The 132,092-nt window shown below is 42.2% G+C and overlaps 6 protein-coding genes, 1 long non-coding RNA gene and 1 pseudogene across 14 annotated transcripts in view; 2 read left to right on the top strand and 6 right to left on the bottom strand.

Moving 5' to 3' along the window:
* Positions 1-21,704: 21,704 nt before the first annotated feature.
* LOC310778387 (reticulon-1-A-like) lies at positions 21,705-31,387 on the bottom strand (the record flags this gene model as incomplete). Its single annotated transcript, XM_083638796.1, has 6 exons — positions 21,705-21,722; positions 22,419-22,465; positions 22,588-22,657; positions 22,838-22,976; positions 25,872-26,079; positions 31,375-31,387. 6 exons carry the CDS (start codon positions 31,385-31,387, stop codon positions 21,705-21,707), a joined length of 495 nt encoding a protein of 164 aa, XP_083494922.1.
* Positions 31,388-35,914: 4,527 nt separating this feature from the next.
* On the top strand, positions 35,915-44,301 carry LOC310778298 (protein phosphatase 1B-like; the record flags this gene model as incomplete). The annotated part of the gene is made up of 6 exons (XM_083638683.1): positions 35,915-36,320; positions 36,998-37,569; positions 39,897-40,014; positions 40,802-40,916; positions 44,012-44,075; positions 44,251-44,301. The coding sequence occupies 6 exons, from the start codon at positions 35,915-35,917 to the stop codon at positions 44,299-44,301; spliced, it is 1,326 nt and encodes a 441-aa protein (XP_083494809.1).
* Positions 44,302-48,501: 4,200 nt separating this feature from the next.
* On the bottom strand, positions 48,502-50,842 carry LOC310778207 (potassium channel subfamily K member 13 pseudogene; annotated as a pseudogene). The gene is made up of 2 exons: positions 50,503-50,842; positions 48,502-49,481 (listed from the first exon to the last, which is right to left on the bottom strand). The product of its transcript is annotated as a potassium channel subfamily K member 13 pseudogene (transcript).
* Positions 50,843-52,890: 2,048 nt separating this feature from the next.
* Positions 52,891-62,694, bottom strand: LOC310782730 (inositol-trisphosphate 3-kinase C-like). The gene is made up of 7 exons (XM_083643459.1): positions 62,630-62,694; positions 58,659-58,758; positions 56,561-56,774; positions 55,881-56,079; positions 55,604-55,705; positions 55,451-55,522; positions 52,891-53,537 (listed from the first exon to the last, which is right to left on the bottom strand). Exons 1-7 carry the CDS (start codon positions 62,639-62,641, stop codon positions 53,331-53,333), a joined length of 906 nt encoding a protein of 301 aa, XP_083499585.1. The 5' UTR covers positions 62,642-62,694; the 3' UTR covers positions 52,891-53,330.
* Positions 62,117-68,226, top strand: LOC310782641 (centrosomal protein CCDC61-like). 7 transcript variants are annotated; one of them, XM_083643336.1, is made up of 13 exons: positions 62,117-62,237; positions 63,338-63,495; positions 63,573-63,655; positions 64,191-64,351; positions 64,559-64,708; positions 64,811-65,018; positions 65,505-65,587; positions 65,712-65,935; positions 66,325-66,403; positions 66,489-66,680; positions 66,789-66,834; positions 67,502-67,553; positions 67,666-68,226. In XM_083643336.1, the coding sequence occupies exons 2-13, from the start codon at positions 63,348-63,350 to the stop codon at positions 67,758-67,760; spliced, it is 1,521 nt and encodes a 506-aa protein (XP_083499462.1). In that variant the 5' UTR covers positions 62,117-62,237; positions 63,338-63,347; the 3' UTR covers positions 67,761-68,226. The 7 variants fall into 7 exon arrangements, with proteins under 7 accessions (XP_083499462.1, XP_083499461.1, XP_083499460.1 ...); XM_083643335.1 differs by having other exon boundaries at positions 65,505-65,605; positions 66,789-66,822; XM_083643334.1 differs by having other exon boundaries at positions 65,505-65,605.
* A 4,988-nt stretch (positions 68,227-73,214) lies between these two features.
* On the bottom strand, positions 73,215-113,491 carry LOC310778114 (transcriptional regulator ATRX-like; the record flags this gene model as incomplete). Its single annotated transcript, XM_083638452.1, has 32 exons — positions 73,215-75,492; positions 75,835-75,963; positions 78,457-78,552; positions 78,650-78,721; positions 79,953-80,096; positions 80,199-80,393; positions 80,952-81,129; positions 81,275-81,383; positions 81,523-81,623; positions 81,723-81,879; positions 81,973-82,061; positions 82,209-82,282; positions 83,247-83,377; positions 85,138-85,255; positions 87,335-87,510; positions 88,617-88,754; positions 88,857-89,031; positions 90,347-90,490; positions 90,921-91,030; positions 93,972-94,116; positions 95,429-95,629; positions 96,272-96,362; positions 96,572-96,677; positions 96,769-96,942; positions 97,688-97,842; positions 105,258-105,318; positions 105,452-107,145; positions 107,243-107,310; positions 110,700-110,809; positions 112,655-112,768; positions 112,866-112,990; positions 113,487-113,491. 32 exons carry the CDS (start codon positions 113,489-113,491, stop codon positions 75,379-75,381), a joined length of 5,499 nt encoding a protein of 1,832 aa, XP_083494578.1. The 3' UTR covers positions 73,215-75,378.
* A 2,842-nt stretch (positions 113,492-116,333) lies between these two features.
* LOC310782764 lies at positions 116,334-125,170 on the bottom strand. Its single transcript, XR_014553046.1, has 4 exons — positions 125,052-125,170; positions 117,879-117,988; positions 117,712-117,767; positions 116,334-116,390 (listed from the first exon to the last, which is right to left on the bottom strand). It is a non-coding gene; the product is annotated as an uncharacterized lncRNA (long non-coding RNA).
* Positions 125,171-128,192: 3,022 nt separating this feature from the next.
* The window catches only part of LOC310782633 (uncharacterized protein), an 8,625-nt gene continuing 4,725 nt past the window's right edge, over positions 128,193-132,092 (bottom strand). Inside the window, exons 3-7 of the mRNA XM_083643321.1 lie at positions 132,002-132,092; positions 130,669-130,736; positions 128,914-130,571; positions 128,459-128,779; positions 128,193-128,326 (exon numbers count right to left, since the gene is read on the bottom strand). The exon at positions 132,002-132,092 is cut by the window's right edge and continues 19 nt beyond it. Of these exons, the coding sequence (XP_083499447.1) occupies positions 128,721-128,779; positions 128,914-130,571; positions 130,669-130,685 (1,734 nt within the window). The 5' untranslated portion in view covers positions 130,686-130,736; positions 132,002-132,092 and the 3' untranslated portion in view covers positions 128,193-128,326; positions 128,459-128,720. The remainder of the gene's footprint in view (positions 128,327-128,458; positions 128,780-128,913; positions 130,572-130,668; positions 130,737-132,001) is intronic.

Genomic DNA, 132,092 nt, shown 5'->3' with positions numbered 1-132,092 from the left:
TTCTATCGTCTCTCCCGGTTCTAAATATAGCTGAACCATTTGGTTTGAACAAGTAAAACTATTTTTATAAGCATTTTACGAAATGTCTGTGGGAAAATAAAGGGCGGATGAAAATCTCTGGTACAGTGCTGAAGCAGGAAGTGACGTTCACTTTGCCTCTCTATGGTCACAGGCTGTTCCAAAATGGAGGCATTACAGAGGATTTTTTTTAAACACATCTCTCCCTGAGCTAGCATATTCTACGATCCCTCGCTCTGTTACTGATGACGCCCCAAACTTATCCATGATCATAAAACCTCTGGCAGAACTATATCACAGACCACAACATCATTGTAGCATAAATTTTCTCTTAAACGGTCATGGAAATTACAATGATGGGAGACTTAAAAAATGATGTCCTAAAAGGTGTGGGAACGTTGAGAGAGCTTTTCTGTGTTATTGGCTCTTACTGTATATTCCGTTATCCCCAAAAGGGAGTGCAGGCAGCCAGGGCAGGAGGCCCGGCTGTGAGCCCCAGGCCACTGTAACCCACAAGGCTTTAGATACTGAGGTTCCACTGTCAATCCGTGCAAGGTCAACTAGTTTGGAATATTATTACTATCTATTTTTTTCTCAAACTTAATATTTGTGTATTATTTATTATTTTGGCAAGGCACTTGGGAAGGTTAGTTGACTTATCCAGTTAGCCACACAGCTCCCTTGTGCTCTACCAGATGATAATGGATTTGTTTGTAAATTTGCACTCTGGCACTAAACCAGGGAAAACTTTTGTAAATTACAGTGCTATCAGCAGAGGCATTGTTTAAGTATGGCAGTCGCCGTACACGGGCCTCAGTCAAAGATATTTTGTTACACAAAGAAATTATTCAGTTGTGCAGACGTTAACTAACGTGGTCTGATTCAACTTCTCTGAATAATCTGCATAAACGAGACAATTAAAATCTAAGGCATTAATAGGCTTATATTTTCTCTGATCCATGTGCATGCACACACACTTAATCACACTCACCACTGATGTTGCTGAATGGTCCTTTGAAATGTAGAATTTATTGTTGCATCAAAATACATTACACAATCAAGGCAAATCAGGTTTTGTATTTTTTGTGGCCTGCTGTCCTGTGTGACATCACTGTGCCATGCTGTGTGACATCACTGTGCCATGCTGTGTGACATCACTGTGCCATGCTGTGTGACATCACTGTGCCATGCTGTGTGACATCACTGTGCCATGCTGTGTGACATCACCGTGCCATGCTGTGTGACATCACTGTGCCATGCTGTGTGACTTCACTGTGCCATGCTGTGTGACATCACCGTGCCATGCTGTGTGACATCACCGTGCCATGCTGTGTGACATCACCGTGCCATGCTGTGTGACATCACCGTGCCATGCTGTGTGACATCACTGTGCCATGCTGTGTGACATCACCGTGCCATGCTGTGTGACATCACCGTGCCATGCTGTGTGACATCACCGTGCCATGCTGTGTGACATCACCGTGCCATGCTTGGGTTTTGGGTGAAACAACAGCCTGCCAATCCAAATTCCCACTCAGCTTTTTACCAACATAAACACATGTAGTTGGCCAGTATGTTCACATATTATGGGCTCTTTGAATACAACTAGATTGCTTTTGATTGTTTCTTTCTTTTTTAAACTGAATTTACAAATGCATCTGTTGTCCTTAGTGACAGTGGCATCTTATTTTACAACTAATCAACAAGCTCAGCCCAACTTTTCAGGTCAAACTAAGTATTGTGATTGAACTAAAGCAAAAAGGTGTTTGCCATTCAATGCCAGTTGGTTCCGGAGCCCGAACACTTAAGTAGTTACTCCAAGAAAATGCTATTATGGATTTAAAGCTAGTCTACTTGCCACATTAAATTCTTATTTTCTGTGATCTGGTAACCACATGAAATATAAGTTTTTTTTTTTACACATATTCTATTTACAGTTCATACATTGCATGGAGGAGGGGGGGAAATCAACAGTACCGTAATTTCTTCACGTACAAAAGTGTTTGTGAATACGCCAACCTTTAATGGTCACATACAATATTTGCAGCAAGATACCAAATATTTGTTTAGCCTGTGTGTGTATCGATATGGTGATGACAGTGTCTCACATGGTATTATTGACTAATGAGTAACAATTGATTATGATCTTAAATTGATCAGTAATGTACCATGGTTTTATCTAGGGTCTTATTGATCAGTAATGTACCATGGTTTTATCTAGGGTCTTGTAGCCTGAAATAGAAGATAAAAAGATGCGTTAGGCCAATTAGATCTCACAGTAACAGTTGTCAAAGTGGAATTAGTTATATTCTTAGGAACCCTCACTTGTTAATATTTTGTCGAGGTATTTTGTGCAGTGAATAGGCTGCAATTCTCATAGTGAGATTTGCTAATTTGACGTAGTAAATTGCAAGCAGAGAATATGACCCAATACTTGATTTCATGTCATTTTCATCTGTTAAGCAATGTGCAGTACAGTAGAACTTATGTATCCAAACAGAAGTCGTTTAGGAGAATCAAATTTTCGGTGCTCTGAAACGCATTGAAGTTCCAAACGAACACTTGCTACTTGCATTCTGAACGCTTGTGGGTCATTTTAGCTGCAAATTTGGTTCATTTTTTCAGCCTGGAGAAGCACAGTTACAAGAAGTTGTCAAATACGGTTTCATAGGTGGACTCTCGCCACTTACACAACTTAATGGGACCAGCGAGACTGTGTGAATTTTCGTGAACCACCAAGATTTAATATGATTTTAAGGTTGCTTCTGTTGTGTCACTCTAGTCCCTTGCACATAAGTGCAAAGAATAATGGGAAACATGGCAACCATTGACCCGGTCTTATTTTTGCTTCTATGCCCATAAGAAGGAAATTTGGTAATCAATACAATATATTTTTGCTTGGCTGGTCGGTTTGGAAGTCCTGGATTTGGATTAAGTTAAGTTCATCTGTACTATGAAATTTTGTAAAAGGAATAGTCATCAATTTCCTTCTTTCACTGATTTGGGTTCAGAAATATGACTAGTGCCTTAGATACCCAACAAAAGATTTTTTTTTCATAGATCTTATTTGCTCATCAGTGTAGAAACCTGTCTGATCGGCCTCTCTTTGCCCTTTTCTTTGCTGGTGTTTTCCACATCTCGTCTGTCAGGACTCCATAGTGCCATAATTATTCACTTTTCTGTCCTCATCACTACGACGGTTGATGACGGCGTATTTGCAAACCTAAAAAAAAACAAAGGGAGAGTAAATGAATATGTAAATTGAGCAAAATCGTTTATTTGGCAGCTATCAAACTGTTTCTGTAGAAACAATAGTGCTGTTCAAAGGAGTGTAGAGTTCAAGGTCCCTGTCATTAGCAGCACCTTCTCATTGTGGTCATGTTGGGTTTTTGTATATAAAGGGAAAAAATATAAAAAATATTTATCTGTATCAATGACAACAGTGGAGCATTATTTTGTCAATCTTTCTGACATACTTTAGTTAAATAAAGCACCTCAGCACCTGTGAGTTCTTTTTCGTGAAGGTTTTTCAGCTTGTTACTCAGACTGATGAGTCTTTTCTTTGTGCGTCGCCAAATGACATCATCCCTAGCTCCCTTACCCACAATGCTGCATAAGCCCCCCTAAATCCAATCTGCATATGTGGGGCGCCGCACAAACTGTAATGCAAAATCATGCTTCCTCACTTAACCTAATCTTCAGCGCTCCCTGGAATCCCAGCAATGCTTTATATGTTAATTTATTACTTATTGCCATTTGGGTTTTTACGGTTGAATTTTCTAACTAAAGCCGTTCCTCTCCACTGGCATTTATAAAGTGCGTGGAGATCGGGCTTCCCCCTCTGCCCCCTTGTCCGGTCCTAGTTTGCTTTGTGACGGAACAGAAAGGCCCTGGCTCTCCCCTGTAGCTCGTCTCCTTTCGTGAATTCCCCCGTGTCTCTCTCCCACTGTCTAGCAGCTGGTCAAATTAAACGCTGAGTGTTTATGTCTGGCCCCAAAGTCCCCACTCTCTCTCCAGGCCATTGACTGTCCCCATGGCAACAAGCCCATCTGGAGCTGCTGATGGAAGCTGTGTTCCTGCTACCTGGCCACAGAGGGAGAGAGAGGGGACACGGGCAGCGGGGAGCGGAGAGGGAGAGAGAGGGGACACGGGCAGAGGGGACACGGGGAGCGGAGAGGGAGAGAGAGGGGACACGGGCAGCGGGGAGCGGAGAGGGAGAGAGAGGGGACACGGGGAGCGGAGAGGGAGAGAGAGGGGACACGGGGAGCGGAGAGGGAGAGAGAGGGGACACGGGGAGCGGAGAGGGAGAGAGAGGGGACACGGGCAGCGGGGAGCGGAGAGGGAGAGGGAGAGAGGGGACACGGGGAGCGGAGAGGTTCACTGCGCCGCTGAAAGGCAGAGCAGAATGAGAGAATTAGCCACTGGAATTGAAAACGGTCCATTACATCTACGCCTGCACGGGGGGGGGGGGGCAATATCACGCCAATGTGACCTTGACATGGTTCAGCCGGGTCCTCGAGACACGCGTCACCCCCCCAGAAAGTCTTCGTTTCAGTTGCCCTCTCTTTCTTCAATAGATCTTATCATGGTCACAGCAGTTTGTTACTCTGACCTTGAAATGGAGCATGCTCAGTCTGAAGCTGCACAATGGTTTCTTCTAACAAATAAAGGCAAAGCGGCTCTCTGTGGCAGGAAGGATGTTAACCACCAGCGCTTGAATTTCTTTAAAAAGCTCTGTCTACTGGAGAAGTCAATTGTTTGGCTTTACTGTTGCCTTCAACACAGCAGTTTCCAAGGATACTTTTCAAAGGAGTGAGAAAACTGACATAGTGGGATACATTGCTGATTCCTGTCCTGCGTGTGATATTCTCTCCAGCAGAAGAGGGATTGAATTGTCACCGTCACTGAGAGACCACCAGGATCGGCTTTGACATAGACAGATGCCTGAGAAAAAATTACGGACCACCTACTGCCCTTCCCCACAAAATCTGTCTGGTCATTCCCCCAACAACCCCCACCCCTCCCGCCATTACACCAGCATCTGCTCCTCTGGGGGGGGGGGGGGTCTGTTGTCTGGGCAATAGCGTGACCCTTGACCTTGCTGCTGAGGTTTCCGGATGGGGGTTTGCCTCTCTCTCCTGTTGAGGTCAGTGAGGGCTGTGTTGTGTTTACTTTAAAAGCCCTTCTCTTCTCTGGCCATCTTCATGTTCTTCTCGTGGCTTTGTGGTTTTGCCTTGTGTCTGTCAGTGCTGGTGTGGAAGTGCAGAACCAGGAGAGCCTTGTGTCTGTCTGTGCTGTTGTGGAAGTGCAGAACCAGGAGAGCCTTGTGTCTGTGCTGTTGTGGAAGTGCAGAACCAGGAGAGCCTTGTGTCTGTGCTGTTGTGGAAGTGCAGAACCAGGAGAGCCTTGTGTCTGTGCTGTTGTGGAAGTGCAGAACCAGGAGAGCCTTGTGTCTGTCTGTGCTGTTGTGGAAGTGCAGAACCAGGAGAGCCTTGTGTCTGTGCTGTTGTGGAAGTGCAGAACCAGGAGAGCCTTGTGTCTGTGCTGTTGTGGAAGTGCAGAACCAGGAGAGCCTTGTGTCTGCCGGTGCTGTTGTGGAAGTGCAGAACCAGGAGAGCCTTGTGTCTGTCTGTGCTGTTGTGGAAGTACAGAACCAGGAGAGCCTTGTGTCTGTGCTGTTGTGGAAGTGCAGAACCAGGAGAGCCTTGTGTCTGTGCTGTTGTGGAAGTGCAGAACCAGGAGAGCCTTGTGTATGTGCTGTTGTGGAAGTACAGAACCAGGAGAGCCTTGTGTCTGTGCTGTTGTGGAAGTGCAGAACCAGGAGAGCCTTGTGTCTGTGCTGTTGTGGAAGTGCAGAACCAGGAGAGCCTTGTGTCTGTGCTGTTGTGGAAGTGCAGAACCAGGAGAGCCTTGTCTGTGCTGTTGTGGAAGTGCAGAACCAGGAGAGCCTTGTGTCTGTGCTGTTGTGGAAGTGCAGAACCAGGGGAGCCTTGTGTCTGTGCTGTTGTGGAAGTGCAGAACCAGGAGAGCCTTGTGTCTGTGCTGTTGTGGAAGTACAGAACCAGGAGAGCCTTGTGGCTGTCTGTGCTGTTGTGGAAGTGCAGAACCAGGAGAGCCTTGTGTCTGCCTGTGCTGTTGTGGAAGTGCAGAACCAGGATAGCCTTGTGTCTGTGTTGTTGTGGAAGTGCAGAACCAGGAGAACCTTGTGTCTGTGTTGTTGTGGAAGTGCAGAACCAGGAGAACCTTGTGTCTGTGTTGTTGTGGAAGTGCAGAACCAGGAGAACCTTGTGTCTGTGTTGTTGTGGAAGTGCAGAACCAGGAGAACCTTGTGTGTGTTGTTGTGGAAGTGCAGAACCAGGAGAACCTTGTGTCTGTGTTGTTGTGGAAGTGCAGAACCAGGAGAGCAACACTGGTGGGAAAGCCCTGCATTTGAACCTGATTCCAGCTTGGGGACAGCGGATCCACTGCTAACCACTAATCCAAACCCCTCCAGCATGGATGTCATTTGAGCTAATGAAATGTCTGAAGGAAAGAAACAGAGTCACAAAAGCACTTTATATTCCAAATGGAAAACATGCTTGCAAATGTAGCCTATTAAAAATGGCCCCACATAGCCTGTCTGTAACTGAATGACTTCTAGTAGCATCAGATGTAAGCAAACACTGTGCAGTGTGCATGACTGTTATATTTTGGCCGTGCTGCATAGGCTACTTTAATTTTGCCCATTCAGGAGACTCTTCTGTTCGAACGTCTGAAGTTTATTAAATGAGATTCTATAGTGCATTTTTCAGATCAAGGTCTACTCCTGAATGCTTAAACCTTCGGAACCTCTGCTTGCTGCCAGCTAAAATTGCAATACGAGTGTCTCCGTGATAGCCTTTCTTATCAGTATGTGGGCAGCGAGATAAAGTGCATTTTTTAAAGTAATTTTGATTAAGTCAAGGCTGTCGTGGTCCAACAGCCAACAAAGGTTATCAAGGTTATTTGTAGCTCTTGAAGGACTGCATTGAGGGAGTGGAGTGGGGGGCAGGGGGTAGTAAGAAATGGTATTCAAGGCAAGAGTCCAAAGTCCCTGGTTGTTTAATCGGCATCATAATTGAACTGTTCTTTAGGGTTCTCATCTCAGCACATTATTGATTTTTTTCCCAGCTAAATCAACTGGAATTGACCATCGCACACTGTCCCCCCCTCCCTTTTTTCTTCCTTCCCTCTCACCTTTTGTCCTCTAATTCTTCCAGTACTCCCGCAATCACAGTTTACACACACTACCTGGCCCAAAAGGATTATACCACAGACGATGGGATTTCAAGCAAGATGGCCCAACTTCAACTCACTTCCTGTCATTTTGTCATGTGGGTTTTCTTTTGCCCATGGTTTTCCATGGACACGGCCACTTAGGAGACTTTCGGCAGGTCTGAGTCTATTGTACCACGTGACTATTTAGGAGACTTGCTGCTATCATTTGTTAGAACTAGTGCAGTGCCCGTCCCCCCCCCCCCCCCCATGCACCACCCCGTGGGCGCCCCCCCCCCCCCACACACACACACACACACACACACACACACACTGCACTCCGTCAGGTCCCCCCAAGAAACGAATGGTTCTTGACATAAATGGCTTTTTGTGTTGCCAGTACATATAGGTGGTGCTATGTCAAATTGCACAAAATTTGGCACTGCACTACATCGGGTTCCTAGCACCACACTCCCCAAGTTTGAAGTCCATTGGATGAACGGTTCTCGAGATAAACTAGGGATGGGCATCGAATTTCGAATTTTCGAATAATCGTTGTTATTATCAAGGTCGACTTTTATTATTGAAATTCGAAATTAAAAAAAAAAAAAAAAAAAAAAAAAAATTTGAGTGAAATGTTGCATTGTCTCCCCTGATTCTAAGTATAGTCAAATCGCTTGGTTTGAGCAAGTAAAACAATTTTTATAAGCATTTTAAGCAAGGTTTATGGAAAAATGAATGGCGGATGAAATCCCATGAAGAGGGAGAGGGGGTGACTTTGGCACCCCTTTGGCACTCAGACCTGAGCCTACTAAATATTTAATGAACCACTCATGATTGTCAAAACTGTTTTTTATTTTCGAAAATGTCAATGTCATGTAACATGTTCTTTACTTCAGTGGTGCAATGCTTGTTTGAGCTAAAAATCCACAGCAGAAGCTTTTTATATTAATTAATAAAGCCGTAGACTTAGAATCAGGGTAGACAATGCAACATTTCACTCACAAAAAATAAATAAAAAATTACATTTTTAATTTTTTTTACATTTTTATTTTTATTTTCGAATTTCGAATTAAATTCGAATTTGGCCAGCGAATTTCGAATAGTGTTTTTGCTAGAAATGCCCATCCCTAAGATAAACCACTTCTTTGTTGCCAGTAGGTGGCGCTATGCCAAATTGCACAAAATTAGGTACTGCACTCTGCCTGGTTCCCAGCAGCGCACTCCCCAAGTTTGAAGTCTAAAGTTTGAAGTCCATTGGACGAACGGTTCTCAAGATAAACCATTTTTTTGTTGCCAGTAGGTGGTGCTATGCCGAATTGCACTCTGGTACTGCACTCTGCGTGGTTCCCAGCAGCGCACTCCCCAAGTTTGAAGTTGAACGAACGAACAGTTCTCCAGATAAACCGCCTTTTTTGTTGGCAGTAGGTGGCGCTATGCCAAATTGTACGAAACTCAGCACCACATTCTGTCGGGTTGCCAGCAGCAGACTCCCCAAGTTTGAAGTCAATCGGACAAACGGTTCTCAAGATAAACCACTTTTTGTGTTGCCAGTAGGTGGTACTATGACTATGCGCATGTCCGAATTGCACAAAGTTCTGCACTGCACTGTGTCGGGTTCCCATCAGCGCATTCCACAAATTTTAAGTAAATCGGACAAACAGTTCTTGAGATAAACCACATTTTTTGTTGCCAGTAGGTGGCACTATGCTGAGTTGAAAAACAGGGCACTGCACTCCATCAGGTCCCCCTTAGCACACTCCCCAAGTTTGAAGTCGATCCGACCAACGGTTCTCGAGATACGCGAAGGACAGAGAGAGACAGAGAGACAAACAGACACTGCCGGCATTATAGTGTAGATTGGCGGAGCCTGCGGTGACCCATCTATAATGATTATACATGCAACACTGAGTTGTGTAATGGCTGCTGCGGATTGGCCAAAGCTCATTGTTCTGTGAGTTTAATGCATCTCAATCATGATTAACCCTAATCCCTTCTCTGGATAACATGGTGCGGGACAAGCATATGGTCTAACAAAGCCAATTCAACAGAGACATTACAGCAGCATGTTGAGCTACACCATGGGTGCAGGGAGATTGAGGGTTTACAACCCAATCCAGTGCCGGGGCCCTTGTTAATGTTTTGGTTGCACCTGTGTTACTTCCTGCCTTTGAGCACAAAATGGTTGCTGTGAAAATGGCAAATTGCACTAAGTCAGAGCTGCCAGGAAAAGCAGTCGAACTGCCACGGCTAATATACTGTACATTAGTCACAGCTCAACACTATAAAACACATTGTTTTGTTATGTCAGCTGCGTTGTGTTTTTGTGATAGTGAACACTGTCCCCTCTGCTCTGTCCCAGACCAGTCTCAGAAGGAGAGATCCAACTCCATCGCCGTGGCAGGAGCTGTGATGGGCGGGGCCCTCGCTCTCTTCCTCATCGCAGTCTTCACCATCGTCATCCTCACGGCCCGCAACAAGGCCCCCGCGCCGGCCTTTACTGACAAAGTGTGAGTCCTCCTGACTAATAATTGATGCTGGGACACGCACACTACAGTACAGGGAGGTTCTGGGATAGGGTGGAGGGGTAGCAGGTAATTGCTGTCTTGGCAGCCAGCCCTTGTCCTATTTTTCTGTGGTAGACGACCTGCAATCATGTTAATGTGAATGTTGGAGCAAAGACAAATAACTTTTCGATGAACTAAGACTAAATTATTTATAAAGGAGCTGGGTCATGCTCTGCCAAAGAGTCCTGTGATTGACATTAGTGTCCAAAGGAACTAATTATACTTCCTGTAATTGCTGACTCTACATACATTTGTAATGAAAAAGGTGTAAAATTTGAACCGGTGTAGGCCTACCACTTGCAGATTGTAACTCCCCCAAAAATTAGCGAGTGCAGACAGACAGAACCAAACGATGTTGATACACAGATGAGGATTGCATTTCCATCGATGGGGTTTGTGTCACTGCACTCTGTCCCGACTATAGTATCAGTGTCTCTCTCAGTCACCTCCAGGTCACTTCCTCTCCCTGCATCACCATTCTCCCTCCATCACTCTCACGAGAACCGTCAGTCAACTTGCGAGGAAAAATAATAGAGAGGCAAAGTGGAACGTCACTTCCTGCTTCAGCACTGTACCAGAGATTTTCATCCGCCATTTATTTTCCCATAGACATTTCGTAAAATGCTTATAAAATAGTTTCACTTCGTCGAACGAAATGGTTCAGATAACGCTATAATCGGGAGAGACCATAGAACATTTCACTCGGACCAAAACTTTAAAAAAAATATATATATTCTTTAAACCCGCACTTTTTTTTTTACGTTTTGGTCCCAGTGAAATGTTATGCGATCTCTCCAGTTTCTAAATATATCTGTACCATTTGGTTTGAACCAGTAAAACTTTTTATACGCATTTTACGAAATGTGTATGGGAAAATAAATGGCAGATGAAAATCTCTGGTACAGTGCTGAAGCAGGAAGTAGGCGGTCACTTTGCCTCTCTATATACTCACCCTCTTTGACATTTACCCATTTTGTTGCATAAATTCAACCACATAGCATCCTATTCGGGGACATTTGCATGAAATGTGCTTCAAATTGAGTTGCTCGCTTGGCTGCCAAGTTTCAAAGTGAGTGTGTGAAACCAATGATGTGATAGTGGAAGTGGTGATAACTCAAAGTAAATGCACCTCCTCAGAGTAGAAATTAACAGCATGAAAGGAGAATAGGAACATGTGTGTCTGTGGGTGTGTGTGCAGTGTATCGCTGCAGTCAAACTCGTGCACACAGGTCCAGAGGCGTGTGTTCCTAGTGGTCTGCTGGTCTGCCGTCAATGCCAAGACAAACTCGGCATCTTAAGTGTGACCGTGGCCGGACGTCCCTCTGGGAGGACAGGATGGGCGCAGGCTCCATCCCTCTCTGTCAGCACACGGGACATGAAAGCTCGCTTCCTGGTGGATGTGGGACAGCAGGTCACCAAGAATACATTGACTGTAAATAAATCCCTCGCCGCTTCTCATCCCCAGCCCAGGGAGAAGCACACCATCAAGGAATACACCATAGTAGAAAATCAATGCCTATCATGACTTCATTTTATGAATGGCCGAGGTCAGCATCTAGGTTTCGGCTTGGGGATTTCATTAAATTTGAAATGACTCTGACTTCAACGTCTTATTATGGCGAAAAGGAACTCCCACAGTGAGGGATTTTAGAGCAGCCGTCAATACTCTTCCAATTTACGATTATGTATGTAAGTGTATCACCCATACACCCACTTTTCAGACCATTAAAACCATGACATCATTCGTTCTACAGGATTAATACCAGGACTTGGCAGTTTAAAATGCTATTTATCTGCACAAAATCATTCGACCAAACTATACCACAGGACATACAGTATATTTGAGCATTTTACTTAAAAAGAGTTCCTTTGAATTTGATCCTGTAATTGATTTTTCTCACAGCAGAAACCAGTACCACAACTGTAATCATATATTCCAATAACATGGCTTAGCTCTTCCAGACGTCAGAAAACTAAAATCTCTCTTCTTGTCTCTGCAGGATTGATCTTCCTCCAACACACAAACCTCCTCCTCCCTACACTGAGAGACCCACAGCCATTCCTCTGGGTGTCCATGCCACACAGGTGGCCTGGCTGTGTCAGGTGAACAGCCCACACTCAGTCAGTCTCTCTCACACACACACACACACACACACACACACACACACACACACACACACACACACACACACACACACACACACACACACATATCAGTGAGTGATGACATCACTCACTGATGACATCACAATTCCTTCAGTGACATCACTGTTGACTGAGGCCAACAGGGAGAACAGGCTGTTATGCGGGTGGTTCGTGTCCTTGATGATCTTCCGGGACCTCCTGAGGCACCGCTGATTGTACAGTTCCTGCAGTTTTGGCAGCTCACATCCTGTCACGCGCCTCACCCTTCTCAGCGCCTTGCAGTCCATGGTGGTACAGTTCCCATAGCAGTTACATTACATTACATTACATTACGTCATTTGGCAGACGCTTTTATCCAAAGCGACTTACATTAACAGTTGGTGAAACAGCCGGTCAGCAGGCTCTCGATGGTGTCTCTGTAGAAGTCCCTGAGGATTTTGGACCTCAGGCCAAATTTCTTTAGGCATCTGAGTCCATGTAGTCACTGTTGGACCTTTTTGACGATGGTGGCGGTGTGGCTGGCCCATGTCAGGTCCTGGTGGATGTTGACTCCCAGGTACTTGAAGCTTTCCACCCTTTCCACCACTGTGCCGTTGCTGGTGACTGGGGGGTGAGTCTCCCTCACCTTCCTGTAATCCACAATGACCTCCTTGGTCTTGGAGACGTTCAGGGAGAGGTGGTTGACCTGGCAACACTGTTCCAGGGCATCCACCTCCTTCCTGTAGGCCGTCTCATCGCCATTCGAGATCAGCCCCACAACTGCTGTGTCATCTGCAAACTTCACTATGGTGTTTGTAGTCTGTGTCGCCACGCAGTCGTGGGTGTAAAGGTCCTACCAGAAGGGGCTGGAGACACAGCCCTGAGGCGCTCCTATGCTGATGCCACATGCTACATACAGTACAACAGTTAGTGCAATAACAAGAAGAAAAACAAGTGCATAGCACACAAGTGCAAACATGTGCATACATACAGTTTTAAAGTGCATTCATTCATTCAAGTACATTTAACATTGTTTATGACCTGAGTTTAGGAGACTAACTGATAAGGGGATAAACAAGTTCTTGTATCTGTTGAGTATGGTATCTTTTCTTGTTTTTAATTGGAACTCTGTAACGTCTGCCAGATGGGATGCAGTTCATATTCTGAATAGAAGACATGGGAGGGCTCAGCAAGGATTTTCCTAGCTTGTATGATTACAGTTTTCTCAAAAAGCATTAAGGAGGGTGGGATCTGGGATGCTGTTTCACCCCATCACTTTGATTGCTGTATTAATCAGTCTATTAATTTGTGATTTTAACTTAACTGATAAGTTGCCAAACCAAACATAAATTCCATAACGTAAAATGCTCTCTATCTCAGCGTGATCAAATAACATCAGTACCCTCTGTCCCACCCGAAACACCCTGAGTCTTCGCAGGAAGTAAAGTTGCTGCTCTGAATGATTATTAACTTTTTTGTCCAATTATGTCTTATACAGTATATGAACGAAAAAAGGGCTCGCAACACAAGTTTTAGATAGCTCCCGTGGCGGACATTTATTGAGACAAACAGTTTCGGCCCAATTCGGGCCTTCGTCAGTGTCAAGTGAAACACACACACAAGTTTCACTTGACACTGACGAAGGCCCGAATTGGGCCGAAACTGTTTGTCTCAATAAATGTCCGCCACGGGAGCTATCTAAAACTTGTGTTGCGAGCCCTTTTTTCGTTTATTTTCCTGTTTAGTACAGTTGAGCTCAGCACCAACCAGTGGATGTGCGTAAGTCTCTGGATGCTTATACAGTATATGACCACAAAGAGTTAAATCTCTTTACAATCCGGTCCTTCCCTGATAAAAAAAGAAGAAGAAGTAACTTCACATAATAGCAATGAGATTAAAATAATAATAATAATAATAATAATAATAATAATAATAATAATAATAATAATAATAATAATAATAATAATAATAAAGGTAAAGGTAATAATAATAATAATAATAATAATAATAATGATAAACCGTATTATTCTTAATCATCATCATCATCATCATCATCATAATATAATCATAATAAAATGCATATTTATAGCCCTTCCCTAATGACGGCAAGAGGCATTTCTGTAGTCATTTAATATGTAGTATGGTTTAAATGTTAATTGGTGTTCTCAATAAGGTCTCATACAGTAAACCAGTTCTTTTTTTAACCTTACCCAGAACTGGAGGTGAAGCAGAAACCAGGCTGACCTGTGACAAAGCCTGAATTGTTCTTTATTGCCCTTAGGATGAGTTTCTGATCAAACATAACATAAGAACATAACAACATCAAAGTAGCCATGCACAGATCTATGTTTTGTCTTTGTCTTTAATAGAGATGTAAGATTGTGTGTCATCTAAATAAGAAAGAAATTGTACACCATCATCATTGCAAATGATATCTGCTTGAAGTATAATGTACACTAAAAAGATCAATGGGCCCAGAATAGAGCCTTGCAGAACACCATATAGAGGACTTTGGAAAGTGCCGATGGTTATCACTGATGCCACAAATTGTAATCTGTCTATATTATCATTTGAACCAAACTACCGCCGCATGATGACCTCAAGTTTCTCTGTTTCCTGTCTGCCAGGTAAAATAGAGTAAGCAACCATGTCAAAGGCAGCACTTCAATACAGAGGCAAGCCTAAATCTTGTTTCAGGGGCCATTTCACCCCTAAAATCAATCTCTCCTCCATCCCAGGTCATAACAATTATTATTCACACTCCTCTCCAATTGGCTGGGTATGAATGTCCTGACATGTCATCTCTGCAGGCTCGCAGGGCAGAGTGCAGATACGACACGGCAGAGAGAGCAGCCACAAGGCCGGGTCCGCCGGGGACCCAGAGCCCCACCCAGCACCCATCCTATCAGGGGTGGGTGTGTCATCAGAGCGGGACGGAGCGCGTCTACATCAATCACCGTGAACACTATGTGTGACAGATGCATCCTGGCCGCAGTTCACCCGGGACCAATGTCAAGTTTACTAAGTCCACTCAGTTCACTGTGCAGAATGCAGACGAGGAAATAGTCTTTCTTCACCACAGTTGCAAGCAGTTATCACCTGTTTTTATTGTCTTTTACTTCTTGTTACATTCTGCTTTACAAATACCCTATCACTGCCAATTATTTATTGCTTATCTTATCACTAAAGAATGATGATGATGCACAGAAATTAGATGATCAAGAGAGGAAAAACTTGCAATATTTGCCCCCCTGTCAACTTGTGCATCATACATGGGTGTGGATAGAAAACCGCTGAGGTTCATCTGAGCTATCCACCAAAGACAACCCCCACTCTTCTTCTATTTCCTGCCAGAGACAGTACCTAGAATAAATGTGACAAGTTGTGCCCTGGGTCACATCGACCAGACCGCACCTATAACCTGAACCACCAAGGTCACCAGAGACCAAAGTGTGCTAACTGGAAGACAGGCCATGAAGGGATTAATCAAGGCTTTTCAAGATCTGTGTGTGGCTGTTTTATATTGTGACAATGTGCTTTTTGGCATTAGAATTTGTAGATTTGTAATTGTATAGTAGCCAAAATGCATGATTTCAGTATAATTATGTAGAGTCCTAACCGTCTAGACATCTGAGATGTAACATTGTCAATAGCCAGAAGTGTTTTTCATGTCAATCATTTCTGTAGATATGAAATAGGAACATGTACTTCTTAATATGACATGTACATTGACTGAACTGTTCAGAAAAGTTGTCTGGGCACCGAGTCAGAGAACAGGGTTACTTACTCTCTTCCCTACTGTAAATATACTGTCTGTCCTTTTGTTGTGAATATCTGGGGAGTTTCTCCAACTACTGTATTTCCAAGTGCCATATTGACATTTGGGGGAATTCCCTCTAAGTACATTGTCTGCTGTAATTTTCTCATTTCTCCATTGTGAGTAGATGATTATGAGGTGTTTTCTTGCTTGGTTTATGTATTAAAACTAGTCTTTAACATGCATATTGTTGCCACAATTCCCCCCAGTGACATGATGCTGTAGATCTTCTGTGTTGTAGCTGTACAGAGAGAGTGGACCAAAACTCAACTGGAAGCCAAGTCCTGCATGGGGAAAACATTTCAGAGGGAAATGTTCACCTACATTGAGATTTACCTGCAATTATTTTCTGATGTTCAATGAATCACCAAAACTATCAAATGAACCAGACATCATTTGAAATTCTGCTAATAATCCAACAAAAATGACAACTAAATTCATCATCATGGAGCTGCATGGTTAACAACAAAATTTCACATTATGTGAAATGGTAAGATGTTGAAGTTATCCAAATTAAACGGAAACAATGACAAATCTCCCATTTTAGGGTCCACTTGAGAATGTTCTGCCTGTAAGAATCTTTCGCTTAAAAAATCATTATGTAGCATGATATGACACTGGCACATTAAAAAACAAAACATAAGTTGCCTACTGAATAACTTAATGACTTTATTTGAACTTTATATGAGTTTGAAACGTATTTAATTGTGTATAAATTAAGGTAAGTTGTTGGGAGGGGAAAGCACACAATTCAATTCAATTATTTTCAGACACCAAAGGAAAGAAAGACAGAGGAAAAGCAATTTGTTAGACTGCTGTGTGAAATCAGCTGCGTTTGCACAATGTTCAGCATCTCTCCTGAAGGTAAACAATGCCTTCAAGAGACACCAGCTCTGAGTCATTAGACAGGGACACAACCCTCAAGAGGGCGAGTCCTTGAAGATGCATTGCAGGAGCAGAGCATCAGTAGTTTGAGAACACCTTCTGCTATTGATCAGAGCTATATCTGATGTTTGCAAAGACATTCATCTCAAGGTCACCGTCACATGCCATCCACGCTGCTCCTCAAAAAAGAAGGAAAAGCAATGTTTTAATAGCTGTGTTGCTGATGTAATGTTTGTGGCTGAAAAGCAGACAGCCGCACAATCACAGCACCGTGACAAGGAAAATGCCAGTCTAGATTTATTTATTTATTTACTAGCTAAAGATGCACTGGGTCCCTCTGCTTCACAGCCACAGATTTCCTCCGTCCTCTTGTGTAGGTGAGCAGTTGACGCTTTCCAAGAGCAACACCTAGTGGTCAACCCTGTCAGCACAGTCAAATCAAATACACAAGTCAAGGGGAACTTTAGTTTATTCAATGACTTTTAACATTACTTGAGACATTTGATGTTTTAATTCTCAGGTCAGTGGCCACAGTGCATGGGTGCAGATTGTCCTAATGTGTGTCACAACAATTAGACATAGTAGTAGTATTGCCATGCTCTGTCAATCTTTCACCCTACTGAAACTTAAATAGCCTATGGTACGTTTTGTATTTGGGGGAGTTTGTTTTATATTGGACACCAGATGGCAGACAGCACCAGCTGTTTTGGGAAGGGCTGCCAATCAAGACTGAACCCATACTAGGTGATTTATGTGAGTGTTGGTTTTTGGCGTCGCTCACCCTGGAGCTCCCAGTGACTTTGTCTTCAGCTGGCGTCTGTGATGTTGTTCCATCACAACTTTACTGGTTGTCATTGTCCAGCTATGGAGCAAGAAAACCTCCTCCAGGAGGGGATGGTATTACCAGCAGCTATGGCTGACTTGGGGTCACCTGCTACTGGCATGCAAAGCCTAGACACGGGAAAAACTGATCCAGCAGTGTTTCATGTCCAAATGTTATATTATGGAACAATTTCCCAATGAGAGCAGTAACATAATTGTTAGAATGATAGTGTTAGGTGATGCAGTTGGAGGCACTGGACACTGAGCAAGGTCAGTTTCTTTTCTTTTTTTAATAACTTTTTTTTTATTGGGGAGCAACAGAGTACATAACAATTAGAAAAATAATAAATACCTATAGAAAGAAAAGTCAAAATGTAAACAAAAGATAAAATGACAACCAAGACAGAAAAAAGGCTAATGGATGAAAGTAAGAAAAGTTGTTTGATGTCATGGAGGTGATTCAAATGCATGTGAGCAGTGATATTTCAATTCACATAGTCTTCTCTCAAACTTATACTTTAAAATAAGATTTGACAGTTTCAAAAGCTCTCCATCCAAATTATATTATTTACACTTTGTAATGACATTTTTAAATTTCTGTTTACATAGCAAGCCAGTGCCATTGCTAGACAGATTTGTGGCATAGAAATAAAGATAATTCTCCATTGGAATCGACTCCATATCGAGGACCAAATCGTCCTATCGAGTTATTACTCACTGCTATAGCTTTCATCATTTGTCACCTGCAATAGGCCTACCAACAAACAGCCTAGAAGAAATCTATTGCTGAATGCCTGCATGCAGCTAAATCAAAACTCTGCTACTTGTTATTTGTGAGTAAATTTATTATTTTAATATAAATTTGATTTTGACACAAGTTGTGGTCTCTGCAGAACAAATTTCAATATGCTATTTGCACCTGTATGTCAAATACGCCGAATTTAAAATGCCGAGTTTAATTGTATGTTTAATAAACCAGGCCGTTATTGAAAATAAGAATTTGTTCTTAATTAACTTGCCTGTTTAAATAAAGGTTGATGATGAATAAGGAATATGTTATTTGCACCTGTATGTCAAATACGCAGAATTTAAAATGTTTAAGCACGTCTAAAGTATGCACACGACATGTGCACCTATGTGCAGTGAATATGCCACTGTCTGACTTGTCTTATCACTATACTGCCTTATTGCTTGTTGTGTCTCTTGTTGTTTTTGCACTCATATGCCCTGTTATATTTGTACTATGTTGTAAACGGAGTCCACAGCACAAGGATTTTACACGTGATACTTGTACCATGGAGTGACAATAAAAATCTTGAATCTTGAATCTTGAATCTTGAAATTCAGTTTGGGTCACACATGCTATTTTTCAGAATTAGCCTGCTTCACATTCACACACATTCACACCTGAGAGCTGCCCAAAACAACCACAGTATTGTGTTATTCAGCACTTAACAGCTGTGCTGGAAGAACTGGGAATTACAGCCTTGCTCAAGGGCACAGTGGCAGCTGTCATATAGGCTATACTTGCACATTGTCTTCAGGTGAATTATAACTGGACTGCAGACAGAACATCCTACAAATTAAGAGCCAATGTCTTTTATGCACATCAGTGGAAGTGGATTTTGATTAATATTCAGCTGCCTGCTCTCATCGACATATAAATAGCATGAACCCATTACTCTTAAATGGTTGCACGAGAGCATAAATGATGCACAGTATTTTAGATTTCTAGTTCTCATACTCTTGACAATCTTACAGCTTCAAGTAAATGTTCATTTCACATTTCCTTTTATTTCTTTGTTATTCATGTGGCCAAATGCCTGTCCTTGAGTACATTTTAGTTCGATATGCCTGGATTTTTGCAATCTGAACACCCAGGATGCTAGATAAAACTAGGTGATAAAGTGATCACAGTCAATGTTTTCGTTAAGTACAAATCTAACTTTATGAGAAATATAGAGCCCCCGAAATAGAGAGAAATATGGCTAATATGCAGCCTGCAAATTAGGTTAGCATAACTTTGTCGCTCCATGTCTGAGCTGTTTGACAGTATGCTACCACAGGCATCAGTAAACAGAGTGTGACAGTCTTGCGTATCCTCACACTATAACCTATTTAGGCAAGGCCTCCTTTTGATAGTGAAATGTCAGAAAGTCTCCTTTGCTGCCCTATATATCTTCAGGGGTTCTAAAAATAACATGTAGGCCTAATGTAAGCCTGGGATCATAATGTGAAGTTAAATGTCGACTGATTTCTAGGCTCCTTAAGACTTGTTACTATGAGAAGAAGAGCGATGTCTTAGACAATGAGAATAAGAGAGACCTGACATGACCAAAAAACATCACACCTCCTGGCATGCTGGATAAGCAGCTAACTTGAAATGAATAATTATCTTTGGCTCAGGTTTGGCAAATAAAAGAGCCATTTAGTTAGGATCAAGTAAGGTTAACTTTAGGCGGGGAAGCAGTGGTTAGGGTTCATTTAGGAAAAACTTGTTCTTGGATACTCTTACCATGTGTTCAGACTGCAATGATCAACAAGCCAGTGGAACTGAATATGAGACTAAGTGTTATGATGGGTATTTTTTCACTAGCCCCTCGTGATGCTGCTCCTCATGATGTTGGCGGGTGTTATGGACCTGAGACATGGCTCCACAATATGGAGGCCCAGGACCCATTTCTGGATCTCATTCCATAGAGAGAAAAAAATAATTGTTTGAAGAGGACATTGTGAGTGAAAAATGATTGATTGATTGCTTATTGATTGGTTGATCATTTTTCACTCACAACATTACTTAAAAAAAAGTTATACAATCTATATAATAGGTGTTTTATTTATTGAAATGCCTTCTAAAGGCAGTGTTTGATATGATTGCTTCACACAATTGTCCAATCAAAACGGGGCAGATTAAGTTGCCCTAAGAACAGAAAAGTGAAGCTAAGTCAGCGGTAAGACTCAAACCAGAAAGGTTCCCTGAGAACACATTTAGGCGTAAATGGCAAGCTTACAGGTACATGTAGCATTTTGTGTTTCTCAAAATTAAGACCCAATTTCCCATAAACCCTGTCGCTTCCTAAGAGGATTGCCACTTGTTTTGTCCCTCCTTCCATCGCTCCATGTGTATTAGGTGTTTGTTTTGAAGATCGAGGTCACCAGCAAATATCCACTCCAACAAGGTAAGAAAATGTAAAGTTGAAACTATGTTGCCAGAATAGTGGAACAATAATAAAGTTAGGCTATTGCTTGCAAAGTAAAAATGCTTACTATAATTTAAAGTCTTGTGTATTGTGTAATGATTCATTGATTGAAATGCTAGGCTACATGTGGCACCTCCATAGCCTACTATGTGTGGCACCTAAGGAGCAAGATATGAGATGAAGCAGCTGCTGGCAGCAACATTAGCTTCTAAATAACAAGCATGGTCTGAGAGCAGAAGTTGTCACTGGCTGTGACATATTTCTAAAATCAGCAACATGAATTAAGGACAAGTAGCTAATGAGTGAGTGTGCTCATTATTAAGAAAGTTAAAGATGAGTAATTGTGTTTAATCAGGGCGTCACTTGTTGGAAAGCCACTTGTTGCTAATGTTTCACTCACAGGGTTAGCTTATTTTGCAGCATCGCAAGAACAAAACCTTAATGTCAGCTAATCAAGTGAGGTGCATGAATTTTGATCATCTCTCCAGCTTACATTAAATAATACATGCCGCAATAATGCTTAATTCTGATGTTACACAACAGGGAACACAACAACGTTAGCTAGTTATGCTAACTTAAAATAGACCTTCTTCTGCTAAAGAGCTTCTATAATAAGAAAACATGGTGTAAACAAGCTTCTGGGGGGTTTTGAACCAGTGTGAACCAGTTTATATCAAACGCTGGCCCCAGAAAACATCTCAATAAATAAAAGTCCTCTCTGGATACAGTTCCCCTCCCTCTCCTTGACTGAATGGCAACATTGTATCAGCTGTCAGGTTGGATTAAATCTTGCTCACATGAACAAAGATCATGGTGGGAAAAGCGAAAAGAGCTGCCCCTCCAGTGGCCTCAAAGAGGACGCATCATTCCAACCTTTTCCAAATCCTGTTCCTGGGGGGCGTTGACATGCGAATGAGTAGCCTACACCATCACACCCATTACTTTGACTTCACTTTGGGTTTGGGTGCAGGTGCGGGTGCGGGTGCAGGAGGAGTCGGGGTGGGTGCAGAGCCAGAGGCAGGAGATGGTCTCACCTTATTATACAAATTCATAAACCTGCAAAACAAAAAAGATGTTACATTACATCACACAATGTAAAACATCAATGTTCATTGTTTGGTTGGAATAAAATTGAATTATTTTAAGCAGAGTTTTAAAGAATAGATTACTTATAGAGCATCAAGCTAAAAAAAAAAACTCAATTTCGATCGTTTATAAATGTCACTCACATGTTTCTGATTTTCTTTATGAAAGCCTTCACCGCTCTAACCGTCCTCCTTATCCGTGCCTGTCAACAAAATGACAAATGGGTTTGTCATCTGCCAGCTGCTGCGGTGCATTCAAAACATCTGCTTATCTAACTCCTCCCCCTTTTTCAAAAACCTTTTTTTACTCTTATCAAAAAAAAAAAAAAATGTCATGTCATGAGCTTCTTTATGTTGTATGGTGTTTTGTTTATTCAAATGCAAATATTCTGAATTTCAACCAAACAGCTCGGCTGTTCTTCATAAACTCCTTGAGAACAATAATGATATGATAAGAAATCTTTTTAAATAACTATGATTCTTTCTAACACCACAACATTATTTTGTGTTATTTTTTTATTTTATTTTACCTTTTCCCACGCACCATTACTATTACTTTAGCTTTTCTCTATCCTTTCCTTACATAAACATAGGTTTTCATTCACTGACCAAATTTTGTTGGCAAGAAAAAAAAATGGCAAGAAAAAAAGAAAGAATCAAATCTCACCTGCTGCTTTTTGTACAATAGAGGAAGTGAGAAAAGAGCGATCACAGCTGCAAAAAAAGGGTAAAGGAGAAACAAAACATTATAATCAGGTGTTCATCTTCTTAGAGGAAAGGAGGAAGTATGATAGAAACGCAGAGAGAAGAGAAGATAGGAATAAGCAGCAGCTCACCAGCTATCACCAGAGTCAGCCCATTGGTTAGCAGGCCCACATAGGTCAACAGATACACGAGCACAGCAAACTGAGAAAGAGCAGGGAAAATCACATTTGACTTGACTTGAACCCTGTAAGTTAACAGTTAGCTCATTCACTGCCTTGGTTTTCAAAAACATGATTCATTTCAACATTTAGCTTCCATGTTTTCTGGTTCAGTTGCTGATGATACTTTAGCGTTGCTTGCCTCACATGAGAGAGCTCAGACCTTAGTAGAGTCGACCAGACTGTCGATGAAAAGCAGCCGTTTGATCTCTGTGACAGCAAAGGCAATCAGCAGCACCACCTCTTCCACCAGCATCACTGTCTCCTTATCTGTCAGAGAGCCATCTTCATCCAGGTACGACCTGAGGACGGACACACACACGCACACGCACACACACACACACACACACACACACACACACACACACACACACACACACACACACACACACACACACACACACACACACACACACACACACACACACATAAATAATGTCATGAAGACCATATTGGAAGACATAATTTTGCACACATTATTTCAGGAGTTCATTTGTAAAAACAGGTAAACATTCTTAAAATGACAAACACCTGTTTGATACTCCCTGGACTGCACATACAAAAACATTTTGAGGTCATTTATGTGAAAATTACCAGATGAATATGTTTTAGTTGTGATTGATAGTAAAAATGTACCAAAAATAAATAAATTACAATATAAATACATCAATATCTAATTTGAAACCATAAAAAATACTAACAGAGATACCTGTTTTTGCAAATGAAATCTTCGTACAGTATGTTTGTACGAGGAAATTGTCAGTGTGGCAGAGTACAAAGTTAGCAAGGCAAAGTGACAGGTACAAGTACAAAGTTGGAAAAAGTACAGTTTTCAGAGTTGGCAATTTTAACAAAATATATACACGACGATACAGATAAGAGTATTAACAGGTTATATTCACACCTTATATGCATGAATTGCATTGTATTGCACATGTTAACTGCAAAGGGAGGTGGGAGGTGCAACATCAGTGCAGGAGCACAGTGCATTGTAATCCGATACAATTACTAATTACATGTTAAATTAAATTTGAATTGTAATCGTAATCAGTAACGTAATCCAAGTATCACACAATATTAAAATAACCTAACTGATTGATTACTTTGTGTTACTTTTGGATTACTTTTGAACAATTTGTCTGCATTTGACTACTCTTCCAGACCTTACAGTATGTGTTGGTTACACGGTTGCAGCAGGCAAGTTTCAGACAATCTATCTAGTGTGGCCTGTTTCTCATTAATTATACTACAAAGTGGAAAACTAACACAATGTCATCTGGTGAAACTGGCTGCAGACTATTATTTCACAAATTGCCATAATAAGTTGTGTGAGGCAAAAATGTATTTTAAACTTGAATGTGTAATCCTGCTAGTAATCCCAATTTTTACTAAATGTAACTGTAATCTTGATTAATAGTTTTTTTTTGTAACTGTAAGGGATTACAGTTACTGTTTTTTGTAATCTGATTACGTAATCCTGTTACATAATCTGTTACTCCCCAAACCTGATTATTTCCCCATTTGGTGTGTAGTCCAAAAAATGCTAATGATTGAGGAAAGCAAACTACAATCGCACAAAGGAAGTCATGATGAGCAACTTTGTTTACGTCTCGTCCTGTCTGTGTACATTAAAAGTATGATTTATTTCATATAATTGCATTGGACAGGTACTATAATTGTTATTGTTTATATATAAATTAGTTGTAGTTATATTAGGGTTGGGGTTAGTTTCGTTATGCCTCCGCCAGAGATAGCTGAGCCAGAGGCATTATGGTTTTGGGTTGTCCGTCCGTCCGTCCGATGTTCATTAACGCGATATCTCAGGAATGCCTTGACAGAATTTCATCAAATTTGGCTCAAACTTGGAGTTAAGGATGAGCTGATTCGATTTTGGTGGTCAAAGCTCAAAGGTCAAGGTCACTGTGACCTCACGAACGCCATTTTCAAGCTCGTTAACGCGATATCTCTGTAACGCCTTTCACGGAATTTGTTCACATTTGGCTCAAACATGCACTTGGACTCAAGGATTAACTGATTACATTTTAATGGTCTAAAGGTCAAAGTTCAAGGTCACTGTGACCTCACAAACGCCATTTTCTACCTTGTTAACATGATATCTCAGGAACGCCTTGACTGAATTTCATCACCTTTGGTTCAAACGTCCACTTGGACTCAAGGATGAACTGATTCGATTTTGGTGGTCAAAGGTCAAAGTTAAATGTCACTGTGACCTCACAAACGCCATTTTCTAGCTCGTTAACACAATAACGAATACGGAATTTCGTCACATTTGGCTCAAATGTCCATTTAGAGTCAAGGATGAACTGATTAGATTTTGGTGAGCAAAGGTCAAAGGTCAAGCTCACTGTGACCTCACGAACGCCATTTTCAAGATCATTAATGCGATATCTCTAACACCTTGACGGAATTTCTTCACATTTGGCTCAAACGTCCACTTCAAGGTTCAAGGTTCAAGATAGTCTTTATTATCCTCAAGGGGCAATTTGTGAAGCAGCCAGTAGAAGCATAAAAAACAACAAATCATCAAACAAACAGCAAACAGATTTCAGCACAACAATTTACAGCAGTTACAGTGGAAATCACATGGGGCTAAAGGACTCAAGGAGGAACTGAATACATTTTGGTGGTCAAAGGTCAAGGTCACTGTGACCTCACGAATGCCATTTTCAAGCTCGTTAATGCAATATCTCAGTAACGCCTTGACGAAATTTCTTCACATTTGGCTCAAACGTCTGGACAGACATGGATGTTGACTGCTCAATTGTTTGCGGAGGCATATATCCGCAGTGCGGTCGTTCTAGTTGCAGTTGTTGCTAGTTAGACTAAAGACTAAAGTAGCCTGAAGGATGCAATTTCACAAAGGTGATGTTGATCTATTATCTCATGAAACAAAGCGTAGTATAGCTAGTAAGCATCTGTGTAGTGTAGCACAGACTTTATTTTTAGCATTTGTTTCTTGCAAATCCCATTCATATTTTCCACACGGATTTCAGACTACTGTATACACCAAATGGCGGAAATGCTAAATATAGTCTACCCTACAAAATCACACCAGACTTCAATCCAATCTGTAAAGCACACATTTATTTTTTAAGAGATGTACCACAATGCACTGAACCAGCAGTGTCTTGACATGTATAACCTATCTGGAGCTGACGGACAGGGACAAGACTCACTGGAAGGGATGGATGCCACTGTTCCAGTGCAGCAGCTCCAGTAGCTTGTACCAGAGGCGGAGGGGGGCAGTGACGCTCATAACACCCAGGCAGAGGTAGGACAGCACCGTAATGGCACTGAGCTGGAAGAGACTGGCCAGGCCCACCACCAGACCAGTGAACACCACACCAGTTTTGCCCACATTACGCCAGTACACCAGATCCACAACTGCAAAGAGAAAGAGAGCGAGTGAGCAATGAGAAACTGTCTGTGGGGAGTATAGTGTTGCAGTATTCGAGTCCAGGACTCTGACTCGAGGCCAAGTTCTGGACTCATTTCCAGGACTTGTGACTGGACTTGGACTTTGGCACTGATGACTCAGACTTGGACTTGGACTTGAGCATTCATGCATTCGGACTCAGAAGTTGGAGACGATTCAGACTTGTTAACTGATGAAGACTTTTTTGATCTTCTTCTTTTGTAACCTATATTAATACCATTGACATTGACCAATGACATTATTCAATTACGTGCAAGAGCAGCACGTGTGTTACACCTACGTGTGGATTCACACTCATGTTCAGTAACTCAGACTCAGGTAATGGGGACTTGAGTTGGACTTGACTCGGACTCTTCTTTGGTGACTCGGACTTGGGCTTGGTCTTGGACGCAAACACTGGGGACTTGAGACTTGACTTGGACTCAAGATATAGTGACTTGACTACAACATAATACAATGAGTATGAGAGAAAGAATGTGTCAGTGTAAACGTTGCCATCAGTCAAATAGACAGTAGGCTCGTTTGAGATGACTTCTGGCTCGCCTGGAAAGGAGGCGAGAGTAGCTGAGTGCAGTCAGGCGAGGCATCAACAAGCCAAACTGCTCTTTTTCTTCTTCTACAGTTTTGTTTAACGGCAATTGATAAACAACTTAAAAGGTCCATTAGCGCCATCCACTATCACTGCTCAAACGACCCAGACCTTCACGTTACTTATTTTAATTTGAATGTAGGCATTACAGCAGGTGGTATTTATGGAAAATGACGTGAGTGACATGTTGGAATAGATATAAAATGAAGTTTCTTCATTTCACTGTGGGTGTGTGATACATCTGTGTTGAACCAATGAGTGCTCAGCTTGAGGCATTTTCCATCATGCATGGAGTGTGCAGTCGGGTGCAGTCGATGGAGAGCAACTGCGGCGCCTCGCTCCAAATCTGCGCCCGCCTCGGTCTCACGAGACACGTCAACATGATAATCAGTGAGATTCTCCCCTTTTTCTGGCTACATCTTTGTTACTAAATGTCACAGCACGCAAGCTCCCTGATTGGTCCCGCATAGCTGTCAGGCTGAAGTGGGTGGAGCTTACAGGGTTATGTAGGTGCGGAAGTCTTGAAGAAGGGCTTCCGGGTCAGGGCGAGGTCTCTCCCTAGACCTTGGTGCGAGATGGCATACTATGTGTCGTGACCGAGTCAATGGGCTGTCGAGTTTTCCCCTCTCATAATAACGGAGAGCAAAAACAGTCAACAACCTTTCTCTTTAAATGTACGTTCAGTTCCCCAAACAGTTTCCAACCCAATGGGCAAGCCCACCCCCTTCCCTCTGATGATGCGGAAGTGAATTGAAAAGCTGTAGTTCCTCGAATGGCCACTAGGCGTCGGGGGCAGTTGGCATTCCCTCCATGTTAAAATGCCCGACTTTGTAACAGGATTAAACATCTTTCCAGTGAAGGGCAAAACACGGTTTTGGTCTCTATAGCTAATCTCACCTTTTCATAACAACTGTAGGGGAGTCAATTTTTATATAACTCGCCCATTTGGAGTAAAGTAGATGATAGAAAAGGGGGTGATTGACAGTTCGCCTGTCCAGTGATCGTGCAGCTTGGACCAATAGCAGGCGGAGCTGCGGATCTGGGAAACTCCCATCTCATGTGAGGTGTGGAAAGACTCCACCCACTCCCTCCCGCTCTGCTGACGAAAAATCAAGATAGTGACGGCCAACGTTTGAACTCCGCTAGGGAGAAGAAATGTAATGGGATAGCTACGTCCATATTATTTATGTCTATGGTCCAACCACACAAACCACACTGATCATCCTGCCTCAACTAGCAGCTCACAGCACCATGTGTATCCTGCTGTGCACTCTGACAGCACAGACATCAACACAGTTACCAATGACCTGAATGACTCCATTTGTAAAGTCATTGAATTACATTTCCACTATAGAGGCAGATACAGATTCAGTCTCGAGGAACACATACTATATTATACTACATACCAATTCAAATGAATGGTGAAACCACACACTATTCCAAATCCAAAGCAGAAAGGCAAAACAACAAAATCATGCTATTGTCTGCCGCAATTTCCCATTTTGCAAGAAGCTGTGCTTCTGCTTTTTCTTAGTAGGGAGTAAAATGTTCCAGCAGCCTCCTATAAACTATAAACAGAATTGCACTTTAAACATAATCTCCTATTATATTAAAACCAAGGAAATCTTGAACATGATCGAGCATGTTTTATTTGCTCGTGTCTTTTGTTGAAATTGGTCTGGAAAAGCTGTATGTATTGATAATTGAATAATTGATAATGCAGTTGCACCATTCCACAAATAAATAAAAAGCCATGACTTTTATATTGTGCAGTGCAGTCTTGTCTCGTGTGTACACGCACGCACACACACAAGCACGCACGCACGCACGCAACGCACGCACACACGCGCGCACACACACACACACACACACACACACACACACACACACACACACACACACACACACACACACACACACACACACACACACACACACACAGTCTGCACTGTTGAAGTTACTAGTCCTGTATGCAACAACAGACGTCGCAAATGAGAAACCTAACTAGTGCAAATCTAATGGTAATTATCTGATTACAACAAACAAGGTGAGCTTGCCTTCTCTGCTGTGGCCCCCAAACTCTGGAACAGGCTTCCCTCTGCCATCAGGAACAGGCTTCCCTCTGCCATCAGGAATTCCACCTCAGTGGAGAGTTTTAAAAGGCACCTAAAAACTTGCCTTTTTTCTGCTGCTTTTTAGGCCGGTGCTTGCACTGGCCTATGGGAGCATGTGTGTCCCAATCGCTGCATACACGACTCCTGGCACCCTTTCATCAAGATGGGCGTTTACTTTGAAATTTGTTTTATTTGACGAATGTCCGGTTTCGGACTTCCTGTCTGCCCTGATCTGATCTTGTTCAGCTTGACAGAGTCGCTCACGGCCGCAGAGGGTCCGCGCCCATGTTAATGTTACACGCGACGCAACAAATAAACAAACACACATTTCCCAGTGTCTCTGGACATCAACAGTAGCGGGAGACGTCTCCCCTTCCAGCAAATATACATGAATGTTATGCGTAAGGAACATGAACATCTTACCGCGAGGCAGAGAGCTAAGATAAGTAGCTAACAGCTGAGCTAAGTAGGCTATAACTAGCGTGTTAGCCGATCGGAAAAGCATGTAAACAGTGGTGAGATCTCCTTTATTATAGTATGCAACCATTTCCAATGAACAAATGGCATGTAGCCTTCAACTTTAAAACAAAACAATGTGCTTCTGCTTACTTCTTACATTCAACTCGGCAGTGAGTGCAGACAGTGCAACACCAGTGGCATGTAGCCACTGGTGTATTGCCACCAAGTATTTAAAACAAAAACAATAGTGCTTCTGCTGCTTACTTAGCCTACATTCAACTTTTTATGGCAGACCTGTTCAAAGAATTCAAGGTGGGTTCATTCTTTCAAACGGTGTAAAATAACACGTTTAACAACATATCAAACGTCCTTATCCTGTCACATTAGTTTTTGAGATAGCTGGCAATGCATTGTGTAACCAAAAAAACGTTTGGCTACCGTTAACGTTAACGTGTTTTGTAATGGAATCTTTATGGGACACGGCTAATACCTGGCACAGCGTTAGCTAGCATAGTGTAGCACGTGTGCAATGCAAATGGAATCATTATGGAACTATGGCTAAGTTTGGCTCTTAGCCGTGTCCCATAATGATTCCATTACAAATATTGCATTGCACACGTGACATGTTATTTTACTAAAAATAATACATTTTACCATCATTTCAAGTAGAATGATACCACCCAAGTAAGAATATTTCAAGTGTTTCAAGTGCTTTACTGAAATATTTGGACCATATAATGATAATACAATTATCTCAACCTTAAAAGGTTACATATAGGTGCCAAAAAGCCATAAATTCACATCAAAGAACAAAGAAAATCAACAATTATAATTCAAGTTTAAACAGTAAGTGTGCAGCTGCAGCATTGATTAAAAAAAAGAAGAAAATCTTTATCCTGCATCCCTAAACACAAACAGGGAAAAAAGGTGGAAAATCAGATGACGGCTTATATGTGTTCTGTTGATTGTTAAAATGTGTATGGGTATACATGGGTGACGATCCCATGCACCGGCCGTATGCCAGGTTTCGACCTGGCCTTGTTTAGACACTGTGCCTGTGGTGTGATTACACTATGTAGTATGTACTGAGTTGCACTTTAAATTGTTATTATGTTGTAAAACTGTTGTAATTCTTATACTGTACTGTATCATGTTGTATTTCTATTGTACAGCACTTTGTGACCCTGGTCTTGAAAGGTGCTATATAAATAAACCTTTACTTACTTACTTACTATCCAGGAATCTTACACACACACACACACACACACACACACACACACACACACACACAAACACACACACACACACACACACACACACACACACACACACACACACACACACACACACACACACACACACACACACACACACAAACCAGTTGTGTTTGGACAGCCCGCTGAAGCGACAGATTCACAACAGTATGGTGAAGCATGAATGACAAACACCTTTGCGCTGTTATTCCTCTAAAATTATTCTACTGATTTACCGAACAAACTGTTAAAACGCAGACAGACACACACACACACACACACACACACACACACACACACACACACACACACACACACACACACACACACACACACACACACACACACACACACACACACACACACACACACACACACACACACACTTCTTCTCTATTATAAGCCCTTCACCTGAAACACAATCCTACTGTCCATTCAGCCATTCAAGACTAAGCCATATGAAATCTCAGTGGAGTCATCGGTCCAGTCAGCCAGAATGAAATGAGCAACGATATTCTCTCAGCGGCAGCTTCTCATTTAGTTTGCTCTCATTCACTCCCGTCTGTCTGCCGGCTGAAAGACGAGTGCGAGTCAGGCTCAGCATTTGACTCGTCAGCCTATCTCTAATCAAGGCACCTGCTCTGTAGAAAATGGACACGTCCTCCTCTCCTACCTCTCACCACTGTCCCAGCCAGCTTCACTCTTCCTACTTATTCCCTCCATGTCTGTTCCCATTCACTTTACCAGCCAGCTTCACTCTTCCTACTTATTTCCTCCATATCTGTTCCCATTCACTTTACCTAGAGCTGTCACCGTGTCTTTTCTTACCTTTGGTGGCCATATCAGCGGTGATCCTGCTGCTTCCCTGTCTTCCACTGCTGGCTGCCACGCCAGGCTGTTTTTGGCCATCCCAGCTCTGTCAGCAATATAAGGCCCGGCTGGCCTAATTTTATCCTGTATTGGATACCCCCTGTTAGAATTCACACACACACACACACACACACACACACACACACACACACACACACACACACACACACACACACACACACACACACACACACACACACACACACACACACACACACACACACACACACAAATTGGGAACTTGAGATGTTAGCATGTACTTAAGTGAAGACGGTCCCCTCGGCTTGCAGAGAGAGAGACCCATGGTACCTCAGCCAGTTGGTGGCCTACATGCGCCCACAAGCCTTCTCTGCCAAGTGTGAGTGAGAAACAGGCGTTTAATGCTATTACCAAAGTAGGCATGATAACAAGCACATAACCAGCATTAGCAGGGTGAAATAAAGAGGCTACATCTTTCATTAATTAAAGTACAGAACATTCAGTATTTGTGACAAATCAATCAGTTTATAAGATTGCTTGAATGATTATTTGAAACTAGTTTTAGTGATCAAGACATTGCATGTATCACATCTCGAATGTGTGCAAAATAAATCCATGCTGAGAGCCGGGAAACATCCCTCCGCTAATTATCTCAAAGAAACAAAGGCATACAATCAAAATAAGCATAATTTTAGTACATCTTTTCATAATTTCAGCACATTTCAACCTATTGCAAGCAGCAACTTATTCTCAGGTCATACACCTGGATCACAAACACAAGCCACACATCACATCTTGAAAATGAGATCGTTATCTAATGAAAACATTTTTTAATTACTTAGAGATCTCCTCCTCAACTAGTGAGAAGTGAGCTTTAGTCATTAAACATGAATTATTATCAGCTCACCATACACCTGGAGTCCAATCACATTAGCATGATGGGAAAACAATCTCAAATGATGTAATGAATTACAGAGAACAGTGGTGCAATCATGATGTAATGAATTACAGAGAACATTCAAATCATTCTGGCCGATATCCATAACCGATATTAACATTGCTGTTATGTCCGATAACTGATATTTACTGATGTCTATATGAGCTGTATAAAATAAAATAAAACATTTCTATGATCATAAAATTTTGTACATATGGCAAAACACATGTAAACACTGAATTTGAAAAAATAATGCATTTCCTTATTTCCAAAACATTTGGAAAACCCCATAAATTATAGATTTACCGCATTGTTTCCTCTCAATGTGAAAGATTTGGCTGATACTGATCACCGATATTAACACTGCAACATCGGACCAATGCCAATATGTTAAAAAATGATTGGCGATATACAGTATCGTGCATCCCTAGTCAAGACTTAGTCTCTCCCCAGACTCAAATATGACATTGAATTGGTGCACTATAAATTAGTCTGTACTACTTCGCAGCCCCCATGCTGTTTTGAGGGGGCACCATTTGATTGACTGACAGGTCATAGCACCAATGAGAGAGTGGTTCATCCTATCCACCTTATTTTTGAATGCCCCGCTGTGAAAAAGATTCGGGAACACTTTAGAATACAGCCCGCAAATAACCATGTAACTACAGGGTAGCAACACTGTAGTTATAGTATAGTATAACTACGGGGTAACAAGACTGTAGTTATAGTATAACTACGGGGTAACAAGACTGTAGTTATAGTATAACTACGGGGTAACAAGACTGTAGTTATAGTATAACTACGAGGTAACAAGACTGTAGTTATAGTATAACTACGGGGTAACAAGACTGTAGTTATAGTACAACTACGGAGTAACAAGACTGTAGTTATAGTATAACTACGGAGTAACAAGACTGTAGTTATAGTATAACTACGGAGTAACAAGACTGTAGTTATAGTATAACTACGGGGTAACAAGACTGTAGTTATAGTACAACTACGGAGTAACAAGACTGTAGTTATAGTATAACTACGGGGTAACAAGACTGTAGTTATAGTATAACTACGGGGTAACAAGACTAGTTATAGTATAACTACGGGGTAACAAGACTGTAGTTATACTATAACTACGGGGTAACAAGACTGTAGTTATAGTATAACTACAGGGTAACAAGATCTGTACTTATAGTATAACTACGGGGTAACAAGACTGTAGTTATAGTATAACTACGGGGTAACAACACTAGTTATAGTATAACTACGGGGTAACAACACTAGTTATAGTATAACTACGGGGTAACAAGACTGTAGTTATAGTATAACTACGATGTAACAAGACTGTAGTTATAGTATAACTACGGGGTAACAAGACTGTAGTTATAGTATAACTACGGGGTAACAAGACTGTAGTTATAGTATAACTACGAGGTAACAAGACTGTAGTTATAGTATAACTACGGGGTAACAAGACTGTAGTTATAGTATAACTACAGGGTAACAAAATCTGTATTAACGGGTATCAGAATCAGAACTAGGACTATAATGAGAATGCAAAGTAAGTGTGTGTGTGTGTGTGTGTGTGTGTGTGTGTGTGTGTGTGTGTGTGTGTGTGTGTGTGTGTGTGTGTGTGTGTGTGTGTGCGTGAGCTAACAATGGCTATGCAGCCTGATGCCGCTAGTTTTCACAAGTCAACAGTCAGGTTGGGTTGGCACGCCTGATTGCTAAAGTCGTTACTGATTGGTGGCCCCAGGTTTCTGGGACAACCAATCACTGGTCAGGATTCCATCATCAGTTTGGAGCGAGCAGTGTCCCAGACCCAGAGAGAGATCTGCAGGCTGCAGTAACGTAGTGTATCAGCATAAGAACTCTCATGGGTCTGGCGTTGAGACTAGTCAAGACTAGACAGGACTAACAAACTAGCAAAGAAAAGTGGGTGGCTGAGAACCTAAATAATGGACTAGCAAATTAACTCAACAAGGGACAGCTGGTGAGGCACTGAACGATGTGGAGAGAGCAGGGCAGGCCTAACGAGACCTGATGCAGAGCATGTGTGGAGGGGAAAGCAGGCTGGGGAAGGAGTAGCCTGGGTAAACCCAGCCCCCAGTGACCTGCTCTCAGGCTCACCCTGCTTACAGTCACAAGTGACTAGTGACTGGGAACTGAGAGAGCAGGTCACGTGGGGGCTGGGTTTACCTAGGCTAGGGAAGGAGCACAGGAACCAGAAGGGAGAAAAGTCTCAGGCCATCTGGTGGACTGGTGAAGAATGGCAACATAGATGCCAGACTGTGTCAGATCATGTGGTTCTGAAAGACAAGTGGGGTCAGGGAGAAGGTGTTCCAGGGGGTCCCCAGCAAAAAAGGGTAATAATGTATTTTCACTAGAATTCCAAATATAAGTATTGTAACAACTAAAAGTGTGATGACCCTCCCACTGTCCTAGTCCTGTCTTGGAGGAGCCTGGTATTGGGGTCGCTAGGCTGATTGGGTGCACCTGGGCCCTGTGCACTCATTGGGCTTAAAAAGACATCAAATGGAGGTCTGTGGTCTAATTTGTGTCAGTTTAGGGGTCCTTGACATGAAGAAGTTTGAGAACCGCTGACAATGTACAGTATGTCAGCACATATTTAAAACTAAAATGGAAAAGGCTGACATTTAACTCGTTAATTAACAACCACATCCAGTCCCTTACTTTGCCACGTAAATTACCAATAAAAAGGATCAGATAAAAAGCAGCGCTGCAGGTTTCCAGGGCTGCCGGTGTTGGTGAGTGATGATCACTCATGAATTCCTATGGAGGAATGTGCACTAACCATTTTTAATGAACTAAAGTGAAATATAAGTTAACAGGGAGCACCCGAGTGCATGATGAGATTAACCTTTCCCACCCCCCACCCCCCTTCTTGCTGTCTGTTACTCTCCTCTTCCCTCAGCCAGCCACACGTGTAGCGCTGTGTGTTAAATGGCTGACAGGCCTGTAATCCACAGTGGAAGCCCAGTAATGCAGACCAATCAAAGCTTGAGATTAGCAAAGATGTGGGAGGAGCGGGATGAAAAACACAGTTGCAGATAAGAGCAGAGCGAGGGGGAGTGGTGGAGCGGGGCAGCTCAGACATGATGGCGGTAATGTATGCTGCGCAAAGATTGGTGTACACAAATAACCAGCCAATCAGAGAGGAGGCAGGGAACATAACAAGGCAAGGGGGGGACTGGTAAAAGAAAAGAGCTATGAAAAAAGGGAGGGAGAAGGTGAAATAGACAGCAGCACGACAGAGGGGAGGCAAAACAAGAGAGGGAAGGATGAGCAGAGGAGGGAGTGCAGAGCAGTGAGGTCTCCAGAGAGAGAGAGAGGAGAGAGGAAGGAGATGAGCAAAACGAGGGGGGTGAGCAGCAGCCAGCACAGAGGACATCCATCAGCTTAGGCAGCCATGCTTTGAGCCCTGGAGCGGCAGCAGGGCTCTACAGACACGCACAGGCCCAGCTCGGCCCTCCATCCTTGGCCACACACATCCGGCAGGCACCGCAAAGAAGCTTCCCACGCACTGCAAAGAAGCTTCCCACGCACCGGCTGCTGCGCACAAGAGCCATGAGAACAGCCAGGAAGGGGAGCGTGGAGATGCCGGCGTTCGTGCGACAGCTGGTGAAAGAGACGGAGAAGAGGGTCAGCTCCTTCTTCAAGGGGGGCCGCGGAGCAGCAGGGGAAGGCGGGCAGCCGGGAGAGGGGGAGGGGGACGAGGTCATGCCCAGCCCCTACCTGGACCGTCCCGTCCTGGACAAGCTGATGGAGGAGGGCTGCTCCCGCTGGGGCCTCACCTACGCCCTGGGCAGCATGCAGGGCTGGAGGGCCAACATGGAGGACTTCCACAACTGTGTGCCACAGCTGGGCGGCGAGCTGGCCGACTGGAGCTTCTTTGCCGTGTTCGACGGGCACGCCGGCAGCAGCGTGGCACAGTACTGCTCCCAGCAGCTTCTGAGTCAGGTCCTGGCTACAGGTGAAACACATGGAATTGAAATGAATGAATGTGTTTATACTACAGTCATTCAGGCTCGCTATATTATCAATATGCTGGAACAGACATTTTATAAGAGAACAGGAAGCAGTGATTCATTGCAGTGATGCTCAGCTGTGTTTGAGTTTTTGTGTTGTTGCAGGGGGACATAGGGGAAATAGCAAAGCTTCTTGTCATTAGTCATCAACATCATGATTGATTATTTTATTCTGTTAAGTTGTGCTGCTATATATTGCTATGATTCAGTTTCAGTTTATTCATGATTTTTTTGATTTTATTTTATTTTATTAATTCATGCTTGCGGTGAAGGCTGGGCCCCACTGAAAAACTGCAGAACTTTACAATTCACACAACAACAATTACTAATATAAAAAGATAGGCTACATACAAAACAATTACAGGGTTAAAATATTTCAGGGCAGCAAGGACAGGTAGCAGTCATGGTAGCCATGCTATGATATTTGTGCGGCCAACTAAAGAGTCTCATTATAGAGCCAAACTGCAGTATGCAGAGTTGAGTTTCTCAGCCTGTTTGTCTTGGCCTTGGGTTCAGCCAGGACTCTTGGCTGTTATATATTGCTATGATTCAGTATATTCATGGGACTCTTGGCTTTAGATAACACTAAGTGTTTCCACTCTGTATGTATTTGTGGCCCCAGGTGGCATGGGCCCAGAGGACGACCCTGAGCGGGTGAGAGGAGGCATTATAGAAGGCTTCCTGCAAACGGACAAGCACCTGCACACTGTGGCACGCCGGGAAGGCTGGGAGAGGGGCGGCACCACCGTGGTGGCCACTCTCATCTCGCCGTGTTACATCTACTTTGCCAACTGTGGCGACTCGAGGGCCATGCTGTGCCGGTCTGGGCAGGTCTGCTTCTCCACCGAGGACCACAAGCCCTACTGCCCTCTGGAGAGAGAGCGCATCGAGAGCGCAGGCGGCTCGGTGTCCATCCAGCGGATCAACGGCTCCCTGGCTGTGTCCCGTGCCCTGGGGGACTTCAGCTACAAGGGAGCGGAGCACCGGTCGGCCGGCCAGCAGATGGTCTCCCCGGAGCCAGAGGTGTACGTGGTGGAGCGCTCACCAGCGGATGAGTTCCTGGTGCTGGCCTGCGACGGGGTGTGGGACACGATCACCAACGAGGAGCTGTGTGCCTTCATCCACAGCCGCCTGCGCATCTGCACCGACCTGAGGGACGTCTGTGCTCAGGTCATTGATCTCTGTCTCTATAAGGTCAGTACAGCCAGTCATAGCATCTTGCTATCTAAATTAGAAGCTAATGGTCTTAACAATGCTGTGGTCAGTGATAAGACACACATTTTGAATATTGGGAGGATTGTCAGACAGAATGGGGTCCCACAAGGGAGTGTATTGGGTCCATTGTTTTTTCTCTTGTATATAAGTGATCTGAAGGATGCTTGTCCTTGTAATTTTTTTGTGTCTGATTAAACTTATTTAATTGTGTTTTCAGTCTTTAGTAAATACACACTAGTAGTAAGTACACACTATTGAGATTTGGCAAACATAAACAAAGCAAATCAAGACAAAGTGAACAAAAAAGAGGGGGGAAAAGCACATCCCTATCCTCTTGACAGTATGTAACACAGGCTATCATACCACAATATTCATTACATTATGATTAAACCAGGGGTTCTCAACATGAGGTCTGGGACTGCCAGGGGTCTCCCGAGGGGATTTCCTTGGCGTCCTTGTGATCTCTTTTTATATACAGATGCCTCGGCATGACAGGTTTCTCATGAAGATAAAAGTACAGTTCATGTAGTGCATATCTCCAGAATATCAGCAGATAATTGGGTAGAAAGGATGTATGCTGGATAGCCATTATGTCAGGAGTGGGTCAGGCCCAAACAGTAGCCTAATCACAAAAAGAACCAAAGAACAACACAATTTTTTCTGCCTTTTTTTGCCAGAATATCACATTTTTAAAGATAGAAAAGTGATGGTGACTGTAGCTGGAGTTTAGCATCAGCCTCAGTCTGACTTTCCTGCTGGTCATCATGGTACAATGCTCTGACAAATTAAATGCAGACCTGTCAGCAAAGGTTATTAAGGACTATTCTGGGTGTCACTTTGAAGACTCACCTTGACCGCTCTCACATTGAGAGCCTCGGATAGATGTTCGATGTTGGAGTCTCTCAGGTTGAACTAATGGTACACACAAACTATTGTTCACTGTGCTGTCTCTAAATAATTATTCCAGACCAGTGAGGTTCAAGTGGTTCAGGAAGGACACTTCAGTTTATAGCCGTGGAGACAATCAGCAGTTGGAAAAACTTTATATTTAAGCTTAGAGATAGTAGTTGGGACCCGGACCCTCTGGTAGCTCTGATGAAGACGATCCTCATATGACATTTGCAGACTGCCGCATGGTCACCTTTGCCTCACTCTTGGCCAGACGTGCAGTCTTGCTCAAATGGAAAGATGCTGCCCCGCCCTCAGTGGCCCCGCCCAGTGGATTCAAGACTATGTCCTGCCCAGATGATGGGGGGGGGGGGGGGGGGGGGGGGGGGGATTCTATAAGGGGGACCTGGGGACCCTTTTTGACACACTTTCATAACACCCAAACAACAAAGTGTGACATGCATTCTAGCCCTGCCCTTGACACGAAAATAACACCCGACTTCATAGAAATAGCAAAATACATATGGCACTTTATTGATTCCATACTCTTTAGCTAGTTTTATTTCTTTATTTCTAGATACTGTGCATTAAAAACCAAAGTAAATAGTGCACAATAAAACGATTTTGAAAAGAAGAGATAGTATTTGGGAGTTGGGAAAAGAAAGTTAAACAGAATTCAAAATGAAATCTATGATCATAAGTCAGTAATTGTCTTGTCTATTTTGATACTGGTGCTTATTATTGATGTGAATTAACACATTGTTGAGCTATTGTTGTTTGTATTGATATGAGCTTAATGTATGTTCATCTGTGTGCCATTCTAGCCATTACACATCTGCTGCCCCAGTGCTTTCACCTTTCCATCTTCTCCAAAAGGACCACAATGGAGATAAGCTGTTGAGCGTTATTGTTATCCTCAACTTTTTGTTTTAGCTCATGTATATCTTCTGTGTGAAGAACTGTGCATGTGTTATTAAGTGAAATTTGAAGAACAATTCCATCAGTCAAACAACCATCTTCATACATCTAAAGGAAATGAATGTTAGAAAATGGGTTTTTATTGCCAATTTTATATTCTCTCTCTAGAGATGACGCAAACAAGCACATGAGGATAAATATGGGCGGGGCCCCATGTGTGCCATCCATCAAGCTGCACTCGATTTGTCCGCCATGTGTGTCGTGTCAGTTACATCACAGGGCGTCAGCCAATGGCCTGAAAATGTCACTGTTTCTTCCACACTTCATTTACAGTCTCTAGGAAACGGGACACTGGCATTCACATCCTTGAGGGGAAATTGATCTTATTGTTTCTGAGACGGTTCACCCAGACTAAAATAGCGTTTCAAATGCTGAAATGTCACAAATGTGTGAGGTCAGCCAGCCATCAGCTCTCACCTCTCACTGTCTCTGGTCCACAGGGAAGCCTGGACAACATCAGCATCATCCTGCTGTGCTTCCCTGGCGCCCCCCAGCTTTCAGCAGAGGCGTTACACCAGGAGGCCGAGCTGGAGGACCTGCTGGAGTCTAAAGTAGCAGGTGCAGATTTATGTGGCGGTCACTGTGATGCCAATTACACAGTCAAGGAACTTGTTTTTGTCGATTTAATATTTAAATAATGTCTGATACCCCTTTGGTTTTCTTGTGGGGTTTTTTTTGTGGTTCAAACACATAGAACTGAAACTCCTTTGCACTTGTCCTGGTTCATTAGATCATGAAAAGCAAGAACAATTACCAGTAACAATGGGCAGTAACAATTACCTCTCATACAAATATGAATGCTTGTAGACCATCAAAACCTATTCTCCATCTTCATTCTTTACATTCTTGAAATCCTGGATCTTGAATCCTGGATTTGCTACTAAATCGCAGGAGCCTGCAATTATTTGATGAAAGTAAAATGTGTCACAATTTGCAATTCAATAAAGCATTGTGGTGCTGCAGAGATGCCCAGGCTTATGAATCATATTCTCCAGACGTAGGGTAACATGCTTGTTTATTAAGGCCTAAATATACTTCTAATATAATGTAGATGGGGAGAGTTCGAGTGTACTACGTACGACTATGTACGAGTGTCTAGCTGCCGCCGGTAAGGCTCCAAGTTGAGGCTGGCACAGAAGTATATCACAGACCACAGTTTTTTCAGTGAAAACGAAAAAAACTAAAAATACCATTCCCACTAAAATCGTTTCACATACCAACCGCAATCGCCATATCCGTCAGTATAATCGCAATATGATATTTTTTTTTTATCATATCGTGCAGCCCTACTGAATGTGCTCATGTATTTGCTTGTGTGTTTTTGTTTTGGGTGACATTTGAATAGAGATTTATGAAGAGCTGTGTGCCAGAGGGGAGGAGCCTGACCTGCTGTCTGTCCTCACAGTCCTGGCATCCACTGTCATCCCCGGATTACCTCCAGGTGGAGGCATACAGAGCAAGTAAGAGAAAGTGTGTGTGTGTGTGTGTGTGTGTGTGTGTGTGTGTGTGTGTGTGTGTGTGTGTGTGTGTGTGTGTGTGTGTGTGTGTGTGTGTGTGTGTGTGCGTGCATGTGTGTGTGCGTGTGTGCATGCATGCCTGTGCATCTGTGATACGAAAATGGTTAAAACAATATGCCCAACTAATCTTTTACAGTCATAAGAAAATAAGTGTTGTCTTGACTATGTTTAAATCATGTAAGACCGACTTCTACAGCATCATTTAGTGACGTCACAACTGCCCCTTTCTTCTGGTAGTATATAGAGCCCACGTCACTACGTCATTACTCACATTTGTGCAGTCATCATCACTCACATTTGTGCCGGCATCCTCAGCTGCTGATCATCATCACTGCAGCAGTTGTTTCGCCCCACCCCCTCCCCTGATCACCACCTCCCCTGATCACCACCAACGTCATGGCTCCTGTAGAAATCCCTATGGGCGCATTATCTATCCCATATGGCACTGACGTATGGCACATCAAGAGGAGCGTCATCATATCATGGAGTCATACACCACACTTAAACTGTTCATTGGTTCATTAACATTTATTAATCTTTCCTATGAGTTTCTCATGATTGAAATATCACCAAATCACAAAATACTGAAGAAAGACAAGAATAAAGACAAGTGTCCAAAGTGTAAGGATATCACTACGTTTCTTTGTTTTGTTTGTGTCCGCCGAGCTCCATTGGAAAAGCGGTGAGTTTTAACAAACTGCTTTATTTAGCGTTGTTACCAATTCTAATGATTGAGAGCGGGTGTTTTCAAAAAAAGATGGCAATTCCCACATTTTCTAACTGTTTCAATGTTGAAAGCCTGGAGCTTTGCACCCTCGGATTTGCTCCTGTCCCTAAATGCAGCAAAATGCCCGTATGTGTGTCTGAATCCAGGTTTGTTGTCACCCAACACAGTACAGAAAGTTAAAAAGTCGTTTTTGTGAGAAGTATGAAGGTATTTGTAAGCATGTTGGTAACTAATCTAAGCTGCACCTTAAACTAGTGATTGCCTTGTGTTGTGTAATGGCGCTTTTGCCAATGCCATTTGCTTTATTCCTTTCTTTTTGGTAAATGATCTTACTGAGAACGGCAATGTGTACAAGCTAACAGGTGCATGAAAAAGTTAGTTTCCAGTGTTATTAGCAACTAGCTCTGGTTAGCTTGAACTCAGGTGTTAGCCTCATTAAGATAGCAATTGTTCGCAGTTGTGGTCGGCAGTGCCACGGCACTTGACAACACTTACCAGGTTTTCACTGGTCACATGTGTAAGAGTTACAGGTTATTTAATTTGTGTCATGTTAGTTTGTGTTGCTATGAAATGTGTTGGTTTATCTCAGGTGCTAAACAGTCTTTCTGTTACTGTTAAGATAAAATAGTCTATAAATATAGTAAACTATTGTCAAATACATTCTTTTATAAAGCTTAATTTTATATGTCCTTTATTTACACATTTAAATACATGTGTCATTAAAATGCACTCTGGCAGTTTAAAATGAGCAAACTGAATTGCAGTGCACAATACATATTGAATATTAAATTCGTTCAATATCTAAAAATATCTAAAAAGCACAGTAAAGCCAGAAACACAGTAACACAGAATTGCTCTTATTTGTGTCCATTCAGCAATCTGACCATGGAGGGTATAGGACTCTTTTTGTAGCGCTCTGTTGTACACTTGATGTCTCTCAACCGTGCTCCTGGTCTTGTCCTTGCTCCTTCTCTCTCAGCGCACGTTGGTGGGAGCCAGCTAGAGAAACTTTGGAGTTTGAGTGCAAAGTTCAGGCACAGCTCCTCTCGTCTCTTCTGCAGAGGTTGGATGTTGAGGGTCTGGCAGGCCTCAGAGTAGGATCTGTAGTCAGAACCCAGGATGATCATGAGTGCCCTTTTTTGGACTCTTTCTAGGGCCTGGTTCTGTTTGCTGGTTATGCTGAAGTGCTACACGATCGCCGCATACTCCAGTACTGGGCGGATGTACATTGTCTTCAGATAATCTGTTGGGATGCCAAACTTTTGCAGTCTCTTTAGGATGAACATGCTTTGATTTGCTTTTTTTGTAGTTGCATTCACCTGCATGTCCCATCTTAAGTCTGCCTGCACCCACAACCCAAGGAGCTGAGTGGCATGGCACGCTCTCTAACACAGCACCACCAATACACAAGTCGGGCAGGGGGGGTGGCTTCTTTGCAAAGCAGACATTGAGTACTTTGCACTTAAGGGGGTTCAGTTTCATCCTGTTTGCCTCTGTCCAGGCTGATAGCTCATCCAGATCATTTTGTATGATACTGGGTTCCTTTATCTTTCTAACCTCTAATAGATTTAACTCATCCACAAACTTCCACCATTCCGCTCTTGCTGATAATGTGGCACCATTTATTTTAGCAAGGAAGAATAGTGGACCCAAAATTGTCCCTTGTGGTAGGCCACAGGAAAGAGTGGCCCATTCAGAAAGGCTAGTTTGATACCTCACATGCTGCCGTCTTTCTGTCAGAAAGTTGCAGACCCATGGGAGTAGCTCTGGGCGAACTCCTAACTCCCACAGGTCAGTAACTACTAGCGTGTGGTCAACTCTGTCGAACGCTTTAGAGAAATCTGTAAGAACTAAGCTGCACACTGTTCCACTTATATCTGCTGCCTCACGTAATTTGTGATAGATATTTACAAGGCAGTGGGGTTGTAGATCGTCCCTTCAAACAGCCTTAATTTTGTTTAAGACTATGGTGTATATAAAGAGAAGACATGTAGGCCTAGGTAGATGAGAAAAAGACAGACGTGCATATAATATGGAACAGAAAATGTTTTATTTTTGTTGTTATACAAAACTGAATTTATTTTGAGTTATTTTGAGAAACAACAGAAAAAACACACAAGATAAAGCAGAGATAAGAAATAAATCCTAATCCATTTGCTTTGACAGAACAGTCACATTGTATCCTGTCTCCGTCTTTTTCTACTGTATCCAGGATTATCTATAATCTGCCAACAGTACCAAGCCTGGGACCCGTTACACATCCGTGTGCATCCGTATAGGAAAATTACATTATGTTATGTCTGTGTTACAGGAGAAACTGCATAATTTCTGCTTACTATCAACAAAGAGAGATGCACAAGCCCACACTACCCAATGTAAGTAAAGATGCATACATACATACATACATACATACATACATACATACATACATACATACATAATACCATTTTATACATGTACCATCATATACATTCAAAGGCATGTTGTCTCCATATTAGGCAATACTTACACTGTTTTCCCTATTACTTCCCCTTTTACCTATACTTCCAGGATTTGGGAGCATCCAGAGAATCCCAGCTAGGATCCATGGACAGATTATAATTAATGTCAATGCTAAAAGTTTTCTTCATGTGGGGAGTTTGACAAAAAGGGAGACAATAAAGAGACTGTCATGTAGATGTTCTCGCATCATGCTAGTAAGCAACATCTTGACGTAGCAAATACAATGCAAAAATAAGTAATAAAGCCTGATATGTTTTATATTTACACAAGGACATTTTGTATAACTTGCTCAGAAATATTGACCCAGCAACAACCCTCTGCCTCAAATTCAATTAACAAGATATAGATAATTGTAATTGATATACTGTAAAATTAACCATTGATCAACCTAATGTGAAATTGTACATTTTCATAGGTATTCTGTTGTATAAAGATATGATATAAAAGGAATGTTACTATGTAAGGTTGTATTTCATGTTAATGTTTTAAGATTAGAATTTAACAATGAAAGTTAGATTTGTAATCTGTTACCGTCCTTTCCTCACCAAGGAGGGAAATTTCACTTCTTCCTTATTGGCTGAAAACAGCTGCAACATTGTATTCTGCGAGCCACAAGCTAGCTTGTTAGCTTGCACCTAGCTTTTCTTTTATTCCATAAGGGAGTGCAACTGACTCACCGATTACATCATCACGGATGACATCATCACTGATGACATCATCACTGAACTTATAACAACCAGGAAGGATGATGACATCATCACTGATGACATTACTGATGACATCACATCATCATTAGGTAATTAGGGCAATTACCTAATTAAAAAATCTATATCTATCTATCTATCTATATTAGCAATCTCGCGCTACGTGCGTTCGATTCCTAGGCTCGCCCGCGCTCGCAGCCTCGCCCGCTGCACGGGCTCGCGGCCTCTCTATGCACGTCGCATACGCAGCTCAGCCGCTGAGCGGCCTCGCCTACTCTATGACATCACTGATGATATCATCACGGATGACATCATCACTGATGACATCATCACTGATGACATCATCACTGAACTTATAGTGGCCTTAGCCAGGAAGGATGACATCACTGATGACATCATCACTGATGACATCAAATTAGGGCAATCTCCGAATTAAAAAATCTGGCTCTCAGGTCAGCCACATGGGTGCTCTTTGCACCCCCTGAAAGTTTCAGCCCAATCGTACAAAAAACGGCATAGCTGTGGCCGGCCAAGATTCTGCTCACTCACGCACACACGGACACTTCTCATTCTTATTATAGGATATACTGTATATATATAGCCTACTATTCACACATACTTTAATATGTTTAGAAATATGTTTAAAATGTACTTGTAGGTGACATTAATTGAAAATATATTTTGGAGAGTGGAGTGGACCTGAATGATATACAGTATACTGTATATACTGTATATATATATATATATATATATATATATATATATATACAGTGTGTGTGTGTGTGTGTGTGTGTGTACATATGTATGTATGTGTGTATATATATATATATATATATATATATATATATACAGAAACATAAAGTGCCTTTTTATTTGTACTAAGTTGGCTTCTGAGGGAATGTTTTGGTACTTGCAAAACAGGGCTGGGCTTATTTGGTGGTGCTAGGGTCTGAAACCTGTGTCTTGCATTTTCAACTAAATGATGCATTTCATCTTCCCTAGCTGATGTGAGTTTGTTAACAAAGCACAACTCCACGGGCAAGTACACTGAAATAAGTGTACAGTGAGTACACATAAATAAACAGGATACCATTTCCACCTTAAACTATCTTCCTTTGACTGCAACATTGAAGATTTCAGTATTTTCATGTCAACTTGGCATCTCAGGGCTTGGATTACGCCATATATATATATATATACAGATCCTTTCCAAAAAATTAGAATATCATGGAAATACCATGGATGACCGTGGGCTTCTTCAGCGGATTGAAGACGATTAAAAAATTTGGCGGAGATTCAGAGGGAGTGGACTGAGGCTGGAGTCAGTCACAACCATTGGTCACAACTGAGAGGTAACTGCTGATTTTCTTCACACTATTCTAATTTCTTGAAATACTGTTTTGGGGGTTTTCTGGAGCTGTAGGCCAAAATTATGAAAAATGAAACAAATAAAGGCTAGAAAGATTTCACTTTGTGTGTAATTAATCTATAATCTATGAAAGTTTCACTTTTTGAAAGGAATTATGGAAAAATAACTAATTTTCCATGATATTCACACTCAAATTTTTTGGAAAGGATCTGTGTATATATATATATATATATATACACACACACACACACACACACACACACACACACACACACACACACACACACACACACACACATATATATATATATATATATATATATATATATATATATATATATGTATATAATGTTACAAGTTATATCCTAAATTTGTTCTGCCCTTCGTGTTACCTACATACACGTTTGTTGCCAGTTTTCATATATTTGAAACATATCTCAACATATTCTGAAGTCTATGTGAAATGTTTTTTTTCCACAGGAGTTGGTAGGTATGTACAGTGCTGCCTTATCTTTTTCAAAGTATATTGCACAAGTTGTGTGACCAGAAGAAATAAAATGGAATGAAAGGGACATAAAGTTTATCCACATCTTAATGCATTGCTGTATGATTTAACATACTGTAGTAATAATTTCCTTACATTCTGTGTATAGACATTACATGTTAAGAGTCATGATTGTTTCCAGCCTAATTAAAGATTATTTGACTAACTGCCGCCTTTTGAATACTGTACTCGCATAACTTAGTAAAAGCATCATGTTGTATGGGCCAACTTACTGTAGAACTGATTAACTTTCCATGTCCACTGGTGGCCAATCACAAAAAGGTACCCAACTTCCAAAACGGATTCACGTAACGCCACAAAACTTTGTAGAAAGTTTGGCGGAGTTATGCACTCACAACTCACAACAGCAAAAAAAATCCATGCATGCCCACTAGAAGAAGTCTCAATTAAAACTGCTGATTCTGCATAGACTCTCCAAACATTGATGGTATGTTCGATGCACACACAGAGAGGGTCAGAATGACACTGAATTAATTAAAAAGGATTATCTTTGCATAGGCTAAGATTTGCTCCAGACAGCCGGACTGACATGAGAGCCTGCATGGTGCTCTCCAGACTGCTGAGTATGACTATCTCTGCAGCACTTATTAACATAAGGACCTCATCCATGGGCCGCATGATTAGATGGGCTCTATTCAAACTCCTTTGTCTCAATGATTTCATGATTACTATGAATTTCAACATTGATTAAACGAATAGTGCACCTTGCAAGCAATCAACAAATTAAGATGTCTTGTTCGCAGACCTCATAGTGTCTAAGAAGCGCTGTTCAATTATGAAATACGGTTCAAATAGTATACATATTCAGCGAGTTGTCTAAGAGGACTATGAGATGTTATGTGTGTATGTTCGCTAACACTGACGACCACCCCACTCACATACAGCCATATCATTGAGGGGCTTGGGGGACATCTGCCACACTCTTAAATCAGCTATTCTCTCTAAGTGGTCCTTCACTGCTTTCTCTATCTGATTGCCTACATATGTGCCAATCACTTCAGGATATCAAACCCTCTTCACAATGTTCTTGTTCAATGTTCTATAAATGATATGTGTCTCTCCACTCCGTCTCCCCACAGAACAAACTAGAAGAACACAGAGTAGATGTGTCTCTCCACTCCCTCTCCCCACAGAACAAACTAGAAGAACACAGAGTACAGACCTCCGCCAAGTGTGCTATTATTGTGCTATTATTGCATGTTTGTGAGTCGGATCCAGATCTGCTCCAAAAGTTCATGGGTTCTTCTTCCTTGACCCTTTCATGCTACCAAGTTTCATGAAAATTGGGCCTGTGGTTTTTCCGTAATCTTGCTGACGAACAAATGGCACCGAATACATAACCTCCTTGGCGGAGGTAATATGAGCAATTATTTCAATGTCCATGTTGAATCCATGTTGTCTGGTACTATATGCATGGACTTCCTCTGTAATTGCTATAGGAAAGAGGCGTTGAGCAAAAGTGCACTCGCAAGGAGGTCATTCCTTTCTCGTAATTTGATTTTGTCATAGCCTAATTAGGAGACAAATGATTGACTGACCAATGATTGATAATATCAGCAATCAGAGGACAAGTTGCTTTGGAGCTCCAATATAGAGAATCTAAAGTAGTGTACAGAACAATATCAGTGTCTCACCAGTGTGCTGTATGAGTCTCTGTGGCGCTACCTGTCCACACTGGTTTCCTGCAGGCGATTGTTCATGATGCCCAAGGCGCCCACACCCCCAGAGAATCCATTTTGGTGGCCGTAGCTCTGCTGCTGATGAGCAGTTTCACACAGTTGCTTCTGCAGGAGAGCCAGAGATACCTTATTGGACACCATGAATTCATTGACACAGATCATCTCTCCTGACAGACGTCGGCCCATGTACACCCCATCAGTCTCGCTGTCACACACCGTCTCCACCGACCGGTCCCTGTAGCGGTGTCTCCCGGCGGGGCAGTGGGATGAGAGTGGCTGCACCTTGTTGCATTTGAAGTGCTGCCGGCCGAGCTGCGTGGGCGGAAGCCTCCGGTGGGGGTGTTTGTGATGGAGGCAGGGGCAGCACAGACACCAGCAGCCTGTTGCACAGCAGGAGCAGGGCCTGTGAGGGCAGGCCAGCTTACCCAGGATCCAGTTGAGAGTTTGCTTGATGATAATGGAGATGACGTTGAACAGTGAATAGATGCAGCATACTCCCATGAGGATGAAGAGGGAATTGGCAAAACGGTAGGCGCCCTGAGCATCGTACTGCTGTTTCTGGGTGCTCACCAGATCCCCGAAGCCGATGGTGCTGAAGGCCACGAAGCAGAAGTAGAGCGAGTCCACGTAGCTCCAGCCTTCCATGGAGCAGTAGAGGGTGGAGGCGCTGCATGCGATCACCACAGACGCTACTCCCAGGATCAGCATAACGTAATAGACGGAGGGCTTCCACCCTTCCAGGCTGTCGCCCTCGTCACGGGGATCCTGCCGGACCGACGCCTCCCCCAGCCTGGCGCACCTCAGCCGGCGTGCCTGACACCAGCGCATGATGTAAGCCAGCATGGTGATGATCCTCTCCAGGAAGAGGTTGAAGAAGAGGATGGTGGCGGCGCAGCCAATGAGACCATAGAAGATTAAGAAGATTTTTCCAGCGATGGTGGCTGGGGTTGTCATGCCGAAGCCTGGTGAAGAGAAGTGCAAAATAGAAGGTCAAGTCTGGATGTTCAAAAATGAAGGGTCTGTATGAGACACACACCTGAGCTGTAATTTCTAGTATAGTCACTGATTCAAGAGTAATAATAACAATATTAATAATTGATAACATTTATATAGCAGTTTTCTAAGAACTCAAAGCACTTCACATGTGTAGCAGCCATCTGGGTGATGCACAGCAGCCAGTTTGCGCTAGAACGCTCACCACACATCAGATCATGGTTGAGAGTAGAACTGAAAATAGCCAATTAGGTAACAAGGGATGATTAGGTGGCCAGGGCACTGTGGTTACACCCTACTCTTGTGATAAGTGTCAATGGGATATTTATTTACCACAGAGTCAGGACCTCCGTTTAACATCTCATCTGAAGGACAGTACTCACTCACAGGAAAGAGTGGCCTACCTGTCTCTGCTCTGGGGTATTGGGGATGGGGATATTATTCATGAGACCACAGGGAACATCACCTCCTACTGGTCCTCCAACATCACTTCCAGCACCAGGTGGTCTCTTATCCAAGGAAAACAAGTTTGAGAACCACTGATCTAGAGCAATGGTTCCCAAATTGGAATGGAAAAATGTAAGAATAAATCATGAAAATAAATAAAACGTTAAAATAAATCTGCTCAGGAGGCACTAATTGCAACTCTTTAAGTCCATTTCTTATTTTGTAATCTTATATTCTTCAAAAGATGGGTTATCGTTCATTCATTGCTATATGTTATATGCTATAGTTTTCTCTTGCCGTTTTCTAAGCAAAATGTTGTAGCCCGACTACAACATTTAAAGGGGGTATTTGGATTCAGAAATCAGGGAAAGGGCATACTGAAGCCAAACAAGTTTGAGAACCACTGCACTAGCTACACACTTGAGGAAGTTGCTCACTCCAATATGATTCACACTTCATCACTACCCCAGCTGACATCTATTTTAAAACAATGCTCTGGAGTTTGTATCCATAAGTGACATTTGAGAACTTTTTTAGGCTTACCAATAGTGGAGACCACTGTGCCCACAAAGCAGAATGCTCCAGAGAAGTCCCAGCGGGGCCTCAGAACATCCACTCTGATCCCTGCTCCGTTTGCCTCCTCATACTGGCGTAGCAGGGTGTGCAGGGCACGCAAGTTGACCATGTACTTCTGGGTGAAGTTGTCCAGCTGCTGCTTCCAGAGGCGGCGGGCTCGGAGCTCAAATGGGTGCTCCATGGCTGAGAAGATAGCTGCTCCGCACAGCATGTAGAGCAGGATGAGCCCAGCCAGCAGGCAGAAGCGGGCGTTGTCTTCGTTCACGGGCGACCTGGAGCAGCAGCCGCCCCCCTTCCTCTTAGACATGACTGCAGCAGCACAGACACACCGCCCGGCATCATCCACCGCACAAGGTACATACAGGTACACTTCACTACATGAAAGGCATTCTGTTTTACACATAAGCAAACAGTGGTTCTACACAACTGCAGGTTTAAATACTTGACTCTCTCAAAATCATGACAGTGAAGACAGCCTGTAAACAAAATAGAGGCAACAGTCTTCATTAGATAGTAGCCTACTAGAAGGATATCTTGTTGTGACTCCTATTCAAATTATTCATATTATCATATTATGCAAAATGATTACTTTAAACACCACAAGAATATTACTTGGGATATATATATATATATATATATATATATATATATATATATATATATATATATATATATATATATATATATATATAAACATTGCAAATTTTATGATATTTTAGTCAATAGCCTTATCTGAACTATAACATAGAGATCAGATGTAAGCAAAGTAAAGAGCAATAAAAGAAAACCTGGTCCAGTTGTGTCCGCTGCTGGTCCGGTGCGCTTGTGCCATGAATCTGCTGAGCAATTTTGACCAGCGAGATGTTGTGTCTTCTTTTTCTGTACAAAGTTAGAGGCTGTATCTGATGTTTGCTCCTTCATCTTGTTGACATCATAATCTGCCTATCCAGCCCTCTCTGGCTCTCAGCACAGCACACCTTGAATCTGCCAATCCAGCCCTCCCCTGGCTCTCAGCACAGCACACCTTGATTGGTGCAGTAACCTCTTCATTTTAACAGTGTCATCCTTCCCAATCCAGCCTCTAATCAAAGCTTAAAGAAACAGTTCACTAAAAAATTTAAATTCTTACCCGTTATCATCTGCTCACCCTCATGCCAGTTGAAACACACGTGAACTTTGTCCATATAACACAGGAGGGAGGTTACCAGCACAGCTCGCTTTCTCCAAAACAATTTAAGTCAATTGGGACCTGTTCTTTAGAGTTCTCAAAAAGACATAATCCTAATTTAGTGCAAGTCTAACTACATCTGATTGATTTGCAACAAACAATGGTGTGGATAAGCATCTTTGAGTATTTAGGAAAGCGCTATATACTGTAAGTCCTATTGTCCTATTATTATTACTACCTAGTATTTTGTTGTTGTTGTTGTTGTTGTTGTTGTTGTTGTTGTTGTTGTTGTTGTTGTTGTTGTTGTTGTTGTTGTTGTTGTTGTTGTTGTTGTTGTTGTTGTTGTTGTAATATAGGTCTTTATTCACAGTGCAATTGGTTGGCTGTTTTTGTTTTGGACAGGTTCCCATTGATTTAAATTGTTTTGAAGAAGGCTGCTACACGCTGGCAACCTCGCAGGGTGTTATATTTAATGTTAACTTTTCAATGTCAACTTTTATCATCATCATACATGTATTACAGGAATCAAAAGCCCAGAGACTACATTTCATTGTGAAAACAAGATCAGCAGTCCAACAAAGCTACTAAAATATGTAGAGAAGTCAAGGGCGAGTGGCTCGTACTATATAAGGCTCAGTCCTTCCCGCAGCAACCTGGGTTTGAATCCAGCTCCTGGTCCATTGCTGCCAGTCCTCCCCTCTCTTTCTCCCTTACCTTCTTCCCCTCTCTCTCTACTTTCACCTATAAAATAAAGGCAACTACATTACTTGAGAGTGATGCCCTAGTCAATTAGTGCATACATTAGAAAGTTTGCAGGCAGCCTGGTGAGGACACTGCAATGAACTGTTTTGTAAAAGGTGCAATTTAATTTCTAACTCTGATAGATTAGCCATATTACCAAACCATTATGGTAGAGAATTGCTCTCATACCATAACAGCACTTCAAAATACCTAAATATTTATCCAAAGCATAATGAATTTAAATGCAATGGATTACTAGACCTTACTGAATGGTGATTTTTTTTTTTTTTTTTTTAAGAAAAAAAAAGAAAACAATATAGGCAACCAGTGTTTATTTTTGCATTTGCATCATAGTCTTAGCACCATTTCGCTGATACAATGTAATCTCGAAACTGCTGATCATGTCAAGCCAGCAGGGCATCTGCTTAGCTTATAATTGCTGGTACACTGTGAGTTGTTCTGCCATTTCAAGCCAGCAGGGTCAGAATTGACTTTAGCATGTTGCTGTAGAGACTGATGGAGCTGGGCTTGTGCTGGACACGATGTTGAAGGGTAAGGGTATAGCTGCAGTGTCAGTGTAGCGTGGGGTAAGTCAGGGATGACAGTATTAATTGATGAGCCATCAGGGTGTGTTGTGATTCAGTGCTTATATTGCTAAAAGTATTCATCAGTTAAACATGTCCTTATTGTCCTTTCTTAATCAAACAGGCCTTCCATTTTTTCCACTGACACCCACATACACATACAGAGTTCACCTCCTCCAAGCTTTCAACTTCATATAACTGTTTCAGGAGCCAATCCACCTGCAGTCACAGCCATTCACTCATGAGGAGGGATTGAGGGTTTTGAAGTCAGAGAGTGAATTTTCACAGTGTCAGAGTGGTGGTCAGGTGAGAGGCAGGAGGTCGGTCAGGGCGTCGATGAGGTTGTCCAGACCCCACAGGTAGCCGTCTTCCCGGTTCCCCTCCACCCAGGGAGTGCGATGGTCCACGGTGAGGTGCGCAGGTAGAGCCACCGTCTTCCCAAAATCAATCATCCAGACCCCCGTTTTGCCTGATCCATCATGCACAAACAGTAAGGAGCTGCCCACTACCTGCAAAGACACACGTGTGTTAGTACCAGGCAGTCTTAACCCATTGATACCTGATGCAGCATTTGCGTGTATATCCCTCATTTGTGTGCGTATCCCTTTAAGACCGCGAACCGCGTTAACACGGTTCGCGGTCTTAAAGGGATACACACACAAATGCTGCATCAGGTATCAATGGGTTAAAGGAAACCTCCACCCTAAACCTGCCTTGTCTACTTCTGTACTTCAGTTAGTGAGTTCATACATTTCCCAGAATGCCTTTCAACAACCCATAGTGAATGTGCCTGAACTTGAAGTACCTGGTTAATAAATTACTCAAGTACAAGTTACTTTCTATTTTTATATTTTTAGGGTGTCTGGACCAGTGCAAAAAGTGTACTAAGTATTAGAGCAAGGTGGCCAAACAAACAAAGGACAGGTTCTTCCAGGCAGCTGGCAACTTGGCATCTGCAGTAGAGGTGCTCCACATGTGCTACCCTACACTAAATCCCTGCATTAAAGCAGACTAGTTGTAACAAAGGTATGAATGGCAAATGTAGCGAAGTAAAAAGTAGATTACTGGCTCAAAAATATACTCTACTGTACGTAGAGAAAGCAATAATGAAGCAGAAGTCGAGGAATAATACATGTTTTGTATCTGCATTGCATGCTGGTTTATTCAGTGGAGAAATTGGTCTTGTGTCGTGTCTTATCTCTTCTACGATGGATTTCTCCCTGTAGGATTGTTGAACGTCGGTGCAAAATGGGGCTATAGAAAGAAGAGCTCGCTCTTTGATATTGAGGCACTGACAACAAAACCTGACTTTACTGTTGATGTTTTAAAACTGCACTGGAAATACCTCAACATACTGTGACAGCATCTCAGCTAGTTTGGCCAGAAATACCTCAACATACTGTGACAGCATCTCAGCTAGTTTGGCCAGAAATACCTCAACATACTGTGACAGCATCTCAGCTAGTTTGGCCAGAAGTACCTCAACATACTGTGACAGCATCTCAGCTATGTTTGGCCAGAAGTACCTCAACATACTGTGACAGCATCTCAGCTAGTTTGGCCAGAAGTACCTCAACATACTGTGACAGCATCTCAGCTAGTTTGGCCAGAAGTACCTCAACATACTGTGACAGCATCTCAGCTAGTTTGGCCAGAAATACCTCAACATACTGTGACAGCATCTCAGCTAGTTTGGCCAGAAATACCTCAACATACTGTGACAGCATCTCAGCTAGTTTGGCCAGAAGTACCTCAACATACTGTGACAGCATCTCAGCTAGTTTGGCCAGAAATACCTCAACATACTGTGACAGCATCTCAGCTAGTTTGGCCAGAAATACCTCAACATACTGTGACAGCATCTCAGCTATGTTTGGCCAGAAATACCTCAACATACTGTGACAGCATCTCAGCTAGTTTGGCCAGAAGTACCTCAACATACTGTGACAGCATCTCAGCTATGTTTGGCCAGAAATACCTCAACATACTGTGACAGCATCTCAGCTAGTTTGGCCAGAAGTACCTCAACATACTGTGACAGCATCTCAGCTAGTTTGGCCAGAAATACCTCAACATACTGTGACAGCATCTCAGCTAGTTTGGCCAGAAATACCTCAACATACTGTGACAGCATCTCAGCTAGTTTGGCCAGAAGTACCTCAACATACTGTGACAGCATCTCAGCTAGTTTGGCCAGAAGTACCTCAACATACTGTGACAGCATCTCAGCTATGTTTGGCCAGTTATCCACAGAAATAAGAAAAACACCAAACAAGAACATGAGCCCAGAAATGCAAGGTAAATCACGAGATAGCTGTTGAACTGTTTTAGGTTGGATTTTCCCTTTTACTTTCTAACATTACATTTAATACATCTGATACACGGCGGTTCTGGTTCAAGAAAATTGTAAAACACATCTGACCTCGTGCGTTCTGAAGAAGTCTGATGTCTCCAACACCAGCCGCAGCTGTTTGAGCCGCCTCAGATAAGCTCTCTGAAGGGACACAGAGGATTTAGAAGAGGACAGGAATGGCCGCTCTGGAGGTGAATTAAAGACAATGAAGGCTGGACTCACCACAGTTTGTGCATTGGAATCAACAAAGTCTTGAAGAGCTTCCATTACTTGCTCTCTGCTTTTGGTCCGTTTGAAGTTTGTTTGACAAACTCCATTTGCCTTCTGAAGAGGAAATGAGAGAATACAGAACTAGAATACTAAATTTGATGGCATTCATTTATTTATTTATTATTTCCAGAGCACTCCGCTCTTAGCAGATGCATCCTATATATCAAGATGAATCAATGACTGGACAAGACCGTCTTTGTCTGATCTTGACCAGAGTGTTGGAGCTCACCCTGACTCCCTCGATGCGGAAACCCATTGTTGTTGTGGAGCTCAGGGTCTCCCTCCACTGCATGTATCTGGTTTTGAGAACCGCTTGCTGGGCTTGCTCCTGAGCCGTTGGGGCCTCCGGGTCCACAGCCACCATCTTCTCGTACATGTCCTTCCGGGGCTGTGGCCGTTCCATCAGCAGCTCCTCCTCGAGGTACGTCCTGCAAAGGGACAGCGCCCTATGAGCCTCTGTCACTCAGATCGTATTTGGAGCTTTTTATATGGGTCACAGATAGACACTCTCTTTTCACATGGGGGAGTAAATATGAGTTTAAATGATGTATTCGGAAATAAAGCTTAACGTTACATTCTCTAGGAACATATTTCTATCTCCACCTACTGCAACTCCACTTTTGCAATGTTATGTCTCTAAATTGCAATTACAAATCTATCCTCTCAAATTCCAAAATTTGAGCCCAAACTGAGATACCATTGGTTTTGTACATTTAGCCTATCCACAGATTTTCCCTCTTGCAGTAAAGTAAAACATATTTTATTCTCAACATCCCGTTCTGTAAAGGAGAGACTTAGAGTTTAAAAAGCATGCATGTCAAAAACTAAGGGCTTTTGGAGGATTTGCTGCTGCATTATATGTTCACTCTTTCAAACTTGCATGGAAATAAATGCAAAAACAAAGCTCACCGGCTGCCCATTTTGCAGTCCATGATGGCAGGTGTGTTGAAATGGGTCAGCAGGTTGTCCATCATATTGTAGTCATGCTCATCCCGCTGCACCACACCATGGTAAGCTGGCACAAAGGGCTTCAAAGTGTCGTCCATCAGCTTCTGGAAGCACTGCTGCTCGCCGTCACAAAACCTCTTCAGCAGCATGCCGTACTCCCCAACCTGGAAGCTCCCTGTAAAACCCCTCAAGAGTTCAGAGTAAAGTCCAGACATGTCTTTATGTATATATATATACAGTATACAGTATATATATATATATATATATATATATATATATATATATATATATATATATATATATATATACGTATATATATATACAGTATATGTATATATATATATATATATATATATATATGTAAGGGATAATGTATATTGAGGCGGTGATTACGGGGGAAATAATGACCGACAGGTGATGATTGAGCCCGACGCGCAGCGGAGGGCTTAATGATTCACCTGAAGGTCATTATTTCCCAGTAATCACTGCCTCAATATACATTATCCCGCTTAGAACACGGCCTACAACTAAATCATTCAATAATCTGACAAAAATAATTATTCAAATAGATTTTTTAATAGCGTTTTCAACGACAAAGCGGTTTCATTCGTAATTGGCACACAAGACACCACAGCTGCAACTGGTTGGCCTAATTAGTAGTGTCTGCAGACAAAATGCTCTTATCAACTGATTAATCCAGGTGTGGCAGAGCAGCGGTCGGTTGTCGAGAAATAATGACCGGTGAATCTTGTTGATTGACCAATCAGAATCGAGTATTCAAGAGAGCCGTGTTCTAAATATATATATAGACCCTTATCACAAGCATGTCTCAAAGGGCTTTACATAGCATCATCACAGTCATGTACTACATCACACACACAACATAGGTTACATACATCATATCATACTTGATTTGATTTGATTTGATTTATTAGGATCCCCATTAGCTTATGCAAAGCATAAGCTACTCTTACTGGAGTCCACATAGAACATTAAACATCATACATTTACAAACAAGACAATCAGATAAGCAAAAATAATACAACACAAAAACTAAAATAGAGTTCCGCTCTATATCCAAGAGAGTTCGGCTCTATACATGCAACAATAGTACGTTTTCACTTTACAAACAAAAGAACGACATCTCACAGGACAGACAAAAAGATGTGCGTGCAGCCATCTTGGATTGCACGCAGACAGAAGCAACTTCTCAGTCTGATTTACATGAATGACCAACTAAAAAGAAGCTACTGGTCTACACATACATACTACCAGTGTTGGGCAAGTTACTTTCAAAATGTAATATACTACATATTACTAGTTACTTTCATTTGAAAGTAATAAGTTACTTTACAATATTACTGTCTGTGTAGAGCAACTCGTTACTTATTACACTACTTTTGCATTACTTTTACCAAAACAACAGCAGCAGCAGAATGACATCGCCGCCCCGGAACCATCCTGAAAAATAATTTCAACCGCTTTGAAGTCAGTGTAAACAATCCAAAATTCGAAATGATATTATTTTGCTTTGTTATTGTCGACTATAGTGGTTATTTGCATAAAAACACACAGTTTGATTAGGAAATGATTGTATCTTTTTAAATATGTGCTTTGATTTAAAAAATAATAATAACTCAATTTGTAACTTAGGTTACTTGACAAAGTAACTGGTATAATATTACTGAAAACCTATAAGTAATAAGTTATATTACTGAGTTACTGCTAAAAGTAATATATTACATGTAATATGTTACTTTTGTAATGAGTTACCCCCAACACTGCATACTACACAATTACTACACAAACACAGCATGTCTTTGCACTGTGGGAGGAAACCGGAGCACCTGGAGGAACGCCACGCAAACACGGGGAGAACATGCAAACTCTACACAGAAATGACCGGAACCCACAACCTTCTTGCTGTGAGGTGCCAGTGCTAACCACTGAGCCACTGTGCTGCCACACTTCCCTTAGTTTCTAGTGAGGAAGTTTTTAAATACAGATAGGAACCCGCTGACAAGCCAAACACAAGGTGAGAAAGGCTAGATGAACAAACCTGCATGTCCGACCACTTGCAGCCACTGCTGTGGTTTCTTGGGGGGCATGGAGAGGGGAGATGAAGTCCCAAGGCTTCTGTGTTTCTTCCATGTGGAGCTCTGCATGGGAAGAGCAGCAGTGGTGCATGTTAGAGCTCAGTCATTCTTCAGCATACATGCCTCCGCGTTGCATTCCTGTGCTGGTGGTGTTTTTCTGCGTCTCCATACACAGACAGACAGGACCTCAGACTTCAGACTCAGTCACTCAACAACAACTTTTGCCTTATGGGTGGAACGTCTCCATGGAAACAGCCGTTTACCACGGGACTGAGCGAATACATGTAGAGGAGGGGTTCAACTCTGATCTTACACAACAGGTGCACTGCACACACTCATCAAACATTTACAGCCAAGGCCTGTTTTGTACAGAGCTATACACACATAAACACACACACACACACACACACACACACACACACACAATGAACACACAATCACAAGTTGAGCACACTGAGATGTGGAGATGTTTACTGAAGGGCCAAGACAGAAATGTGCAAAAATTGTGATATAAAATATACTGTAGAAAGATGTAAAGAAAAAGAAAAGAAAAAGTCAGTGGCAAATGACAAAATATACTAAGGTAATTCAATGAATCATCATATATCATATCATATCATATCATATCATATCATATCATATCATATCATATCATATATAGGATATATCATACCAAGTAAATTAAATACATACATACATACATTGGTGTATATATATCCTGCTATTTATCAGGCCCATGGATTTGGACTACAGTAGGCTATAAATGCAACATGTATGGTTTATATCAGGTGTATGTGCTTGAAGGGGAGAGTAGTATATGACACAAATGCAGATTTAATTCTGCTGCGTTCCAGACAACTCGGAGGTCGGGATTTTCTGACGTCCTACTAGAAATTTTACACTGGAACGCCACTCAAACTCAGAGTTGGACTTCACAGAGAATCAGTTGTCTGACGTCACCCAAATCACAACAGTGTTGTTGTGCACCTGGAACGTTTGGGGGGGGAATGCTACGCTTGGAGGTCGAAAATCTGAACGTACTGCCTTCAAATGGGGTCGTGTTTGCCGTGTTTACGACATTAGTCCATATGAACGCCCCGCCCCCCTCAAGTGGTATTCGCGATCACGACTTGGTAAGTGAAGTTTACTGAAAGCTCTGAGTTCACGATGTGACGTGTAGGCTACACGACTTCCAAACGTGTAACTACAAGTTCATGAGTTCCATTTGAAGGCAGCATACCAACTGGGAAATTCTGACCTCTGAGTTGTCTGGAATGCAGAATAAGATGGATAGCCACTCTCTAGTATTGGTAATATTATTATTATTACTAGCAATCTCGCGGGCTACACACTTGATTCCTAGGCTCGCCCGCCCTGCAGCGAGGCTGCTGTAATAGCCTCACCCAGGAAGGATGACATCACTGATGACATCATCACGGATGCAGCCCGATCGTATGTAAAACGGCATAGCCATGGCCGGCCAAGATTCTGCTCACACACACGCACACACGGACACTTCTCATTCTTAGTATAGATTCTTATTATACTAGTGGACCCGTGGGGACCCCCCTGGGAGTTAGGTCCCCCTGGTCTGGAACATGACATCATCACTGATGACATCATCACTGATGTTATAGCCTCAGCCAGGAAGGATGACATCACATCATTAGGTAATTAGGACAATCACCTAATTAAAAAATCCGGGCTTGATCAGGTCACCCGCACGGGTGCTCTTTACACCCCCTGAAAGTTTCAGCCCAATCGTACGTAAAGAGGCATAGCCGTGGCCGGCCAAGATTCTGCTCACTCACTCACACACACACACACACACGGACACTTCTCATTCTTAGTACTAGAGGACCCGTGGGGACCCCCCTGTGAGTAAGGCCCCCCCTGGTCTGGAACATGACATCATCACTGATGACATCATCACTGAACTTATTAGCCTCAGCCAGAGCCGTGTATATAGAAGAGTCGCGACATCTCCATTCACTCCAATGGACCAGTTTTTTACTCTCAAGTTCCAGGAAGTAAGGTCCTGGATTAAGCAGCACTGTCGAGTTGCAGCAAAATGGATTGTGTTGTACTTTGATTTTTTTTTAAGAATCAAACTGTACATTATCAGCTTTATTTTTGCATTCAAAAGTAGTGCGAGACCCCTTCCTGGCTGTTCATTGGCTAATGAGTCACGCATCTTGGTCCTCCGCTGACGCCACGCTCTCTCTAGAGGACACTAGCCTAAGCCAGGAAGGATGAGATCACTGATGATGACATCATCACATAATCACTGAATCAGTGAATCATTACCGTCATCAGGGCAATCACCTCCATCAGGTCACCCGCACTGGTGCTCTTTACAACCCCTGAAAGTTTCAGCCCACGTCATCATGTACTGTGGAGGGCAGCAATACGCCATAAATTGATTGATTGATTGAAACCTTTATTTATCCCCATGGGGAGATTCAGGTGTCTAAAACAGCGACAGGGACAGAGGTTAAAAGTGCAAAAGTCAAGATATAAATAAAAAAGCATAAAACAATCAAACCAATAAGAGCAATAAAATTCAATTGACAACCAAATGTAAAGTGCCAGTTCATGTTCATAAAATAAGAAGAAGAAGAAGAAGAAGAAGAAGAAGAAGAAGAAGAAGAAGAAGAAGAAGAAGAAAAAGAAGAAAAAGAAGAAGAAAAAGAAACAGACGAAGAAATCGAGAAGGCGCTGAGGGATGAGTTCCCGCCGACTGAGTCGTAGAATGGACATATATATCGTGAATGGGAGCACTATGGGTGATGATACATGATGAACACTGTAAATAGATTCCACTATAAAGATAACCTCGCGTCACCAGGCTCTTCTCGGCGAGAAAGAGCCTGGCTCCCGCCCACAATTGATTTTGTCACCCTACTGGTTCCGGCCTAGAGCCCGCCCTAGACCGGATGGCAGCGTTTCTAGCTCGTCAACTTTCACGTTAACTTGACAATTTGACCCAAGTATCAGAACGGCAAACAACAAAACAAAAGATGGACGTACCGAAGTTCTTTTAGAAACATTGCGGATTCACAATCTCACATCTTTTTAAGCCAATACAGAAGCTTTGCATCAGACAATTAATCGAGGGAAGAGACATCAAGCTAATAGCAACACAGATGTTTTTTGGCGCACTGCCTTCCAGTGTTCATTCTGGTTCCGTGGTTTACGCCCCATGACAAAAAGCGGGGTGGAAGGTGCCCAGACTACTATAAAGAAGACATCAAACTCCAGTAGGTGGCGGTAATGCACAAAAAGTTGTTTGCCAACCGCCATAAAACAATACTAGAAGAAGAAGAAGAAGAAACAGACGAAGAAGAGTTACAACGTTCCCGGTTGTCGTACCGCTCTCTGCTCGCCACCAGTGGCGGTGGCTACAAACTGTTTTGAACCGAGAAAAGGCAGACCAGAAATCAGGCGCTTTTCTCGTTGTATTCCACTTTAAAGAATGCGTGTCGAGCCATAGATATTCGCTAACGCGTCGCAACAATTCAAGCTCATCACCGCAACGAAGGGTAAAGTGTCTGCTTTTGCTTACGCGTTTATTCACATGGAATAGCGTCAACGTTATGTTGTTCATACAGAGCTAGCTGCTATCAAGTGTGACGCTAACTAGCTAACCTAGTAACGATCTGGTGTGCATGCTAACGTTAACTAACGTTTGACAAATAACTTAACGCTAACGCCAGCTAACTCAGATCATGTTAACTCTAACGTTATCTAGGTGGTTTTATTAATAGCAGAGCGCATATATTAACTATGTCATCTGTGCATGCCATGCACAGTTAACGTTGAAGTACGCATTTGTGCCGTTGTCTCTGCTTTTGCACGGGAGACGAAGTCAAAAGCCAAATCTAGCAGTTCAATGGTGCCTCGTTTAGCGACAGAACTTAATGTAGTTACATACCTCGTAAAACATGATTTTCTGAATCGTTAGGGTCTACTGGTAAATTCGGCATAGATATGATCCACCAACCACAAGTTATTTCAATAGAATGACACCTTTTGAAATTGTCTCGATCTGCTCACTACCGCCCCCCTACGGCGTATTTTGGTGGGAACAGATTGCAGGAAAACCCAATTGTACTGATCATTAGAGTTTGACTTTTCTCTTTTGCAAAGAGAGAAAGCAAGAATGACATGTATCACTGATTATTTTAATATAATTATTAAAATGGCGATTAGCCTACAACTGTTTTACTGGTGACTTACTTGACACTGGCCACTAGAGGCTTCATGATATAGAGAGAGAATAAATAGTTGTGCCACAGCAAAGGTTGTGAAATGAGAGGACATGCTACCTCTACCTACAATGTAATCATGCATCAGGGAGCCATGTTAAAATGCTTAGGGAATCCGATGATATAGCGGAAATGATTTTCTATACCCTCTTGGGGGGGAAAGTACGTTTTTATTAAATACTAAAATGGCAATCCAGCAGAGAGGGTTACTTTCCACATAGCATATCTTCTACCCAATAGTGATCACTGTCAAATAAAAGACAAAAGGTTGTACATTTCCACGAGCACTACTTGACTGTTTTACTTTAACAATTGAGGGGGTTACTGACTTGAATTGCTTGTAATTTATAGTAATCTTTGATACCCCAACATAGGCCCAGAGCGATGGAGGTGGGCGCAGTGGTGCTGGAGGATATTGTATTTCGAGGTGTGGAGTTCACTGTGAAGATAGAAGTGGAGAAATGTTTGCTGATTGTCGAGATCTCAGACGCAATGACAGCTGATCAGTGGAGGGGAGAATTTGATCCGGCATGTAAGTGGCATATGATTAACATAGACTGTCATCACAGGCACAAATAGACCCACTCAAACTGTTCCTTTCTTTTGTAGACATTGAGGACCTCACCCGCAAAACTGGAAACTTCAAGCAATTTCCCATTTTTTGTAGCATGTTGGAATCTGCTGCCAGAAAGGTAAGTCTATGCTGAAAAGTTCAATTGAATGGACTAAAAGGTGGTTTAAGATGATGGCCTCCAGAATTAAGACCACTTGAATCATCATAATGTTCAATGCACAATATATTTGCTCAGTCTTTCGCTGCCATAATGGGGGCTCAACATTGTTACAACACTATATTCAATATGTATGTTGATTTTGAATGCTTTGTGTGTTGGGATGGGAATGGAACAAAGTAAATTCAGGAGGCCAGCATCTTAGGGTTTTCAAGGGTTATGGAAAACTTGATTTTATTTTGGGTCGGGCATAAAGAAAGGCATGTAAAATAAAACTTGGGCGGCGGTTCTGAGAAATGATAAGAGTTTGGGCATAACTAGTGGTTTATCTGATTTTTGTTTGTCCTGAAATCGATTTGCTGCTTGGAAATTGTAGTTAGACTTTAGAGAACGGGTATTTGCTGATGGAATCTTGCTAAAAACATTGGGAAACCTGTTGATGTACTTGGCCCACAGTATACAGATGATGTATATATGACATGAGCTCTTTCTGCAGATGAGCGATTCTGTTACCCTTGACCTCCTGACCTACGCTGACCTGGAGCTCCTACGTAACAGAAAAGCAGGGCTTGTCAGTCGTCCTCGTGGGCAGCAGCAGTCGCCTGCTCTCAGTGCCAAAAGATATCTCATACTCATTTACACTGTGGAGTTTGACAGGTTTGTGTCCCTTCTCAAGCTGCTACACAGCTGGCATAGGATCACATGTTGAGCATACTTGGAACAGACTTAGGTGATGCCCTTTTTTAGCCACAGAAATTGCTTTTCTGTATATTATAATGCATGTGGTTTGTGGCATTGTATTTTGTGTGTGTGTGTGTGCGTGAGTAACTGGGTTGAATTACTGACAATATTTTGTATCTGTAGGATACACTACCCCTTGCCCCTGCCCTACCAAGGGAAGCCTGACCCAGCTGCTCTGCAGAGGGAAATCAGAGCCCTGAGGACCGAGCTCAACGCTGTCACCTCTGGAAGTCACAAACCAGCAGAAGTAGAGATACAGCGGCTAAGAGCAGAGTTGGTTTCGTTGATCTTTATCACCATGTGCTGTGTTGTTCATTTAGCTTTGCAATTATGAGGAAATATGGGGCTTTGCTGATATCCCTTATTGTTTTCAAGGCTGGTTCTGGTGAAAGAGGAGAAGGAGGCCATGGCCAAAGCTCTGGAGCAACTGCAGATCGGTGGAAGCGGTTCCACAGCAGGAAGAGAGGAGTGGAGGGCGAGGGACGTGGTGAGGACCCTGGAGGAGCAGCTTGTCAAGGAGAGGGCCAAAAGCCAACGGTCTGCAAGCAAGAGAGGCCAGGAGCAGCGCCACCTACTGGAGGAGGTCGAGACTCCCTGCTTCATAGTCCAGTTCAGGGGTGCCCACACTTTTTCAGCTTGGGAGCTACTTTTAAAATGACCAAGTCAAAGTGATCTACCAAACATATTTATTTATATACTGTATATATACAAACTTGGCTGCCACAGCGAGATCTGACTGGCGCACCTGTACGTCAATCAAGTGGCAAATGCCATAGTGAGGATGGATGATAGGCTGCTAACTTTTGCATGCGCAGTATAGATGATATCTGACTGGCTACCTGTACGTCAATCAAGTGGCAAATGGGCCTATTAGCCTATCATCCATCCTCACTACGGCACTATGTAAAAAAAAAAAAAAATCCCTCCCCCCCCCCCCCTTCAATGCCATGCGATCTACCACACTACCTTCGCGATCGACGTATTGGGCACCCCTGGTCCAGTTAGTCACAGTGAAGTGAAACTGAAATTGATTTCTGATGTCTTTCTGTTGTCCATCTTTCATTCCTAGCTGGATGAGCTCAGGGCGTCAGAGTGTGCTCTCCGGATTCGTGTCAAGAGTCTCACCAGTGAACTGGCATTACTACGGAGAGGGTTAGACAATCTAAGCATGTATATCTTTTAACTTCTTTCTCTCTCTTTCATTAATTTACAAAATGTTCAATCTCTCCACTTTCTGAACATTTGCCTACTTAGCACACAGTTTGTGTGTCCGCAGCAGACTGACTCCGGTTATGTCTGGACGTATTGGATCTCGGTGCGACGGGGAGGTCTATCGCTCGCTGTCCCGCGAGAGGAGGTCTGGTCACGGGACGGTCAGGGCTCGCTCCGGGTCGAGAGAGAGGATAGAAGATAGAGTGCAAAGGTCGGAGGAAAGAGGAAGAAGAGCAGACTCCTCGGGGCGTCGCGCTCGCATCCCTCGGCCGTCACCCTCTCCCACAGGTGCTGGCTTTGATACTGCCTATTCCTGATGTTGCTTTGATGCTGCCTATTCCTGATGTTGCTTTGATGCTGCCTATTCCTGATGTTGCTTTGATGCTGCCTATTCCTGATGTTGCTTTGATGCTGCCTATTCCTGATGTTGCGAAGCACATCATTTTTTGATTTTCAGTTTTCCAGAGTCCTGCCAATTTTTCCTATTTACTTCCATTAAATAATGATGTTGCTTTTTTCAGTCATTTCAAATCTTAAATAATGTGTTGCAGATGAACATTTATTTTGCAGAAATTGTCACTTATCAACCATATTGCATGGGGTGTGTTGGTAAAGCTGAGTCATGCACTTAAGTAATGTATATTTTGACCTCAATATTCTCACACACACTTTTTCAGGATCACAGGGGCCACGCTTTGACCCGACCGCCTACATCCAGGACAGACAGCGCAGACTGAAAGAAGCAGATCTCAAAAAGTTTGTTCCCTTTTATTTTTACCCTTTTCCAAATAGCACAGCAGTATTTGATGTTGAAGTTTGAACACGGTGTCTCCCCTGTCAGACAGAGGAGGGTCCGGAGGGATATGCTGACATCACCCGTCCCAGAGAGGGGGCGGTCACGCTCGAGAGAGGCCTATCCTCAGACGGTCAGGTCTGGCAGCAGGGGGCGGAGTTTATCCGTGGAGCGGAGGAGCCGGCAGTCCTCTGAAAGCTCACTAGTGGACATGGATGAAATGGCCAAAACCCTGTGCAGGTGAAATACTGCGCTCCAATGAAGTTATTGTGATCATGGAGGAAGCAGATGATTTTTGTTTTACCTCGGCTGGTTATTTTAATCTTTGATCCCGAATTGTGTTTTCAGAGGAAGAAAACAGACATATAATGGCCCTAGTGCGGTGAGTGGCAAGGTATTAACACTACTCAGGTTTTAGTGTTGTGCATGAACGCTGTAAAAGAGCGCCATTCATTGAACAAGCTCATATTTTGGTGATGGTGAACAGTGAACTAATGAACGTGACAGTGTGCATTGTTAACTCCGAGAGTTCACGGGAACATTAAGGGTTTGTAAAAGTGCCATTTAAGAATATAACAGTAGTAATCCCAATGTCATCAACCCGCTCGCTCTGGACATGATGCTGTATTATTCCAACATCAGCCGCTCTGCGAGCGACACAGACATAGTACTAAGGGCTTGGGTGGTTACAATCTGTTTGTGTGGCTGCGCACTCGCAACGGACAATTGTGTTCATACATACACCCCGCCTGAGTAATGTTTGGATGTCGTACAGAGTTCACTGCATGTCTGAAAAGGGCTACACACACACAGACACACACACAGCCCAGCGACTGAAGAAAAAACTGAAGAAGTGAACGCCAACAGTTAATTTTTTGTGACTGTGAACTTCGTTCAACATTTCAAATGATGAACTAGGGTAGCTCATTTGAATCTGTGTGAACTGAACTTTGAGCTAGCTCTTGTGATGTGTGAACTTGCACAACACTGCCAGGTTTACTGTAACTCTTGGCTTGGTCTCTCATATGTGTGTTTAATGAGTGTTGTATCTGTATTTGTAGAGCAGGAAAGCACTATGCAGTACTCCCACACGCAGGAGGAAGGCAGACAAAGGTAACCCATCGCAAGTCTGCTCAACTCCAAGAAGACCTTCCAAAATATCTAGCCGCTATACAACATTTAATAATTACGGTAGTTGCTTGCCATTTTATCTTCTCAATCCCAGACAGCTCCATAGACACAGGTGCCGAGCTGTCGGAGATTGATGCCAGGCTGCAGGCGCTTCAGGAGTACATGAGGGACCTGGACACGGGACACTAACGACACGCTACTCAAGAAAGACAGAGACTTGGATATCTTCTCTGACTAGCGCACAGCTCGGCACTCAGGCCAGAGTCGTGGATTTCTTTTGACTATGCACAGACTAACAAAGGCCCACATCATGCTACAAACATGATCAAAACATGTCAGTGACTGCCTCGGGAAAGTTGGGCTTCCTGTGTCTTTGGCAAACTGTGTTCCAACACTGTGAAGAGCTGCTTTTGTGGACTGAACTTACTTTTATTTTTTATATACGAACATTTTATTAACTTAAAATATGATTATGTCTGTTTAAGTGTAGCATTTCTTGCTCTTTTACACCACACCAACCCCAATAACCTACAGTGGATATATGGATGTAATAACTTGGCAGTACCTGAGTGTTACATCAGTCTGCAAATGATTTTATTTTAATCCTTTGCCCCCCCCCCCCTCTCTCTCTTTATATAAATGACATACGAGTCCTTTCACAATACATTATTTCACCACAGTAGGGGTGGGGGGCATGGTGGCTCAACGGTTTTACAGCTCACAGCAAGAAAGTCCTGGGTGTGTGGTGAGGTGGGTGGACGGGCATCGGCAACCTGTCCAGGATGTTCCCTGAGCTTGTGCCCAGTAATTAACGAGGAAAGGAAATACCGTAAGTGAATAAATGTCACCACAGGATTTGGAGCTTGTGTTTCATGGTTCAGATCAGGGATTCCTTTCCCATACAGGAAATTTGGACTGACTTTAGATATTTTATTCATGTATGTAACATCCATAGCTGTTTGTAACTGGTCAGTTACAAACAGCTGTAGCTCACCCAGATAAACAAACATAGATGTAGCGCAGAAGGTTGTTGGTTCAATCCCTGCATCAGACTCTGGCTTCAGAAATGTTGCCATAAGCTGCTGATAGTTGGGGTTGGGGGGACCAGAGCTTTTCATTCTTTCGTCTGGGTGTCCACTTTCAAAACTCTGAGGCTCGAGCCCACAACCTCAAAACTGTCATGCAGCTGTCAAACTCTGAGCCACCGAGTCTCACAAGGTCAAGTCATTTCTGTCAGAGCTTTTCAGTCTTCACTTGAGAAGTTCTTCAAAGTCCAAGCTTTCACTGAGTCTCAAACCCAAAACCTCCAAATTGTGGTGTGGCCATGGGTGTCATTTACAATGGGGACATGTCCCCAACACTTTTCAAAGTGACCTGTACTTGTGTACTCATGTCAAATATGATCTGACAGAGAAGTCTGGAATTTTGAAATGGAAAATGTGTAGGAACCCTGACTATTATTTAGCTGTGAATGTGTATGTAGTTTTTCCACCTTTGTTCTTCATACACATGATTATGGTGAAACCATAGATGTGTACAAAGGCTGGGCGTGGTAATCATGTTAAAACCTGGGCGTGGTAATCATGTTAAAACCTGTTAAATGTGGAAAATGTGTAACAATACGAAAAACATACATTGTATTGTAATACATTATTGCCCTTTATAAGAAAGGGCATTTAGCAGGGATGCAAACTAGTCACTTTTAGGTGACAGTCACCTTTTTTTAAATCCCAAAATAGGGCACTTAAATGAATGATTTCTGAGTGGTTTTGTGTATCTCACCTTTTTCACTCTGCATGAGTTTGCATCCCTGATTTAGGACATTTCCAGACACGCACATGATCCTTGCCAGGCCTGTATAGTTGTAGCCACATTGCTCTCCTTTGCATTAGCATCAGTTGAAGTGGAGCCCAAGGGGAAGCTTGAAGGCTTTCTGCCACTACAGCATCTGGCTTGTTTCATTAATTAACAAACTTCCTCTTCGGGGGTCTGGAACAGCTGCTTTCTCTTTCCACTGGGATGCTGAGGAGCCAGATATGTCAATGTATTGTACTGGTTCATGTCATTCTGAGGTAAATTAGTACAGCACACAACCAACTTTGAAACTGTAAAGGTATCGATACGACCAAAACATTTTAGTCATATCAGATTTTCTTTTTTGCCAGTTTGTATGCAGTTGTATTCATGTGACCTATATTGTCCATCCAAATTGTGGGAAATACAAATAGCCTACTGCCAAAAAAAACGTAGTATCAATATCAAACACTGAACTATGAACTTGATCACTGACACTGTGGATGATGTTGATTCTTAGTCTGGAAAAAAAAATAGGTTAGACTATCATTTGGAGGTGTCTATCAGGATTATAAATAATATAAAACAAAGTATGAAAGTATGTCACTGTCTTCTAACAAGACCAGGGTGCATATCAAATATGGACAGAACACACTGTACAGACGTCGGTAGTATTCATATCAAAGATGGACAGAAGACACTGTACAGACGTCAGTAGATTAACCCTCATGATGGGTAAATTAATATTTCACCTATCCCAGGTTGACTTATTAAGTGACCATTTTTGGTCACTTAATATGTTAACGATACAGTGGTGAAGTTTTGTGTGTGTGTGTGTGTGTGTGTGTCAAACCTTATACCTTCAGACGACATCTGTTTCAGCTTTCCACAATTTCCAATAAAATTAAATTCGAGTTTTTTTTTGGGTGGGATTAAAGCTGGACAGAAGACACTGTACAAACTGAAGGTTTTTGAGGCTGCCTTCTCAGCTATTTTGTGTACGGGTGCGAGGCTTGGGTCAAAGTGCCCTTAAAATCTGTGGAGACTCTCTACATGACTGGAGTGAAATCCCTACTTGGGGTGAGGTCTACAACACCAAACCTAACCTGTCTATTGGAGGGAGGACTCCCTTCACTGCAAGCTTTGGTGAGAGAAAAGCAGGCCAGGTTTTTCACCAAGATAAAGCAGCATCATGGCATGCTTGATGACCCCTTGTGGTATGTTCTTGAAATTAACAAGAAAGAACAAAGTCATGAACTCACATTTAACTGAGATAATGGAGAAACAAAGATATAAGACCAACCCAGATATATCTGTTCACCCACTTTATACCAGCAAGACACCGTAGTACATTGAAGACTACCTGCGAATAACCTTCACAAGGTTCAGACTGTCCTCTCACAGACAGAGTAGAGATGGGAAGGTGAAGTCATACACCACCAGAACAAGTGTGTTGCTGTAAGACTGGCATCCAAAATGAATAAGACATATTGGTGTGCCCTGTCATGCAGGACATTCGTGCAAAATATGGACATGACTCCACTGAACTGAGCTCACTTTTCATGAATACTAATAAAATAACCCTAGTGATGATACATGCTTGCCTTGAGCTATTAGAGCACCAGCAAGCTTCTATGGAATGAGTGATGGGTGATTTTTTCTTTTATTTTCCTGTCAACCATTTTATGTGAAGCACTTTGAATTGCCTCCGTGTATGAAATGTGCTATACAAATAAACTTGACTTGACTTGATGGCGTTACTTTGTGCTGTAAATTGTACTGAATTACTTTTTATTACTTTTACTTATGGGTTTATCATATTCATGTTTGTTTAATGTTGTTTGGACCCAAATGTTTTAACTATTTGTGTCAATAAAAATAACTAACTACAGATGTCACACTGTACAGACGTCACATAAGACACTACAGACGTCCAGTGTTGGGAAAGTTACTGAAAATTGGTAATTAGTTACAGTTACTTCTCTCAAAAGGTAATTTAATTACTTTAAAGTTACCAGTTACTTCAAAGTAATTAGTTACTAGGCAAAAAAAAGTAACTTTTGCGTTACTTTTAAAAGTCTGCTTCGATTGTTATTAATGCACACATTATGTTAGTGTTGCTGTGCCACAGTGTGGCATTGAACATTCGCTTATTGGGGAGGCTTATAGCCTATCAAGGTCATTAGCCTCTGGGGCTCTGGCTGCAGCTCTCTCCCCGGACTAGGTCTGAGGATCAGAAACTGGGTAATCCTCTGAAGTTGTCCGTTATTTTCATGTCCTAAAGTAACTAGTAACTTGCCCAGTTACTATTTTAGTAACTGTAACTGAGTAACTGAATTTGAAAAAGTAATTAGTTAGATTACTAGTTACTGAAAAAAGTAGTTAGGTTACAGTAACTAGTTACTCCCAACACTGCAGACGTCACATAAGACACTACAGACGTCATAGAAGACACTACAGACGTCACATAAGACACTACAGACGTCACACTGTACAGACGTCACATAAGACACTACAGACGTCACACTGTACAGACGTCACATAAGACACTACAGACGTCACATAAGACACTACAGACGTCACACTGTACAGACATCACATAAGACACTACAGACGTCACACTGTACAGACGTCACATAAGACACTACAGACGTCACATAAGACACTACAGACGTCACACTGTACAGACATCACATAAGACACTACAGACGTCACACTGTACAGACGTCACATAAGACACTACAGACGTCACACTGTACAGACGTCACATAAGACACTACAGACGTCACACTGTACAGACGTCACATAAGACACTACAGACGTCACACTGTACAGACGTCACATAAGACACTACAGACGTCACACTGTACAGACTTCACATAAGACACTACAGACGTCACACTGTACAGACTTCACATAAGACACTACAGACGTCACACTGTACAGACTTCACATAAGACACTACAGACGTCACACTGTACAGACGTCACATAAGACACTACAGACGTCACACTGTACAGACGTCACATAAGACACTACAGACGTCACACTGTACAGACGTCACATAAGACACTACAGACGTCACACTGTACAGACGTCACATAAGACACTACAGACGTCACAGAAGACACTACAGACGTCACACTGTACAGACGTCACACTGTACAGACGTCACATAAGACACTACAGACGTCACACTGTACAGACATCACATAAGACACTACAGACATCACACTGTACAGACGTCCGTAGTATTCAAGATTGATGGCTTAATTCAGCGGGTCCGTTATGAAATCTCCATTGTAAACAGTTTAACTCTGTATTAATGGCCTCCATGACAACCCTAAACAACTTTTATAGGTTTCTTTGTACAGGGTATATATGCCGGAATCCTGAAGTTAAATTCAATACCTTTTAAGACCTTTTCAATATATTTTAAGACCTCAATGTGTGTAAATCACAAGTTCCGTCACAATACGATATTATATAGATTCTTTGGACGATATATTTGCTGATAGAAAGTCTGCTACAAGACGATTTTGATTCAAATCGGGGGGCTGCTATATGAGACAAACAATCCAGTGTGGCACAGTACCTACAAAATTTAATGCCTCATCAAAAGGCGATTAACTTTTTAAGGTCCTTAATTTTCCCTAAATCGATTGATCAACTTTTAATAGCCTAGTTTTCGAGACCCTGTGGACACCCAATAAATAATCAGCTCTAACCGACAGAAGACCATTATGCCTGCTCCATTAATGCCGATTGCTCTTTGAGGTTGACTCGGCAAAATAAAGGACCTCTCACATCATCATACATGAAACAAGCACAAGTTTCCAGACAGGGCAAACTGTTTATTGAGAAGATGTATTTGATTATTTACTGTTTGAAAAATTGCAGGGCAATGAATGACACAATGTCATTAACAGTTCTGCTCTCTCTTCTCTTGCCCCAGCTCTCTTCACATGTCTGGTGGCCTGCAGAAACCATTCACATGTCCAGCTCTCTTCACATGTCTGGTGGCCTGCAGAAACCATTCACATGTCCAGCTCTCTTCACATGTCTGGTGGCCTGCAGAAACCATTCACATGTCCAGCTCTCTTCACATGTCTGGTGGCCTGCAGAAACCATTCACATGTCCAGCTCTCTTCACATGTCTGGTGGTCTGCAGAAACCATTCACATGTCCAACTCTCTTCACATGTCTGGTGGCCTGCAGAAACCATTCACATGTCCAGCTCTCTTCACATGTCTGGTGACCTGCAGAAACCATTCACATGTCTGGTGACCTGCAGAAACCATTCACATGTCTGGTGACCTGCAGAAACCATTCACATGTCCAGCTCTCTTCACATGTCTGGTGGTCTGCAGAAACCATTCACATGTCTGGTGACCTGCAGAAACCATTCACATGTCGCTGCTGCACATTGTTGGCAATGAGCCAAAGAAGGGTGAAAATTATTTTGCAGGTATTTTGAGATTTTAAGTGATTTGATTACTTTCATCATAGTACATCATGGTGAATAATTATTTTCAGAAAAACAAAAGGGAAAGTATAATTTTTTATGGTTTTGGTGGAATGCCACTGTAGAAAATACATTGGAATTTTTAAAGCCATTTTTCTCACATTTTACTTTTGGACACATAACAGATTAAAATACTCATAACTTTTGATCTGACAGAGCTATCTCAGTCATTCAAAAGTTATCTACAGTATAGGGGAGACTTCCTCATTTACAGAAATGTCAAATTCCCACCATGTGAAGGGTTTTTTCAGACCACCACAGTTACTCTGACTCAGAAGAGCTTCAGTAGGTCACTGCTCAGGAACAAGGACAGTGTAATAGATGCTAAGTGGCTACACAGTTTAGCAGCATTGCACTTTAATCTCAGAACTCAGATCATCTTCTACTGACATATGCTCCTTTGCACCACAATGGAAAAATTTCATTTCTTCCCCAGCAGCGACCAGACTGTCATGGAGTCTGCTGATGGTAAAGACACAAACTGAACCACAGGGGGCAGCCTCACACATTACATCAAATTAATACAGCAAATCTTTATTACATAACCCTAAAGACTAACAAATAGCCTATATATGAAATCTTGAATAAAACAGATTGAAGCAGAAGTACACACAGGGAGTAGATGTGGAATATTTAGAATGGACAGACCTATACTCCCAGAACTGAAGATGGAGGACTGAAAGGGCTCCTGAGGACTGAGCTACGGACGACAAACACAGCAGATTTTAAATAGCTCTCTGTGCCCATGCTTTTGTAAAAAAGAAAAAATTATATAAAAACACACACACTGGAAAAGGTCCATATGTAAAAATACTATGGACACTATGGTATTGGTTAACAAAAAAAACTTTTTAAGGTCAAACAAAAACATTATGAAGGCATCTACAGTGATCTGGACAGCATCAGATTGATGTTTTGGCTCCATACTTACCCAATCACTGAGTTTTTATTTGAACAGCTGAAGAACAAACTCCCTTTTTGTTATTATTAGGTTAATTAACTGTACTGAAATTATTTACAAATGTATATTATATTCAAAGAAATTAAGAAAGAAAAAGCCTCAAACCCTTATACTGCTGCTACAGTTACTGTCGATGAGTTGAAAGAGAAACCCGAATAACTTAAATGGTCATTTAACGCTTTCAATTGTCCCAAATTAGTAATTTAAGCGTAATTTAAAGCCACATAAAGTCACAGCTGACTCCTCATAAAGGTAAAACAAAATAAAAAATAAAATAAAAGTGAAATTAAATCCTCCCAAAGTAAAGGTGACAGGCGTTAATCATCTCCAACAAAAATCATCTGATGAGGCGTTGCTGTCCTGCTTACAGAGCTCCCTGCTTGTAAAAACGTGTTCGATTCACCAGCAGAAATTAGGCCATCTCTGTGGAACTGCTTCATTTCAGCTCCTGTGCTGAAATAAGCTCCTCATTTGGGGCTGTTCAGTGCAGAGCAGCAGATCCAGACCAGAGGCATCTCCTCCTCTGGCTACAACATGGTGTTGGTCGTCAGGTCTGTCAGGACCGGCTTCACACCTGCTGCAGCCATCTGCATATCGCAGGTTTTCCGACTGTTCAGTATGGTCTGAATGCACAGTGTGAGCTACAGGGGGATATGTGAGATATGTTAGAAAAAGTATGGCCTGAATGCATTGCACACTGTGAGCTGTGTGAGACATGTTAGAAACATAAGAAAGGCACATTTACATGCATGCACACACAGAGCTGAAGTTGTCCTAAGTCCAATTTGGGTGATTTTCACTTTTATTGAAGGGTTACATGCTCCTTTGAGGGTTGAGAAACTTGTCACCAAGCTAAAAACTAGGCTGTTTCTGAAAAGTTGATGTGATTTGGAGATACAATTTATTTTTTCACCCGACAGCAACAAGGTATATCGTCTGGGTTTATAAATTATATATGAACCAGACCAAATGTTGGGACTTACCGATTGTTGTTGTGCAAGAACATCTCTATATGCGGCTTGTCGACGTTCCTGCTCCTTGTCATCTGCACGTTTCCACGTCTCAGCACCGGTCTTCACATCGTCCGAAGGCAGGTTTGGGTTCTGTTGCCACTGTGAGAAAAGAGGTACAAGCAATTAAAATGTACAGGGGATGTTTTGAACAACTAACCACCAGTTGGTATTGCCAGATACTGAGTAGAAACATGAGATTACTGACAGGCCAACCTCATTCTGTGCAACAGGTAATGAGATGTTGGCACATGTTTACCACTAAGTAATGTGCTGTGATGCATCCCATCTTACATGAGCAAAGCTTCAAATTCTCATTTATTTATGCTTTCAACTCATTCAAAGATTCTGAAACATACTCTTTATCTAAAACAAACAAACAAAAAACACTGGTGTCAAGCCATTGTCTTACTCAAAACAAACAAAAAAGAACAAGACGTTTTTAACTTGACAACAACATAAACATTCTAAATGGCCCTGGCCACTGTTGCAGTGTTTGCTAATACAATAGCTGACAGGAAATAAGCTAGATTTCAAACTGTTATGTACGGTACACAATTTCAAAACTGTCTATATTTGCAATTGGTTAAAAATAATAATCTATCTCTCTGTCTCTCTGTCTCTCGACGGAGTGCAGTGCCCTGTTTTCACGCGATTAGGATGCGAAACACGTTCGATATTTGAACATTTGTCTTCAGTTCTGCGCTCTTTCAAGCCCTAAGCAACAGCTTGAAGTAGGGTCGTTGACACTAACTGAGAAAGTCAACACAGGGTCGTCACTAGGGATGTTCATCAATTATCGAAAATCGATTATTGATCATTAAGGAATTGAATCGATCATGTGGAATTTTTATCGATTATTGTTATTATTATTATTTTTTTTCGGACTAAGTTTTGGTGGAATTCGTTCCTCCTCGCCCCACTCCATTGCACAGCCGACTAACGTGAGGTGGAGCTTCATATAGTCTCTAGTTTTCTGGCTGGGCAGTGGGCACGGGCCTTTGTGACATCAAAACTGTTTTAAACATGGGGGACAGCAGAGTGTTGGAGAGGAGACACCTTGAAATAAAGAGTTAATTGAGGAGAACACGTTGTCTTTTGTATTTTCTGCCATAGGCATTCATTTTGTAAAAATAAATAAAAATAAAAATAAAAATAATAATATTATTATTAATATGATCGATAATCGATCGTTAATTTTCCCGATTTTCGATTATGGAAATCTTTCAAAATGAACATCCCTACTAGTCGTCACCCTCAACGACCCTGTGTTTACTGAGTCCTTGAGATTGAATGGGGGTGGGGGGGTTAAGTAAACATGAGAGAGAGGGCAGCATGAAAGAAGGAGAGAATGGTATTAGAACATGTATTTGTAAGCTGAATAAGCAGCATTAATATTCAAGTCTGTCATGAATAAAATCAAGGGGAAATAATCAGTAGAGCTCAGATCTTAGTTAAGTGAGATTTCTAAGAGATTTTTACGTGGCTATAATGGTAGGCTATAATGAGTCACGCATTCAGAAATAATATCCTCAGAGTCTAGGGCAACACCACTTCCGGGAACCCCCATCCTGTGTAAGTAGGGTTCCCAGAGTAAACCCTGGCCATTTCCACCACTGCTTATGGATGATCATCATCTGCAGCATGCCATCGAGAACCGTTGGTCGGATCGACTTCAAACTTTGGGAGTGTGCCTTATTGTGCAGTGCAGTGCCCTGTTTTCGTGCAATTCGGCATAGTGCCACCTACTGGCAACATAAAAAATGCTGTTTATCTCAAGAACCATTCGTCCGATCGACTTCCACTTTGGGGAGTGCGCTTAGGGGGACTCAAGGGAGTACAGGGAGCTGAATTCCATGCAATTTGGCATAGCGCCACCTACTGGCAACACAAAAAGCGCTTTATCTCATCCATTCATCTGATCGACTTCAAACTTCAAACTCAGGGAGTGCGCTTAGGGGGACTCAACGGAGTGCAGGGAGCTGAATTCCGTGCAATTTGGCATAGCGCCACCTACTGGCAACACAAAAAGCGGTTTATCTCGATAGCCATTCATCTGATCAACTTCAAACTTGGTAAATGTGCTGCTGGGAACCTGACATAGAGCAGTGCATAATTTTGTGCAATTCGGCACAGCGCCACCTACTGGCAACACAAAAAGTGGTTTATCTTGAGAACCGTTCATCCGATTGACTTCAAACTTGGGGAGTGTGCTCCTGGGAACTTGAAGTAGTGCGGCGCTAAATTTCTTGCAATTTGACATAGTGCCACCTACTGGCAACACAAAAAGCAGTTTATCTCGAGGAACATTTGTCCGATTGTGACGGACCTCGATGGAGTGCAGTGCCGCATTTCATGCAATTTGGACTTATTCCAGGACTGTCTGTATGTCTGTCCTTCGCGTATCTCGAGAACCGTTTGTCGGATCGACTTCAAACTTGCGCTTAGGAGGCCTGACAGAGTGCAGTGTGTGTGCGGTGGGGAAGCGCCCACGGGGTGGTGCATGGGGGAACGGGCACTGCACTAGTACCGGTAATAATAATAATAATAATGCTTTCAGTTACCAGATTAGCATGAGAAGTTAGTGTCACTCACCAGTCGTAACATGTAATCCTCTATGTTGAAGGACTTCATGGACTGCAGTGACAGAAAGGCCTTGGACACATTTGCTCGGCTCTTGTTCAACAAATTCTGAAAGACATTTATCAAGCAATATATTATATCAAATACAAACAGTATAATTATTAGAGAAGCAATTCCAAGAAAAGTTAAACTTGTAGATTTATACCAGTAGCTGTTCATTGGTCTTCTCGTGCAAGGCACTCTGACTGTTCTGAGCTGGAAGGCTGGCGGTGCTTGACTGTGGATGGGAAAAAAGCATGGTTGTAAACACACGTTTAAATATACAGATATTAAAGATAGATCAGGGATGGGCAATAAATCAATATTATGGTTTATTTTAATATCGTGACACACATGATAAGTAAAGTAAAAACGGATAAAAATTAGGTATGGGATAGACTCAGCTCTCAGTCTTAATCCATTTCACTACTGTAAGACTGAGAATGTTACTATTTAAATCTTTTCATAACGTTAGGTGGTGCTGTTGGAAGCCTTGCATCGGAGAATCAATCATGAGCGTTGTGGGCGGGCCTGCTTTCTGGGAGCAGTGACGCTCATGTAGACCGCTGATGACTCACAGTAGCAAGCGGACCACTTCCAGGTAGGAAAAATTATTGTAAAATAAACAACAGGTATAAACTCTCTTTGCAGCACATCAGTGCGTGATATATATTGATTTGATATTGAGAAAAAGTTACCATGATATTGATTTCAACCATATCACCCAGCCCTAATGTAGCTATAGATTTAGATATACAGGTTTAAAAAGCACATCATAATTCAACTAGAACGACCGCACCGCGGATATATGCCTCCGCCAACAAGTGAGCAGTCGACATCAATGTCTGTCCAGACTTTGACGTTTGAGCCAAATGTGAAGAAATTCCATGAAGGTGTTACTGAGATATGGTGTTACCGAGCTTGAAAATGGTGTTTGTGAGGTCACAGTGACCTTGACCTTTGACCACCAAAATGTAATCAGTTCATCCTTGAGTCCAAGTAGACGTTTGAGGCAAATTAGATGAAATTCCGTCAAGGCTTTCTTGAGAGATCACGTTAACGAGCATGAAATGAGCGGTCGTGATGTCACAGTAACCTTGAACTTTGACCACCAAAATCTAATCAGTTCATCCTTGCGTGCAAGTCAACGTTTGAGCCAAATTGGAAGAAATTCCGTCAAAACGTTCCTGAGATATCGCGTTAACGAACTTGGGAATGGCGTTTGTGAGGTCACAGTGACCTTGAATTTGACCTTTTACCACCAAAATTGAATCTGTTCCTCCTTGAGTCCAAGTCGACGTTTGAGGCAAATTTGATGAAATTCCGTCAAGGCGTTCCTCAGATATTGTGTTAACGAACATGCCTCCGGCCTGGCTATTGCTGGCGGAGGAATAAAAAAGGTATAAAATGGCATGTATCATTAAGATTCACTCGAGAGCTCAGGATATGAATGCTTTGCAGTTGTGTACCTCGGCCTGATACTCGGCCCAGGCGGCTTTGCGTTCGGCCTCGCTCAACTCCTCCTCTTCTTTATGGTCCAGCAGAGACTCATGCTCATGGTAGCACACGATCTGTTGTTTGCAGCTCTTCAGCAGCTCCGCCAGTACCATATCCTGAGAGAGGATGACACAAAACGTCATGCCATGCTGCAAAACTCCTCATCTACACATTTGTCTAACAGCTGTAAACAGAAGCATCAAGCCAGAGAGAGTCACCTTTGGCACCACGTTGGAGGCGGTCCTCTTGCTCTTCTTAGAGTTGAGGTCGTCCAGCAGGTCCGGCTCAAACATGTAAAGTTCAGTCAGTTCGAAAAGGGTGAAGTGCCTCTCGATCTGCTGCTGGTCCACCACCCGGAATGACAGAGACTGCTTCGCCACCTGCCGGTCGTAGATCTTCTCCTCCATGGTGCCCTGGAGATTTAAAAAAGAGAGATTGGAACGTTGAGACCATGTTGGAATATGGAGCAACTCCAGGAGATCAAAGTGCAATGCTTTCAATTAGTTTTGCTGCAAAAATCAGTGCGTATAAATTTAACTTTTCAATCAATTCATCAATAACGCAACAAGAGAAAAAACAAGTAGATTATTCATCTGTCATCTCTTTTTTTGGTCTTTTTTACCATTATATTCAGAATAATAAGACTAACACATCATACAGAAATTAAGGTATCTGCTATCTTTATCTTTTATTCCCAGAAACACACAAGGCTGGCATAACTCTCTTTCAATCAGTTACTTTTGGAAATAAAATATAGCGATTGTATTCATAATTGCAGTGAATACAGTGTACACATTGCATTGGAGGGCAGTGCCAGACGGTTTGTATGAGACCATGAATGTGAGCATTGCCATTTTTATTCATATTGATAAATAGGAAAATACATCAGACTAAACCAGCATCATCTAACTTTCATCTTAACACTTACATTCCAAGTCAAAGAATGGTATGCTAAGTGCCAGTGAGCTTGCCTGAGCCAAGAAGCGGTACACAAACACATTCTTCTGCTGACCGAAACGGTAAACCCTGAAGATACTCTGTATGTCGTAAGAGGGATTCCAGGAGGCGTCAAAGATGATGACCCGGTTGGCGGCCACGAGGTTGATGCCAAGTGACCCGGCTCTCGTAGAAATGAGAAACAATCGACCGCTAAGATCAAGAAAATGCAGAGGAGAAACTTTGTGTTATGACACTGTCATCCAAACACTCTTCTCTTGTTAACAAGAGAATATCACACACTGGATACAGAACTGCAATGTACTCTATAGGAAGGTGCAACAATAATAATATCTACCGGTCATTCTTGGCATTATTGAACTCTTCTGCCCATTTTTGCCTCGAGAGAGCACTGGTGGACCCATCAAGACGATAGTAATCTACGTTTTTAATCCAGCTGCCGCGGCCTGCAGCGTCGGGACAATGAAGCAGAGGGATCAGTGATACAATACCATGAAGGATGACATTTTGTAAGTGCATTCATGTTTTTTTTTTTTTGCACACACACACACACACACACAACAACAACAATAATAATAGTAATACCTTTGAATAGGGGTGATTTGTCGCTCATTCTGGTACGGTGAGACAACTCCAAGAAATCCTCAATTAAGTCTAAGGAGATCAAGGACTGACTGAACACCAGCCTGAGAATGTAAAAAAAAATTGATGGTTCAGAAATGAATAACGGTGGACCTGTCAGCACATGGTATTTCTGTGTTTATCGTTGCATGCAGAAAACATACACTTTGTCCTTCAGGTCCTCTGCCATTCTTAGGATGTCCAGCAAGAGCACCATCTTCCCCGAGTGCTCCAAGATCTTGGCGTCGGTTTCAGACAGCAGGTTCCTGTACCAGTCTACAGCTGGGCTACCTGGCCTCGAGCTGCTGCTCGCCTTCTCTACTGCACAGAATACAGCAGAGGATAAAGCACATTAGTGCCCATTTTGCAAGCCACAGACTGGAGACGCATCGCTGACACATGGAGTCTCAATACCTCCTACTTGCTGGTACTTTGACTGCTTGTCCCCGCCTTTACTGTTGTCCTCTGTACTCAATTCTAGTCTTCTGCTCACTCTCTTTCCACTATACCAGGCATAAAAAAGACAACAACAGAACAACAATAGGTGGAGAAATAAGGTGGAGAGAAATATATGGCTTAAGATGGACATATGTATAAATACAGTATCTTTCTGTGATTCTAAACACAGTTGTCATTCCAGTTCTGCTCACCTCTCAGTCACAGTGGGTTCATCACTTCCCAAGAGAGCAGCGGCTTTAGTCTGATTCTTCCCCTCAAAATGTCCCTGTAATTAGACAGCAAAACCCCCAGTTGAGTGTTAAGATGGAACAGTGTACTATGTGGTTCCCACAGGTTTTTGAGCGGTTGTGGTGGGTGGCCCGCAGCAGACCCCCGCCCCCCCCCCCCCCCACGGGGGCATACAACCTGGCTCCCCCCCAGGAAGAAAATGTTTGTACCTTTAAAAAATAAAATGTATCAATCTGGTGCGCTTTGAGAGCAGAATGTAGATGCTAGTAGATTGCTAAAGAATTACACACCACATTAATATCCTCTTTACTGTGCTGTAGCTTTGCAATGATGAAAAAATTAATTTGCCTCTATATTTTACATACAGGTCACTATGGTAGAATACTACTGGTTTAAATACAATGGCCTATCTATACCTAAATCCCTTGCTACATAAGCACCAAAACAGGAGTTTGTCCGGCACCCAAAAAATGAAATAGGCCTAACTATTTTTTCTTCCTAATTCTGATTATTTATTATACATAATATGTACAACAGTGATGTTCCCTTTAGATTTGGTTGTTTTATACAGAATAGGCACCTAATTTGGATCATTAAATGAAGGTGGCAAATGTATGTTTCTCCATATTTTGCATGATGAAGAGAACAGAATATATGATTGATAACCTTTCATTTGGACCAAAAAATAAATAAAATGTATACTTTTTTATTTTTGACCAGAGTGAAATGTTATATGGTCGCTGATTCTAAATATGTCTGAATCACTTTGTTTGACCAAGTAAAACAATTTCTTTACAAGCATTTTACAAAATATGTGTATGTGTGTGTGTGAGAAAGAGAGAGAGAGAGAGAGAGAGAGAGAGAGAGAGAGAGACACAGCGGGCCAATGTGGAGTTTTGCAAGGGGGAAAATACTACCGTAAGTCAAATTCTGATGTGGCGCTCATCAGTGCGTTGTAAATAACGTCATGCTGCATTCACGGTGATCAATGATAATTTCACCTTGTTTTCTTTGCTGATGTAGTTGAGCTGAAGGCACCAGGGATGAGTCCAAATCCGGCTGAGTATCTGAAAGTCCTTGAAGAGGTTTGTTGCAGCCTTCGGCCGTCCTCCGTCGGCCGTGGAGCCCACGCCTAGAAAAGCAAAACACTCAACGTCTTCAGAAGGCCATTGGCCTGCAATCTCTACGTTTGATAAGTTTAGTTACAAGTCTCACACTCTACCTACACTTAGATTTAGTATAAATGTGCAGTGTGCACTCTACCAGTCTTACATGTAGATTTAGCATAAATGTGCAGTGTGGTTTAGTCTTAAATTGTACATAGGTATACAATTCTTTCCCCCCCATACATTATAAAGGTCACTCTACATCACTTATTGTATATATCGTAATTAGCAGTTAACTTGTTTTATGTACCTGTTAACTCACTGTCCTTGTTTGTTTTAGTTTGTATGTATACCGTTTCCCCCTGTGTAAGTACACAGAGAGCAACGTATAGCAGAGTCAAATTCCTTGTATGTGTCTAGTCTACATACTTAAATAAATACAATAAAGCTGATTCTGAAATAATCTAGAATTGTGACAATGATTTTATTTCAGTGTTTGAGGAGGATGACGAAAATGAATACTCTGTTATTTGTTTAGTGTAACTGCAGTATGCATCCCTATATCATGTGTGACAGTTCGCTACTCTCCCTCTCAGATAGGACGTTATGATTGTTTATATGTATTGTATATATCTGTTCATATTTTTGATGGCTGTCATTAAGAGAAAGGGGTTGGCTCAGGAAATGAGGTGCAGGCTGGTATTTAATGAGCCCCGAAGCAGCGATTGCTCTCTCTTGAAATCAACGTAGAAGAGGAGCCAGGCTCGCTCGCTCGGAGTCCTCGTTTTGTCTTTCTTTTATGTCACGTTATTTACCAGTGTGTGTTTTGAGTTTTGTAACACGTCTAAATGATCAGAAGTGGAGTTGTCGATCTCCCCTCATCCTCAACCGCTTGAGCTGTCCTGAGGAAGAGCGCCTCACCACCACACCTGGGCCGGACAGCGGTAGCGTCGCTAGGTGAGCCAGGTGAGCCACACTTTCATTTCTCTTTGATGACAGCCCTATATCTTTCATGTTGCAGAGTTGCGGTGCCATTTGATTGCCCCTAGACTTGAGCTTGTAACCCAACCTGTAATACATGTTATAAAGTGTTGCCATTTGAAATGGCTACAGATTGAAACAATCAAATTACATGGCAACCAACTCATGACCTCAGGTTCAAGAAAAAAATAAATCCCACTCCCACTGCTTAAACAAATATTAATTGTTGTGACAAACACTTGGCTTGGAACTAATGTCTGGAAGCAGATTTCCGACATTGTAAAAAATGTCACTAAACACAGATAGGATCAGTTTTGTTTCTAACGATGCAATGTACAGTATGTAATTATAAACATTTGAGTATGTTAAAAGGATCTTTGTCAGACACGGTCAGCCTGACAGAATTCATATTTGGCACGACTACCGCCAGGGGTTCCGAGCAGACCATGACAGGGGCACATTTTTGAATCAGGTAATTAGTGCCGACTAAATGGGCAAAACTGGCTAATTAGTGGCCAAAATGAGTGAACACAGGTTCAGCACCATGGAGAGCTCCATTTGTTAGCTACTGAAGGAACACACCTGACCTGAGCAGAGTTGGAATCAGCCAGGGAAGTGGACTATGAAAGCCCTCTGGGGAGACTTTCACTCTGATAATGGGAAAGCATTTTGCTTACCATAAATGTCTTGTCAAAACCAAACCTACAACTTTGATTTTCACTTTAAAATATAATTTCTTTCTACAGAGTATTGTATTTTATGTGCAGTTACTGTTTGAAGAAATGAGCTGAAGACAGATCCTTACTAGTGAAGTGATCCAGGTAGTAGCGGTACAGCTTGTACTGAAGTGGGGTCACCCTCACTGCCAGCACATACTCATGTTTGGGAGGCAGGAACTGAGCCAATGCAGAGTAATCTCTTCTCTGGGAGAAACACACAACAGACATATCATCACAACTACGGTACTGTAGTTTAAGCTGGTCAAACATATCTTCTTATTCAAACTACTGTATTCTAGGCTGGTCAAACATATCTTCTTATTCAAACTACTGTAGTCTAAGGTGGTCAAACATATCTTCTTATTCAAACTACTGTATTCTAGGCTGGTCAAATATATCTTCTTATTCAAACTACTGTAGTCTAAGGTGGTCAAACATATCTTCTTATTCAAACTACTGTATTCTAGGCTGGTCAAATATATCTTCTTATTCAAACTACTGTAGTCTAAGCTGGTCAAACATATCTTCTTATTCAAACTACTGCAGTCTAAGCTGGTCAAACATATCTTCTTATTCAAACTACTGCAGTCTAGGCTGGTCAAATATATCTTCTTATTCAAACTACTGTATTCTAGGCTGGTCAAATATATCTTCTTATTCAAACTACTGTAGTCTAAGCTGGTCAAACATATCTTCTTATTCAAACTACTGTGGTTTAAGCTGGTCAAACATATCTTCTTATTCAAACTACTGTATTCTAAGGTGGTCAAACATATCTTCTTATTCAAACTACTGTAGTCTAAGCTGGTTAAACATATCTTCTTATTCAAACTACTGTAGTCTAAGCTGGTCAAACATATCTTCTTATTCAAACTACTGTGGTTTAAGCTGGTCAAACATATCTTCTTATTCAAACTACTGTATTCTAGGCTGGTTAAACATATCTTCTTATTCAAACTACTGTGGTTTAAGCTGGTCAAACATATCTTCTTATTCAAACTACTGTGGTTTAAGCTGGTCAAACATATCTTCTTATTCAAACTACTGTATTCTAGGCTGGTCAAACATATCTTCTTATTCAAACTACTGTATTCTAGGCTGGTCAAACATATCTTCTTATTCAAACTACTGTATTCTAGGCTGGTCAAACATATCTTCTTATTCAAACTACTGCAGTCTAAGCTGGTCAAACATATCTTCTTATTCAAACTACTGCAGTCTAAGGTGGTCAAACATATCTTCTTATTCAAACTACTGTATTCTAAGCTGGTTAAACATATCTTCTTATTCAAACTACTGTGGTTTAAGCTGGTCAAACATATCTTCTTATTCAAACTACTGTGGTTTAAGCTGGTCAAACATATCTTCTTATTCAAACTACTGTGGTTTAAGCTGGTTAAACATATCTTCTTATTCAAACTACTGTGGTTTAAGCTGGTCAAACATATCTTCTTATTCAAACTACTGTGGTTTAAGCTGGTCAAACATATCTTCTTATTCAAACTACTGTATTCTAAGCTGGTCAAACATATCTTCTTATTCAAACTACTGCAGTCTAAGGTGGTCAAACATATCTTCTTATTCAAACTACTGTATTCTAGGCTGGTCAAACATATCTTCTTATTCAAACTACTGTAGTCTAAGCTGGTCAAACATATCTTCTTATTCAAACTACTGTATTCTAGGCTGGTCAAACATATCTTCTTATTCAAACTACTGTATTCTAGGCTGGTCAAACATATCTTCTTATTCAAACTACTGTGGTTTAAGCTGGTCAAACATATCTTCTTATTCAAACTACTGTATTCTAGGCTGGTCAAACATATCTTCTTATTGAAACTACTGTATTCTAGGCTGGTCAAACATATCTTCTTATTCAAACTACTGCGGTCTAAGCTGGTCAAACATATCTTCTTATTCAAACTACTGTATTCTAGGCTGGTCAAACATATCTTCTTATTCAAATTGAACTGGTGGTTATTATTCAGGGTGATTTGATTTCCCAATGGTCATGTCTGTAAATAAAACAATCATGTTCCACTGGTTAGTTTAATCGCTGGATGTAAGGTCATTTTTAATTTTTCAATTCCCAATCAATTCGATTCTCAAGTCAATTCTCCTGAAATACTTCATTAGTAAATAGATGAGCGAAAGTGGGAGGAGAAATGAAAGCACATGTTAGGTGTTGGCAGTACATAAGCAGATCAGGTAGTGACAGGACAGTGGGAGGAGTTAGGTGTTGGCAGTACATAAGCAGACTGAATAATCAGGAGGCCTGCAGACCTGTACACATCCAGCCAACATGGCGTGAAGGACGTGGGCGCGGTTCTTCATCAGTCGGACGTCTGCAGGGGTGGAGTCGGCACACTGGCCATTCTGAATAGGGTTGATGAAGCGGTTTCGGAACTCCTTCAGGGAGCCCAGAAGGTTCTCCTTGATAAAATTGACCATGCAGTGGTCTATGAGAGCAAAATGTGTTATATTAATATGAACGCTATTCTTCCAAAATGAGATATCCGTGAAAAAAAATATAAAAAAATAAAATAAAAAATTGCCATGGGCATAAAAGTAAAGCACATGATACACGTATGTTACTACTGCAGTTCTGAGTCATCTCAAACATTAAGCATTTTGCAATGTGTATGGGACTAATAAAGATTAGGACAGCACTCCGTGTGTGTGTGTGTGTCCAATTGTACTTGGCCAATTTACCCCTGCTGCCCTGGTCGCTGCTCCACCCTCTGCCAATTTGGGGAGAGCCGTAGACTAGCACCATGTTTCCTCCAACACATGCACAGTTGCCAGCTGCTTCTTTTCATCTGACAGCATGGAGCTTCACCGGCAGGATGTAGCACGTGGGAGGATCACGCTATTCCCACCAGTTCCCTTCCGCTCCGAGCAGGTGCCCTGACCGAACAGAGGAGGCACTAGTGCAGCGACCAGGACACATACCCCTAATCCGGCTTCCCACCCGCACACAGCCATCCGTGCCTGTATGTACGCCTGACCAAGCCGGAGGTAACACGGGGGCGCGAACCAGCGACCCTCGTGTTGGTAGGCAGGGAATCTACCGCTACACTACCCAGACGCCTAGCACTCCATGTATAATTATTTGATACACAGGCTCACACCTTTCATTAGGGCGTGTCTTTATTAGTTCATAAATTGAGGGATTCATCACCCAGACATGTCAGAAAGCTGAAGTCAATGCGTAGCACATGTTGTTTCTGTAGTTTTAGGGGAAGAACATCAAAACTGTAATTTACTGTAACTCCCAAAACTTTAGCATACATGTACAGAAGGAGTGTGGAGAAGTGACTACAAACATGGTCTAAAATGGAATAAAAAAAAATATATATATACCCAAAAGATTATTACAAGCTGATGATATGCTAACTCTTCTATTGCTGTGGTATTTTATTTGACGAACATCAAAAAAACATCTCCCTGTCTCACTACTTACACTTTTGACTCTACATTATATTAGACATCACTTCAAGACAAAACATGACCCAGTTACAATATTTTAAAACGGGTTTAATATGGTAGAGGGGTGCAGACTTACACTCAACCAGGTTGTTTTGCAGCGGTGTTCCAGTGAGCACCAGTCTTCGTCGGGTCTTGATGGCACCCATGGCTTTGGAGATATTGGATACTTCATTCCTCAAGATGTGCCCCTCGTCACAAATCACAAAATCTGGACCTGAAGAAAAACAAACAATCCTGAGAAACAGCCATTGCAATGCATTGACACACAAGATAGAAAACATTTCATTAGCATGGTGCCAGTTCAGAGTTACTCTACCTGGATTCACCAGTGCGCTCTGATAGTCTTTCTTCAACTGGCTGGTGAGTTTGAGGCCTAGCGAGAGGTTGCGGTACATCTCGTATCCCATGACCATAACACCGCCATCCCTCTGCCACCTCTGGAGAGCGCTGAGGCGTTCAACTTTTTGCTTCATTGTGGCCAATTCTGTAACCTGTAACAAGTTTGTGTGTTTAAAGAATAACTACAGTGTGTGGGGATATATATATAGGGCGGCCTCGCCTGCCCTATTGGCGTGCGCACATGTGTGTGTGTTTGTGTTGCTCACTAAATGTTATTGCATCAGTGATGTCACAATGCCTCGTGTGTGTGTGTGTGTGTGTGTGTGTGCCCATTATGATATCACTGATGACATCATCAGAGTGTGTGTGTGTGTGTGTGTGTCCATCCCCCTATGACATCACTGATCAGTCTTGTCACAATGCCTGATGACATCATCACTGAACTATAGCCTCAGCCTTAGGGCAATCAGCCTTAGGGCAATTAATCTGCCCTAATTAGAAAAGCCGGCACAGGTGCCCTTTACACGCCCTGAAGGTTTCAGCCCGATTGCACGTAAAACGGCATAGCTGTGGCCGAACACAGAACTTGAGACAAACATTGCCCACATAATCAATTATAATCAATTATTATATATATACCGGTATATATATATATATATATATTAGGGCATTCACGACGAGTGAATTTTACTAGTCGACTAGTCGTCCCTAAAGGTAGTCGACTAGTCTTTTTTTTTTTTTTTTTTTTTTATTATCTTTAAGAAAGAACATGAGGTATTTACACAACATACATGGACTATCATATCCCATATCCCATATCCCCCACAAAGAACATCAAAACACAACAAAACAAGAACAAACAAGACTATTGGACAAACAACCAAACAAAAACAATGCATCCAGCTCCTATCCTGATAAGCCTAATGACACTGGGGTAAAAAGTTCTTAAAGTCAAACTCTGTATGTGGTTGCCATATTTTGGGGATGTCTAAGAATCTGCCTTTGCTCTTGTAGTAAATGTTATCCAACGTATGGTAGCTTGAGAGTTCATTCCACCAGTGAACTACAGCTGGGGGATTGGATGCTTTCCAATTTAAAGCTATGCATTTCCTAGCTGCCAACAGGGCAAGATCTATGTATTTACTTTGAATGCATTGTTTTTGTTTGGTTGTTTGTCCAATAGTCTTGTTTGTTCTTGGATTATTGTGTATCTTATGCAGTTTTCTTGTTTTGTTTTGTTGTGTTTTGATGTTCTTTGTGGGGGATATGGGATATGGGATATGATAGTCCATGTATGTCGTGTAAATACCTTGTTCTTTCTTAAAGATAAAAAAAATAATAATAATAATAATAATAAAAAAAAAAAAAAAAGTCGACTAGTCTGTGAATGCCCTAATATATTTATATATATATATATACATACACACACACACACACACGCTCTATATGTCTTAAGGGTTTGTCTACCTTGACTTTATCCTTTCCCATATTAGCTTGCCATATCTTGAACTCATTGATCCAGTTGAGGATGGTATTGAGCGGACACACTACCAGGGCCGTCCTGAATTTCAGGTTCTGTGACTTCAGCATTGTATGGAGGAACGCCACCACCTGTAAAAACAATATTAAAGCACAATGAAGCACAGTTCAAGGCAAAGTGCCAAAAATAATTAAAGGAATACACCAAGACTTACCCGTTAAGTGATTAGTACATAGGTTTCACTGTAGCCGTGCTCCAAGAAGCGGTGCAGCAGCTCTAGTGCAGATTTAAGCTAAAAACGGTGCAAAATGACGTATTTTCAAGTCAACTTGACATCTCAGGGCTTGTGGAGACATGGATTATGCCAGGTGAGCAGTATGGATTTCTGTGACGGTGTTTTGCTGTGAAACACAAATATTTTGTGGACTAAAAAACTTCTGTGGACGTCCTCCTCTAATACTGTATACCATATCCCAAACACTTGGTGTACTCCTTTAAACTAATCAAAACCTAAGCAAACCAGGATATTGATGAAGTGGATATCCGTTTCTTCAGTCTCACCTGGAGAGTCTTCCCCAGGCCCATGCAGTGCGCCAGTAGACAGCCTGATCCAGGAGAAGAATTGGCCTTCTTCACAGACTCACAACAAGAGTTCCACATAAACTGGACACCTGTTGGGAAATAAACAGTCAATGAAATACTGAGTATCATCAGAAACACATGAAAGTACAGATTCTGTGTGACATACTGTCGGGCTTTCTCAACTGAACACAAGATGAATGAATGAATGAATGAATGAATGAAAAAAAATTATTGGTCACCACCAAGCATATACACTTAAGGCCTAAACATGGTCGTCCGTCCGCCTCTAATTGGAGCCGTCTCGCCGTCTGGCGGCGCCAGATAGCCCTACATGCTCGGACGCCACTACGCCCTCCCTCCTCCCACCCTCCCTCCTCCTGTGGAAGCTCCGTGTGAAAATGGCGGAGATTGTGTGCCAGGCAGTCTGAATGAAATTGAATGTAACGTTCCCAATTCTATGTATTAAATTCTAAAAAACGACCCTCAACATTTGGGAAGGCTAAGCCACACAACTAGTTCGTTATAATCTAACGTCATGCTTTGAAAGGCGACTTTACGACGATGAGCCAAGGCAACGGCCAGTCACAACTCTCGTGCAGCTGACGTCACGCACGTATCGTCGGCGCTGAGTCACATTTTCGAGCAGCCCCCGTCAGCCGACGGCGCCCCCTCCCCGTAGGACGGGGCTCCACCCGCCGTCATACGGGGAGGGCGGGGCGAGGCTCTGACGGACGACCATGTTTAGGCCTTTAGGTCACAAGCATACACTTAGGTCACAACCAAAGGTTAGGGGCAGAAGCAAACGCTTATATAAGGCCCCCCCTTTTCTTACGGTTAAAAATGATCATTCCTCTGACATTTTTGGACATTGTCACACACACACACACACATACATATATATATATATATATATATTAGGGCATTCACAGACTAGTCGACTAAACCACTAGTCGACACTGTGCTTAGTAGTCGACTAGTCGTTTTAGCAAAAAAAAAAAAATCTGGAATGACTACTTTTCCTACACAGGCATGTTGACTCCACAGGCAACATCAGCAAATGCAGTCTCTTGTTACATTTGTTTTATTTTTATATACTGTATATATACTGTATATATATATATATATATATATATACAGACTAGTCGACTTTTTTTTTTTTATCTTTAAGAAAGAACATGAGGTATTTACACGACATACATGGACTATCATATCCCATATCCCCCACAAAGAACATCAAAACACAACAAAACAAAACAAGAAAACTGCATAAGATACACAATAATCCAAGAACAAACAAGACTATTGGACAAACAACCAAACAAAAACAATGCATTCAAAGTAAATACATAGATCTTGCCTGTTGGCAGCTAGGAAATGCATACAGTAGCTTTAAATTGGAAAGCATCCAATCCCCCAGCTGTAGTTCACTGGTGGAATGAACTCTCAAGCTACCATACGTTGGATAACATTTACTACAAGAGCAAAGGCAGATTCTTAGACATCCCCAAAATATGGCAACCACATACAGAGTTTGACTTTAAGAACTTTTTACCCCAGTGTCATTAGGCTTATCAGGATAGGAGCTGAATGCATTGTTTTTGTTTGGTTGTTTGTCCAATAGTCTTGTTTGTTCTTGGATTATTGTGTATCTTATGCAGTTTTCTTGTTTTGTTTTGTTGTGTTTTGATGTTCTTTGTGGGGGATATGGGATATGGGATATGATAGTCCATGTATGTCATGTAAATACATCATGTTCTTTCTTAAAGATAAAAAAAAAATATATATATATATATATATATATATATATTAACACATTCACTGCCAACAGTTTTTTTTTTACTGTAGGTAGCTTCTGCCAAGGTTTTTTTTGAGGATTCTGGCTCATCTTTCAAGAGCCGAGGATTATTTTCTGCTAGGATTTTGTGAACACAAAATATCTCAAAAGAACTACCGTAATAGAATGTGTGCTTTCTCTGTCTAAAAGAGTTACGGTAGTTTGTAGAGTTAGTAGTTATGTAGGCATTAGCAGTTGAATACAGCATGGTTTCAGCATCTGAAAATGGAAGCTGAGAAAAATGCCTTTTTGTGAAATTCGATAGAACAGTCACTTTAACCATTTATTTTTGGCATCAAAGACATCAGACATCTAAACAATAGTTTAGAACAGTATTTTCCTCCATAACAGCACCCGCACCCCCCTCTCCTTCAAACTCCTCCCTCCGTGGGCGTTCTCCTCCTCCCTCCTTGGCTCTGCAGCGGGTGTGTCACAAGCGAGTTTCTGCTGCCTGTCTGCTGCCTGGCGGCCCCTCGTCGGGCGAGCCTGGATGGGGCTCGCTTGTTTCTTGGGGTTTGGGTTGAGAGCTTTGATGAAGCTTTTGCGATTCTGGGCTTTATGCTGCGTGTTTCAAAGTGTGTTGCACCCAGTCTATTTTTGGAACCCCCCACCGTTGTGCGCCACCGTTGTGCGCCACCGTTGTGCACCAGCGCGAAAGCGTTTTCGCCAAACCATTCTACAGTATGAGAATGGTTTCCTCACGCTTTTCCCTGCAGTTTTGGCTCGCTTTCTCTAGTCTGGAGAGCACTGTCGCCACTTAGTGGGTCGGTGGAATGGGTTGTACACGTTCAGTGGCTCCCATATTTTTATAGGAGACGTAGGGGGCTTGGATCCACGTCCCACCATCAATTTTTTTTTTGACGGGTTAACTCGTCCACGGCAGTCAAGCGTTGGTTTCTGCTTGACGAGTTAACTCGTCCACGGCAGTGAACGTGTTAAAAAAAAATTAAAAACGGTTAGTCGACTAGTCGACTACCTTTAGGGACGACTAGTCGACTAGTAAAATTCACTAGTCGTGAATGCCCTAATATATATATATATATATATACTGTATATATACAGTATATAAAAATAAAACAAATGTAACAAGAGACTGCATTTGCTGATGTTGCCTGTGGAGTCAACATGCCTGTGTAGGAAAAGTAGTCATTCCAGAATCCCAGTAGTGTGTATATGAAAGGAGGGCAGAGACTAACCATCCACCTGGTGAGGCTTCAGTTTGGTCACCAGGTTCCTGTGCACCTGAACAAGAGGCTCCTTGGTTTCCTTATCCTGATCCAGGATCAGCTTGGTAGTGATGGCTTGTTGAACCTGAGACAACTCATCCTCTATGACAATCACCTGGAAAACAAGGTGACTCCTGACAATTACAATGAGTAAGGGCTGTAACAGGTGAAATGCCAAATGTGTTACTATCAGCTGGTGCATAAATATACAGAGAACCCACACCTCAGTCAATAATTACTTTAGAGATACAGTTATGATGTACCACAATACTGATAAAGCTGTACATTATAGCCATATGGTCTGTAATTTAGCTACTACACATACGCATATTTGAAGAGTTAATTTACAAAATATTGCCTTTTCATTATGGGAAACAAATATATCCAAAATATAGAGAATCTAGTCTGCAGAACTGTTACTTTGTAAAAGGACTTAAAGGAGAATTTCATTTTTTTACACCACGGTCCTCATTTCCAGCTTAAAGGTCCCATTCCGTGCAAAAGCTGTTTTTACTTGTAAATGCATACTGCTGTCATCCCTCCCTGTAATGAGTGGTCACAAGCTCAGAACTGCCACAGTTGGATTTGTCCCTATCCAGCTTCCCCCTGCAGTCTCCTTCAAGCCACACCCCCAAACGCTCTGTTCCCCCAGACGGGGTATCGGGCCGTCACAATGGTCCTCAAGCATACTGCGCGGGTCTCTCTCACACAAGCTATCTGCACCATTTTGTCTATAGCCACAAAATTAACACTTCTAGCTGGAGCGACGCCAACTGTACGTGATCCTGTTGTGTTGTTGTTAGCTTAGCTTCTAGCTATTAGCTAAATAATTATATTTACAACCATAATGAACCGTGATCTGACAGAAAAAGTGTCATTTAGAGAGCGCGTGCAGCATGCCCCGCACTCGCCACAGGCTCTCGTTATAGCCTGTTTGAGGAGACTACTCGGAGCTCAAAATCTTCCGTGGGCATCCGAATGAAGCCAAACATATTTCGGTGAGTAAAACATCATATTTTAAGCTGGAAATGAGGACCGTGGTGTAAAAAAACGAAATTCTCCTTTAAGCTACCTGCTGACCTTCAAAAAGTGTCACAATTTGTTCTAATTTTGTGCTATCATTCATTTTTAATGAACAGAACACTAATGGAGAATATGTAATTTGGAAACACTTGACCATCGTGGAGGATTTAAGTACATTATCTATTGCTCTCTTGCAGAATAATGCACATTGAATCAGTGCCAAGTGAAGGAATTTCAGAGTTAAAAAAAGAAGAGAGTATTGCATTTATTTTTGTTTCTCAATGGGACTCTAGCCTATTATCGAGCATGCTACTTGATTCAAGCCATGTTGCACAAGTCTGACTGCCAGTGTTCAACTGAAACTGAAAGTTCATGGTATGTTTGACCTGTTGTGTACACACTACCTCTCTTAGGTCCTCCATCTGCTCCGCTCTATTTGCCAGGCGCTTGCGTCTCTCCTCTTCCTCCTTCAGGGCTTTCTGGGTCTCAGCGCGGAGATGGCCGTCCTCAAGGATTCTGCGGATCTTTCTGCGTCCATGGGGCGTGCCTGTAAGGTCTGAGTTCTCATCATCCCCCTTCTCATCATCCGCATCCTCTTGATTACTCTGCATAAACACAGAAATGCAATCTCGTTCAAAAAGCAATGTAACCGCTTGATAAGCAAACCAATACAACAACAAATTGCCTGGGAAGTAAAGGAGTTGCAGTATGAGGGATAAGCAGATAGAGAGTAACAGTAATAAACAACTTAATGATAACAGCTACTGCTACCTTCTCATCAGAGTCAGACAGACAAATTAATGCTAACAGCTACTGCTACCTTCTCATCAGAGTCAGACAAATTAATGCTAACAGCTACTGCTACCTTCTCATCAGAGTCAGACAGACAAATTAATGCTAACCGCTACTGCTACCTTCTCATCAGTGTCAGACAGACAAATTAATGCTAACAGCTACTGCTACCTTCTCATCAGAGTCAGACAGACAAATTAATGCTAACAGCTACTGCTACCTTCTCATCAGAGTCAGACAGACAAATTAATGCTAACAGCTACTGCTACCTTTTCATCAGAGTCAGACAGACAAATTAATGCTAACAGCTACTGCTACCTTCTCATCAGTCAGACAAATTAATGCTAACAGCTACTGCTACCTTCTCATCAGTCAGACAGACAAATTAATGCTAACAGCTACTGCTACCTTCATATCATTCACACAGACAAATTAATGCTAACAGCTCTTGCTACCTTCTCATCAGAGTCAGACAGACAAATTAATGGGGGCTGTTTCTTCTGCAGGTAACTACGGCCCGCTTCCTTCTCCGCTCTAGTAGATGATCTGGAGCAAAAAGGAGAAAAGGCAACAAAACAAGCAGAGTGAATAATCATGAAAGGATGCATTCCTGGCAATTCAATAAAGCTTGGTCAGATGAGCACTGAATCCATCTTAAGGACACACAAGCTGAAAATAAACATTGAATATAGAATTGCTATTTTAATTTCATCCGATTTGTTGGCTGTCATCCTTGGTGGTTAAAACAGACGTACCTTTTGGCTCTCTCCTCATTGGTCTCATCTTCTGACTGACTCAGCTCCTCACTCATACCACCCTCTTCCAGCTCTGACTGGCTATTGTCACCACCACTCTGACTATCTTTTTAAAGAAATTAAAATAAGAAGTTAGAACAAAGCAGATAGTTATTGGTCAGAGTTTCTCATGTTAAAGGCGTCCATACTGTCATTACCGTTTGAGCGCTTGCGGCTGGCCCTTCTCTTGACTTTCCCCTGCTCTCCTCCATCCGTTTCTACTGCAGCCTTTTCACTTGGTGTTCCCTCGTCCAGGGTGAGTTTGTGGCGGAGCAGATGATGCCTGGTATTGGGCCTATCAGACGATTCTGAGGCCACAGCTGAGTCTTCCCCTTAAGTAGAAATATCAGATGCAAAGTAATGGATAATGGAAAAAGGTGACAGATACCAGGGCAGAGATAAACCCACTCAGAAATCCTATTTTGGGATGAAATAGGTGACGGTCACCTAAAGGTGACTAGTGTGCATCCCTGAAATATATTCTATTACCAGAGATCATTCTACCGGTCTGGTATAATCCAGAGCAGGGGTTTTCAACTGACTGTGATGCAGGGACCACCATTCTGCCCGAAGAAGCAATCTGAGGACCATTGGTGTGAGGAAATGGGTTGAGATTACATGGGAACTACATTATAGACCCTTCTCACGGGGGCCATTTTGTGCCGAAAAGGCAGGGCAAACACAGGTGCAAGCAGAACACTAATGAGGGTTTCCAAATTCCAATCATGGAAGTTGGAAACCCTCATTAGTGTTTTGCTTGCACCTGTGTTTAACCTGCCTTTTCGGCACAAAATGGCCCCCGTGAGAAGGGTCTATTGGATGCATGGTGAGGGACCACCTGCAATGCCTTCGCAGACCACCAGGGGACCTCAGACCACCTGTTGAAAACCCCTGACCCAGAGTGATGAGGCAGGTCAGAATTTGGGAAACATAATTCCCCTGCTTTTGTCATAAAGTGCAGATATCAAAGTCATGATTAATTATTAATGTGGCTATAACTGGTTTAGAGCACTTGTGCTTATGACTGGCTGCACAAGGGTAAACTTCAAATGATTCTAGTTTAAAATAATCACTTACCATCTTCATCTGTTCCATTATCCAGCCTCGCTTCTTTGACCTTCCTGTCACCCTCCGACTCAGACTCCTCTTCCTGTGATTCCTCGTCTGAAGCGATATCCTCGTCCGAGGAGTAGTTGGCTTTGATTCGGGCCAAAAGCATTTTCTTAGCGATTCTTTCAGAAGCAGGGGAAGAGAAGGAGAAGGTACCTGAGCTTCATTTCATGATCAGTAACATTGTCTTCAGCTGGGTATTCTTTTGCTTATATTTTAAGTAACAGTTAGTGTGAAGTGTAATCATAAATTTTTGACTTAAATAGTAATTGAATAAAAGACCAATTTATTGAAGTGCTGGTTAACAACCTAAATTGCACTTCTCAATTTTTGTTCCCAAAGTCATTGAGCCGTTTTACCATGAAAAAGGGAATAATTGTAAACCTGGTCAAATAAACTCTTCAGTGAGAGACTACCATATTATGCAGTTAATACCAATCAGTTATAGAAGTCAACTGTTACATCATTCATCTTCAAAAACAAAACAAACGCCACACACAAAAGAATGTGCATTAAAGGAGACAGAGACATTGTAAAGTGTACCAATTTATTATAGGCAACTGTTCACAGAATTAAAAACAAACGGGCATATGCTTAATTTATCTTATATGCCTTAAAAGGGGCATTTTTCACTTTTCCTACAAATGTACATCTTTAGATCGAGTCGGACACAGCTGAGCTGTGTTTTTTTCAAATGAAAATCATTTTCTTAATTTATTCTCTAGTTCCCCTCTCCCAAATTAAAGAGCTAGAAGCTGTTTTGGACACAAGGGTGAGTGTCGACTGGAAGAAAATCACATCCTCCAGTACTACCAGTCCAGAACTTGTGTGCAGTACTACTGGGTGTAAAACAACAAAACTTGCGGGTATCTATCGACAAGAGAAAACTTAGCTACAATTCAAATATCCAACTCTTTCATCAGCTGGGGAGTATAAGGCTCGATCTTTGGCAAGGCACAGTGCGCACATCGCTTGTGGATAACAAAGTGGAAAGTGGGCGGATCCACTGTTGGCCACCTAGAGGACACAGCTGCCTTCCAGTCTTCACTCAGGGAATACTGTAACAGTCCCTTGTGCCCATTTCTAGCAGCCAGAGAGAACCACTGCTCTGATTGGCTGGCTGTACTAAAGGGTCAACCACCTCTGCCTGCCCCAAACAGAAGATGATTGGTCAGCTTGCTACTTAACAGTAAAGTCAGCTTGCTACGTTCTGACTGGCCTGTGCTTCTTTTTTAAGTACAACTTTGGCACACACACAAAAAAAGTGAACAAGGAACATCCAAGAGTATAAACCCATAAACCCACGACAACAATCGCAATATCATTTGTAAATGCCCCCCCCCCCATACACACACTCAATATAAGTGGAGGAGAACAAAAAAATACTACTACAGCAAATCAAAGTCTGTATATAAACATTTTGAATGAAAACAGTTTCAACTTTTTTTTAACCCGTTTACACTCCAGTGGAGTATAATTTTCCCTTTACTATTTTCAGAGGTGAGGGGAAAACTTGTATGTCAACATTATGCACACACTTCATGTTATCAGCATGATGTAAGGTCAAAGGTTCAAAAGTGTGTTTGAGTTCTGAGAGGTAAATCCACACAATAGTTTAGAAAGGGAAGAAAATTGTCAATTGTAATAAAACAAATCTAGAAGTAATCCATAAGTACAATATAATGAGATGCCTCCTTATATACAGGCAGTGGCAGATGGCAGCGACGACAGACCAAATCCTAGGATCTCATCTTGCATGTATTCAATTGGGAAGGAACAGAAAGATAAAACCATATACTAGAAGAGGAAAGGGAGAGCGAAATTAAAAACATTAACACTGAATTTTCTTTTTACATAACACCACCACACAGCAGTTTGGTAAGGCTGAACACAGTGGTCACATGAATTCTTTTTTGTGTGTGCTTATTTTAAGAGCTGCTGCACTGGCCCACCATTATCAAAATGGCAGACTTTCCCAATTTAAAAGCTTTCTCAAGTGTGACATAACTTTTCAGTCCAAATTAGGTATTCTGGATCCTGCACACTAAGCAAGTCCAGTCTCTTTGGTTGTGTTGCTTTGCATCATTATTTATTGTCCATTGGAGCAGTTAACCATAAGCATCATTTGAGCAGTTTCACATGGATTTTTGTGGGTTGTGAAGATGGTTGGATCGTGGTTCTTCATGACCTACTGACATGTTTCCTGGATTAAAAGATGAGTCAGTGAAGGTCTTGGCATGTGCCTTTTACCTTTTATTCCACTCATATTTGTTTAACTTAGCTTAGAACACACTTCTCAGCTTGTCGTGACCTGTCAGAATTTCAGTCTAAAAAGTGGGACACTTATTTGTCATGTATCAATACTGTTAGATGACCCTTTTAAGGCCATGAGAAGTGTTCTCTGAATATTTGCCAATGTGTCTTGAAGGTCTAGATGGAAAATCTACATTTGATCAATATCCTGATACAGTATGGTGTTTAATTCCTCTAAGGACACCATATTTGCATCCACTAATGAGGTAGCCTACAGTACATAATATTACTGAAGAGAATATCTCTATGAAAGCAACACTGTAGGAAAGACTGGCGTTGTCTCTCAGATCTTTTGAGTCCATACAGTAGTTCTTTTTCATATGGGGCATATACAGGTTCCCTAAGGAGTGTTCAAAGACCTCAGAAAAAGACACTTTACAACAGTCCTCTAATCACGGCCATATTGCACATGCACAACAAGATGTGTTCCCATACTCCATCAGCACTTAGACCAGGTGTAGTTGTATTTATCACAAATGTAAAACAGAAACAAAAGGCCAGTCCATTGCTGCTGTATACATATCACTTAATGACAGGAAAGCCAGAGAACAGGTCTATCCATTAGGTTACATGGTATGGTTTCATCCTAATGACCAGGGTTACTGTTACACAATTTGACTAATCAAAAGTCCATGACTATTCCAAGCAGACTTGAAAGTTTTGAGACTTAGTAAAGTCAGAAACACACTGAATGCATCAATTTACATTTTACTGTATTTTTTCATTATACCATCATGACTGTCATTGTCTACAGAGAGTAAATAATACTTAACACAAATGTTAAATACAAGAGCATTTCCATTGAAGCAGTGCTAACTGAAGATCATGTCATGCATGGTATAATTATATGATATATATATTAATATATATAAATATAACTCATGTTTTATTGTGGCCAGTTGGGTTGTCAATCGGGGGGGGAATGCACTCTTGAGTCTTAGGCCATGTCCACACGGAGACGGAACCGATTTTTTTTTTTTTCGTTTAAGAAAGGTTTTCCATAAACACGTTTCAAGAAATGTGTGTATCCACATGAAACCACTGAATTCCACTGAAAGCGCTGTAGTATATATGCCAGGCCGGTAAGTGGCGCTGTAACGCTGCCACAAAGAACACCAAAAACAGAGAATAAGACAATCTCGTCAATAATGGTATTCAACCACTAGGTGCGCACAGAGGCTATAATGTTAGTGTACAGTATCTCACTGTAGCGAGCAGGTTAAACCCTTGGCTTTGCGGGGTCCTATTAGTAGCCTCTGTATCTCAACTCTAGACAAGGTTTGCCATGTTGATGAATAAAATGATTAAACCTATACAGGCAAATGCAGAGCTGATCAGCAGGGCTGATGGTCTCCCTGTAGCCTACAATATAGAACGTTAACTATCGGTGACGTTCCTGATACCATCCACTTCCATGATCTTTAGACATGTGTTGCAAACACATCCCAGCATATTGGCCGCTCCTGCACATCACAGGCTAAATGATGCAACATAAATATACATCATAAATGTGTTTTTATTGAAAAAGTGGCGTCAAGTAAGCTAAAGTCTTGTTGGAGTGGACATCACAGTGCAACCGTGTTATGGTCGTCAAACCTCTCACTTCACTATAACACGTTGTATTTGCGAGGGCTATAGGATGAATCCGCGTGACGTCACTTGCCACCCAGAAATGTGGAACTCCGTGGCAGTTAATAGTATGAGTTGTGCCAAACAAACGTTAATATCTCAAAAACTATACATCACATCGCTTATATTTTGACATTCTGAGTGAGAGCAGAAGTAGCTCAAGAGTTTCATGTATAATATATGCATGTCGTGTTAAAGTTGTGTGAACTGTCGCAGTTTTTAAAATGTAAACAGAATTAGCCAGGCTAGAGTCAGACACACAAGCCTCGCGCCACTTGGGCTCCATAGGGTTCCATTGGCGTTGCCACCCAGTGACGCGGTTTGTTTACCAAAATGCTGCTCGGCTGATCCCTCGTATACACCATCCCGAGTATGTGTGTTACACTCAGGGTTTACATTTCATTTCTTCCAATATTCCAGAATTGCATGTTGTATTAAAAATAAATATTATTTATATCTAACCCGTTTAGCCTGATTTTATTTGTGTTCTTGTCAAAAACGTAGCCGCCGCTAACCTTTCTGGGAAATATCCGATGAAGGGAGGGGAGGGGTGGATGGGAAGAGGCAGCTGTGGAGCCCTGAGGCTCAGTAGCTGTTGCTGGCCGAGAGAGGTGGGGCTATGGCGTCATCGGTTCAGGAAAGATGCGTATGGGTTGTAAACACGGAAATGCAAGGGTGGCGTCTTCAGATTTGTTCACTCTGCGAACTGGTTTCAAAAATTCGCATATTCTCCCAGAATGTATATTCCCAGAACGCTGGTTCCGTCTGGACGAAACGTCCATACGAGAAAAAACTTTAGTGGATACACCTAAACTCGTCTCCATGTGGACATGGCCTTAGAGGACTGAATAACATGAGTCTAAGGTGCATTTACAGAGCTAATAGTCACAGAGCCTTTAATGCAAATGACAAAAGTTATCCATTTTATAGTGTAGCTCAAACCGTGCCAAATATTTTATTCACAATCTGTGTATTTCTGAATACTATTCTAGACATTTTTCGACAACAATCACGCTGCCTTACCTTAATAGCGGTAAATTAACCTCTTGTCATACCATAACTGTGACCCTTTTAAGGTACATCTTATGGTAGAATATCAATAAGATGGCTTTGAAGGTGAAGCATCAAAGTTTTACACATGCTTACAACCACCTCAAGCAGAAACAAAAATATTGTTCATGATTCATTATAATTTCTGTAGGTTGAAACCAATTACTTGACCTTTTTGTTTTCTTTGAGGTAACAATGAAAGCAATCTTCAGATAATATGGCTGGGAAGAACTTCTCAACTTGAATACTACACCTGTAAATAACTACTTATGGCTCATTTCCACCACATTTTACAGCCCTGTACAGCCCGTCACCACTCGGCTCTATTTGTTTCGACCCGATGGATGTTTTGTTTCCACCGCTGCTCAATCTGCCCCCGCCCACCCCCGCCCACACCTGGTCATCATAGCGACCTCATATCTGCCCTCCGCCCATAACCGAAGTAGGCTATAACATATAACGTTAAAATTAAATCCATACACAGAACTTTTAAACTGTTTATGAAATACTGGTGCCTCTAAATGACCTACAGTGTACATGGGCAAATGTGACAATCGGCCAGGAGAATGGATATCACTTTGTTGTTAGTCAAACTCACATGCATGCGCTGCGCGAGGGACGGGGGTTGCGCTACAGAGTGAAGCCTCTACCCCGGCGGCCTCTCACCAGGCAAGACCGCGGCTTCACTTACCCCCGCCTGCGGCCTAGCGCAGCCGACGCTGCACACAACTACAGGAGCTTCCTGAGCAGCGGACTTTTTCTCTCTCAAAACAATTGAAAACCACCGCCATGTTAAAGCTTAGGGATGTTCATTTAGAAAAATTTCCATAATCGAAAATCAGGGAAAATTAACGATCAATTATCGATTATATTCATAATTTATTTTTTATTTTATTTTACAAAATGAATGCCTATGGCAGAAAATACGAAAGACAACGTGTTCTCCTCAATGAACTCTTTATTTCAATTTGTCTCCTCTCCAACACTCTGCTGTCCCCGGCGCATGCCGGTGTGAATTCCCCATGTTTAAAACAGTTTTGTTGGCACAAAGGCCCTTGCCCAGCCAGAAAACTAGAGACTATATGAAGCTCCACCTCACGTTAGTCGGCTGTGCAATGGAGTGGGGCGAGGAGGAACGAATTCCACACAAACCTAGTCCGCAAAAAAAATAAAATAATAATAATTAAATAACAAAATCGATAAAAATTCCACATGATCGATTCCAATTATCGATTTTCGATAACTGATGAACATCCCTATTAAAGCTGAGTAAGGAGATCGATTTTATTTCACCAGAGGCGAAGGCAGCCACACAAAAGACTGATGGAAATAACATAACAGAAGAGAAGGTAAGCCCCACTAAATTGGTATGCATTGACAGTCAGTAGATAGAGTAAACACGATTCTGCCTGACCAATCAGTCGTCTGCAGTGTTTTCACGTCACCGTATGAACCCAGGTTCACAGCGCTAGAACCTCAACGGAGCAGGGACCAAAAGCAGCACGACTCAACCCCGACTCAACCCGGGCTGTCCACGTTTTTGATCGGTGGAATGAGAGAAAAAAGCGAGACGAGCTGGGCGGGGCCGCGTTGATACCAGCGGTGGAAATGGACCATTAGTTCCCTTTCAGTAGTGCTTAATGGTCATGCCACATTAAACTTTCTAAATATACAGTCACTGGAAACAAACTTATAATAGAGAGTTAAAGTGAACGTCACTTCCTGCTTCAGCATGTGTACCAAGGGATTTCATCTGCCATTTTATTTTGGATTGACTTTTCGTAAAATGGTTATAAAAAGTTTTACTTTAGAATCCGGAGACCACAGAACATTTCACTGGGACGAAAACTAAACATATATATATTTAAATCCGCAATATTTTTCAGGTTTTGGTCTGAGTTAAATGTTCTGTGGTCTCTTCTGTTTCTAAAGATAGCTGAACCGTTTGGTTTGAACAAGTAAAACTATTTTTATAAGCATTTTAGGAAATGTCTATGGGAAAATAAATGGCAGATGAAAATCTCTGGTACGTATGCTGAAGCAAGAAGTGACGTTCACTTTGGCTCTCTATACATTAACATGGTGAGTGGTGAGGCACAATGAGTTGCATTTATTGTTTAAATTTGGGATATAAGCTCTCCTTAAGTGGTTCAGTTGCAAGAGTTTGCCCTTTGGATCAGCTCAGTATGACCAGGGAATACAATGATGACTTAGGTACAGCATATGGGAAAGATAAATCAACTAAGGAATCTCATATGCAAACCAGGTTGAAAACGTAAAGAAATCGTAAAGACTAGTTGACTAAGTGGCCCTGTGCTTCACACTGTACCTCTAGAAAGTGTATTTGACTTCTGTTGATCTATTGCAGCTACGTTTTGGTCGTGTTTGAACAGATTGACACAGAGTCTTGATGACAACTTGGCTGTCAGATTGAGCACAGGGCATGGGTTCAGATTGAGCACAGGGCATGGGTTCCCAAGTTGAAGCCGTACTGCTGCAACTAGGGTGTGTAACAAAGTCTAATTCCGGGCTTTCTGAACCATACCTATTTTCTGGGTCATCATCATCCTCTGCTGCCCAAGAGGGCCCAGACTGCTCCTCATCCCCTACAAAAACAAAGAACAAACAAAAACAAAAGGAAAAAGTCAGCAAGATGTTTAGAATTTCAGAACACTGATACAATTTTGTCTTCAAAAAAGGTTGAATTATATTCATGGAGACAGTTGAAGAGAGGCTCACCAGATGACTGATGGAACGTTGCTGCCGACAGTAGAGACACATCTTCAATGATCGGCTTCATCTTCTGAACATCTCCGTCACTCCCAGAGTCATCATCAAGTTCTTCTTCACTTGATGAGGATGACGAGTCCATTGCTTGCTGCTGCAATTCGGGCTTCCTAGCTGCACCTTCATCCTCTCTGTTGACAATGTGGGCCTTGTGCTGCATTTCATTATGCGAGTCTTGGTCATCACTAGAGGAATCTGTGCCACTTTCTCTTCGAGCCTTGACTCTTCTTTCACTTCGGTCAGATTCAGAGGAACAGTCCAGCACCTTGCGTTTGCGGAGCATCCTCTCTGGTGAGAGAGGAGTGTTCTTAGTGGGCCAAAAGAGGCGTTTTATGGTCTTGTGAGTTGACGTCTTATCTTCCTCATCACTCTGAGCCTCATCAGAGCTTTGTGACATAGCTGCTCGCTTGAGTAGAGCTTCAGGGACTTCATCTGAGTCAGAGTCCTCTCTTGTTCTGCTAAGCCCTCGATCTTCAGCCCCATTGGCTGGTACTGTGGTACTGTCCTCGGGATCCGAGTCACTGTCACTGTCTACTGTTGAAAGGGCAGGCTTGGCCTTGACCTCACTTGGTCGACGCAAAGGTGTGGTCTTCACTCGAGGAGACCGTCTATTGTCATGCTCCTCATCTTGGTGCATGGATTCCTTCAACGCACCACTGACTTCATTCTTTATCTCTCCTTCTCCATCCTCCACTTTTCCCTCCAACTTCTCCTCCCCCATGGGCATGTTTACCTCCGTCTCTGGGGCGTTAGATGGTCGTTCCTGTTCCACAGGCACAGGTGTAAGTTTCACCACCAGTTCTTTCATGTTGACCAAACATTCAGAAGACTTCAGGGCAATTTTTCTGGGCCTCCCCCTGGATCTACGTGAAGATGACCCCTTGTCCTCTCCAGGACACTCACTGACATCTCTTCCATGGGAGAAAGAAGACTTTACATTTGAGTCAGAATCATCATCTTCCAAATGTTCAGCAGCTAACCTTTGCAAGTCACTCAAGCATGTTTCATCAGAGATATCCAGCTCTGTATCTGTTTCATGTTCACTATCAGAGTCAAGTAAATGTTCCCAGCAGTCCAACAAGTCCAAATCACTGAACTCCTCCTTAAGGCTCTCCTCGAGGTCCGTATGAGATTTCCGCAAGCCTTTCAGTACCGACAGAAAAGACTTCAGATACAGAAGTCGTACACCAGTTGTTTGTTTGTCCTTCGTTACACTTTGAATGAAATTGACAAATGTTCTGTTTAAGGTGTTTGTCGAGTCTATTAAATGCTTGGCCTTTTTGGCTAGAGCCTTTGGAATCTGCAGTGTGTTATAGTTGAACACCACACTCCCATCCATACCACTGTGATCCCACTTATCTAAAGGAATGTTTTGAGGCAGGCCTGGCAAGCTGCCAAAAGATTTGTCTGGTTCTACTCGGCTCTTCTTGCGATGCTGATCCCACAGACGTTCCACATTGTCAAGGACACTGTCACAGGCCACCACTAGGTCCAAAAGGGGCTCTGGGCTACAGACATAGCAGTACCATTTGCTCTCCAAGATACCCGACAGCTCCTTCCTTCCCAGATTTCTTAAAATACACTTCTTACAGAAGGCATTACTACAGTAGTCACAACAGATCAGGTTGCCTCCTTCAGCACACCATCTGTATGAGGAAAACACAAAAATAAAAACTTAACAAAAAGCACAAGCTGAAGCCAATTCTTAGATTTCAGTTAAGTTAACAAATGCAACCATCATACCTGCACTGTTCGTCCATTCCATCGCAATCCTTACTTATGTCATCACTTGAGTAATACTTGAAGCAAGACTGATAAAAGAATACAGATGCAATTAGAGAATTCCTGAGTATGGCCAAATAGTTCAGCTACACAGCTGAAATCACCATGACTACATTTACACACACTAATAATGTGATCTTAAGGCAATACTCCAACCATAATAATTGTCATGTAAATGCTTCAGACTGATCTTAATTATATTAAGGTCATAATCAGTTTAAGCTAGGGCTGTCAAACGATACATTTTCTTAACTATAGTTAATCGCGATTAATCGCATCTTTGTATCGCATGTTTAAAATGCCATTATTTTGCATTTCAAAGCATTTTTTATTCGATATTAATCACTTACCAGTGTGTCATGATTGGGAATCAAATGAATGCAAATAAATGTACTTTGTCATCTTGAATTTTAGATTTATTTTCGATTCAATAGAAGTGCAATGTAGACAGGAGGTAACAATGTCTACAAAATATATCTTGAATAGAAAATAAATGCACAATTGTAAACAGTGCAGTACACGCTCCAGAACCCAGCACTTTGAGCTGCATTCTATGTATGAAAGGTGCTATACAAATAAAGCTTATTATTATTATTATTATTATTATTATTATTATATTATTAGAACCGATACTTCCGGCGGCGGCGCTGTGGAGCAGTCGAAACCCAAAATGATACAGCCGAAGAAGGCTGTGTCTGAGCTAAAAACTTTGGCACTTCCATGTGAATAATGGATCGGTATTGGAAACTGTGTACCGTATATTGATAACGTGTATATCGCATTAAGCCATTGGAGCCGACCTCCTAGTGGTTAGAGGACCCGCGCATCCGAGACTCAGGAGGAAGAATGAGTGATGAGTCTCGCGCTAGCTAGCTGGCTGCTAGCTGGCCGCTAGCTGCTCCGGTATGCTTAAACTCGATGTACTTCGGTGATATTTTAATTCCGTTTTACACAAGGTGCAAACTACTGTTGACTTGTCCACTGTGGCATTTGGGAGTTTCTTAAAGTAAAACGAGCCATTTAGAAGTGTATTGCTGTCTTTCTCTTCCATGCCTGCACAGGCAGGAGACAGGAAACAGCTGCGACCGGCTTGACTACAAGTACGGGTGCGACGAAGGGACAAAATAGCGGCATGCGATTAACGCGATAAAAAAAAGCGCGTTATGGTCGGCCCTTAATCGCATCGCGATTAACGCGTTAACGCTGACAGCCCTAGTTTAAGCACAACCTGGTTTAAATATCCAATGGATGTCAGTGTTTCCCCTACCCCGCTTTTATTTTTTTATTTCCCCCCAAAGCTTTATGGCATATTACTACAATACAACAATGGTGTTGACAGTAATAGAAGATGCCAAATCATTCAAAACAATAATCATTTTGCTTTTAGGAGCATTGTGCAGCGCTGTTCCAAAACGTGTCAACGTGTGTCGTTGCCTGGGAAACGCACATCCCATAATACAACTGTTCGCATCGCATCCCATAAAGTGGATATTGATGTACAATATGCCAATGTATTCCAATAAATATCTTTATCGTTCAATTCAATTGAATTCAGAAATTAGTGAGCATAGAGAAAATATTTAAACCATACACTGTAGAGATCGAAGGTTTGTTTCTCAAAATGTTGTCGTTTTTGACGTCTGAGATGACCTCTGTGTACTGACATGTTGTTCTACTGTTTATAATTCAACTCAGCGTGAGCAAAGCTTTCATTTGAGCCTAATATGAAGGCTCTACGACGACTTTGAAAAATTTACCTTTCGGAGCTGAAAAGGAGGTCAGAAATAGGTCAAATAATCAAAACAACATTAATTCTGAATTCTTCGACCCCAAAAGTCCCAGAAACCATGTACTGTGTAGCATTGTAGAAACCATGTACTGTGCAGCATTGTAGGCCAAACCATTGAAAAGATTATTTCCAACATGTAAATATATATTTTCACACAAACAATTGGTTTATGATGAGGGGAAAAGTGGGCGTGGCTGTTTTCTCTACAGGGAGTGATTTTGGTGCAAAACAAATGCTTGCAATTGACTCAGAATCATGAAAAACCCCTAGTTGAACCCTCACAAGCCAATTCAAGCAGAATTTTAAAAAATAGTTTTTTCCCGTATAAGGTTCTGGGTACCCCAGCTTTCGACAGCTGTCACGGATTTTCCTAGAGTTAGAAAAAAAAAACGTTTTGATATGTCTTAGACAGAATTTGTTCCCAGATTTTTTTGTAATATTCCTTGATTATGAGGTCTGTCAAGACCAGAACCTCTCACCACAAGAACAGCTTCTTCCCAACTGCCATTAGCCTCATCAACAAGGCCCGAAAGCCCCCTCTTCCAAGGACCCTCCCAGCCCCACCCCCAATCAAACGTCACTTTACAGCTACAGCAGCTGGACTTCACTCCTTACTTTAAAGACACTATTTGTCAGATTCAGCACTACTAGATGCCCACAAAAGACATACTGTATCTAGCGAGACATGCAAGTTATTGTGATGGGAGCAGTGAAAGAAGCCATGCCCCCCTCTGTGTTGTGAAAACATGGATAACATCAAAATGTAAACATAAACAGTCTATGAAACACATAGCCACAGCTTCCCATGCCACCATAAACACTCGCATTACTCTGGTATAGCATCTGCTATCTACACTATGCAACCCCAGAAACTCGTCTTCCATCAAGACATGCATAGCGACTGAGCCACGCAGCCGAAATAGTGCATTGTAATCAGACCAGGAAATACACAGTGCCAAACTGCGATACAAACAGAGACTAACCTTATTTCCATAGCCATGGGCACTTTATTTTTCTCAGTCACAGTCATGGCTTGATCCAGTATATGCCGCCATGCCTCACTGGGCCACTCTCTGTCCATTTATAAAGGCGGAAAAGAGCTAAATCCACGGAAACGAAGAGTGGAGGCACGGCCCGACGCTCCAGCAGGTCAAACAACAAGCCATGTTTTCACAACACAGAGAGGGGGCGTGGTTTCTTTCACTGCTCCCATCACAATAACTCGCATGTCTTGCTAGAAATAGTCTTTTGTGGGCATCTAGTAGTGCTGAATCTTACAAATAGTGCCTTTAAAGTATTATAGCTGGTTCTCCTACCAGAACTTCTACTCCATTAGATTACTCTTGTTAACTACATCAAGGACTGTAATTCATATTTAATTTAATGCCTATATAACTTGGACTGTGAATTAATATCTAATGCCTACTGAACACACCTCCTACTCGTGTATATATTGTATATACTGTACTTGCAACGTTGTGATTGTCTTTAGTTATTTTTCCTATTTCTTTATCTCTGAATATTGATATGACCGCTATACTGCATACTGACACTAAGAAAAATTCCTCATATGTAATCTTGCATATTGTGACAATAAAAGTGATTCTGACATGCGATCAACAGGCTCACCTTGCAAATGAGTACTTTGAGAGCTGGATGCCGATAGAAGGAATCTCTCTGGAAGTGGTTTACCTGTCGGCCACATGCTGTGCAACTGACAATTTCCAGGTGCTCAACTCCTATTACACACACACACACACACACACACACACACACACAATAATTAACCAAATTGATTACAAACAGGTCTTGATGGTTGACATACTGGTTAGAGACTGTCTCATTCAATTTGTATGTGAAGCCACCACATATCCATAACTACCCTGTGGTCAGACTGCTCTGCTATTCATTCATATCAAGGTGATATGAAAAGTAGAGCCCGACCTTTATGGGGTTTTTGTGACCAGTACCGATTTTAGAGGGGGGAAATTCACTGATTACCATCATGGCAGCCGATATAGTGATTTTTGTTTTAGCTGGAATGAAAATATAGACCTTTTCTGGGGAGTGTGCACCAATATGATGCAGGGGCAGACTACTCAGAAGGCTGCTTTCTTAAACAAATAACTTTTGAAGAATAACTATTATACATTGTCAACAAATTCTAGAAATGAACACTGAGAAAATAAAGATAAATAAAAATGAAATAAATAGCTAAATAAACACCAGTCAGAGAGACAGGCAGGCAGACAGACAGACAGACAAGCAGAGATACAGAGAGGCGGGCAGGCAGACAAGCAGAAAGACAGGCAGACAGAGACAGAGCAGAGATTTTCCTCAGTGCAAAAAGTGTCTGAAACAGTCAAATGTTCAGTGGTACAAACGGAACATGCTTCTTGGTTTCAGTCGGACAAGTGATGGCAGTTCATTGGAATCAGAGGATGATATCGCTAATCGCTCGTTAAAGGAAAGGACTTTGCCTAAAGCTCCAAATCAGGGATCAAATTACCTCATTCGTGATCTCAGTCACCAAGTCTCGTCAAGTCCCGCGATACTTTCCTGCCGGCTGGCCAACTACCTGTAGTTGGCCAGCCGGCAGGAAAGTATCGTGGGACTTGATCCCTGGGAGACTCCAGGAAACAGCCCCGGGGGAAATATCAGTCTGGTGGTTGTTGAGGGATGAGATTATGACAATATGTGGCGAAAACGGGAATAAAACTGGCTATTTAGATGCAGGAAAGACAGGCTGCCACTTGGCCCCCACGGAGCTCTATTTTACGACTGGATTGGAGAGTATTGATCTCAAAACAACGCGTAGGATGGCCAGAAACACCGCGGAGATCACTGGGTGAGTCGTCAGATCATAATTAATGTGAGGAGAGGGGTCCAGGTAAAAAAAAAAACGAAATTCTCCTTTAAGATAAGTCTGGAAATTAATGGCAAATTCATTTCCTCATTGGGGAGACTTTAAGACACTATGTAGAGTGCAGCTCGAAACACACACAAACCAGTAATGCACTCACGACTCACGCACACACAGCATGGATGGGTGCGCGCACTGGTCGGACATGCACAAAATTGCACCGGTTACTTCAACACATGGGTGTGATTTTTAACATAAGGTAAAAATAAGTAGGAGCGCCACAATTATGACAACACTTTGTGGTCTATTGCAGTGGTTCCCAACCTTTTTTATGTTATGTACCCCTTGAGCTGTTTTACCATGCCAATAGTACCCCTCACTCATGCATGTCGATAATTCTCCTAAATTTGTTATATTAAACTTATATTAAACTTTTAGATGACCTCTCTAACACATCTCATTATTAAAATAATTTTAATGACTCATTTTTAATACAATTCTGACAGTTTTCAATTGGAAAAAGTAATCAGTTTTTATCATTTTGGAAATACATTGTAATCCCCAATCTTTCCAAGTACCCCCTGCAAGCTGCTGAAGTACCCCTAGGGGTACACGTACCCCTGGTTGGGAATCACTGGTCTATTGGTAGGTGATGCAATGGCTTCCCTGAGCAATCATGAAATGTGAAAATGTATGTGAATATCCTGCAACAGTGACTGACCTCCACGTCTCCTTGGAATGTCTCGCAGTACACCAGATTTCCGGCTACGAAACTCTGGGCCCCTGAAGTCATCTCTTATGTTTTCCACTGGTTCAGGCCTCACCAATACAGTCCCTATGTGCATAGAATATGCCACAAAAAAATAAAGGATAAATTCAATAGCAACATTCAATATAAATTCATAACCTAAGCAGGAAATTCTGAGACCTACCTTTTGGTAATCTGGTTAAATCAAGGTGACCATTTGAAGTGACTGGTAAATCCAAGTCATCATCACTTCCATCCGAGTCCCCAGATTCATCCAGTCCAGAGTGCTTTATAACAATGGCAGATTTCCTGTAATATCAGTTATCATCAGTATTTACATCCAAATCAGGTGAACAGTTGAACAACAAAAGTTAGGCTATATCATGTCTCGAATATATAATGCAACACTGTCACCCTCTTGCATTTTCACATAGCCTACAAGACAGACAGGTCGGGAGGAAAATAAACCATTCAAGCAGTTTGCAGCACTTAAGGAAACAGTGAGTTTGCTGGTTTAATTCATTGATATGCGCGATTGCGCGAACGATTAATAGGCCTATACGTAAACGTTAGCGGGCACTTATCACCCAACAGCCTAATGCAGTAGTAGGCCATCATCTCCTTGTTACATTTTCAAACTGGCAGATGGGGGGAAATAAACGATTCAACTTTTACTTGTTTACTCACCAATTTGGCTCTCTTCTAAATAATCCAGACACGTAACTACGTCCATTCATGAAATTATTAAATAGCATTGGGGACATTAATGGTTTGTAATGTGCCATTTAACCACCCGCCCACTCACGGCATGTTCCGGATAATGAGCTGGGCGCTACTAAACTACAGCCGCTCTGTCAGCGATGCGGATCTTATACTAGGGGCATGGACTGTTCACGATCACGATCATGCCCTTTGGAAAAAGATATCGCAGCATCCAGAGCAGATCGGCCAGGTTCTGCAAGAGCTTTTTTCCACAGGCCATCAGGCTCCTTTGTGACCCCCTCCCCCCCACCCCGTTTATACTGGAACACACACACACACACACATATTATACTGTACCATCGTTGGTAAAACTGACTCTGAACAGACATTTATACCATCGTTGGTCAATTTTAATGTTTTGTTTTAAATTGTGTTTTTGTTATTTATCTCACAATGTTTTACCCTAGTATGGGCAATAATAGTTTGTATTTATATAGCTTAACGTATTAACTTTATTGTTGGTTTTAGTACTATTTCTGAAATTGCATTTTTGTGAGGTGGATGCAATCGTAATTTCGTTTCTGCTGTGCCTTGTGTATAGCTTGAATGACATGTGACGTATTTTTGTAGTTGGGAGGCGAAGTCCCGGACATGGAGCTTCAGGGGAGAAAAGTGAATGGGGTTTTAGAATGTGGATTTCACTTAAATGCATAAAATAAGGTCTGTTTAAGGTCTGTTTAATAAGCCTGGCTCCAGACCTTTGAAGCCACGCCCACTCCACAGTTGTGGATTTGGCTGTTCTTGAGTAGAAGAGGAAATTAGTTTAGGAGTTGACGATTCAGTCTGAATATCAAGAGTTTACACCAGGGGCGGTTTTAGACCCTTTTTGGGTGGGCCCTGAGATAGTCTCAGCCCACCCTGGCTGAGCTCAATGATAACAGAACAGAAGTGCTGCTCATTGGTCCTCCCTCCTCAACTGAGCCACTCAGAAACCAATTAGGCTCCCTTGCAGGCTACATCACACCCTTGGCCAGGAACATAGGGGTTATTTTCGACTCAAACCTCAACTTTGAATCCCACATAAAGAAAGTCGTTCAAACCTCCTTTTTCCACCTGAGAATCATCACAAAAATCAAATCTTTTATGAGTTTTAAAGACATAGAGAAGGTCATGTAACTGCATGTGTACTGCAACACAGAGCGGTACAAAAAAAGTGCCATCCCCTACATGATCAGACTTTTAAACAACTAATTAAACTGTTGTATGTTTGTTGTTTTGCCTTTTTATACTTGTAATGATGTACTCACAATTCAATCTATGATTGCCATTTGTACATCTGTTTTTAGTCCTCAATAAAAACCGTTTACTACTACTACTATGTATGCTTTTATTTTTTCTAGATTGGATTACTGCAACTCTTTGTACTCTTGCCTTACTAGAAGCAGTTGTCACGCCTGCAACTGGTACAAAACGCAGCTGATGCTAAGTGGCCAGCCATTTTGGTAATGTGTTCAATCGTAGCCTATGTTTAGAATAGCCACTGATATGCCTGTTGCAGTGGTGCTTGCTATGTGTGAAGGTTAGCTTTATTCATGGTTGCCATACAGTTTATAAAGTTAATTCCTTTAACTTCTTTGGTACCTCATTAATCTCAAGTCACTCTTAGATTGTTTTATTGATTTTGTGTGGAGGTGGAGAACAGAGTAACTGTGAGAAGAAGCTGTATCTGCTAAGAAGTACACACACACAGAAGAAGAAAAAGAAGAAGAGTGAATCTGATAAATTGATTAAGCTTTCTTCATAGCTCTAGTCTCTTCATTTTGATCTCAAAGTGCACCAGATTGATAAATTTTTACTTTAAAATGTAAAAAAAAATCTCATGGGGGGGAATGCCCCCGGACCCCCCTAGGGGGGCTGCGGTCCACCATAGACATTATTTGGGGGCTGAGCCCACCCAAAGGTGTCATCATAAAACCGCCCCTGGTTTACACACACAGCCTGAAATTTTGTGTGCATTTTTTTTAGCCGCCATCCGATTTTTTTTGTCACGCACAGAAAACACAGAAGTCCGATAATAATAATAATTGTATTATTATGTCCGTCGTTCTATTCGCAATACGAAACAAATAGGCCTAGTCCTCTCCTGTATACTGGACACAGGACTCATCCATGCTCACATTCACCTCGCCAAGCTGGCTTTGGTGCGCTGTGGCCGGTGCAGCACCGAGGGAGCAGAGAGAGGGAGAGGGAGAGAGAGGTGAACGAGCCGCTCAGAGCGGGACTCGGCCAGACCAGTTGTTCCTCCGCGGCTTATTTTCGACTTGCATGTGTGCCAAACTGCGAGCTTTGTGTCTTCACTGATGGTGATGAAAAATGTCCACACTGAGATGCTGGCGTGTGTGTGGTGGCTGCAGCCCATCTGTCTTGCTGTTTTGGGGTGCATGCATCGGTGCAACTCTACTTATGATTATGTTAGTTTGTCCAATTACTTTTGGTTCCTTAAAATGTAATTTTGGTCCTATAAAATGTAATGTAATTCCTACACTGTTCACCTGATTTGGATGTAAATACTAAATACCCTCAAATTAAAGCTGGAAGTCTACAGGTAAAGCACATCTTGATTGTTTCATTACAAGTCCATTGTGGTGGTGTACAGAGCCAAAATGGAGATTGTGTCCAATGTCGCACTATATATGGACCTAACGGTACAGTATAAGCACTACATTCATTTTCCTGGGGACTCCCCTGCGACCCCCTCGTCAAGCTCACGTTTGAATATACTGTATAGGTCTAGCTGGTGTCGGCAACACTCCAAGTCGAGGCATGTTTCCAGCTTAACACATCTACATATACCTAAGCAGGCTAACAAAATATTAGGATTGCATGGGAAACACTGACACACTTTTGTCTTACTGTGGTGCGTTATCTATGCTGGTGTGGTCTCAACTGAAATGCCAACTCACCTCCTTGAGCCAGCATATTTTGAGATATCTGTGGAGATTCCTCCCTGGAAAGCAAAGCAAGACAGTTTGTTACTTGGTCACTTACTGCTAATAATTAGCTAACTAGTGTCTAGACTTTCCCAAGAATGGTGCCATAAACAACACATAAGTGAGCTGCATTTCAGCGGGCAAAAATGCCTCATTGATGGGAGATCAGGGGACAATGGCAAGACTAGCTTAAGTTAACAGGTGGGCCACAAGTATGCGCTATCGGTGCAAGTTAGAATCAATACTAAGAAACACAAATCTGAATTTCTAGAGATTACTGAAAGTGTTTTCATCAAGGCTTAATTTTAGCACCTGCTTTATAGCTTATCAGACACTTCAATCTACACTTCCCCAATGTAAGTTAAGTCTTAAATGCACTTAAAACTAAATGTATGACATTCACCAGAGGTTGTTTTCAGCTTACCAAATTAAAAAAGGTCTCATCCTATAAGTATCTTATGGCTGACTAAAATACCATCCTTATCCCTCTAAGACCTTGTGAAGAAGCATACGCTGAAACTGGGCTTTTACTTTAGTTTTAAGAATCATTTTCCTTTGAGGCAAGAAAGAAGGTAGTTCAATTCATCATGCATCTCTACTAGGGATGCAGCAGTATACCGTTTTAAGGTATACCGCGGTTTGAAAACGTCACGGTATCAAAACCACTCAAATTTGCCGTCATACCTTCCCCACAGTATCAGCTGTTTCCCCAAAACAAAGTGCCCAGGTCGCTTGCAGAGTGCAGCTAACGTGGCCCCTCCCCCTGGCTGCATGCCTACCTAGACTAGAGCACAGTAGAGAGGAGCCACAAGGACCCCCCTGAATTTTCTCCCATCTAAAAAGACGACGTCGGCTGTATGGGAATATTTCGGCTATTGTAAAAACACAAATGGTCTGCAATACCGCGATACCGTGAAACCTTGGTATTTTTGTCCAAGGTTATCATACCGTCAAAAACTCATACCGTTGCATCCCTAATCTCTACTCTTCATTCTGAATGGTAAATTGAGCAATTATCACTGTAGTCTTTAATTTTATTGGTTGGACATCATGTCAATCTTTCCAGGAAGACTGTAACAGCTTTACCATGCTGCTCTTTTCCTATGTAACTTGTTGTATTGTATATCACATGCATTTTGTGCGATATGTGTAACATGTATATACAGTATTTGATTTTAGAACTCATTCATGCTGCTGTCTTGGCCAGCTGTCTCTTGTAAAAGAGATATATCTCAAGAGACTTACTGGTTAAAGAAAAAAAATCTACTTCGTTAAATCCATAAAGAAGGATAAAAATGCTTATGACAAAATGCCAGAAACGTTAAGTTAAACAATTACCTCTGTTGTAATTTGGCCCGTTGAATGTGGTACAATAGTGCTCCTGCTCGTCAGACCTGTGGATAGAGGATCAAGTGAGATTCCCACGTTGAGGAAAGTGCTTGTAAAGTATGTAAATAATGAGAATTTCCCCCATCGCTCATGATTAGATTAATCAGAGGCTATACCATGAGCATCCTCAGAGGCTGGTGTGTGATTGCTGTCCTCAGCTGAAGAATGAGCCAGGTACTCGTGCAGTTTGGTCACCAACACATTCAGCTTGCTGCTGGCAGTGGTGCTGCAGTCAAGGAGAGAGAGCAGTTAGGTCAAATTGACAGTTTGCGATAGATGGCAAGTTGACAAATGAATCGTTAACATTAGTCATTATTAAGTGTATGAGTGATGTCCAGGTTAGTTTCTTGAAGCAGTCTTTTGTTGAAAGACCACAATTGTTTGTCTTCTGAGAGAGGGGGGGTGTCAATCAAATGCTAACAATCAGACTACTATAATAAGGTGGCCCGGTCCCACTCGAGTGACATCACTGATGACAGCAGGGCTCCAGAGTGACATCACTGATGACAGCAGGGCTCCAGAGTGAGCCCATTTGGTTGCACTTTCACACCCTAAAATCTGCCAGTGCGCATAAATATGTTGATTGATCTCACCGGTGCACCTGACCATTTGTAGCATCTTTTTCCCCCCTCCCGAACCATGTGCTTTTGCAAAGACCCGCCCTTCTTGTCTCTGATTCCAGGGCCCAAAATTTACTTTTTGACTCACTGACCAAGTGGCCGGTAGATGGAAAAAATCCACTCGCCAAGCATATTTTTTACCGGCCAAAATAACAAATGGCATTTTTGTGTCACATATCCACAAGGTTTTTCCACTATTATAGAATTAGCAGTGGCACCCGGCCGCTGCTGAATCCTGGCCGATGCTCTTTCAAAGTAGTATAAAATGTTATGAAAAATGTCATGTCATAATTACACGACTTTGCAGCAAGCTTTTATTTTGAAAGGAAGGTCAGCGATGGCAGTGACGAGTCTGCAACGTTGACGCATGAAATGCATCATGATTCGCTGAGATACATGTGGAGGAGGCATTTTGCACTTAAAAAAGGTAATTAGTAGAGATGCTGCGATCCGATCATGTGATCGGATATCGGCGCGATATCAGCAAAAAAACATGGATCGGATCGGATCGGATTCCAGCGAAAATGACCGATCCAAGGCTCCGATATAAGCACTCCATTCCATGACTCCGCTCCAGGATTTCTATCCAGCATGCAGCACACTCAGGCCGCGTTGAGCCTAGGATGGCCAGGGCCAAAACGTTGTCTTGCTTCAACATACATCGCATCGCATAAACCATTTCCACCCGCAAGTTTGAGGAGTAGCTAGCATAAACGTCAGATAAATACTCTCTATAGGCTAATGTTACCCACTGAGGTAGCTAACATGGCTAATTAGCTAGCTAACAGCAGCTATCTTTCTCCTCTAACTAACGTTATTGACACGTTAGTTGTCTGAGCGAACGGCGCTGTACAGCAGGTCGTTATCAAAACGTATTGCACTGAAGAGAAGTACACTTAGATAATGACGAAAGACTCCTCCAATCTGGCAGTGGAAATGTATGCACAAACTTTGTGTGTAACTTTGCGAGACTCAACCGAATAACTGATGAGTCTCGCGTTGAGCCTAGGATGGCCAGGGCTTAGATCTGCGTGAGCACGACCCGTCGTAATTTGTCCAATTCAAGGTACATTAAAACGTTGTCTTGCTTCAACATACATCGCATCAACCATTTCCACCCGCAGGTTTGAGGAGTAGCTAGCATAAACGTCAGATAAATACTCTCTATAGGCTAACGTTACCCACTGAGGCAGCTAACATGGCTAATTAGCTAGCTAACGTCAGCTATCTTTCTCCTCTAAACTTTAACGTTAACGACACGGAGTTGACTGAGCGAACGGCGCTGTACAGCAGGTCGTTATCAAAACGTATTGCACTGAAGAGAAGTCCACTTAGATAATGACGAAAGACTCCTCCAATCTGGCAGTGGAAATGTACCGGTATGCACAAACTGTGTGTAACTTTGCGAGACTCAACCGAATGACTGATGAGTCTCGCGTTGAGCCTAGGATGGCCAGGGCTTAGATCTGCGTGAGGACGACCCGTCGTAATTTGTCCAATTCAAGGTACATTAAAACGTTGTCTTGCTTCAGCATACATCGCATCGCATAAACCATTTCCACCCGCAGGTTTGAGGAGTAGCTAGCATAAACGTCAGATAAATACTCTCTATAGGCTAACGTTACCCACTGAGGCAGCTAACATGGCTAATTAGCTAGCTAACGCCAGCTATCTTTCTCCTCTAAACTTTAACGTTAACGACACGGAGTTGACTGCGCGAACGGCGCTGTACAGCAGGTCGTTATCAAAACGTATTGCACTGAAGAGAAGTAACATTAGAAAATGACAAAAGACTCCTCCAATCTGGCAGTGGAAATGTATGCACAAACTTTGTGTCTGAGAGACAGAAACAGGGAAAGGGCTGTGTGTGTGTGTGAGAGAGAGAGAGACAGGGAGGGCTGTGTCCTGATGTGAGACAGAGTGGGGGTGTATGTGTGAGGAAACAATAATTATTTGTGTCCAGTGTTCACCCATTACAAAATAAGTGTGTATTTGATTGTTATGTTTTAGTTTTACATCAAATTAATTAGATGAACTAAATCGTTTACATACTATATTACCAAAGCACACACATACATACATAACCCTAAAAATGTTTGTTGCCTGCCAGCTATCAGACAGCATCGAGAGGCTTAAATATGTGCTGTATCGGTATCGGATCGAAATCGGTATCGAATCGGGTATCGAAATTTGATCGGAATCGGATCGGTTTTGAGGCTAAAATATCGGAATCGGATCGGAATTGAAAAATCTCGATCGCAGCATCTCTAGTAATTAGTGCATAAAGTTCAAGGTTGGTTTATCTGCCAGGAAGCTCACAGACCAATGCATGCGCTGTAAATCATCACACGTGATGATACTCAGCCAATCAAATATCCGATTCGATTCTGCCTGTTCGAGACGGTTCCAGTGCTGCAGGCGAGAGAGTGTCAGTGACACACGGACGAAGTAGAGGCGAGAGACTCGGAGATATGCGAGAGATATAAGTCATTTCACATGGCGTGCTCAAAAGAAACGAGTAGACCGCAAAAACAAAGATTTTGTTTTAATCCGGAGCAGGCAGACTCTTAGATGTTCATTCATTGTTCTGTCTGTGAAAGTGCCACACGAGCAAACACACTCAAATCCAGACTGAGGGCACAATCACACATTCACTGCCCAACAGCATGTGACGTTTGCATTGCGAACGATCGATAGACAGACAGACAGATACATAGAGACAGACAGACCGATAGATACATACAGACAGACCACACCTGGTCGTCATAGCGACCGCATATCTGCCCTCCGCCCATAGCTGAAGTAGGCTATAACGTATAACGTTAAAATTAAATCCATACACGGAACTTTTAAACTGATTATGAAATACTCGTGCCTCTAAATGACCTACAGTGTGTACATGGGCAAATGTGACAATCGGCCAGGAGAATGGATATCACTTTGTTGTTACTCACATGCATGCGCTGCGCGGGGGACGGGGGTTATGCTACGGGGAGAAGGGAAGCCAGCCCACTACCCCAGCGGCAACTCACCACCAGGCAAGACCGCGGCTTCACTAAAACCCGCCTCTGGCCTAGCGGAGCCGACGTAGCATACAACTACAAGGGCATCCCGAGGAGCGGACTTTTTCTCTCTCAAAACAAATGAAAACCACCGTCATGTTAAAGCTGAGCAAGGAGATCGATTTTATTTCACCAGAGCTGAAGGCAGCAACACAAAAGACTGATGGAAATAACAGAAGAGAAGGTAAGCCCCACTAAACTGGTATCCAGCATTGACAGTAGATACAGTAAACACGATTCTGCCTGACCAATCAGTCATCTGCAGTGTTTTCACGTCACTCTATGGTACCGGCTGGAACCTCAACAAAGCAGGACCAAAACTAGCACGACTCAACCCGGGCTGCCCAGGTTTTTGATCGGTGGAATGAGACAAAAAAGCGAGACGAGCTCGGCTGGGCCACGCTAATACCAGCGGTGGAAATGGGCCATTAACATTTAAATAGCAAAGAAAAAGAAATATAATCAATGTTTCCCCTTGAACAGCTGAGAAGGTGACTGACGGACACAGTAAATAGTTAGCACTGTGAAGATGATACAATTCAGTAGCCTACTGAATAGGTGGCGGTAATACAACATTTAAGGATGCCAACCACCATAAAACACAGAAGAAGAAGCGGAGAAAATGGAAGTGCTGTGGGGTTTGCAGCATGGATGTATTAAAAGAACTGAATAGGGGACGTGCCACGCCCACCCATGCATTCGGACGGAGGTTGCTCATTGGCGCATGAAGCCATCATGGGGGCTTTTTCTTCCTGGTTTTACTTCCTGACCATGCAGCCCAAGGCGAAGTGCGCATGTGTGCCATGACATGTTCCATGACGTCTCCCACCCCTCCCACCCATGGATTGTATTACGTCACGTGTCTTGCAATACAGAGCTTCGCCACCATGTTCAAATGGCTTCACAGCCCAGCGCTATTCCTGGGGGCTTGGTTTGCAGGCTGTTGCGCAACATACAGGTGAAAATCTATCACCTGAAAATCAATCCGTCTATAAGTGACTAACATTATACTAACAAACACGTTCCATGTGTTGATATAATATGTGTGGCGAAAAAGTAGAGATGCTGCGATCGAGATTTTTCAATTCCGATCCGATTTCGATATTTTAGCTCAAAACCGATCCGATTCCGATCAAATTTCGATACCCGATTCGATACCGATTTCGATCCGATACAGCACATATTTAAGTCTCTCTATGCTGTCTGATAGCTAGTAGGCAACAAACATTTTTAGGGTTAGGTATGTGTGTGCTTTGGTAATATAGTATGTAAACGATTTAGTTCATCTAATTAATTTGATGTAAAACTAAAACATAACAATCAAATACACACTTATTTTGTAATGGGTGAACACTGGACACAAATAATTATTGTTTCCTCACACATACACCCCCACTCTGTCTCACACAGGACACATACACACACAGCCCTGCCTGTCTCTCTCTCTCACACACACAGCCCTGTCCCTGTTTGTGCATACATTTCCACTGCCAGATTGGAGGAGTCTTTTGTCATTTTCTAATGTTACTTCTCTTCAGTGCAATACGTTTTGATAACGACCTGCTGTACAGCGCCGTTCGCTCATCAGTCAACTAACGTGTCGTTAACGTGAGTTAGAGGAGAAAGATATAGCTGCTGTTAGCTAGCTAATTAGCCATGTTAGCTGCCTCAGTGGGTAACGTTAGCCTATAGAGAGTATTTATCTGACGTTTATGTTAGCTACTCCTCAAACCTGCGGGTGGAAATGGTTTATGCGATGCGATGTATGTTGAAGCAAGACAACGTTTTAATGTACCTTGAATTGGACAAATTACGACGGGTCGTGCTCACGCAGATCTAAGCCCTGGCCATCCTAGGCTCAACGCGAGACTCATCAGCATTCGGTTGAGTCTCGCAAAGTTACACACAAAGTTTGTGCATACATTTCCACTGCCAGATTGGAGGAGTCTTTCGTCATTATCTAATGTTACTTCTCTTCAGTGCAATACGTTTTGATAACGACCTGCTGTACAGCGCCGTTCGCTCAGTCAACTAACGTGTCGTTAACGTGAGTTAGAGGAGAAAGATAGCTGGTGTTAGCTAGCTAATTAGCCATGTTAGCTGCCTCAGTGGGTAACGTTAGCCTATAGAGTATTTATCTGATGTTTATGTTAGCTACTCCTCAAACCTGCGGGTGGAAATGGTTTATGCGATGCGATGTATGTTGAAGCAAGACAACGTTTTGGCCCTGGCCATCCTAGGCTCAACGCGGCCTCTGTGTGCTGCTGCTGCTGCTGCTGCTGCATGCTGGATAGAAATCCTGGAGCGGAGTCATGGAATGGAGTGCTTATATCGGAGCGTTGGATCGGTCATTTTCGCTGGAATCCGATCCGATCCGATCCATGTTTTTTGGCTGATATTGCGCCGATATCCGATCACATGATCGGATTGCAGCATCTCTACGAAAAAGTACATTAAACAGGACTGACTTGGTGCTGCTGTCTGCTGCCAGTGCCGAGAGTTCCTTAACGTTACGGTTATGCGACGACATTTCCAATTTGCAGAGTTTAACGTTACAGAGCAGCACATTGTTGGGTCTCGGTCTAAAATACTCCCATGCTTAAAATGATCGTGGATGAGGTTTTTGAAGCATGTCCTGTAGTTTGGGAATAATAATCCATGCTATTACGGGGGTAGCCATTTTCACTATGTAGCCAGCTTCCGCTAGCGAGACAATACAACTTCCGGCCGAATTTCCAAGATAAAAACCATTCTACTACACAACTCTAAAGCACACAGAAGCCATCAAAACATTTTATTTTGAAATTTGCTATTGGAACGGAGATATTTAGTGTATTAATTATATTTACTTCACTCAAGTTCAACGCATCGATGCGCATTAATGCAAGGGAGAGGAGGCTGGCCAGCGAGACTAATGATGGGACAGCCCTACTTCCGAGTCCTGTCTCAAGTGGCCATTCAAGGAACTACAGCTTTCAGGACTTCCGCGACTTCCTCTGAGCTAGCCCACTAATAAGAACCAGGAAGTGCAGGGACTTTTGGGTACGCCTACAAAAATGTCATCTCTGCATACACTATTTTACCAATTAAATTAGCTAGCTGTGTATGTTTTTGTAACTCCGAGTTGACAAGCGCATGGATGCAACTATGTCGGAGGTCGGTCGGAAACTTCGGAGTTGGAGAATCAGTTGTCTGACGTCACCCCACACACACAACAGTGTTGTGCACCTGGAACGCTTGGAGGTCGGAAATCGACAATTTCAACTGGGAAATGTGGACCTCTGAGTTGCCTGGAACGCACAATAACTACTGCTAGCTGTGTTTTATTACCTTTTTATTCAACACGACATTATTATCTTGGTCGCAACACTTAACGTTAGCTAAGGACACTGCCGATTAGACATCGTCAAAATAGCACAAAACCTACATTCCTGTTGCGTACATCACGTTACGTACTTTGTAAAATCCTAAAGTTACAAACACTAGCGTTAGCTGGTACGCTAGCAACCTAGCTAGCTGATGCAGCTAACGTTAGCTAGTAGGTTCATACTAGTTAGTGAATTATTGAATAGCAACCAAGCGCAATTCATTTATCTATTATTTTTACCTCAGTATTCCCGTAGACATCTCGAGAAGCCAGAGAATACAGCAGTTGAACGAAGTCGTATCATCAAAAGCATAACATAATCGGTCAGATTGGGTGAAAATATGGCGCTAAATCTGCGGGCACGCAGGGCAGCATAAACCATAGCATAGACAGGAAATGTTTGTAGTTCTTTCCCTATGTCCCGCCCATGGTCCCGCCCTGCTCTCCCTGTTTGGCCTATCCTGATATTTTACTCTAACCCCAACCAATCGCCCTAATAACCTAACCCTCATCCTTCTTCTTCTTGTTGTCTTTTAAACGTGGTTGGCAATCAGCGTGCATTACCGCCACCCTCTGTGAACCAGAGTAGATACCTTTTAACTAAGCCTAAATAAAACAAAATAAAACTGCATCATGTGCCACTTGATACGTTCATCAGTATTGTTTTCATGTTGAATTTTTCCACTGAGTTTCAACCTGCCAGTTGGAGCATGACAGCTTCCATAACACCTAACTTCTTAATGATTTATTTTTATTTTGGGATATCCACATTTTTTGTGTGCATACTGTATAATAAAATTGGCCAGACCATGTCTGTCAGTCAGATTTGTCACAGATGAAGGCCCGGGCTAACCGATACCGACACCAATACTGATACCGATATGATACCAACACCTATCGTGCATTCCTTTATAACTGGGGACTGGTAATCTTACAACTTCAAAGGTCATGAGCTGGGCGGTGACGTCATCAGAGCTGGTATTTCCCATTCCAAACTCGTAGGAGCCTCAGCAGCCCCAACCTAAAAAATCCAAGATGGCTGCGCCGCGCAACAACAGTAGTTATAATCGTAGTAATATTGTTTAGCACTTCTGTTTTGTTTGTGTCTCATTAAATCAGCTGTACACACAGCATTGCCTAACATCTATCTGTGTGGACATGCGGCTGCAGTGTTTGTATGCGCAAAATGCCGCGAAATGCCTTGTTATCAACTGTTATTGCTAACAATGGCTAGCCTGGCTAGTGACTGGATCTGACCAATGAACAGTGAACTTCCCAACTCAAGTTTTCTGCAAATGGAACGCTAACAAAACGGATGTGATGTCATTTAGCCTCCACATCCCAGTTATTTTGCGATAAAGGAATGCACGAATACACACACACCAGAGGTCCTTGAAGGGGCTCCAGGGGTCCTTGAAGGGGTTCCAGAGGTCTTTGAGGGCGTTCTACCGGTCCTTGAGGGGGTTCCAGAGGTCATTGCAGGGGTTCCTTCCAGATGTAACTGAAGGGGTTACAGATTTCTTTCAGGGGGTTCTAGGGGTCCTTGAGGGTTACCGTGAAGGGTTACCAATACGAATACCAGGACCGGTACCCCGGGCCGGAGGCCCACCAAAGATAGATTTGTAGGCATAGCGGCCTGATAATCTATAGTTATCATTATAATATATATTATATTATAATATATTATATTATATATAATATTGTCTAGACCTGTCAAATCCAGCTTGTGTCCCTTATTACCGATGTTGGATATCTTGTCCATGATGACATGACTTTTTCTGCTATGTTGATTAGATAAACTTCTTAGATACACTTGCCAGTAATTTGTTGAACGTGAAGTAAGTTTGTTGAGTACTTGAATTAGTTTTTCCTTCCTCTCATCATGTCTGAATTAGAGCCCTGCACGGGCCTCAAATCTAGGCCCTAGCCCGGCCCGGGTCCTACATGTTCGGGCCCGAGCACGATGTGAGCCCTACGGTTTGTCAGTATTTCCGGCCCTCCCCCCAAACCTTATGTGTTTGATCAATTTCAGATAGCTTAAACCTATCAAATCAGCACTATAAAAAAAGTGCATTAAAACACTTTGAACACCACCATTTGTCAGTTCAAACGTTAAAAAACAAAACAAAACAAAAAACAGGCAGGCCGGCCCCGGCCCCGGCCCTAGCTAGTGATGTGAAAATTGGCCCTAGCCCACCTACCCCCTCGGGCTCGGGCCAGAATGTAGGGCTCTAATCTGAATCCACAAGCACCTCAGCAAGGTGAACTGATTGTACAGCAGGTAGAGCCAGAGGTGCCAGTTTCTTGAAACCAGGTGTTGGAAGGCCTATTACAACTGAAACAGAATTGAAATTCATCCTATTGATGACATCCACATGATACGATGAGGAAAGGTCTCCCAAGGTAGCCAAAAGATAAGTAAAAAGATAAAAATAAACAGACAGTAAGACCTTGAATGCAAAACAGTTATTAAGCGTATTAATGCTATGACAGCAAGGTTTTGGTATCTGGACACATAATGTACCGTGTGGAGGGTGTCATCAAAAGTTGATTTACTCGCTGTACTTTTTAAATTTGTGAAATAGTTTATCCACATTTTTCAGCTAATATAATTGTTAAAATAGTAGCCTATAGGGGAGGCCAGTGTTAGCTGTCAAACTTTTTTACTCGTCGGTTTATTCCAATCCTCAGCACTGACAATTTCAATAATTAACTTTCTTAACCTGCTTATTCCTTTCAGGCAGATGACAGGAGTCTATTCCAGCATGTAGTGGGCTGCAGCGAAACACCTTGGACTGACCAGCAGTCCATCACAGGGCCAACACACAGACACAGGGAGAACATGCAAACTCCACACAGAAACAGCCAGGATCAAACCGCTGTGTTCAAGGTTCTTTTCGTTGTGAGGCAACAGTGATAACTATTTAACATTTCCACTTTTTAAATCTGTCAAGCAAAAATAACTGCTGATTTAACACCTCGACAATTGTGACTTTTTAGATTTTTAGACTACTGCTACTACAAGGGATGATGTTGACCATGCAGTTGAGAGAAAGTGTAATTATTGGGTCTATGACCAAATATAATTATTCGCCTAATTTATTTGAATGGTGTCATGCTCTCTTGTCAAACAGCAGCCTATGAAAATCAGCAACTATTGTTGACTTAGGCCATGTTTAGATGACAACGGTAACGTACAGAGGTGGTGATGATGATGATGATGCAGCAATGTGAAGCACATCATTCACTCGAAAATAGATTTAATAGGATAAAAATCATTCTTCGGAAAACACTGTTTAAATTACATGGCAGTAATTATTTATGTACACTCATATGAATTTTCACACTGTAGCCTACAACATGAAAGATGATTACATTATTAGCCTACATGTTTGCCAGTTTGTGAAAATGTTCTTCATTATGTCCACTGAACGGCGGAAACAGTCAAGCCTCTTATCAAGAAAGCAAACATGTATAATATATGGATTCCTTCAATGCACCATGCTCCTCATCCCCTACATAATACAAAGAACAAACAAAAACAAAAGGAAAAGCAAGTTGTTTAGTATTTCAGAACTGATAGAATTTTGTCTTCAAAAAAGGTTAATTAATTATATCCATGTAGACAGTTGAAGAGAGGCGCTCACCAGATGACTGATGGAATGTTGCTGCCGACATCTTCAGAACATCCCCGTCACTCCCAGAGTCATCATATTATTCTTCACGTGATGAGGATGATGAGTCCATTGCTTGCTGCTGTGATTCGGGCTTCCTAGCTGCACCTTCATCCTTTCTGTTGACATGGCAGTAATTGCTTATGTACACTCATCATATGTACTACATGTTGGCCAGTCTGTGAAAAAGTTCTTCATTATGTCCACTGAATGGCTGAAACAGTCAAGCCTCTTATCAAGAAAGCAAACATGTATAACGTATGGATTCCTTCAATGCATGATGCTCCTCATCCCCTACAAAATACAAAGAACAAACAAAAATAGAAGGAAAAAGTCAGCAAGTTGTTTAGAATTTCAGAACACTGATACAATTTTGTCTTCAAAAAAGGTTGAATTATATTCATGGAGACAGTTGAAGAGAGGCTCACCAGATGACTGATGGAACGTTGCTGCCGACAGTAGAGACGCATCTTCAATGATCGGCTTCATCTTCTGAACATCCCCGTCACTCCCAGAGTCATCATCAAGTTCTTCTTCACTTGATGAGGATGACGAGTCCATTGCTTGCTGCTGCAATTCGGGCTTCCTAGCTGCACCTTCATCCTCTCTGTTGACAATGTGGGCCTTGTGCTGCATTTCATTATGCGAGTCTTGGTCATCACTAGAGGAATCTGTGCCACTTTCTCTTCGAGCCTTGACTCTTCTTTCACTACGGTCAGATTCAGAGGAACAGTCCAGCACCTTGCGTTTGCGGAGCATCCTTTCTGGTGAGAGAGGAGTGTTCTTAGTGGGCCAAAAGAGGTGTTTTATGGTCTTGTGAGTTGACGCCTTATCTTCCTCATCACTCTGAGCCTCATCAGAGCTTTGTGACATAGCTGCTCGCTCGTCAGAGTCCTCTCTTGTTCTGCTAAGCCCTCGATCTTCAGCCCTATTGGCTGGTACTGTGGTACTGTCCTTGGGATCCGAGTCACTGTCACTGTCTACTGTTGAAAGGGCAGGCTTGGCCTTGACCTCACTTGGTCGACGCAAAGGTGTGGTCTTCACTCGAGGAGACCGTCTATTGTCATGCTCATCTTGGTGCATGGATTCCTTCAACGCACCACCAACTTCAATCTTTGTCTCTCCTTCTCCATCCTCCACTTTCCCCTCCAACTTCTCCTCCCTCATGGGCATGTTTACCTCTGTCTCTGGGGCATTAGAGGGTTGTCTGTGTTCCACAGGCACACGCGTAAGTTTCACCACCAGTTGTTTCATGTTGACCAAACATTCAGAAGACTTCAGGGCCATTTTTCTGGGCCTCCCCCTGGATCTACGTGAAGATGACCCCTTGTCCTCTCCAGGACACTCACTGACATCTCTTCCATGGGAGAAAGAAGACTTTACATTTGAGTCAGAATCATCATCTTCCAAATGTTCAGCAGCTAACCTTTGCAAGTCACTCAAGCATGTTTCATCAGAGATATCCAGCTCTGTATCTATTTCATGTTCACTAATACTATCAGAGTCAAGAAAATGTTCCCAGCAGTCCAACAAGTCCAAATCACTGAACTCCTCCTTAAGGCTCTCCTCGAGGTCCGTATGAGATTTCCGCAAGCCTTTCAGTACCGACAGAAAAGACTTCAGATACAGAAGTCGTACACCAGTTGTTTGTTTGTCCTTCGTTACACTTTGAATGAAATTGACAAATGTTCTGTTTAAGGTGTTTGTCGAGTCTATTAAATGCTTGGCCTTTTTGGCTAGAGCCTTTGGAATCTGCAGTGTGTTATAGTTGAACACCACACTCCCATCCATACCACTGTGATCCCACTTATCTAAAGGAATGTTTTGAGGCAGGCCTGGCAAGCTGCCAAAAGATTTGTCTGGTTCTACTCGGCTCTTCTTGCGATGCTGATCCCACAGACGTTCCACATTGTCACAGGCCACCACTAGGTCCAAAAGGGGCTCTGGGCTACAGACATAGCAGTACCATTTGCTCTCCAAGATACCCGACAGCTCCTTCCTTCCCAGATTTCTTAAAATACACTTCTTACAGAAGGCATTACTACAGTAGTCACAACAGATCAGGTTGCCTCCTTCAGCACACCATCTGTATGAGGAAAACACAAAAATAAAAACTTAACAAAAACCACAAGCTGAAGCCAATTCTTAGATTTCAGTTAAGATAACAAATGCAACCATCATACCTGCACTGTTCGTCCATTCCATCGCAATCCTTACTTATGTCATCATTTGAGTAATACTTGAAGCAAGACTGATAAAAGAATACAGATGCAATTAGAGAATTCCTGAGTATGGCCAAATAGTTCAGCTACACGGCTGAAATCACCATGACTACATTTACACACACTAATAATGTGATCTTAAGACTTAAGACTTAAGGCAATACTCAAACCATAATAATTATCATATAAATGCCTTTTTTTTGCAGAGAAAAGGAAATCAACAAAAGCATGTGCAGGTAGAGACAGGAAACGTTACATGGGCTTATTCTGGGTCTCTACCTGATAAATGAAACCAATATTAATAATAATCCGTACAAAGCATACAATATAAACAAACAAGAGAAAATAAACAAGAAAACAATAAATAAGAAAAGGGCAAGCAATAGTAAAAAAAAAAAAAAATGAACAAAACAAGAGCAACCAAAATGAGTAAGTAGACGGACAAGTAGATAGTTAAAAAGGCAGTGTGAGGTGTATGTGTAATGCATGCTTCACACTTATCTTAACTGTATTAAGGTCATAATCAGTGTAAGCACCTGGATTAAACACATATCCAATGGATGTACATGTAGGGTAGGACAATAAAATATATTATTGTCTATCATGACAATAAACACTCAAGATAATTGTATCGTAGTGAATTTCCATTAATCGTACAATCGTGAATATCGTCACATGAGAATGAATATTGTCCCGAGTCACGAGTGACTTAAAAAAGCTGTCTAACTTAGCTCACTAACAAGTCACAGTCCTATTTATTTCCTGTTTTATTTTGAATTGTGATTTGCCTCAATGGGCACGCGTCCAGTCAATCGTCGGCAACATGGCTGAAGCGGGCTTGGCTCCTCCAGCTAAAAAAGTAAAATCAGATGTGTGGAAATATTCTGGGTTCAAATTCAAAAATAAGAAACGACGGAAATATGAGGTTCCCACCTGCAGAACCTGCAGGAGGAGGTGTCTGCCCTGGGGGCCAACACCTCCAATGTAGTGAGAAACCCCAAAATTTCCCATGGGTGTTCCCCATCGCTTTTACCATCTTCACCAAGTCATCTTGACTCCAGATTTTACATCTTGATGACATCATACATTCCGTTCTGATTTCTGGGTCTTCTGACTTTGATAGTTCTACATGTTTACAAATATTGATAAGTCATAGATTAAAAAAACATTGTGAGTTCTTAAATTGCCAATTAATCAATAAGTAGCCCAATTTAACAGCAATGCAGTGATACAGGTCAACCTAGATTAAGAGAATGGAAGATCTCTGTGTCTGACATGCGATCAACAGGCTCACCTTGCAAATGAGTACTTTGAGAGCTGGATGCCGACAGAAGGAATCTCTCTGGAAGTGGTTAACTTGTCGGCCACATGCTGTGCAAGTGACA

The sequence above is a fragment of the Poromitra crassiceps genome (genome assembly GCF_964638095.1).
Source record: "Poromitra crassiceps genome assembly, chromosome: 1".
In the NCBI taxonomy this organism is placed as follows: domain Eukaryota; kingdom Metazoa; phylum Chordata; class Actinopteri; order Beryciformes; family Melamphaidae; genus Poromitra; species Poromitra crassiceps.
Note: the sequence above shows the minus strand (reverse complement) of the source record. Positions and strands in the feature narration are given on the sequence as shown.

Coding starts and splice junctions, on each gene's coding strand:
- LOC310782641 (XM_083643330.1), top strand. CDS start 63,348: ATGGAGGTGGGCGCAGTGGTGCTGGAGGATATTGTATTTCGAGGTGTG. Junction 65,936..66,324: donor GCCGTCACCCTCTCCCACAG/GTGCTGGCTTTG, acceptor ACACTTTTTCAG/GATCACAGGGGCCACGCTTT. Junction 66,404..66,488: donor AAAGAAGCAGATCTCAAAAA/GTTTGTTCCCTT, acceptor CTCCCCTGTCAG/ACAGAGGAGGGTCCGGAGGG.
- LOC310782730 (XM_083643459.1), bottom strand. Junction 56,775..58,658: donor GCAAGTGGTCGGACATGCAG/GTTTGTTCATCT, acceptor GGGGTTTTACAG/GGAGCTTCCAGGTTGGGGAG. Junction 55,523..55,603: donor ATTCCAATGCACAAACTGTG/GTGAGTCCAGCC, acceptor GTGTCCCTTCAG/AGAGCTTATCTGAGGCGGCT.